This window comes from Crocodylus siamensis, chromosome 3, assembly GCF_052110815.1.
Source record: "Crocodylus siamensis isolate JL-2025a chromosome 3, ASM5211081v1, whole genome shotgun sequence".
In the NCBI taxonomy this organism is placed as follows: domain Eukaryota; kingdom Metazoa; phylum Chordata; order Crocodylia; family Crocodylidae; genus Crocodylus; species Crocodylus siamensis.
Window position 1 is genome coordinate 98,229,539 of NC_143397.1, and position 137,321 is coordinate 98,366,859.

At 43.6% G+C, this 137,321-nt stretch overlaps 1 protein-coding gene across 1 annotated transcript; it reads right to left on the reverse strand.

Moving 5' to 3' along the window:
- Positions 1 to 21,782: 21,782 nt before the first annotated feature.
- MUSK (muscle associated receptor tyrosine kinase) lies at positions 21,783 to 106,234 on the reverse strand. Its single transcript, XM_090038833.1, has 17 exons — positions 106,043 to 106,234; positions 101,546 to 101,672; positions 96,203 to 96,354; positions 92,887 to 93,014; positions 91,959 to 92,100; positions 69,180 to 69,304; positions 61,488 to 61,647; positions 59,104 to 59,110; positions 51,411 to 51,677; positions 44,873 to 45,048; positions 44,208 to 44,231; positions 41,585 to 41,673; positions 40,691 to 40,850; positions 39,426 to 39,612; positions 36,892 to 37,083; positions 30,580 to 30,728; positions 21,783 to 25,578 (listed from the first exon to the last, which is right to left on the reverse strand). The coding sequence occupies exons 1-17, from the start codon at positions 106,119 to 106,121 to the stop codon at positions 24,902 to 24,904; spliced, it is 2,841 nt and encodes a 946-aa protein (XP_089894959.1). The 5' UTR covers positions 106,122 to 106,234; the 3' UTR covers positions 21,783 to 24,901.
- Positions 106,235 to 137,321: the final 31,087 nt, after the last annotated feature.

The following is a 137,321-nucleotide window of genomic DNA, read 5'->3' on the forward strand; positions in this document are numbered from 1 at the left end:
CTAGGGAGCAATTAATTGTATGCACACATTTGCGAGAATGGTGCATGCACCTGCAATGACCACCTCTTGGCCAGCACATAAGGAGCTGCTCTGGGGAAGTCCAGAACTAAAAGCATGGGTAAAAAGACAAAGATTTCTTGATGGGGCAGTAACGGAGGATTTGTGACACAGCCACTGATGCTTTTGCTGTTCAAAGGAAGCTTATCCTTAATGTCTGAAGATGAATGTGTATTGAATCATGATCTCATCTGAGATCTCATTTGTGATGACTGCTTCTTGGCTGAAATGTGGGGAATCAAACAAGAAATGTCCCAAGCTAGAAATATGAGTGAAGAGAGGTAGCTAGAGATGTCAATCTGAAGTCGGGCAGAAGGCAAGGCAAGGCAAGGTAGCACCTTTATAGACTAGCTGGTTCAGAGAGACAGGAAGATTATGTCAAGTACGATCTCTATGGATTCTTAGCCCATTACCTGTACTAGCCTTTATAACCTTCATGTCCCTTGCTGGGTTGAACTGCCTTGCTTATCCCTACTGATCTGTCCACCCACTTTTGCCTTGCTCAGCAGGACTCCCTTCTATTATTTGTATTTAAATTCCTTTCTATTTAGAACCCCTGTTTTCTGCTAGTCAATTCATAGCATCTCTCAAAGTAGGTTGTCAAAGTGTGGGTGTTTATAGACATGCTTCAGGAGTGTGTATGTTGCAGGGAGGGATGTTCTTTAATCAGAACAGCTCTGACAGCCACTCTAATTAAAGAGCCCAGTGCATTTCATGTATCAGCAACCCCATGCTGAAAAATGGCACTTTAACTGAAGCTCATTCAATGAGCTTTAGTTAAAGCTTCCCCACTGCTGTTTTTCATCATAGGGGTGCTGATGCACATGATGCTGGAGTCCAGTGGAGCACGGTAATTGCCACACTTACAATTATAATTGTGATTATAGTGCCTCAGAGGAGCCTCACTGCATATCTCTAGGTGCCCTTTATGCATCTCTGAACTAGTCAGGTGCCACACTGCCCTGCTTTCTGCCACACTAGAAACGTAAGATGATACAGCTCTGTAGGAATAGGTTGAAACCTCTCTCCTCTGTATACTGAACACAGAGGGAGCACCAAAACATATGCATACCATGCAGGCTACACTCAGCATGTACAATTTATAACCTACAGGAAATGGCCAAACTGCACAGACACAATAGCTGCCTATATAAATTAGGCATAAAACTATATGAACTGTTTTGAATTAGGCCTCAATCACATTAATAATAGATCTAATATGTTTGTTTGTGTTGAAGAGCACATGTACTATGGGAGTGCTTTAAAATGGCTATTGAGTTGCATTCTTTAATCCCATCACTGACCAGAGAAATGAGACAGTGTAAAAAGAATTTCCTCCACTTCAATTTTTTGACCTATATATATATCCCTTGCAACCAAGAATGTGCATTCCTGGTCAATACCAGTGTTTGGGCTGACATATCTTCAGCTTCATCATATCTCCAGAGAAACTAATACCCAGGAAGAACTTCACAGTGGTAAGTGTTAACAAATGGAAAGCATTAAGTGGGGGCTAATAGTTTGTTGTCACTGGGGGAAGTGATCAGGATAGCAGTGCACATGGTAATGTTACGTTAGTGACCTGGAGTCACTGAGTGTGCTTGCTGCACCACAACCACAATATGAAATTAACCCAGGAGCACAACAGGGTCCAAATAACTGTATTTACCATCCATAAGATTTAAGACCTAGCTAGGTACATGTATCACTGTTCATTTCTTTCTGGAACATAAGACATAATAAACAACACAAGATGGCTCACATTGTTTAAATGCAAGATGGGTCACGTGGCCTTTAGGGGCTAGTGGATATTATTTAAAGGAATGGATTGTAGTCCTATGCACTACAGAAGTTATTTAACTGAAGGAGAAAATTTAGCTGGAAACCATTTAGCTTAGTTTTGGGTGTCTGTGGAAAGTAGGTATGAAAAGCAAAAAACATGTAGCCTGAGCAAATGCAAAAGATGAATGTGTAGTCCTGCTGAAGTAAGTTACAAACCTCCCATTAACTTCAGTAAAGCTAGGATTTCATCTGGAGTGTGCTACCTTTAACGGTATTGTAATACAAACTGAATAATAGAACTGTCCTGGTATGGAAGGGAACTCTGAAATAGAGACAAACACGGTTTACATTTTCAACTTGTACTAATCTTGGATGGCTTCGATACATTCCTTTGATCCCCTTAATTCTTTCTGTGATGTCAAATGTGCTATCAAATTAGCGAATGTCTCTCTTTAGTAAAGGACATATCTTGTTTATAGATTTTACTCCTGCAGAATCTCTAATTCTTTTTCCTGTGCTTCTTTGGAATTACTTTCTTACGTGTACTGTTATCTTCCAAAGAGTCTATGTCTGAAAAGAACATGCGCTCACAAGGAAATGCAAGATAATCTTTCTATTACACTTTGGTAACCTGTTTGTGGTAGCATTCAAACAAAAAATGGTTGTTTCTTATATCCCAGGAAGATAAAAAATAGTATTTCAATGACTACTAAAATGTCAGTATCTTTTGTTTCCTTGTTAAATATTTTGGTTTGTTAGCTTAATTTTTTTAAAGCATCATAAAAGCAATTGTCAAAATTCATAATTCCAAAAGATTTGTTCCTTCATTTTTAGTATAATTGAAAACAAAAATTGGCCAAATTCCTTAGTCTCTCTTGCTATGCAGATTTTTATTGTGTTTTGCTTGCCCCCTAAAACATGACATTTGGTCATTCTCAATGGGTCTTACTGCTGTAAATGCAAATTCATAATGCTTTTCTGAATGCTATATAAATCTTATCAAATGAAAACGCAATACAATACCATGCCAGTCCATGTGCTAGGCCACATATTAATGGAACATGAGCTGGGTAACACAAATCAGAGAGAAACCTGTCCTAGAGTGCCTAAAGCATGCTTAAAGTTAGTTTTTAAACACTAGGACTAGTGTGCTTAAAACTACAAGACCCTGAAACTTTACTTTCATTCATATGTATATCTATATCTCAAGCTCCCATCAAATCACTGGGAGGGTCAAGGGGCTATCCACAGGGTGTTCCTTGAAGAGGTGCCCTGGATGTCAACTTTTCTGGACAGAACTGTCTTAATATGAGTTTGTGCAGCATTTGGCACAACTGGGTTCTACCCTTTTTCAGGCCCTGAACACAAGAGAATAAGGCAAACAACTGTAATAATAGATTAGGCATCTCCTAGTATTTTATCCAGGTATTTATTTATGTACTTATTCATAAATTTTAAATTTAATTTTTACATGGGGGTGTTGCAAGGATTAAATTGGGTTGAGGCACTGCAGCTGCGGGCCCTGCACCAGGGGACCCTGCGGGGGAGGGGGCTGTGCAGGCAGTGGCCTGGGGAGACCCAGCTGGAGCTGCCCAGGAAGAAGGGGCTCTGCTGCCTTTCCTAGGAGCAAGCACCACAGCTACCTCCCCACCATCTGCCCCAGGCGTTTTTTCGCCTGCATCCCCTTGCTCTAAGTTGCGGCTAGGGCTGGGGAGTCCTGCCCAGCCTAGCATGAGCACCCTACCCATTGCACAGGCAGTGCCTCACTGAGCGCGGCCGTGATGGTGAGAGCGGGACGGGATGCAGAAAGCTGGCTGCCTCCCTCTTGGAGCTGCACCATCTTCCAGTTTTAACTCTGCATGTGACTGCCAGCAGCAGAAGCCACTCACCCAGGTGGACAGACAGGGAGCCTGCAGCCAAGGGTAGGCAGGGAGCTTAACAGCCATGACCTGGCAGCCTACCCTTCACGGCCCAGTACTGGGCTGTGGCCTGGTGGTTGGGAGCCTCTGGTCTAGAGGAATGGTGGCAATTTAGAGGGGCACTCATAGTCAGCAAAATTGTAGCATTCTGTGTCTATCTAAATGGACTAAGCTCTGGATTTTTCAGTTTGTTTTCTTGCATTTTCTCTGCAGGTATTGGTCTCCTGATGTCAGGTGTCCGTATGTTGAGTAAGTTTGGCAGTTTATATTTGGCTGCATGCAACCTGACATGGATTTTGTTCATTACTGAACATCAGTGAGTTAGGAATGGCAAGAATTTAACCACATATGCCCTATAGAAAGCCTGCATCATGTAAATCAAACTTGGTAGAACTTAGTAGCACCTAAAAGTGTTGATGCACCCCCTGACTGCCAGCGCTCCCTGCTTAGGCGATGGGCAGGGGTGGCAGGCAGGGGCACTGGTGGCCCCCCTGCAAGTGCCAACCGGGCAGTGCAGGATACTAGGAAAAGCTCCACCGGCACTTCTGGGAGTGCTGCTGGTACTTGTGGGTGCTGCAGTTCTGGTTGGTGTGATTGGCTAGGAGATACCCCCCACTGCCCCGGTCAACAAGATCGGCTGTGAGGGGACTCCCCCACAGTCAATGTGTGATTGGCTGCAAGGGGGTCTCCCCCTCCCCCAGTCTCTGACTGGTTGCTGGGGGGGCACGTGCCCCCTGACTCAGGAGACACCAGTCACCCATGGGTTTCATGCTACATGGAGCGATTACATGACTTCATGATTGAAAGTTCTTATATGCAACTCATTTGGCCTTGCTGAAGTGACACTAAGTGCATGTCAACACCATCCAAGGACCTTACCAGGGAGCACCTTGGTGAAGCCCAGAATAATAGTTCTTCTTTCAGAACATGTTATAATCACTTTACCACAGGTTTCAGAGAGACCTCAACAAATTGCACCATGAGCTGATCACCTTCGCCATCCACAGTAAAGCTAGCGAGTCAGTCAGCAACACTGAAGTCCTTGACTTCAGGAAAGCTGACTTTGACAAGCTCAGGAGGCTTGTCAGCGAGGCTCTAAGGGACCATGACCCCAGGGGGAGGGGAGTCCAGGAAGAGTGGTTGCTCCTCAAGGGAGCGATCCTCAATACACAAGCTAAGTCTATTCCATCTCGGAGGAAAGGCAGCAAGAGGGCACAGCAGCCCTCCAGGGATCTAGCAGACCTCCCGAGGCTAAAAAGAAAGGCCTACAAAGGATGGAGGATGGGATTCACCTCCAGAGAGGAATATTCTGCACTGGTCCAGTCCTGCAGGGAGCAAACCAGGAAAGCCAAGGCTGCGACAGAACTTCAACTAGCTTCGAGCATCAAGGACAGTAAAAGTCCTTTTTCAGATATGTGGGGAGCCGGAGGAAAAGCAAGGGCAACATTGGACCCCTGCTAAACCAGATGGGACAACTGACAGCCAATGCCCAGGAAAAAGCAAACTTGCTAAATGGGTACTTTGCATCAGTTTTTCACTGGTCCCATGGGATGTCCCTGCCCACTACAGGACAGGGAGGTCCAGGTGAGGGAGATCCCTTATCCTCCATCAATGCTGACCTTGTGAAGGAACACCTTGAGAAGCTGGATACCTTCAAGTCAGCCAGCCATGACAGTTTACACCCCAGGGTACTCAGGGAGCTGGTTAGCATCATAGCTCAGCCCCTGGCACAGATCTTTGAGAACTCCTGGTGCTCTGGTGAAGTGCCAAAAGATTGGAAGAAGGCCAATGTGGTGCCTATCTTCAAGAAAGGGAGGAAAGTGGATCCAGCAAACTACAGGCCCACCAGCCTGACCTCTATCCTGGGGAAGGTCTTGGAAAAAAATTATTGAAGAGGCCATCCTTAACAGAGCGGCCAATGGCAACATCCTGAGGAATAGCCAGTACAGGTTTGTTGCAGGTAGGTCCTCCTTGACCAATCTCATTTCCTTTTACAATCAGGTGACCTATCACCTGGACAAGGGAGAAGAGATTGATGTCATATATCTTGATTTTAAAAAAGCCTTCGCTCTGATATCCCATGATCACCTCTTGGCAAAACTGGCCAACTGCAGCCGCAGCCTCAGCCTCATCACGATCCACTGGCTGAGGAATTGGCTCTGCGGTAGGACTCAGAGGGTGGTGGTTGACAGAAGTCAATAGTCATGGTGTCCTGTGACCAGTGGGGTCCCCCAAGGCTCTGTCCATGGACCCATATTGTTCAACATCTTCATTAATTATGTGGACATTGGCGTCAGAAGCAGGTTGGCCAAGTTTGCTGATGACACCAAACTTTGGGGCAAAGCATCCACGCCAGAAGACAGGCGGGTGATCCAGGCTGACCTGAACATGCTCAGCAAATGGGCAGATGAGAACCTGATGGTGTTTAACGCCGAAAAATACAAGGTTCTCCACCTGGGGAGGAAAAACCCGCAGCAACCTTATAGGCTCGGCAGTGCTACGCTGGCTAGCGCTATGGAAGAAAAAGCCTTGTGGGTCATCATTGACCACAAGATGAACGTGAGCCTGCAATGTGATGCTGTGGCTAGTAAAGTGAGCAAAATGCTGGCTTGCATCCATAGATGCTTCTCAAGCAAATCCTGGGACGTCATTCTCCCCTTGTACTCGGCCTTGGTGAGGCCGCAGCTGGAGTACTGCGTCCAGTTTTGGGCTCCACAACTCAAAAAGGATGATGAGAAGCTTGAGAGAGTGCAGAGGTGAGCCACACGCATGATCAGAGGTCAGGAAAACTGGCCTTATGATAAGAGACTGAGAGGCATGGGACTCTTCAGCCTGGAAAAGTGCAGGCTCAGGGGTGATCTGGTGGCTGCCTATAAGTTTATTGGGGTGCTCAACTGGATGTGGGGGAATGTCTGTTCACCAGAGTGCCCCAGGGGATGACAAGACCAAACTGGTCCTGAAGGAGTTTGTGACATTCAGGCTGGACATAAGGAAGAACTTCTTCACAGTCTGAGCCCCCAAGGTCTGGAATAGACTGATGCCGGAGGTGGTTCAAGCACCTACTTTGAACGCTCATGAGTGATCTGATGGCCACCTATAAGTTTATCAGGGTCTGGGGGAATGTTTGTTCACTGGAGCGCCCCAAGGGATGACGAGGTTGAACGGTCATAAACTACTGCAAGACCATTTCAGGCTGGACTTAAGGAAGGATTTCTTTACTGTCCAAGCCCCCAAGGTCTGGAATGGCTTGCCATCGGAGGTGGTTCAAGCACCCACTTTGAACACCTTCAAGGGTAAATTGGATGCTTATCTGGCTGGGATCCTACGACCTCAGCTGACTTCCTGCCCTTTGGGCGGGGGGCTAGACTGGATGCTCTCCCAACGTCCCTTCCAGCCCTAATGTCTATGAAATCTATGAAATTGGAGGATTGGATCAAAATTAATCTTATGAGGTTCAGTAAGGAGAAAACGTTCTTGCTAAGTGGGTAGTAAATTGCTGGAAGAGGTTAACCAGAGAGGTTGTGGAATTTCCATCCTTGGAGGTTTCTAAGACCTGGCTAAATGAAGCCTATGCTGGGATGATCTAGTTGGGGATGGTCCTGCTTTGAGCAGGGGTTGGACTAGAAGGCCTCCTGAGGTCTTTTCCAACCCTAATTTTCTATGATTCTATGAATGCATTAATAAGGACATCTGTGACAACCTGTCACCACTTTAAGGCGGTTATATTTAATCCACTTCAGGGTATAATACCTGTGGATTAGCCTAGCCATGCCATGTCATGGTTTTTCTGGCTCTTTCTAGCACAGTAGTTCTACAAGGTAGATATGCTCCAAAAATGTTTTACCCATCAGTTTATTTTCATAAAAGGCAATTTATCTATCCATTTGGTTTTAACTTAAAGTGTTCCACAGAGACTCATACTCTTACAAGGAATTGCTTAAGCAAAGTCCTGATTTCAGCATTTTGAAATAGTTTAAATGGCACATTTCTGCATGGCTGGCTTCCCTATCATATATACAATAGCTTAGAGTACAGTATATTAGATTAAGGAGAACTCAGTTTTTCTACTGTCTGCTGGCAAAGTGCCTCTTGGTTCATAGACTACCTTTTGAGCCCTCCAGCCTCTAAAGTTTCTGTCACTTACAGCAGTCTGTTAAGAAAGCTTTTCCTGTTTGCTTTTGAATATAACCCCAGGTTGACAGTCAAAACAGCTGGCAGGAGGAGTGGGATTTAAGTATATTTCTAGATTGACCAAAAATGTGGAAAGGATGCTAATTAAGGCATTTTTTGAATGTGACTTTAAAGACTTGCAGTTACTGTTGAAAGCAACTATCTAATGGATAAAATACTAGGAGATGCCTAATCTATTATTACAGCTGTTTGCCTTATTCTCTTGTGCCCAGGGCCTCAAAAGGGTCAGAACTCAATTGTGCGAAATGCTGCACAAACTCATATTAAGAAAGTCTCTGTCCAGAAAAGTTGACATCCAGGGCACCTCTCCTTCAAGGAACACCCTACGGCTGGCCCCTTGACCCTCCCAGTTGTTTGATGGGAATGAGATATGGATGCAGAGGTCCTGCTGTGTATGCCATTTATTGCAGCATTGGGGCTGGTTTAAAAGTAGATGGAACAAGCAGTTGTTAAAGACAACAGGAAAATATCGGACAGCCATGGCAAGAGTGCTAGTAATAAAAATATGCTGTGGTCTCTGGTTACTTCATATACTAATAGCAGCCTTCTCACCAAACGATTCATCTTGCTTTTAAATGTAATCTCGTTTGTCTTCATTTGTCCCATCTCTCTAATCCTAATCTGACCTGTGCATCCAGATACAGTTCATATCATGTTTCATCCCTATTAGTCTTCTGATCCTCCCAGTTCAATCTAGTCTATACCATCTCTTCTGTAGCATGGAGGAGTGTTGTGATAGGCATTTGATTTAAGCCCATCTGTAATGTTGATGGGGGGAGAGGGGAATAAGGTTAAAGATGTCATATTGGCTGCAACATTTCCTCACATTTTGGAATTTCTTGATTTACCAGTGCAAACACTCTTCCACTCTTTTGACTTACACTGCTGAAATTAGGTTCTCAGGGCCAAAATAGTGTCTTTCTTCTTCATACACTTACCTGGTTTTGATTAAAATAATACATGTCAAGGCTGTTTGTGGTTTATAACAATGTTCTACGTGTCAAAAAAAAAAAAAAAAGCCTGTGGCTTAAAATAATATTTTTACAATAATGAGCCTAAATTTAAGTTTGGGGCAGAACTTATTCATTCTAAGGCTCTGTCTTACAGACTTAGAAGTCAGTGCCTTCGGACAAGGCTTGCATCCAACTCCCTCAAATGAATTTTTTATTCTCTATAAAACCAGTGAAGACTTAAAAGTAATGACTGCAGATATGACCCAACCACACAGTGCTCCAAATCAGATTTTGAAAGCAAGCCCTCCTTTGCAGAGACAAGGTCTGCAGTATCTCCAGCTAGGAACATCAGATTTGAAAATATGTTAAGCATAGCTAAACAGAGCCTTTTATCTTGATGTGACACCTTTTCTGTATTCAGACTGGAAGTGGGATAGTCTTTGTTTGAGGCACAGGACAAACTCGGCGATATGTGGGTTGCATTCTGGGCTTTATTGTGGACACTGTGCAACTCCTGGAGAGATACTTTCATAGATTTTTTTTTTTCCCCCTACATTGGTTGTTTAAAATTAATCTGGGGCTCCTCACTCTATCTGACTGTTAGGGTATTTACTGAGAGAAAAATCTTTTGAAGTATCAGTCTAGGAACCCAACTTTAGGGCCTGAATTTTGGCTAGTTTTGAATATTGCATTCCCTTTCCAATTTGCCCAGTTCCCCAGGTACTTTATTTGAGGTCTTGGCTGCCCTCCCCAAAGGCACTGATGGTTTCTTTAGGTAGGATGCCAAGATTGATTGGCCAGTGCTTTTAGCAGGTAGGCTAAATGCCATGTTTCTGTCCTTTACTGACCAAAATTTCTGTCCTTTACTGACCAAACTTCCTGACCAAAATTGTTTTGCCAACAATTTTGCATCCCGGCTACTTCCAGTATCACACACGTTTGAACTAATTCCTCCCCAGAAAAAGCAATGCAATGCTATTCATGAGAACCCACAAATACTTTGTTTGCCTGAGCCCTCCCAAGCTGGCAAACGCTTCAGTTGGACAACAAAACATGTTGGCCAAAATCACTCTGAACCAGGAACAAAGCATGAAAGGAAAGCTCTAAGTCTTAATGGTTTCCCTGATTAAATCAGTGGCAGCTAAGCAGAGTGGCAGCTCCCATCTCTTACACCGAATGTGCTGACAGAACTGAACTGAAGACATTGGTAAACATTGTTCAGCGAGATCCAACCTCATGACTTCTGCTTTCCTGGTATTCTTCTTTCATCCTCCTCCCAAACATTTTGCTGTGCTGTCTTTTCCCTTGTGACAATACAGTGCACTCCTGGGATCTGAGCTTGCATCATATTTTGGCATCCATGTCTTGCCAGTACAAAGCTCCATCATGTAGCAAACAATAGAATAACGCCACACTCCTGCCAAGATACTAGGCTTTAATAAATCTGTTATCACTTAATCAGCCCACTGCTCTCTGCACCTGCATATTTTGTTCTTGCATGATCTTCACGCCTTCCATCAGCAGCTTCAACCTCTGCTGCTTAGATTAGTATTTTGGAAAGAACACCTCCTTCCCCCCCCCCACCCTTTCCGCCCCATCTCAGTCCTCATCACTTCTCAGCTCCATCTGGGAGATGAAGAATTCCTCTTCCATTTGTTTTCCTTAATGCACAGGTTACCTCTTTTTACTCTCTCATTTGTAACTTTTAAATCTTCAGCTTATGGTATGACATATTGCTCTGCACTATGGAATGATGGGATGGTGCCAATGCACAAATCTGTGGTGAATCTTGCTTGTACTGCTTGCACTGGGTTTTTTTCCCTCTTTACTTCCTCCTTCCTCCAAGTTCTACTGTGCCCAGTCATTCCCCTCCTAATGCCTATAGGGACTGGCTTGTGATATGAATTAGAAAGTAAGCACACATGCTCTCATCCTGGAGATGCCAAATGTCCCTATAACTCCCTGGAATAAATGGGTGGCTTATGTTTTCAGGGCCTTTGGGAATAAGTTGCAATGAGAAAAATAAAAAAAGCTCCAACATCTGTCAGGACAGAGAGAATTGTAGGCAATAAGTGTAAGAACAGAGGAATTGCTTACTTAAAAAATAATGGAGAAAAGTAAAGCAAAGTAAGAATCAGAGATTATGTGAAAGTTTACAAGGGGAGCTTTCTTAACTGACCATTTAAAAAATAGTGTCACCCTCAGCTAGAAGGCTACAACTGGTTAATGGCATATAGCAATGCTAAGATCAGGGATAAAGGGTAATAATAATAACTACAACTGGGTGGGAATTTAAATAAGCAGCATGTAAATAACCAAGGTCACATTTGGCCAGAACCCAAGCCCAAAATCTATAATCTTAGGAAGTGCCATATGGCCTTTAAAAACAAAACAAAACAACAGCAACAACAAAATGGTGATGTTGGATCTACATCTCATCTGACACATGTTGCCATCAGTAGGTCTGTATCCCCTGATGCCATATGGAAGAGTTATTCCACTACAGCTATAGAGGGAAGTTTTTCATGTGTTGAAACATTCCTTGCAACAGGCTGACTTCTAAGAAGTCCCCCATCCAGACATCGCACAGACTGGATTTTGCTTTGCCTGAGGAGAGGCAAGTCTAGCCTAAGATGGCATCACTGAAATGTACTTATTGTGTGTTTACATAACTTTAGCGAGCATACAAGTTCGCTATGGACTGCATCCAACTCCCAGATGAGGTCAATAGGAATCTTTCCATTGACTTGAATAGAGCTAGATCTGACACTGCTTTTCTAGTTATTATTATGGATAGTTTTAAATGATGAGTACCATAGTTCTTTTTCTGTGCTAGTCTAGCTCATTAAAGCAAGCTGAGTGGGGCTGGGGAATCTGGATGTGCAGTTCTAAGAGGCTGCACTTACTTTGTAGGCATTTCATTTCCATTCAGATATTGATGGGCAGCTCCGAAGCGTCTCCAGGCCAAATGTTAACCTTTTGTACTTGAGCTGGGTTAAGTTGAGTAGACAATTACTTCAGTGCTCAGTTAAGTATTTACACCTGTTGGGTGCACAGAAATAATAGTCAGCACTTCATAAAAACCACCAAGATGGGCTTAAACATGAGCTTGTACTTGCCACATCCAAAATAAATGTACAGCCATGTTTATTATAGCTAACCAGTGTGTCATGCACAGTACTATCCCTTTTTCCATTAATAATGTTAGGCAATTAAATGGATGTGGTAGGTCTAGTGAAATTCCCAGTATGCTACGGTGCATGTTTTATGCCTCGCTTGGGACCAACAGAGGTGGGGAAATGGCTTTTAAATAAAGTTGTGCTTGGCCAAACACATTTGGATAGTTTAACACAACCATTAACCCATCAACATGTCTGAATCACCGTAACCTAATACCAGGGATAAATTTATGTGAAAACGCATCTTTTTTTACTCATTTTGGAACCATCTTAATCATGTTCCAATAAATTGGAATGCTCCTGTAGATAGGCATCCTAGAGATAAGACTTACCCTGTATCGCTTCTCATTGTATGTTTTCTCTCTTTTTGTTAAGAAAGCTTCCCATCACTCAAGGAATACCTGTTAAGTCTTTAAAAGCTTTCTAAAAATGAAATTAATGCTGATGAAAGTTGCTGGCTTGTAGCCCATATAACAGGCACACTGTGAGGACCAACAGCTTCCTCTTCCCACCATGCCTTAATCATATATTCAGACAGTCACTGGTAGGTCCAGGATGAAGGTGATTTTTCAGTTGTTGGCCCCTCCATAGGAATGTCCAACAGAGGTGCCATGTGATGTGTGTTTGCTAGGACAGGAATGAGACCACCAGCTCCCCATGAAAGCTAGCTCTAGAACTGTCAGTTGGTAATAACTCTGAATTTCTACTAGCCCAGGCTTTCTCTCAAGCATAATGAAGAATTTCGTCCATGAAAAATGCTCATTATTCTTTGCCACTAACACATTCTATGCAAGTGTTGAGCAAGGTGCCATAGACTTGGACTCCAAGCAATATGGCTTTCACTCGGATCTTGTTTCAGATATGTGCTTTTAAAGAGGATTAAGGGGTATGAGTTTTGTGTGCAACAGGGAGCTACAGAGGCTGACATTACCTGTTGTTATTTCAGCCACTCACTGGATGCCAGCACTTACAAATGTACTATAGCTGAAAAAAGGGGGAAAAAATCCCTTATGTTCATCAGTCAATAAAAGTGTGCGTGTGACTCAAGGGAAGACATTCCAAGAGACCGCTTCAGGGTCTTTGGACCTCTGTCTTGCCAAAAATGAGTATTTGGAGTTAGCCAAATTTGTTTGGATCCCAGTACAAACTTGTAGCTCGGAGATCTCTAATTACAAGTTGGGAAGCTGCCAAGGAAGGTCATCCACAGGCCATACTTGTATAACTTTAGTAATAGCATGCAGCAATTTATAAAGCTATGTTAACTGATCAAAAGTGCCCTGCCTCATCTCAGTTGTAATAAAACAAAAGTGTCCTGCATCACCTCACTAGTAATAAAATTTAACCTTTCTTAAACATTGGTGTCATAAAAATATTGCAGTCAACATTTAGAACAGTCTTTCCAAAGGCTCTTGGTATTGACCTGCTGATTCACTTGCTCCTACATGAATTGAAGAATTTACCAATGACAATGGAATCAGATCAAAGCAAATGTACTTTTTAATGTAATTTTACTGTTTATGCACATGTACCTTTATATGAGGAAGAGATGTCAGGTTAATCATAAATTACCGCTCTGCTTCTCTCTTCCCAGAAAATGTAGAATTTAGTAGGTAGGAATGGATAATAGCTTGATATGCCAAAATGCAGTCACTCCAGGGTACCAGCAGAACATCTGCTGTCCATTGGGTATCACAGGTTTATTGGAAATTGCTTGTCAGGGTTTAGTGTAGATGTTGGAGTGCATGTTCATTCTTGGTCGTGGTTCTACTGAGTGCTTTGGGGATTACCTGCTTTCCTTGCTTGGAAGCGGAGCTGCCTTCCTATCCAAACAGCCATCTGTGGATGAATTATGTTCTGTGGAAACAAGCCTGCTCAGGGGAGCATAGAAAGCTAGTTCTTTAGATAGATGGTTGCAGTATTTGGAACTGGAGAATTTGTATTTATCCACACAATTTTTGAAGCCAGCCTCTTTCTCCCAGGGGTTAACAACTGACATGCAGTGACCAAATGGAAGAAGTGCTTGGTGAGAAATACTGTATTTCGCCTTTGTTCCTACATGGATGTTTTAGAATCATTCATGAAACATAGGCTGGAGGGGAACTCACGAGGTCATCTAGTCCAGCCCCTTGGCAGAATCATCCCAGATTAAACCATCTCAGCCCAGTGTCTATCTAACGTGCTCTCAAACTTCCAGGGATGGAGATTCTATAGTTTCTCTAGGGAGCTTGTTCTAGTACTTGACCATCCTCATAGTTGGAATATGTCTCCTAATCTCCAACCTAAATTTCCCCTGTGAAGCTTCAGTCCATTGTTCCTTGTTCTGTCCCCCACAGCCACAGAGAAAAGCCCATCTCCATTCTTTCCATAATTGCCCTTCGGGTATTTGAAGACTGTTATCAAATCACCCCTCAGTCTTCTCTTCTCCAAACTAAATTATCCTAGCTCTTACAGGCTTTCCTTTATAAATCTTGCCTCCAAGTCCCTAGTTATTTATATTGTTCTATGCTGGACTCTTTCCAAATTATCTACATCCATCTTGAAGTGTGGAGCCCACAACTGGACACAGTACTCCAGGTGAGGCCTCACCGATGCTGAATAATGGAAGAATTACTTCCCTTGATTTGCAAGTCACATTCCTGCTAATACCACCCAGTATGCTGGTGGCTTTTTGTTGTTGGCTCATATTCAGTTTATCATCTGTAGCTACAGATCTTTCTGTACTGCAGCCTAGCCAGCCATTCCCCAGTTTGTATTTGTGATCTTTATAAAGCAACATTTTTTTCACACTTATGCCCTGATCCAGCAAAACACTGCAACACACACTTAACATCAAGCATGTAAGTAGATTTATTAAATCAATAGGACTATTTTGTACTTGAATATACATCCTTTAACTTTTACAGGGTCAGAGGTTAGGAATGTAAATGTTCATCTTAGTTTTTTAGAATTAAAAAAAATGTGCATTTACCTCTGGAGCTGTGAGTCTCAGCCAGGGTATAATGCCACTTATAGATTCATAGACGCTAGGTCTGGAAGAGACCTCGGAAGATCATTGAGTCCAGCCCCCTACCCCAGGGGCAGGAAGTCAGCAGGGGTCCTAGGATCAGGTCATAGGATCCCAGCAAGATAAATATCCAAATGTCTCTTGAAAGCATTCAAGGTGCTTGAACCACCTCCGGTGGCAGTCTATTCCTAACCTTGGGGGCTCGGACAGTAAGGAAGTTCTTCCTTATGTCCAGCCTGAAACAGTCATGGAGGAATTTGTGACCATTCAACTTTGTCATCCCTTGGGGTGCTCTGGTGAACAGGCATTTCCCCAGATCCTGATGAGCACCCCTGATAAACTTAAAGGTGGCCACCAGATCACCCCTGAGCCTGCGTTTTTCCAGGCTGAAGAGTCCCAGGAGTCTCAGTCTCTCATCATAAAGTGTCATGCACCCCTGGGTACAGTTTTAAAAAGTGGAAGAAAAAGATACCATAGCATCTAGAGCAGTGCCCCTTCGTGACTATATTTTTAAAAAGTTTTATACTTTGTAAAATCATAGGAGAAAGAAGGATTCCTTAGTAACCTTTGCTGTTGACTTTCACCAGGAAGATGCGTCACTTAGGTCATCTAGTATAGTCTCTTGCTGATGTAAGACTATTGCCTTCAATATACTATGATGCCAAACTGAAAATCAGCCCAGTTTTGCTTGAAATGAAGCCTAAATTCAGCCCAAAGGATTGCAGACCTTGTAATAAACCTGGGCTGAGTAAGTAATGACACCCAAAAGCAGGCATCTCTGCATTGCTTAAGGTTTTTGTTCTGAACATTTTGTATGGTTCATACCAGGAGAGATTTCCAAATGGGGAGGAGCCATACAAACCTGGTGAGAGCTGTAACTTTATTAAACAATATGCTTGGTAACAGTGCTGACATCCAAATTCCAGCCTTATGACCCATAGTGCTCTATGAACTGAGTTGAAACCTCTGCCTAGGCTGTAGTCTTTTAGAGACTGCTTTTTTGTTTGGCATGTACAGTGTCTAACCTAGTGGGTCTGCAGCTTGGGGAAAATATACATCAATATAAATAATAAAAATTAAGCACCATAGGACTGTAAGTAGATCAGAGCACTGGCTCCTTTAAGAGGAGGATGTAAGTGTGGCATTTTAGCCATGCAGGAAACATCACGTTCCTCAAATGAAGAACTTCTGGTTCCCCACTGTTCTTCCCGCACAGAGATCCTCTGTCGTCCTCCTGATTCTCAGCAAGGTGTTGGAAGCTTCACAGTCTTCACTGTAACTAAAGCCTCCCTGTTCTCTAGTATCAGTGCCTGTGAAGTTAATATGGCTTTAAATAAGAAGATAAATTTAGCCCTGAATGAGCTCACCCTTCCAGTGAGTGAATGACCTTCTTTCATTCATTCAGTGCATCTCCTTTCAGCAGTCCCACTCTTCCTCAAAGTTGTTTGTTTACATAAAAGTTTTCCTGCCTATACAAACTCATGAGCTATAGCATCTCATTTACATAAGAGTCCGGGGGGACAGCAAATAAGCATATAAATATCCTTCCAGGCTTGCACATGCTGGTTCAGTGTATAGAGTGCAGCCATCCTGGACGCTAAATAGAAGCATTGGCCTATAAAGTTCATTAGATTTGCACCAAATCTGTAGAAAGGCAAGCAGTGTTCAAATATTTGCTTAGATTATGATTATTATTATTATTATTATGATGATGATGATGATGATGAAATGACGATGGTGTTAGTGATGTCAGAATTCTTAGAAAATTCTGGCTGTCGGCTGCTGATATAACGTTTGCTTAGTTTAGCCTTAAATATGGGTTGGAAATGTGAAGCAAAGTATCGGAAACATAAATGGATCTTAATATAAAATGCAATCTCTATTCCAGGCAGCAGCCTCAGTACACTGTGTACAGGAAAAGTCCTGCAGACAGTTATTACCAAAGGTGGTGTTTGCTATTTAATAAGTCAGTTTCAGGGAAGCCCTGTGTAGTAAATACTACAGGAATGTATATAAAAACTTTATTTAAAAGTTTTTGGCAGTAAGTTCCAGAGAAAAATTCCCCTTTGCTGTTGGAAATTTTGGAGGAAAGCCAGAAGCTCTGCAGCTGTAAGAAATGTTTGTAAATTAACCATTGGTTTTTATGTTAATGAGAAGAGGATCCTGGAACTGGCCTTTCAGAATCCTTGAAGCCCTCTGATTTCCAACCGTCTGTCACTAGAAAACCAGATTTCCTTGGACTTCACAGACTTGAGCTGTCAAGTGTAATGGAGCAATAAGAAGCCTAAATTTCTCTGGGCTGAAGACCTGATTCCAATTTGTAAATAAAATTGGGGAAAAAAAGTCTTAAATAATAATTGGAAGGAACAGGATGAAGATTTTCAAAGACACAAAGCATAGAGGACCCTCAGAAGCCTCATTGCCTTAACAGGCAAGGTCCTTTGGGTAGACGTAATACCTTTTATTAGACCAGCTAAATAGTTGGAAAAAAGGTTTTTGCAAGCTTTTGGGCACAAGCACCCTTCTTCAGGCATTGGGAGATTTGGGTCCCAAACTGCTCAGCCTCCCAATGCGTAAAGAAGGGTGCTTGTGCCCAAAAGCTTGCAAAGAACAAATTTTCCTACTATTTAGTTTTTTGGGGGGCTAAATGTGGTATCTTTTATTAGACCTTGTCTGCCTATGTCCTTAGACCAACATAGCTACAGCTAACAACCCTGCAACAAGGGGCCTTAACAGGCAGCCCAGGCAGGGCTAAATGCCTAGTTGGCCAACCCTAACTGAGGCTCTGCCTGGTAGTCCCACCCTACCTGATAAACCAGCTGGCCACCCGATTGGCGGCTGGGGATAGCAGCATCCCCATTTAAGTCTACGTGTGGCCAGCTGGCTAGAGGTCAGCCAACACTTCTGCCTGAAAATCTGTTTTGGTGACCATGTATTCTTTGTTTTCTGACCCTTGCTTCTGCTCTTTTGTATTGTAGCTTTTTGGAAATTCCCCTTGGATTTGGTAACTTGGTGTCTGACTTCTGAACCCTGACCCAGACTGTCACTTGGACTCTGCTGCTGGATTTCCCCTTTGGATCTCATAACTTGGGATCTAGCTCCTGCCCTTCCCCAGTGGCTTTACCCCAGGCGAGACTGCATATGATATGCTCCTTACACTCTGGGTGCAAGGCAGGCTTCCTTTTGTCTTTTCTCCTACATAAACACAGAAAAGCAATATCCCCCGCCCCCCACCGGCCCAGTGCAACAAATCCACTTAAACACCGAAATGAGCCTGGTTTTACTGAAGGCAGGAAGCAAACACTTTTATCATCTTCTGGCAACTCATCCCTAGGACCTCAACTCCTATTAATACCATCGAGTTAATGGTAGAAAAATAAGTAGATGTACACCTTGCTGGGGAGTCTTTCCTGCCATGGCAGGGAGTCGGACTAGATGATCTACTCGGGTCCCTTCCGACCCTAGAAACTATGAAGTATACCTAAATTTTCAAAATGCTATTCAGGGCTGAGGATCTAACTACCTTTGTTCATTTGAACATTCCTTACTATTCCTTTAGGTTTATGTAGAGAGGTGTTAGCCTGAAGTCAGACAGAAGGTAGGGCAGGGTAGCACCTTAGGGACAGCATGTAAGACATCTCCTTTTTCAGAGATTTTAGGTGCAAGAATGAGAGTTTCTTTTATAGTGAACTTGAATTTGCCTTTAAAGCAAGAAAGAAGGTAGTCCAGTTCTTTGTTCATGGTACATGTACTACAAGTAGGTACAGGAGTCAAACCAAAGCAGGAAAATATTTCTGTGACTTAGCTTGCATTTTCAAAAGTTAATTCAACTTGGCTGGGCTCACTTTCCTTGAACATTCAGATTTTTATTGACATAAATCTCCACAGATGGTGAGATCCACCCTTCTATAGAAGGTCAATGAACCTTTAAAATTTAATTTCCATCCTAAAACATAGGGATTGTTCATCTTGTGCATCTGTGGCCCTTCACAAAGGGTTGTGATTCTCATAATTGGGACATCTCAGGGTTGCACACATCCATATGGCATTTGCAGAAGCTAATTTTAAGTGCCCCAGAAAGATTGCTGCGCCCAAACAGTTTGTGTTTCATGTCAAGTACTGAGGGAGAGACATACCTCCTGTCTTACCTGATTAATAATATCTAAGAAATAGAGTTTTACTCAAGGACAAAATGATTTTTAAAATTCAGTTGCACAGAATGAGAATGGATGTGTGCAAGCAACAGTTGCCTGCATATGGATGTCTGTGTCCGTCCCCGTCCCCGTCCCCCCCGCCCCCCAAAAAAAAAAAAAAGAAGCAAAGATGTCTTGGATAAACTCTCTATTGCAAATTTATTTGTTCAGCTTCATTTTATACAGAGCAGATTCACTTTAACTTTTATGCCATAGATTTACTCCTGATTATACACTAAAGCAAGTGAGATCAGCATTCGGACCCAAGACGTTTCTAGGAATCTTGGGTAAGAGGAAACCCTCTTCCTTATGTAGAGGAGGCTCCCTTTTCACTGTTTTTTCTAGGATACAGTGGCATTAGTATAAAGGTGAATCAATCCCTGGCTATTTTAGTAGCCTCCCATCTTAGCTTTGTTTCACCTTGCAGTAGTAAGCACTTGATAGTCATCAGTCATTCTTGACTAGCTCGGAGCACTTCAGTTCTGATTTATACCTCACTTTGCTAGCATGGCTGTTGCTAGCGTAAGTCTGGGAGGGCACAATTTGTTTGTCTGGTCCTTTAAACCATTCCACTTGTTCAGAAAAAACTTGGTTTGTTCCTACAAAACTTAGTTGAAATACCCTTTTTGCTGCCAGTAAAATACAGAAAAAGAACCATATTTAATAGACAGTAGTACAATTGGTCCTTGCTAACTAGTTCCAGCTTGAGCACCCTAACATAGGTTAGTAACCTACAGCTCACAGGTCAGATCCAGCTTGTTGGGTCCTAGTGGAGGAATTGGCAGCACAGGTGCCCCAGAGGTGTCCCCGGGGTCCTTTTTGCCTACCATTCACATCAGTGATGTCCCAACAGGTTCCTTTTGCCCACCATTCATCCTGTCACATTCTTGTGCCACACTCCACAGTATTGATATCCCAACCCTATTTTCCTGCCAGATTTGTTCTTCAGCAGGGCTGTTGGTCAGGGGAATCTGCCATGTAGTAGGCACCGGCTACAGGAGATGGGCGCCCTGCAACAGCAAGAGTGCAGGGTCAGCAGCAGAGGGTTGGTAGACCACAAAGACATCTGGGTCACAAGCAGTGGCCGGCCCCCTGACCTTCAGCTGCAGCATACTATAGTAAAACCAACATGAAAACTAAAGTTGTGATAAAACTGATGTTCAGCTGTGAAATGGAGTCTGTTTTGACAACTTACTGAGTTTCCAAATCATAAAATTGAAGGGGAATTTTTTTTAATTGCTTGGGATTGTTCTTGACTTCTCAAGATCCACCTTTTTATTGTGTAAAATACTACACACAAGCATTACAGAGGCAGTGCTATTGTGCAAAACTTGCTGTGAAATGTATATCATGTCTTGGGCTTTCCTTCAGAACCATCATTCACAAAATGCATAGGAGATAAATTCAAGAGATCATAAATCCAAAACAAAACAGGTATATGGTCTATGCAAAAGTGTTTGATTTAGGAGTGACCAATAAGATTTAGACCAGGGTACATGTATGGGGTTCTTCCTTTTGGCCAAGATAACTTTCTGTTGCAGACAGTAAACTATTAGAAATTGAAGCCAAGCATGTAAAATACACTTTATTACATCTCTTTAAAAAGATTTATGAAAATATGAATGAGAGGATTTCTCCACCCCTTGTTGTGCCGAGACGGTCACCTCATACCATATGTGCTTAGTAGTAAAATTTCATATATACTATGAGTGCTCTAGAGAGGACTCCTGACACGGGGATGCTTTTGGCAAACATGATGATGCAAAACTACCCCTACTGATTTAGGCCTTGATCCAGTGCCCAGTTAAATCAATTGAAGACTCCCTTGGACTCAAAAGGGCTTTGGAAGAGCGCCTTAGAAAATTCTATCATGATACTTTGCTCTCTTCTGTGAAAACACTTCAATCCAAGCAGTTTTATCTTCAGTGTGTTTTAAGCAGAGCCCTACCATCTATCCAAAACAAAAATGTTGTAGTAAACTGGAGAACATACACTGACAGAGCACAACTCTCACATGAAGGGAAAACCCTCTGCCAGAAGGCAAATTCTGTACAGCAGGTGGAAAAATATACAACAGGAGGAAGCCCTCAGAGCAAAATTCACCCAAGTGCAGAGACAGGTGCAAGGTCTGTGCCCTGCTTAAAACTTTCAAAAGGAGGCATCATTTAGGTGATGCCTAGGGCCTGTATAGGGTTGAATTTCACCCATGAAGAATGAACGTGAGATGTTTTACTATGAACAGCTTGCTTTTTCCCCATGCGAGAGGGTTAAACCATTCTATGCAGCATTTAAATGAAGGGGCACTAACTACAGTACATTTATGGTTCACTCTTACATTGCAAAGCTGGAATGCTGGACAAGGAAAACCAAGTTCTCCTCTCGTACACCCTTGGGCACATTCCCTTTGACCTTTATGAAGCTGAAACACTGTCACCGAGAGGAGGACTTGGCCAGGAAAGTGCAATGAACAGGGCTGTCATTCCAACTTGGTAGTTTTTTTCTCCTGATGAGAGGTGGGGAAAGGGTACAGCATGTGGCATTATAGGTTTTTTAACTCTAGAGGCTACAAGTAAGATCAGGAAAGCATCAAGAAAATTGTATTAGTATCTCAGAACATCTTGATCAGGTGATGGGGGAAAGAGTAAAACGGATCAGCTGAAGTCAACATGAGCATCTCAGAGAGAAAATGAATGTTAAATCCCTCAAGCTTTAAATGTATTTATGCTGTTTAGAGTAGTTCTACATAGCACAGGCTCTCCAGAAATCTACTCTTGATACCTTTGGAGAAGGGAGATTCTTAGATTACGCTTACTTATAGAAGCATTTGCAATGGAGGTAGGACAGAAGCTGCTGCCTGACATACAAAGTCTGAAACTTTGGAAAGAAAAAGTCTGAACACTAGGAAAGAAAAAGAAAAACAAAAAAGGATGGGCAGGTGGTGGGGAGGGGGAGATAATGCTAAAGGAGACTATTTTCCTAAAAGAAAATATATCAATGTGAGTTCATAAAGGAGAATGTATTTTCTCATAGAATTTGTGGCTGTAAAAATAACGGGTTGATCTAGTAAGGAATAGTGAAAATAACTGATAATAAATCTAACTGCTGTATTTTTACCCTTGATTTTTGTGCAAACCACTGCAGACTAGAATAGACGAGCCTGACCCATGGACCAGAACTGAATTTGTTTGTTACTACAGAATTAACTTGAAACCCCTGCTCTGGAACTTCCCATGAGGAGTGATATTCACCACTATCTGGAAGACGCATGATTTTGTGAATTTAAATTGGGATTAATGTAGTGTAACATATAGATCCCTTTGTCCCCCAACATGTTTAATGAAGGAGGTTAAGATCAGTATTCTCATTTTACAGAGGCAAGAATAAAAGATACCACAAAAAACAGGGAAGTAGCTTGATTTTTGTGCCTGAGGTCACCAAGTAGATTAGTGGCCAAGAGAACCCTAAATCTCCTCAATCTTAATTTAGGGCTTTTTTGTTTAATTGCTCTTGCTGTGGTCAGTGTTAATCTTGCCACTGCCTTCAGATGGGACCATGCTTGGCCAAAGCTGTAAGACTCTCACAAAATGCGTTGTTATCACTCTAGCTTTTGAGCCAAATCTTCCAAAACCCTCTGATTAATACCTGAAAAATATAATCACTGTTGTTCTGAATCAGACAATAAAAGCAATTCAGGAAATGGGGTTAAAACTTAGCTCTGCCCTTTCTCTGCCTGCAAAACTCTCATTGACCTCCAACAGGAGGTTGCAAGAAACTCAAAATGAAGTTATAATTAAAAGGCTAACAAGAATTACACAACCTGGCATCCACTGCCAAAAATTGTAACAGTATAAAGGTATTTCAGGGCTGCTTCTGCACACAAGAAATGTATGTGTGTTGAAGCTAATCACGACTTTGAACCGTGACTTTAAAATATGGAGAGAATGTGCTTTTTTGTGTAAATTCTCAGACAAACTGAATATTTCATAAGGGCTTAACTGGATTACAGGGTGACTAATAAATTCCCACCCAGAGTTCTCTCCAGTGCAATTATTATCTTCTCTAAGCTACCACCCGGATTGCCCTTGTGAGACATAATGACGAAACAAGCTGGACATTTGTCTACAATTCTTCTCTTTACAATGTGATGCCAGTCTGCTGAGACGTTGTTTTGTCTCTTCAATCAATTATATATGTGAGGTGAAATTGAAAGGGCCAAAATACCAAACTCCTTATTGAGGGCTGGAGTGTGCTTATAAGGATCAGCTCTGCATTGGGGGCTACAGAGAACTACCCCCCTACAGAAATCACAAGGAGGGATTCCATCGTGGAGAAGCAATGGTCCCTGCAAAGGAATCCAGCATCCTGGATGAGTACTTCTGCTGCTGTATTCAATCAGGGAAGTCGATGTACTCCCTCCTGTGTGCCTGGCCTACTTCCCCAGCCCATGGATAGGGCCAGGGCCTCTACTCCTATGTGATATCTTTTCACCCAGGATACATAAAAGGGGGAGAAATCCAGGGATTAGAATAAGTCAGGGATGGATGGGCAGAAGTTAATTTCCTCCCTCACTCTGCCTCATGCATCCTTGCAGACCTGTGAAGAAGAAAGTCAATCTGCTCCTCACTTCCTATTAAGCTGTACTGAGCAAAATCCCATTGTTTTAATTGAGTGTTGTGGTTGTTCAGCACCTATGCAAATCAAGATAGTTATTCATAAGCCTAACTTCCTGCCTCTTAGGTTGAAAATGTTTGCCTATGTGCATTATGAGAATTTACTTTCTTCTGTAGAATCATGTATTAGCCACTGATAGGCTAATGGTGTAACCGTGTACGGATATTACCTCTGTGAATGGGCAGGAGGGAAATATGATGGGGAGAAAGAAATGGGATAAAGCACAAGAAATATCTTTTAAAAGGAAATGAATATGACCAAAGACAACTTAAAGGAAACCATTAAAAAAGGAGATTTAAGAAAAAAATCTGAAAGCAGACAGTGAAGGCAAAATGGGCTAAAAGCCAAGTACTGCAAAAAGAAATGAAAAGGAAGGCAAAGAGAGACTAAAAGAAAGGGAAGCTGAGGTCAGCAGAAAGTCTTGCTTTCCTTGGTGCTGTTCCTCAGGAATTATGAATAGTAACTATTAAACAAATTTGCAGTAACAAAACCAAGATGCCCTCTAACCCAAGGGAGTCCGAGCCTTATAACTGCAGATTAGTTTAGAAGATAAATCCTGTTTATGAAGGCGACATTTGATTTTGCCCTTTGATGCACAAACAATCTGTTTCTGTTCTTAAGAAAACGATCCTCTCTTAATGCAAGCAAAACTCCCAAATGTCCCATTTGGCAGAGACATGCTCTTCCCCTTCCCCTTTTCAGCTTAGCGGATTGAAGCTTTGGAGTCCTGTTTGGCAGTCCTCACTCAGGTAAAACTCCCCATGAATTCAACTGCAGCTTGGGAGTGGTGACTGAGTTATCACAATAGGCCTGGACAGTTCTGTTAGCTATTTCTGCTGTTTCCCTGACCTAGCCAGGCCTAACTTTACTGTTTACCCTGAAGGTTGCTTGATCTGAATCACCAGGAACAGAGCAGGGAATAGGGGTGAAATGTTACACTGCTGTACACGGCTCACACATGAAGAGCAGCCACCGCCCTCTCATATATACGCTCCAAAATGCGATGGATGCTGGCAAAACTGGGTCTGTCAGAAGGCAGCTTACTCCAGCAAAGGCGCATGAGGTTGTAGAGCTCCAAAGGGCAGTTGTCAGGACACGAGAGGACGTTGCCATCTCTCACATAGTAGATCACCTCCTCGTGAGCCATACCATAGTATGGCTGCATGCCATAGGAAAAAATCTCCCATAGGACCACACCATAGGCCCACACATCAGACTCAGTTGTATAGCGGTTATAGAATATGGATTCTGGCGGCATCCAGCGTATAGGAATAGCATCATTTTCATTGGCTTTGTAATAGTCTGCTGAATACATATTTCTTGAGAGACCAAAGTCAGCAATTTTTACCACCATGTTCTCTCCCACCAAACAATTCCTGGTGGCTAAATCCCTGTGGACAAACTTGCGCTCTGAGAGGTAAGCCATGCCAGCTGCCACCTGTTTGGCAATGCAGAGTTGGTCAGTGCAGCACAGAGCAAGTGGATTAGACAGCCGGACTCTGGTGTCAAGGTTACCGGGTGTCAGGCTGCAGAGATTGCGAGGTGAGCGGTCACGCAGGTACTCATTGAGATCCCCATAGGCCATGTATTCAAACAGCAGGCACATTGGTTTCCCAACAGCACACACCCCTGGAAATAAGAAAATGTACCAAATAAGTCCTGCGGGTTTTGTTAAGTCCCACTTATCAAGAGACTCCAAAATGTACTGACTCTTATTGACTCCTTTGTACCTTTGAAAATCTTCCCCTAAAGTTGTAAAACTGAACTCCCTGGAGAGAATAAAATCTTAGGTAGTATGGTTGGTTGGTTTGCTCTGATACCACAGAACAACAGATTTGGATGGTGGATATTTATTTAAGCGCCAAATTCTGGTTAAACTGGTACTAATGGGAGTTTTGCCATTGACTTAAATGCTTCCCAGAGTTGATCAGAGGGGTCGTGCTTTCAATGAACAATCTTTAACATTTTGTTCTCAGTTTTGCCTATTCAAAATGTTGTGACCCAATTTTTCAAATGCCAATTTGTGTCAGCACAAATATTGGAGGGTTTTGCATGCAAGCTATGCGAGTTTGTACACATTAGCTACTTCAGATTTGTGCACAAAGATAATTTCTGCACACACACACAAGAGTCAGGAAGGGGAAGGAGGCATAATTATAGGGGGGAAAACCTGTGTGTGTTTGAAAACAGCAAGCAAAACCGAAAGTGTTGTTCGATAGCTCAAATTAGGGTCACTGAGAATTACAGATATTTGAAAATGCCTTCAGGGAATCAAAATGGTGGATGGGGGTGCAGGGAAAAAGCAGGAGTCATCAGAAAAGATAGATCTGCAGCACAAACAAAAATATTAAAAAAGCTAGAACTAATCCTGGAAATGGATCCATACTGGTGGAGCCTTGCATATACACAGAGCTTCAGTGACTTACATGGGGTGTTAGATGGCCACTTGCACAGAACTTGTCAAAGGATTGGAGTCTAAATTCACCAGATAGGTGCATGTGCCTTATATTCCTTAACATTATTAGCATTATTTTTTGGAATTCTTTACCATCTAGGAGCCCCAGTCATAGGTCAGGGCCCCACTCTACTACACAGTGTACAAATTCTAAATAAAGAGAGAGTTTGTACCCCAGACAATCTAACACTGAGACTTCTCCATGTGAGTGTCTGTCTTCTAATTCTAATGCCAATTTTCTCATTCTAGTTTTCCACTAAGACTTCTCTGTAATTTCCCCCTAAAATCTCTTTATAATATTTTTGCCACATTGAGGTTCAAACTATCAATTTCTAACCTTTGAACATGAAGATGAATAGTTATTTAACCTGGGGAAGATTTCCAAAACAGCTGTTGTTCCTAATGGCAGCGATTGGGTGTCCTGAATTCTTTTGAAAGTCAGGATGCAAATTCTTTCTTTCTTTGCAAAATTCAGCAACTGCAAATTCTTCAGTTAACACATTTCCAAACCATATTATTCACTTGGTTTTACCAAATGCATGGCAATATTAAACTAATGTTAAAGGTGAACATGGAGGCAAGAATGTTGCTCTTGTTCTAATGTTTGACAATGACCCACCAAAAACAATGGAATTGTTCAGACTGTACAGCATTTGCATTCAGACTGTACACAATTTGCCTTATTATGATTATCATTGAACAGTCTGTTATCTTGCTTATTGTGAAATATGAAATTCTTGCCTGTGACCTAACACTTGACTCTTTGAGAAAGAACAGACAAAATTTCCCAATGTAATACATCTGGATCTGGCAAGCAGTATATGTGAAAGGTTTATAGGCCAAATCATATTCAACAGCGTGGCCATTTCTCAACACCCCCTCAACACATAATGGTTTAATTCCTGCATCTTTGGCTTTTCCTAATTTATTCAACATGTTAGCAGCAAACAACAAGTTGATTCCAGTTTAGTGCACGTTTCCTGTTTCTCCTTTCTTTTGCTACAGTAACTGCTTGTTTTGTTCTTGTGAAACTGGAGTGCTTACAGAATTCCTGCACTACAGAAAACTTCCTTGATATCCTGTTGAAATAAGCAAAGGGTACAGGCAGATGTAACAACTGTAGGGCTATGAAAGTATACCAATACAAGCTGTTATACGTAACCATGGGTGAATCCAGAGGGGGTGCAGTGGCATGGATGCACCCCTCACACCTTTCAATCAATGCTGTGGGAGTAGTCAGGGCCTCTTTTTTTAAATCCCCAAAGGCAGTAAGGATTCCCTCCTCCCCCCACCCCTCTGTCCCCATCCATGGCATGTCCCATCCCCTCCCACTCCCCCCCTCCCCTGCCCACTGCTGCTGCTGTCCCTGTTGGGATGGTGAAGTGCCACAACTGCTCCTGCTTTGCTCCAGCCATGCTCAGCTGAATACAACAGTAGTGGTAGGCAGGTCCCCTCTCCCTGCTCAGTCCACCCCTTCCCACCCCACCAGGTATTCCCTGCCAGCCCAGGAGGAGATATGGGGGAAGGAAACTTGCCTCCTGCTGCTTCTGCTGTCAACCCCAGCCAATTCACCCCAGGTGAAGCAGGACAGGAGAACCTCCCCTCTGTCCCTTGCCTCCAAACAGCCAGGGACAATGGCAGTGGCAGGTGGGGAAGGAGGGGAAGGGAAGAGAAGGGACTTGTTGCTAAGCATAGAAGGGAAGGGAGTGGAGACCAAGAACAAGGAGGGGAGATCCTTATCTGACTGGGCACTTTAAGAAGTCCTCCACTGCTGCTTCCAATGCAGGATATGCCGGAAAGGTGGGAGTAGGGGGTGCAGCCACCCCTGCAGTGCTGGTGGCTGCTCCCACACCCCTTTTTACAAAATCCTGGATTCACCCACGGATGGGATTATTATGTCTCCATGATTCTGTAGCAAAACAAGTATATTGTAATGGATACCAGCCGCAGCTCCTCCTGCTCTTATAAACGGCTAAAAAAGTGTGTTTGCCCATATCAAAACATTTTATTGCTTGATGATGAAGGTCACAGCTATCTACAGCAGGTTCATGTGATGATGCCTATTAATGGACCAGATAAGCCCCCCTACTGGGCCCCCCTCAGGCCCCAGGGGAGGCACACCCAGGCCAAGAGTCAGCGAGGATCTAGTCAGGGTACTTCTGGAGGGACTGGACGTATTTAAATCAGCTGATCCGGATGATCTCCACCCTCGAGTACTGAGGGAATTAGCTGAGGTCATTGTGGGACCCCTGGCATGGCTTTATGAGCACTCGTGGTGCTCTGGTGTGGTGCCAGAGGACTGGAAGAGGGCCAACATGGTTCTCATCTTCAAAAAAGGGAGGAAGGAGGACCCAGGGAGCTATAGGCCAGTTAGTCTTTCTTCGATCCTGGGTAAGCTTTTTGAGAGAATTATTCTGGCGCATGTCCACGAGGGGCCAGCAGGGGAGATTATGCTTAGGGGCAACCAACACGGGTTCATTAGTGGCAGGTCCTGTCAGACCAACCTGGTGGCCTTCTACGACCAGGTCACCAAATCCTGAGATGCAGGGGTAGCAGTGGATGTAGTCTTTCTGGACTTTCGGAAGGCCTTTGACACTGTCTCTCACCCTGTTCTCAACAAGAAACTGGGGAACTGCGGTGTCAACACCCACACAGTCAATGTGTCACCAACTGGCTGGAGGGTCACACCCAGAGAGTGGAGGTGGATGGGTCATTTTCAACCTGGAGGGATGTGGGCAGTGGGGTCCTGCAGGGCTCGGTCCTCAGGCTTACATTTTTCAACATCTTCATCAGCGACTTGGACGAGGGGGTAAAAAGCACCCTGTTCAAATCTGCTGATGATGCTAAGATGTGGGGGGAAGTGGGCATGCCAGAAGGGAGGAATAGGCTACAATCAGACCTAGACAGGTTACAGGGGTAGGCGGATGAGAACAGGATGGGATTCAACTCCGACAAGTGCAAGGTGATGCACCTGGGGAGGAACAACCAGCACCATACCTACAGGCTGGGGAACTCCCTTCTCCTCAGTGCAGAGGCAGAAAAGGGCCTTGGAGTCATCATTGACTCCAAGATGAACATGGGCCGGCAGTGTGGGGATGCAGTCAGGAAGGCCAACCGTACCTTGTCATGCATCCACAGATGCATCTCGAGCAGGTCCAAGGAGGTGATCCTCCCCCTCTATGCGGCACTGGTCAGGCCGCAGCTGGAGTATTGTGTCCAGTTCTGGGCGCCGCACTTCAAGAGGGATGTGGACAGCATGGAGAGGGTCCAGAGGAGGGCCACTCATATGATCAGGGGACAACAGGGCAGGCCATACGAGGACAGGCTATGGGACCTGAACCTGTTCAGCCTCCAAAAGAGAAGGCTGAGGGGGGTCTAGTGGCCTGTTACAAACTAGTCAGAGGGGACCAGCAGGCATTGGTAGAGTCCCTGTTTCCCCAAGCACTACCAGAAGTGACTAGAAATAACGGTCGCAAGAGGGTACCCTGGCAGAGGGTAAATTCAGATTGGACATCAGGAGGCGCTACTTCACTGTCAGGGCGGCTAGGATCTGGAACCAACTTCCAAGCAAAGTGGTGCTAGCTCCTACCCTGGAGGCTACATGAACACCTTGCCAGGATCATTTGACCCCAGTACTCTTTCCTGCCATGGCAGGGGTTCAGACTTGATGATCTGCTCAGGTCCCTTCTGACCCTACCAACTATGAAACTATGAAATGGTCTCTACGATATGTAGATGATAAAGCTTTATATACTAAAACTTGTTTGTTGGTAGATTTCTTCATGGCATAAAAGTAACAGAGACAGTTTGTGGTCTCAAGATTTGTCCCTATTTTTTGTACCTACAACTCTAGCTAGTTTATTTGTGCCCATAGATGGAACTAGGAACCTACATCTTTCAGAAGCATGCAGAGAAATGCATTTCTGCAGCCAAGTGGTGATGCAAGTTCCTCAGTAGGATTTAGATATTTTGTATTTCCTTAATTGTAAATAAAATTGCATTAAAGTTAAATTTTCAAATATGTGCCAATTAGGGCAAAATGGCAGGGGCTTGAAAAAGCAAATTTCAGTTTCCTAGAGTGACCCTACATGCATTATATTTTCTGAAGTGTAGCAGATAGCAAATGGTTTCCTTAAAAGACCAGAACCCAAAAGCTTCACATTATGCTTTCATACCTAAAAGTTTGACAATATTTGGATTATCAAATTCTGCCATGAGAGCTGCCTCTCTCTGGAAATCAGCCTGCATGTCTGCTGATGCTTCTTCCTTCAGCATTTTCACTGCCACCATAGTGAATGGCTCATAAGGAAGCAATCCAGGAGCCCTAAGGAGAGAGAGAAAGCATATGATCACAAGGGAGAAATAATGCCCAAACTTCATCTTCAGTTACTGCTGAAAACAGGGATGTGAGGTTTTTCAAAGCTCTAATGTGCATTGGAATGGAAATGCAGTGTTGTTGGACAGTTTGAAGAAGGGACAAGGACTGAAGGAACATGAAGAGAAGAATATCTGCATTTCACCTTTAGAGAGAGTTCATCTGAGGATATGGATATGTGAACGAGTTACCCTGTGATAAAGGAGGGCAAGGCTTTACCATATGTTACAGTTACTTTGTGATAACTGCCTATGTGCATGCTTTTGCCCAGCAGTAAATGAAAGCTATCCATAATGTACCCCTCTTTCATTGAGGCCTAAGCTACAGCAAGTTAGATTCCATTGCTACAGGGTAAGATGTACACATGGGTAGTTACTACAGAGCCCGTGATGCGCTGTAAAATACCACCTCCCTTTACTTCACAATAGCTTGTCCATGTGCCCATGCCCTAAATCAAAATAAGTAGGGCTCTGTGTGGATAACTGATTTTTTGGACAGAGGCTTGAACTGAAAAATTGGTACCAAATAAAATATCCCATTCCATGAACCATTTAATATAATTTGTAGGTCTATTTTAACCTTTTTGACAACAACAATAAAAAAGTTCAGTATCAAAAATGTTGAAATCAAATATTTCAACATTTTCAAAGCTTCTTCCCACCTTTTTGGTGGTCCAGAAAAACAAACAAACTAGTATTTTAGTTGCCCCAAGATTGTATCTTACAGTGCACAAGCTATTCAGGCATTTCTGGGTAAGATATATCTGCATTTTGTGCAGCTCTGGGTAAGATATATCTGCATTTTCTACAAGAAGGATGGCACTATGGTGACTCTTAGTATGCCTGTTTGTCCTTATGAAGAAGATTATAGTCCCCCATCCAGTGACTCTTGCACCCTGCACTAGCTCTAGAAGGTGGATGTCTTTGAGGGAACACCAGTGTTTCAGGTCCACCCAAGAACAGATTTTGTACCATGTTGTATACCCACTGGTAAATACAGCATGAGTTGGGAAGTCATCATACCTTGGTTCTCTTCCTACTTCTTCCACTGACCTCTTTAAGACTTAGGGAAAGCCAATATCTTGTCAGAGAAGATAAGCCAAAGCTAAAGCTTCTTGGGGACAGGCTACCACTCACTGTGTTTGTGTATTTAGCATGTCTTCAAAAAAGAGGCTGCTTTCTTATTTGGAGCCTCTAGAGATTATTGTGATATAAACATTTTCTTTTTCAGATTTACAGGGCATTCTGTACTCAAGACTTGTAATTAAAGACACTGGCTCCCAAGCTTGCCAGAGGTTTTGAGATGGTAATTTCCAAAGCTCAGGAACTTTCTACTCTTTAAACAGTTGAGGTATATCATGAATTTTATTAGCCACAATATTTCATACCCAGGGAGACATGGAAGGCAGGTGCTCAGCATGAAAATATTATGTCTAGACGTAGCCTGCTAATGTCTATAGAAGGTGGCACCTCTTTGGGATTCGTGTTACTTCCCTGGATTTACTGATCACCCATTACTTAAACGTCACCTTACTTTACTGTCCAATAGCATTGGACAGGTTCTAATTTCCAAAGCAAACTTTCAGTTTCCTTGTCATCTACTCCAGACATATGGCTTTGCAACAGATGTACTTGGACATGGTAAATGTCAGATCATTGTCAAATGTCAGAGAATGGCATAATGCCCGTCTAAAAGGAAATCTCGCAGGACAGCAATATCACAGCTGAAAAGATTGCCCATTGAGTTCCAGCACCCAGGAGCAATAACACTGATTCAACTTTCATTTGCATGAATGTTGCAAATGAAGGGGCGGGGGGTGCTCCTCTGCTGTGTATGGAAGCTTCTACTCTATCAAGAGGGAGAATACCCTTTTCACGTGCTGTCCAATATCACATATTTTGGTGCTTGAGAGTAAATGATCTGTATCATTCTTTCTATTAATAAGCAAAGTATGAAAAAGATAAGGGGTCTCATCTCTTCTGATTGGTATTGGGGGTTCATTACACCCCATTAGTAGCTTACATGAGTTTATATGGTAGAAAAATAAAAGGTTGGCACAGATTTCACATTTTGTTTATTGCAAGGCCAGCAATAAACCATGTGTCATCTGATCTCTGAGAGTAAGTGGGACATAAGCAGTATCCTTGGTGCTTTGTTCACAGGGGACTTTTACTCTGTGTAAATTGTCTCAATGATCTCAGACCAGCTGTTAATAGACAAGTAGTCATATGGCAGAAAACTGCCAGTTTGGACATAATTGGTGTCTTTATTAGCCCACTTTGTACAGATACAGAGACCAACCTCTTTAATTTCAATGAATGATCTTTCCAGACTGAAATAAAGACACGGGTGTGGGACAGTACTAGAAGGCTACTTATTCTGAAGTTAACAGAGGATTTCAAGCTTCCAGGTCTCAAAACTGAGGGCCTCCTGCCCAGCTGGCCATTACCTCCTGGAACAAGGTTATACCAACAGTTATTTTCACCAGTATGTCTCTTTAATGCTTTATTCAATGCTTGGATTAAATAGTCAGCTGTCAGTGCACAAGGGTATACATGACAAAAAAGATATTAATGTCTCCTTTCCCTCCAGGGAATCTGCACAGCTCTGGAAAGAGCTGTGACTGCTTTGGTTTTAAGCTGTTTACCAGTGCAAAGGTCAGACTAGTCATACAGAGTTGTAGACCCTGAATCCAATGGGTATGGTATCTGAGACTCTTTCATGGGTGCCATAAGCAACATGGTTATGACATGCAGTTCATTTGATTTCTTCCTCCCTCTCCCAAGGGACAATGATGTACTGGTGTTGGTAGAGGATTATGCTGTTCTTCTTTTGTTATATTTTATTTGTGAATGCTGCTCTCTGTTTATATTAGGAAAGGCGGGGTGAAGAAGTACCCCTTGCACTTGGAGTGGAAGCTGATGAGGTTTGCACTGGAGAAGTTCCAGCCATCCTGATTTCTGGATGGGTTTCCACAGTCCCAGAGACAGCTCTCTCTCCTGCACAGACATAATCTTTATGGTAGAAAGAGCTGTCGTGCCAGAGAAATAGGGTTGCCAACCACAGTCTTTATCTAAGAGGTTAGCAAGTTTTGATAGACTGAGCCCAGACCATTTAGCTCCAGCTCTAGAAGAAATCTGCACGTTGGTCCATAACAAATCAGACATATCTTGAGAGCTGCTAGCTGACTGTTAGTGACCACGAGGAAATACTCAGCAGCCTTGAAAGCAGAAGGCCTTGACCTGACCATAGCCATGCACACAGGACAGACTTGAGCATGATGAAGACAAATGTTAAGGTAACTCGTTACATCCTCATTCTCTTGCAGCATGAGTTAGTCCTTAGCAAACATGGCAGCTTTTCAGAAGTAGCCAGTAAATAATAGCCAGTCACTTCCTGTCCTGACATGTTGCTTGACCCAAGAATAAGTAAACATTGAATCAGAATTCTAGGCAAGCCAACTGGCAAAGAGATTATTGGCACCATGCGTAGAAGTATGTTTACAGGGATGAAATATTAGACGAGGAGAAATAGGAGGCTTACTATATTTAGTCTGAGACATCCATTTAACACACATAGGCCAATGCATTGCAGTTTGTTTTTGAAGGCCAAAGGGAGTAATTTAACTTTGGTAGCTTTAGTGATCTGTGAAGGTGTTATCTTCAGTACTGCCAGGCCACAGATTCATTGTTTCTTTTACCTGCCAGGCTGTATAGTAGGGCCAAGTTCTTCCATTTGCCCAGCAAATGAGAAGGTTCTCAAGCATGCTAAATTAACATGCTACTGGGAGTGAGAAGATCATACCAAAAAACCCATTCAGAAATCAGGAGGGCTGGAGCTCTCTCAAAAAGCCAATTTAAACAGTCATTGGCAAAAAAGAGGATCTTTCCATTGTCTAAATCAGTGGTGTTCAATTGTTTGGCCCTGCAGGCCAGATGAATGGCACAGGACTGGTTCATGGGCTGGATCAGACCCCACATATTGCCTCCACTTGGCCCCATATGCTGGCATTAGTCCCCATGCCACCCTGCATGCCCAATCCAGCGTGTGGAGCTAGGACCCACGGGGAACCCAATGGGCCAGATGACATCGTGTTGGAGGTCATATCTGGTTCATGGGCCAGGGATTGAGCACCCCTGGTCTAAACACTTGATAGGATGTTTTTCATACATGTGCTGCCTTTCCCTTTTTTTTTTTAAATATACCTAGAAGGGTTTGATTGAAAGTAATTGAAAAAGGGCACTGATACGCCAACACAAAGTGCTACGTCACACATATCCAGTGTACCAGAGACCAACAGAGCATAAATGGAACTTGAAGAGATTTATAAAAGCTATGTTCCCCCTTTTTTTGGGGGGGGGGGGGATGGGGGGTGATACTGGCCTCCATTCAGAGGACTAGCACAAGGACGGCCTATGCAGTATTAAGTCCATCTTAAAACTCTCAAAATAGAGCTTGAGTGGCACTCAAGTAGGGGATAATCCTTGTTTTGCCTCTCTCTAGGAGTGAATTTTGCCCAGGATGATATCAAATAATGAGCTATATTCAACAGCATGCTCTTTGGGTTTGTTTTAAAATTCACATACACTGGGTTTAGGAGAGCTTTGCATCATCAGCATCTGGAACATAGCTGAACCTCTGCCCTAATATGCTTTGTTGTCACTTCAAATTTAACTCATCCAGTTTAGCCATCAAAGCTCACAGATTCACAGAGGTTTAGGGCTGGAAGGGACCTTGTGAGATCATTGGCTGGAAGGGACCTTGAGAACCCCCCTGCCCTGGGTAGGAAAGGCTGCTGGGATCAAATAACCCCAGCAAACAATCAATAATAAGCTAAGCATCTGTGATTTCCCACTGTATGCCCTTTAAACTGTTATTTTTAACACTCCCCATATAAATAAATGCATGCCTGCACTTCCTCTCCATCTCTTCATTAAAAATATCTCTCACATCCATCACAAGTATTTCCCCATTGAAAAAAATGTAGTCTACCCATCATTCATTTCCTAGTAAGCTTGTCAACAGTAGAACTGTCCATATTTAGTGCAGACTATTTTCATACTATAAACTTAAAAATATCAGCTGTTGCAGCCATTCTGTGGAAGAGGAAGACTTTGGCTTTGCTGAACAAGACACTGTAATTAACAAGTTGCAGCAGAGTATTCTTTTCTGTCCATTGTGCTTAACCTGTAAGAGAATGGAATAACTGACAGGACTTAAGCTTCATATCCCTTCTCATGGAATCACATAGGAAAGTAGGGTTGGAAGGGACCTCAGAAGGTCATTTGGTCATGTAGTAGGGCTGGGCCAGCTGCCAAACTCATGCAGAGGTGTGAGACAGTGGTGTGTCTTCTGATTGCTGCTGGCATGATCGTGCAGTGGTAACAGTGGCCATTTTTTTCCCCTCACGCCCCCTAAATTGGTACCTGGGGCAGCTGCCCCAGTTGCCCTGCCCTAGTTATGCCATGCATCTAATTCAGCCTCTTACTCAAGGCAGGTGATCCCATTCCAGCCGAATGCCTGTCCAACCTGCTCTTGACATTTCTAGGGATGGAGGTTCTACAATTTCTCTAGGCAGCCTGCTCCAGTGCTTGCCCACCCTCAGAGTCTATCTTTCTTCATAAGTCATGCTCTCCAGGCTTCTTGTCATTTTTGCTGCTCTGCCCTGGACTCTTTCAAATTTGCCCAGATCTTTCTTGAAGTGTGGTGCCCAAAACTGAAAATCCTGAAGCATACAATATCATCACAATAGATCACTCTCGGTAACAACAGGAAGAGTTATATAATTGTCCTCAATGCATGATAAACTGAGCTGCCACTTTAAACTGGTCTCGTGGGAATAACTGATCTTCCCTATCTAATAAACAGGAGGAGAACGGGGACATTTACAAGACTATTTTGCTAAATAATAATGAAAAAATGAATAACAATAGAAATAAGCAAGCTGTTGTTATACTTTCATATATGAATATTTCATTTTTATTTGAATTGTGCATTTCTCTATGGCACGTTGAGTATATGAGCCAGTGGTTTCCTGTTTTCAGTACTCTGGCCAGATAGTTACGGCATCTAATTGCGAGCACTAGGGAGTACTCACTAGCAGGGCCTTTACCTTGCTTGAAAGACTCTTCCAAATGCTCCTTCTCCAATATCCCTCACATATTCGATGTTGTTTCTTGGATATTCCAGGCTGAGCAATTTAGGATTCAGTAGAAGTGGCATACGCTGGTACATAGGATTAGGATGAAGTCTGTCCAGTAAGAGCTCAGAGGGAAGAGTTGTAAGTGCTGGTGCCTCTGATTCCCTGAATTGAGGGACAAGGAATCAATGGTTAGGTGAAATCATGTAGATATTGCTCTGCCAGGAGACAACATTTTTTCATCTCATTTGGTGTTTGACCCTGGACAACTGGAGAAGTGTGGTACAAAAAAACCCCACAGGGCCTCTTGGCATATATGGAGTCACTTGCAATCCTTCAAAAGACAGCCTATAGCTTCTTGTCCTGCTCTCCAGTGGTAGAAATGACTTGCCACAAGAATGGGAATTTCAGTACAGATTTCGGCCTCTTGTGTTTGCCCTGCCCTCTGTCCTTCTGCCAGCATGTCCATGTTCAGCATGGCACACTCAGGTGAAACTGTACTTGGGAACTATCTTTGATGCATAGCACCCCTTAACATGGAGCTATGCACCTCTCTATGAACACCCTGCTTTGTTGAGCATTTTGCCATCTGTCCTTAGTTTATTAATTGTGTTCTATTGTCTCATGACACTGAATTGTTACTTCTGATCTATTTCCAATTTGCTTCTTATTTCTGGGTTGAACCTGTCAGTTTGCCAGGCCAGGATCCAATCTAGTACATCCTCACATATGGGGCTGGTCTCCTTCTCCTATGATTAGTCATGTTGAGGTAGTAATGGAATGACCCATGTGAGCAAGAAATATTTGTCTGTTTAAGAGGTTTTAGGACCATGTTGTATTGTGGAGCAGCAGTATGGAGACAGAAGACCTAAACCTCTTTGAGAACCCCACAAGAAGCAATGATACCCAGGAAGCATTATCCTGAATAATAAACAAAGTGCTCTGCACATTGACACTCCTTTACAAAAAAGGTTCTTTCAGTTTTTGACAATAGAACGAATCTAGGCTGGAAAAATCCCTGGTCTGATTCATAAACACTGTTGGCTATTAACCACAGAGACTTTGGGTTGAGGCTGTGGAATTTGCTTTAAGAGGATGAGGATTCATGTCTAGATAATGTCTTGTGTATTCACTGAAAAGTCTGTAGAGTAATGCCTGGCAACAGAAGAAATTTCATTCAAAGACTCTTTTTTTCCTATTTGTTTGGGTCTTTTTCTGTTCCTTTCTTCCCTTTGATCATTCAACCCTTAACAATGTCCAATAATCTACTGAATAGTGTTCTTGCCAAGGAGGAAAGTTTTACAATTTTAGAATGGCAATTATGGCCTAGAAGACCTGGTCCTTACTTTCAAAGCAATGCTTGATCTGCACAACTGATTCTTTAATTCAGCATTTGCTAAACTGTGATGCATGCCCCCCTAAGGAAGGTAGGGTGGACCTGAACATTTCCTAGTGGGAACATGTGAATCACAGCAGTATCTCCCTACTTCAGCTGTTGTCACACCCTCTCCCCACTTCAGCTACCACTGCCTCCCCTTGCCAGTGACAGCAGCTGGTGAGGGGTATCCGTAGTGTGGGGAATCAGCAGCAAGAGAAGCAGAGGCAGGAGCTGAAGTACAAGAGGCATCAGAGTACCCAACTGCCTACAGTGCGACATAAACTTACACAAGGTTTGGGAAATGCTGCTTTAATCTGTCAATAGCCTGTAAAACCAGAACTTTGTTTTTCATTCAGAACTGAACCAATGCATTTGCTGAACTGTTTACATATGTGGCCAGGTTTCTTTGTTAAACAATCTCTTAGGGTTACATCAAGTCCCAACTAGTCTCAGTCACAGCAAAATTCATATGGCTGACTTGGTTGTACTCTAGCTGAAATCACCATTTCCTTGTTTCGCCGTGCTGAGAATTTAAAATCAAATACCTTTCTCCTTAACTAGAAGTATGTAGGAGACCTGTAACACTGGACAAGCATCAATATTCTCCAAAAGACTCTTAAGGGAAGCAGGACACTGCTGTTCCTTGTCCCTGGGTCCCAGGGAAGAATATGAGGATCTTCAGTCTGCTTGATGCAGAATCTTATTGTTATTAATATGATATTCGTTTTCAAGTAGCAGCCAGACATGCCAGTCAGATTAAAAAGTCTATGGCAGGTACTAGCAGACATCTCCCTGCCCCAAAGCATTTACAATTTAATATTTCCCTTTGCATGATCACCTTTTAACATAAAACAGACACTGAACAGAGTGTGCAAGCCTGTTGGTCGAAAGAAAATGCAGGCTTCTTAAGTAGATTTAATCAGTTTACTCTTAAGACTTTTCCACTCAGACTACAAAAAAAAAATATTTGAGGACAACTTACATTTCTTCCTTGTGTCACAACTTAATGAGCACTGAAATTACATCTACAAGTCCTGTTTCAAAACTAAATTTGCTTTAGTAAATTCTACGTGACTTATGACTATTGATAGCTCTTTCCTTGCCTGCACCAAGAAATCTTAGGTCATACCTCTTTTTGTTTTTCCATTGTTTTCTTCTCCGGCAGCAAATAAGAGCAACAATAATGAAGATCACTATCAGTGCAAAGCTGGAGATGATGGAAATAATGACAGTCATGGAGTATGTAGGGGAGAAAGGAGGAGGAGGGAGATTTGGAGTCTCTGCACTTGGGTTTTTAGTTCCTTGTGTAAAGGAGGCTGTAACGAAAACAAAAACAGTGAGTGCACCCCTTTGAAATGCTATTGGACTTTTCTTTAAGAGATGCTTGTAACATTAGGCTGTTGTCAGGGACATTTTGTGATGTCAAAAAGTGTGTTCATGCCTTTCAAAAAAAAAAACCCACCATGAATATCAAGTAATTACTAAGTTAGCTCTCTCAGAGCCATCCCAGAAGTCAGCTAATTTGTAAATGCAATGACCAGGACTTAGAAGGAAACCTAAGTTAGGTTGCCGTGTTTATTCCTTCTCGAGTGAGCCAAAGCAAGGTAGCTTCGGTTCATAAAGACCTGTGCTTCTGATCTCTGCTTAATGAAAGTGAAAGTGGGGGAAAAAGAAGCCTTTGTTAAAGTGTATTTTGAACAGTTTGGTATTCTTGTGATATTTTAAAATCCCAACATATATGAAGAATTGGATTTTTTAGCAAACCAGCTAGTAGCAAAAATAAAATGGCCAGAGGTTGGATATAGTGTTGGATACAAATGTTTCATTTTCAGAGGGTTTTTTAGAGGGTTTTGTGTATAAAATAGAAAATCAAAATTGACGATCAAAAAGATTTTGTTTATAAAAATGAAGAAACAAAGCATTTAGATTTTCAACATTTTTTCAGGGTTGTTTTTTTTTTTTACTGAAATAAACCTGGCAAATTATACATGGATTCATGAAATATTTCAGTCAACCTGAATCTGTGTTTTTCATCAATGATGAAAATTACACCCAAAATGTTTCACCACATACTATTCTAAGTTCCTCTCTCCTTGACCATAGTTTTTGTTGTGCTGTGCAAAAGCAAAACACTTGGCTTCTCTGCCCCCACTTCTCATCTGTAATGTGAAGAAACATCTGTTAGTCAAGGGTTCTGTGGGGCTGGGTTGTTTGGTAAAGCACTTTGAACTTGAAGGGCTATATTCTGTTCCCTCTGAAGTCAATGCAAATAGCTAAAAACATTGAGGTGACTAATTAGGGTAAAACAGACCTGAATGTTTTTTGCGTGTCAGTGCTTAATGGGAATCCTACAAGGAGAACTGCTGTCCAAAGTTGTCAGCCGCAGTCCCTTACCATCTCCACAAGGAGGAACACTGCAGTATTCCCAGTTTACAGAGGGATCCTTTGTGTAACACCAGGGTCGCTCATTCTCACCTCCTGGATTACGGCAATAGTTTTCGGCATTGGAGAGTTCTGGGAAAACCTGAGGGGTCCTTCTGTGCAAATGGGGTGCCTTTTGGTGAGAAGGAAATTAGATTACTCTTTTTCCAAATGTAAGCGAGGCAGCCACTGGTGTGAAATGCTAACGCTGTAAGACACCTACTTAATTGGTGAATGAAGAAACCCCATTTAAGTACCTCACTTCTGCTTCTCAGTCTCTACAGATTTTGCTCAGTGCCTTGGTAATGAGTCTTCAGGTGGGTAATGATTATATCTTTATTAGGCCATATGAAATGATTGAAAGTGCTACTGTAATGGCTCTTCTGTGCACCAGAAGCCTCACAGAATGGTCATCTCAGCATAAGGGAATCCTTCAGCAGCATGCAGCTAGCAGTGTGGCTCTTGTACCCTTTGCTTACTGCTATGGTGTACAAGGCCCAGGAATAAGGGACCTTTTGTTCCCAACTGATCTGCAGCTGCCATACCATCCCACATTGGGGTCACTGGCACTTGGCATAATTACAAAGAGTTTTCAGGCTGTCGTGCTGCAAGGAGATGCTTTGCAGGAAGCTGGCTCAGGCCTGGCTATCACACATGCCATCTTTTCCCACACTTCCTACAGCAGAGTTGAGTGTGCCACAGCTCTCAAAGGGGCTCTGGGCCTGTTACATAGTTAAGCCAGGATTTTTAGAGCATCCTAAGGGAACATGGGTCCAGCTCCCTTTCAGTGGGATGCGAGTGCCTGACTCTGAGAACTGAGCTATACATTCAGCCTTTCTTTTAGATCTGAAGGAATGGATGCTTTACCTGCTCACTCCACCTCTGACAAGGAACACCGGAAGCTGTGACATTGATGGGACCCTGGTAGAACCGCCCATTGCCTTTGTAGCACTTTGCTGTGGACAAAAAGCATTTGAACAAGGAAAGTAAGACCCTGTACTGCAAGCAGTGTAATGATGTTAACTCCTGATTAGAAGCAGGGAAGCCTTGGGAGCATTAAAATGGCCAAGCAACTTAGCCTTCCACTTATGAGACTACCTAGACTTCCATTCACTTGGAACTGCTCCTGAACTCATTACAGCAGGGTTAATGTAGTGTAACTCCAAAGGAGATGGATTTAAACTAGTGTAAATGAGATGCATTCAGGTTCCAGTCACTCTGAAGTCTTCGTCTTATTTATCCCCTTCACTTCCCTCCAGCGCAACCCTGACCTTCATTTAAACAGCCCCAAGAGTATCTCTGTAACATGGTTCTCAACCTTTTTTAGACTCAAGACACCCCTTATTAGACTTAAGGCACCCCTTGGAAAATGCCAGCTCTTAGGTTTACTCATTTTTTGACAATGGAAAAAAACACAGCAATTCTTCTGTTGCAAAGACCTCAGAAAGACAGGTCAGAATGTTTTTGATGCCATTAATTCCTATTTGAAATCTCTCAGTTACTCTTGTGAATCAGGTGTAGGTTTTTGCCCAGTTAACAGTGCTAATATTGCATGATGTCTCATATCACACTTAAAAGGATCCAACAACACCCTGGTTAAGAATCAATGCTCTGTAAATTTCATATCTAGATATATGTAACAAATCCATATTGTTAAACTCTACCACAGGCCCAGGGGCTGGATGAGGCCCATCAGGCCATTCTATGTGGCCCACGGGGCCCCTAAAATTTTTAAAAATTAATATGTATCTGCCCTTCGCTGCCTGTCATGCGGCCCTCGATGGTTTGCCAAAACTCAATAAGCAGCCCTCTACCCAAAATAATTGCCCGCCCCTGCTCCACCACATAAAAAGGAACATTCCTTTTAAAATTTAGGAAAAAAAGATGGGAAGCTATTAGAATTTAATGATTTAATGCAACCTTGTACATAAAAAGTATTATTTACTAGACTTGTTTATCTAATTGTAAAGAATTGGCTGTAAGGAATTTAGGGGATTTTCAAAAGCATCTAGTGGGTTTAGGTACACTGACCCCACACTAAGCTTTTTGGGATACTAACTGTATTTTCTGGCTTTATTATTATTATATTACTGTTAACCCTTTTAGCTACAAAAGGAATAGAATGAGTAGGACATTTGGTGAGAACAAGTCCCAATAACTCCATGGACCTGACAATGGTACCATAATAAAAAAGGAATAAAATCTTAGTTTTGTACCTAATGCCATGAAATAAAATTAAATAAACACAGAGAACAGATCAGCTGAATAAGATGGTGATTCAGAGTACTCTTGACAAAAAGCTAAAAGGTAGCATGTTTACACAGCCCATCTTTTGACATGACACAGCATTTAAAAAATCTATCTGGAGAGAAGTATAGTGGGGGTGACTCACACTCACAGGCATGCTCATATATATACACATTGCTCTCTTTCTTTTTGCATAAAGGAATAACCACAGCTGTATGTATTCCTTAAATGCAAGGATTGTCCAAGTAACAGGGACGGGGCAGCTGCAGTGAATTAAGGCAGTTCTCCCTGCACACCATAAAAGGGATGCACTATGGTAACAAGGAGCAGGGGAGCAGTAGCTGATATTAGAAGCAAACCCTTAAAGGAAAGTTATAGAGAAACAACTACTTTTACTCTACTGATTCTTACACTGAATTTTTCCATTTTTCCATTTTCCATTTACTTTACTGATTTTTCCATTCCTGGTCTGAGCACTTTTCAAGGGTTACAGAACATTAAGTGACAGCAGAGCTTAACTCACTGTCTTTAAAAATGAGCCTTCAGGTGCCTGAATGAGGGATTGCCTATACACATTTTAGTCCACAGAAAAGTAAAGGTCTGCTCAGTTTATGAAATCAGAGGCACCAAAGTAGGCACAGAAGTATCATACTACAAAAATATTGCTTGGCCATAACAAAAACATACACTGCAAATATTTTAAACCTAAAATATCGTGAGCATTGCCGGCCACCAAAGCTTCACAACTGAAATTGTTGTGTTTGGGTTTTTGCCTCCTGATATTGAAATATTTAGGGAGTCACAATTCTCCACATCCCCAAAGGCTAGAAACCGTTTTTTCCCCCCCCTCAATTAAACCAGAAAAATAGAGTGTTAGTGGCAGATTCCAGGTGGGCCTCAAATTAAAACACCAAGGGTCAGATCTTCCTCCACCTATTAAGTGCCTACATATATTCCTGTTCCACCTTGCTTGAGTCCCTGAAAAACTGTTTGCTTTTGTTACCCACCATCAGATCGGCCGAAGACTAAATTACAAAAGCCATCAAGAAGGAGAAAGAGCAACCCACCATTTGCGTTAATGTTGTTTTAGGCACTCGGGCAAGGCGGAAGTGAATCACAGTTAGATGCCTCCGTTCACTTAGGTACCAAAAGGGTGGAATGGCCCCAGATGTTTTGAGGGCTGGCAACACTGCACCTATCAATGCAAGGCATCTAGATGTAAATCCTAAGGGAATCTACTTACTGGTTATATTTTCCTTCTTAAAATCTGAAAAAAAAAAGAAGACAGACAGTACATAAGCAACTGATAGTCTATTTGTTAAAATAAGAGCTTGGTCACTAGCACAGCTACTATCTGTTCTCTCACAGATTATAGAGAAGTTAGGGCAGGGTGAACCTTAGAGTCTACCTTGTTCAGAAATGCATAAGCTTTTGTAGGCAACAACCTACTCTGTCAGGTGCTGTGATGAAGATGCTTCATCAGAAACTTCTGACAAAGTAGGCTGTTGCCTACAAAAACTTACATATTTCTGAATGTGTTAGTCTTTTGCAGTGCTTCCCTGCCCTGTCTTGCCTTCTGTCTCACTTCAGACTAACCAGGGAATCCTTGGGGGAAGAATTGAGGTATATCAGCTTTCTTCTGCAGTTACCACTGTGTAGAAGGGGGATGAATTCTCCCACTTCAAACCACAGCCCTCCAGTCCTAGGGAGAATCCTATATGGAGTTCCTTTTCTGTGCAAAGAGGGAGCCTCATCATTAGCCTATAAATCAGGCTACACATTGGTCTTATTACTTGCCAACTCCCTTGGAAGGTGGGTCAGGCCTCCCCTTCCTCCCCAAACTCTTGCTAAGCCTCAGCCCCATTTCATACAGCTGGAAGGCAAATTGAGAGCACAGTTTTCAGTTACCAAGGTATGGAATTCTAGTGCAGGCCTTGGGGTCTTGGTGTAGGCTGGGAAGCCTGTTGCATTCAGGAAGAGTCAGCAGCATTAGTCCAGGCTTATAAATTCCTTTCTGGGAATTTTCCTCCATTGCAAGCCATTCCTTAAAGCAGTAGAGATCCTTCACCGCAAGGCAGTGCTCTCTACATTATTTTAAGAAGAACAGCAAAATACAGAGTCAGTGGCCTGGTAGCAAATAATTCATTTACAAGGTCACACAAGCATTATGTAATGAGATCTTCAGGCAGTAGAGTTATCTCCATTGTTTTCAGCAGGACTGTGATATTTTACCCCGGGTGAGAATCTGGCCCATAAATTATAATGGAAATATTGTGTGGATTATAATAACTTCTTCTCTTTAAGCTACACTTTAATGAAGCATGATGCTATTCAAAGTCCATCACCCATCATTCTATGTGACGGGTTCCCACCAGTTATTCTTAAATAATTACTGCCATTATCTTATAACAATATGTCACACCTGTGCACCGCCTTAACCTCCCTCTCACTGTCCTCTAAATTCACCTTCTTTCTATAATGCAAAGATAAAACTGATATGTGATAATGGCAGGAGGCAAACTGCCGTCACTACACCTAACTGGCTAAGAACTGTGGACACTATTATGTCTGTCATCTTCCCACCTTTGTCTACTGCCTGCTCTATTAGTATGTCTAGTCTTTTGGAGCAGGATCTGTTTAGGATAGAAGCCTTTGGATAGCATCAAGCACAATGGGATTCTGTTCTGGCTGAGATCTCTAGGTGCTTTCTCAATATAAAAAGTAAATCATAATAATCAAAGGACATAATCAAATGAAAATTGTTATTGTAAGTTCTTCATTGAAAGCATGTATTTAAATGTAAAGCATGACCCTTTTGACCATCGGATCGTTTATAGATTCCATAGACACTAAGGCTGGAAAGGACCTTGGAAGATCATCGAGTCCAGCCCCCCACCCAAAGGGCAGGAAGTCAGCTAGGGTCATAGGATCCCAGCAAGATAAGCATCCAATTTGTTCTTGAAGGTGTTCAATTTAGATGCTTGAACCACCTCCGATGGCAGGCTGTTCCAGACCTTGGGAGCTTGGACAGTAAAGAAATTCTTCCTTACGTCCAGCCCGAAACGGTCATGCAGTAGTTTATGACCGTTCAACCTCATCATCCCCTGGGGCACTCTGGTGAACAAACGTTCCCCCAGGTACTGGTAGTTCACAAATAGGGTGCAGGTAAGACACTGTTTTATAAGAAAACCCAAACTGTCATAACTCAAACTTTGTAGAAGGGTTGGAAACGAGGCATCTTTGTTAATTATCAGCCGTTCACTTTTTTGGACCCTGCATTGAAGTACTTAGAGGTTGAAAGTGGAGGTGATTTATTGGACTCAGCTAAGTCTCCAGTTGGTGCCTGTTTCTTCAGAACCACCATATTATGGGCACTTCTGCACATGCTGTTAATGCTATAAAGGCTTACTGCACAGTAAGCCTTCCCTGGGAGCATATCTACATGTGCTCCCTCTTGGGAGCAAGTCTGCTCCCAACAGAAGCAGCCCAGGTACAGGGCTGTTCCTACCCTGCTCTGCCTCCTGCAGCAGCCAGGGGGAACTCCAGGCTCTCCTGGAGTGCTTAGCCCAGGTTCTGGCAGGGAGCGCAGTCTCAGTGCACTTGGGGTCAGGAAAGCTCTGCTGGCTGCAGCAGCAGCAGCTGCTTTCTCACAGCATGGATAGCTCTGCCCCTTCACAGGGGCCCCACCCCCTGGTTGTAATCTTGGGCTCTGAAGTCCTGCCCCTAACTTCTGACCTTTGCCATCTGGAAGTCCCTCCCCTTGCCCCTGGAAGTATGCCTTTGGGGAAGAGGGTTTGTCATCTTAGGGGGGAAAAACACATTATATACTAAAAATCAAACAACCATAATAATATATTTTAATTTAATTTAAAAATATATTTTTGTCCTGATTTGTGTGCGTTTGTGCTGTATGTATAGAAGTGATTGCATAATAGCTCAAAATGCAGTCTTACTCTTCTATATTGCATAGGGTATGCAGGGGTGTTGGGGAGGTATGGCTGCATGGGCATGGGGTTTGTGGGAGCTGTGGGTGGGTGGGTGGGTGGGTATGGGGTTTTCTGGGGATGTGTGTGTGTGTGGGGTATGCTATTATGAGTATGGATGTGGGTATGGGAGCCATGTCGTGCAGAGTGGCCAGCCTAGCACTGGTACAGTTCTCAACTTACAGGAAGGCAGTGTAAAAGAATAAATGCCTCTCGGCACCACTTATGCCTACCTGTGCTCGGTAGTAATGACTTCCCTTTGTTCTCTTCAGTAGTGTAACTAAGGGGGGGATCCGTGGGAAGCCAACCCCAGGCGTCAATTTAAAAGGGGTACAGGATTGATGGTGGCAGCCATCCCCAGTCCAGCCACCACCGCTGTCAGCCACCATAGAAACTGCTTGATACACATCTGGATCTCTTGGCTTTAAGTGCAGGTTAACTGAAGGATTACAATCTGCTACTAAGTTGTAACTAAGACCTTGTCTACCCTAGGATTCCAGCTATCAGTGTAGCTGCATTACTAGACTGATAGTGTACACCTGTTTTGTATCAGTGGGACTATATAAAGAGGTTGAGTGGTGCAAATTATCTTGCACTAATGAAAGTTATGACTAAGCAAGGGTGGCCAGTGGGCAGGCAGAAAAGTGGGAAAAGCATCAGTCAGGGGGTTAAGGGGTGGAGTGGAAGGAAACAGGCACGAGGGAGGATGGGGCCTGCACCAATGTCCCATGGCCAGTGCCGGAGGGGCCCAGAGTGGGGCAGTAGGAGTGTGAGGCATGGGCTGGCAGGGGTCTGTGGAGCTGGGCTGCACCAGCAGGGAAAGGGGGGAGCTGGCTGGGCTCCATAGAGCCCCTGCTAGCTGGGACTCTGCGCTCCTGCTGCCCTGCTCTGGGCCCCACTGGCGCTGGCCCTAGGACACTGGTGTGGACCCTGTGCTCCCACCCAGCTGCCGCTGGCCCCCACGTGCACGCTCACCCCCACTCCTCCCCACCCCAGCCCCACGGTACAGGTGGGGACGAGCATGCAGCCCCAGCCCCACACAGCCCGGGCTCACCTGTCTGGTCTGAGTAGTAGTGGTGGGGAACAAACTGCTGCTCAGCGCAGGCGAAAAGTGGCTCCCCCACTCCCCATGGCTGGTGCTTCCTGGTGCAACCTCTTCTGCAGGCTGTGCAGGGCTGTCCTCTGTTGCCACTGCATCACCACCTCCCCATGGGGCAGCAGTGGCAACAGAGAGCAGGCACAAGCAGCCCCATACAGGCTCTGAGTGGCTGCAGAGGGGGACACTGGCAGCGGGAGGGTGAGGGGCCACTTTTCACCCATGCTGAGCAGCAGTTTGTTTCCCACTGCTGCTGCTCAGCCTGGGTCCTGTGATGGCTCTGGGCTCCCCTGTCAGGGTTAAGCGGCAGCAGCAGCTGGGCAGAAACTGCTGCTTGGTGCGGAGGAAAGCAGTTCTTCTGCTGTGCATACGTCTGTCTGTACTGTGTGGCTGGGGCGGGGGGGGACTGGGAGTGAGCAGGCCAGTGGCAGCTGGGCAGGAGTGCGGGGCCTGCGCCAGTGTCCCGGGGCCCAGAGCAGGGCAGCAGGAGCACAGGGTCGTAGCCAGCAGAGGCTCTATGGATCCCAGCCAGCTCCCCTCTCTTCCTGGTGGCCCAGCCCAGCTCCACAAACCCCTACCAACAGGAGGAATTTCAGAGCAGCAAAGTGTCCCCTAAATAGGGAACCTGAGGCCACCATGGGCAGAGGCATACTACCAGCCCATCTCACCCACCCCACTGGCGGGGTGGGTCTTTGCCTTTGACCTCCAGGCTGCTGACATCTGACATTCAAGAGAGATCCTCAGAGTGAAGCTCATGTACTGGCCAAACACAGCTTGACTCTGTGAACCCTGGGATTGGTAAATACAGAACTGTTTGCATTATTCTTATCTGCTATCGCCATTTATCAATAAAATTTGTCTGTTATTGAATGGGGAGGTTGTGGTCAGTCTGAGGGTTTGGGTCTGCCCAGAGCAAGGTATCTGGCTTATAAATCCAGTGCCAACAGTGGGAACAGTAGGTGGATCAGTTGCTCACAAAAACTTGTAAGCTAAGGCATTACATTGAAGCCTAATACCTTTTATCAAGTATGTTGCCACCCTTTTAAATATAACTCAGTGGGTACGCCTACACAGGATGCCGACTGCAGTAGCCAAAAAATACTGTGCAGTAGCACGTCACAGCATGGACAGTGATAATATGCTACTGCACAGTATTAGGCTACTGCGCAGTAGCGTCACCTAAAAGACATTTTCTGGCACTACTGTATAGTAAATCCAGTTACTGCACATTTATTTAGTACTTGCTAATATGGAGTAGCATCTCATGTAGACGTGCCATGTGAAAATCAATGTTAATAGTAGCTAGGCACAATGTAAACCTTTACAATGCGTTCTGCCCCTGCAGATTTACAAATAGAAAGTGATATTAGAATTGAGATGGAATTAGAATCGACAAGTAGTGGTGGCCCCTACTCTTCTGCAGGTACAGTTGATGCACTGTCAAGTCTCTGTTTCTCAGCAGAAGAATGCACAGAACCCACTTGCACTGTCTTTGCCTTTAGGGGAAAAAAATCCTGCTAATTTTAATTTAACAGCGTATTTAGCAGCAGCAACCTTGCAAATCAGACACATGCTAAACTGAAGAGAGAGGATGATCTTTTGGCTAAGATACTGCCCAGGAACATGGAAAATATGAATGCACTATCTGGCACTCCTGCCAACATCCTGAGCATCCACAAGCAAGCTAGTTAATCAGATCTGTGCCTGTAAACAAATATGTGCCTTTAATCCTGTCCCTACTTCCCCAGGGTGATGTGAGAATAAATCCTTTAACGTTTCTGAGGTTCTCTGGTACTATGGTTAGGTGACCATGTAAGCAGATATAGAGAATCTCTTTCACATGAGATCATGTCATTGTTACCGAACCCAATACTAAAACGTGTGAGCTTGATGAGATCATACACAAAGGCAGAGGGCTTCAGACTATTATTAGAAACCTTGTAATGAAATGGCAGATACACAAAACCAGCAGGATAGATGCACCAGTAATTTCTTACTGGCCATTCAGAGCAGTAGAAAAAAATCAGCTCCCAGTAAAGGAATCAATGATACCCACCTGCCTGCCCATTTTAGATCCTTTTAAAGTAGTGAATATCCCTTGCTTCTTCATCCACTTACTACCAACAGCAGTAATATTTAAAAAAAATACTTTGTTCTTCTCCTGCCTGAGTATCTTGTCCCAGCAGCTGGCAGTACAATAGGAAGGATAGAATTGATGAATATATGAGATGAGGGGTTGCTTTCTCTCAGAACATAGCAACTCACCATTTTCCACAGTGCTTTTTATCTGGGGGTGTCAAGAGTCAGTCAGAAAGAACTGAAACTCCCTGAAATTTTGGATGCCATTTTTTTTGCAACAAGACAACAATTCGGCAAACTACAAGATAAATACCACAGTAAACATGTATTAAAGCCAGAGTGCTTGTCAATAATGACCAAGTCCCTTGGCACCCAAATCCTAGGAAAGTACATTGTGCTAACTATACTTGGAAATGTACAATAAGCTTTAGATAGGTGCAGACAGTACAATTTAATCTGAGTGAATGGGCCACATTGCACGTTTCTTTCTGTTTCACATCAATTTGTTCAACATATTTATTATTTCTATCATTTATGGTATGTTCAGAATAGAAACAAGTAATAGTTCAAGTCTGCTAGTACCTAAGCAGAAAGAAAAGAGCAAGTGGAGATGAAACCAAAAAAGGATAAACGTTAGCAAAGAAATATATTTTTTTTTGGTAAAAAATATAAGTTTTTGTAAAAGAAATACTAAAAGGAAGCTGGGTCCTTAATTAAAGGTTATCATTACTTAATTGGCTTAGCCAAATTCTGCACTTTGTCCTTGCTTAGTGAAACTGTCTTGAATAAAAACTTGATGAGTTTGCCCCTGAATGATAATATTTAGCATATGTTGTTCAGTGCCATTCCTTTTCATCCCATTAATTACATCAACCCATTAATTAATTACCTCAGCTATGCCCTTCAAAGGGAAAAACAATGGGATATTTTGAAGGGGCTTTGGTTCTTTAAATTGCTCTCTGTAAATTCCCTGTTACGGAGCCAAAACTATGTTGCCCTGATCCTAATTCCCACTGAAGTTGACGCAAACTCTCTCATTGAGTTCAAAGGGGAAAGGAACACATCCTCCCTAAACAGAAGAAGAACAATAGTGAAGTTGGTGCAAAGGAAGGCCCCACATGTGTGTGCATATGTGTTTATGCCTAATATACTGTTTCAAATGTAAGAAGTTCCATTTGCTTACCCTTCTTAACCATCCCTACTTCTTGTCTGGATAAGACCTCTCATCATCACCTCCTTCTGTCAGAACATCCGCATGCAATACACATGGGCACTCAGTGGCTTTTACCTGCACACAGGTTTTGGCGCCGGTCCAACTCCTGAAGGGTTGCACTCCTGGAAGATGTAGTTACACAGCAGAGACTCAGCAGCTGGGTGGCAGAATGAACTCACTGTTTTCAGTTCCGTCCAGGCGGTGTGGACAAGCAATTCTTGGGTCTTCTCTGGGTCAGCATAGGAGGAGTTGAAGAAAACAAGAGCATCCTTCACCAAGATAGCACTACACACCTCACCTCTGTATGTGCTGCAGTAGCCTGCATCACCCTTGTACAGTCTGCTGGTGAAGGGGAACAGTCACATACAGTAAGTGTACAATCATATTCTAACTGAAATGCAGAAGCAAATAGCTAAAGAGAGGCATGCCTTCATCAACGAGATGGTATTTGAAAAGCTAATACATAGTGAACAAGAAGCACAAACACACTCACTGAAACAATCATGTGCCATCCAGACATGTTACAAAGTGTGACAACACATAGCCACTCTGTGTATAACATGAGTTCAGTGTTAGGAAAACCTGTGTTGGGAAGCTCTACCATAAAGGTACCTGACACCTGAACCAATCCCAAGCACAACCTAACTCTCAAGATAGATGCTAAACAAGCAGTTCCCAAACTAGGGGTCATAGCTCTAAATGTGGTTCAACGGCACTTAGCAAGTAGGGTCACAAGCAGCAGAAACATTCAATGAGAGCAGTTAGGATTGGGTTGGAAGTGGGGTTATGATCCTGGAAGGAGGGGCTCTAAGGAAGGAAATTGGAAACTGCTATCCTGATCCAATATTTACTCAGGAGAGGAAAAAGCTTATCTGCATTTTCCAATTGCAGTTCCGGACTTCAGGGGAGGCCAGAAGTGGAAGGAGCTGACCTAACACAGAATAGGTATAATAAGAAAAAAATATCAATGTATGGTTCTTTATTCTTATTATTTCTAATAACTTTATTTAAATGATATTAGATTTCTGTCACAGACACTCAGCCTGGGCACCAACCTAGAAACATGCTCTGCCCTCCAAGTAAGTGCCCCATGAAAGGCAGATCTCATCAATGTGATGGTGCCAGAGGCTGTACTACAGCCATGCCTGCTACAGTAATAAGGCCAGAAAGGCCATGTCTTCCTCCTCATATCAAGTTATTGTAGTCCTGAGACTGAAGTCCTCCACACACCTGTGTTAGGGGATGAGCATACACAGGTCAACTGTGATACTAGCTAGTAACATGACTGACCCACGGGGTAGCTTGGGTGCATGAGCCTCCCTGCATGCCAAAGTCTATTCTCTTTACATTCACACCTCAGCCAGCTATCCCACCAAAAGAGGTCACAAAGCAGTAGGGGTGCAGGAAAATGCAACTGGGAACACCTGCGTTGACTATAACCAGAGCATAATCAAAATGTAAAGCGAGCAGGTCAGGCTGCAGCTGTCTTCACTGCTTGTACAGTCAGTTTAACAGAGGTCATGGAGTTCAATTCACAACATGCTAACTATGTGGAAAGGCCAATGGAGTTATTTGTAGCTTTGCGTTTTATTCCTTCCCCCTCTACAAATAATAATCCCTTGTCAATTTGCTATTTTCATACCTTGAGAAAACTGGGGCTGTATTACATGCAGGAATAAGCAAGGCAACAGAACAAGCCTTTCCCAACACTCATTTCTATGAGTTTCAGATGCTGCTCCCAACAATCTAGTTATACTTTCTGGCTGCCTCCTGTTTCTAATTGCACTGCCATGGGGTCAATAGCAAAGGGCTGGTTTTTTGTTTGTTTATTTGTTTTTGGAAGTGGCTGAAAGAAAAGGAAACAATTAATCCTGGCAATGGCATGATGTAAAACATCCTAAATGACAAAGCTGCCAGATAATGGTACAGATTGTCTGAGGAATTTATATTATTTCCTTTAATGGGGGTTTTAAGATGAGGCTGGCCAGGCCTCTGCCACTCATTGTTTAAGGGCAGAAAAACCTGTCTCCATGGAAAGAATTGGATTAGGTAACCCCTGAAGTCCCTTCCAGTGCTATGCTTCTATAATAATATTGCTACCATGTAGCTCCATGCATTCTCAGTGACATGACCAAGATACCCCTGCCTGGGTTACAGCTACTCCACCCAGCCTGTAAGCCAAATGCACTCAGTGCCTGTAACTTCCTGCTTTTCTGAATAAGATCCAGTGGAGGGCAGGTTTCTAAATAAACACAGTGGCATTGGAGACTATTCTGGAGCCATGCTTATGACAGTAAGAAGGATAGTAGAATCAGCAACTTCTTGGATCACTCCTATATTTTGTTGCTGTTTTTGTGCAGACAGGAGAGGGACACTCTCTGCATACACTTCACCAGAGAGCACAGAGGGGTCAATGCAAGTATGAATGAGATTGCACAGATCTGACCTCCTGGTCTAGAGGCCTAAAGTGAGTCTATATATAGGGTCATCTTGGCTAAGTGCAGACAGTCAAAAAGCCCGAGGCTGAATCGATTCAATCTTCACAGGTTTCTCTAACCACATAGAGAAGGTTCTCTAAGCCACATAAATGTTTGCTTTCAAATCTAGAAGGTGGCCAGATGCCTGCAGTGGCGCAGACCAGAAGCCGGGGTGGCGCTAGTGTACGCCTCCCAGCCTGCCCACCGCTGCCAAGGGCACATGAATGCAGCCCAGCACATGCCTCTCACCCCCTCTGCTGTCCCTGCAAAGGTCCCTCCAGCCTGGGGCCCAGCCAGCACTGTTCATCAGCCCACATGGGGGGATCTCTGCACCTTAATGGGGGTGCCCTGCTCTAAGCAGGGTCCCCTGAGCCCTGCCAGAGGGGGAATTTCCCCCTCCTACACCTCAGCATGGTTTGGCGTTGGCTTAAGTCCACCCCCACAGGTGTGGGAGGAACAGTCCCTCCAGCCCAGGAACTAGCCAGTGCTGGGCATCAATCCACCCTGGGGGATCCCTCAGCCTCGGCAAGGGTTTACCCATGCCAGGCACGGTTCAGCACCAGCTAGACCCCAGGCTGGAGGGACTGTTCTCTCCTCTGCAACTGTGGGGGTGCAGTTAAGCTGTTGCCAGACCATGCAAAGAAGTGGGAGGAGGGAAACCCCCCCTCTGCACCAGTGGCAGGGCTCGGAGGACCCTTCCCAGGGTGGGGGAAATCCCTTGAGACATGGAGATCCAGGCTGGCCTGAGGCTGGAGGAGCTACTCCCCTACTTCCCACCTGCATGTCAGTGACTGGTGCAGGCCCGGGGTGGGGAAACCCTTGCACACCAGGAATCAGGGAGGGGACTGAGAAGGAGAAGTCTGTTCCCTTTCCCACCCTGTGGGGCTCAGAGGTATAAGCTTTGCTGCCTCAGCTCTGTGACAGCCCAGGGGCAGAGCCAGCCCTGCTCTGCTGGACCAGACAGCGCAGGCCAAACCTAATTTGCCCACCCTGCAAGCGGGGGTTTGTAGAAGGAGAAAAGGGGGGGGAGGTGCAAAGCATCCTGGGATGCTGGACTGTGAGTTAACCTGATTTGGGAAGGGATCTGGAGCAGAAGCTTGATAGGCTGGTTAAACCTAAATCAGTGAAGTCTGGTACTACAGCCATCCAGATGTATCTTAAACTGGTTTCAGCAATTTTGAAACCAGTTTGTGTGCACTGAACTTCTGTTCTGTTACAGGTTTAAACCAGTTTCTGATCCCATAAATAGGTTTATGTGTAACGTCTGTCCCTAGCCCTTAAGACTAGATTAAAGAAGCGCAGATCTAGCCATTAAATGTATTCCTTAGAGAAACTAACTGCTCAGCATGAAATAAATTCCAAACAGCAAATCTGAATGCAATGGTCTGTGAGCAGATACAGGCTGGAACTTGCATGTGTAAAATGTTTGTTATATAATGAACAACAGATGCCACAGTCCAAACTCCGCTGAGAGAGAAGTTGTATAAAGATGACAAGGACAGAATAACACATCGTTCTGGTTATATTTTCAGTTTAAATTTTAGGAAAAAAAAGTTTATTCTCTCAATATGAGGCAATAACTACAGATAAAGTCCTGAATTACTATGGTGCTTACAAAACTCCCACAGGAGACTCAAACAATCAATGGAAGGCCCCGAAAGGCCAAATGCACTGCAAATGCTCAACTCAAAACTGCACAGAAAAACCTTCTGACCTGATACTTTTATTTTACACACAAAAATACTTCAAGTATAAAAGTAAATACTGTCCGGGGGGGATGATTATAGGCTGACCTCATGCATAAACTGAATTCAATTTTTATGTTTTTTGGAGGAAAATGATAGATATATAATCAAACCAATGCAGTAGATGATCAGTTATGAATAGTTTATCCAATTTTAGGTTTGGCCATAAAAGAACCTGTTCCAATAAAATGTGATGGGGAAATTTAAAAAGGAAGAACCAGATTTATCCAGATTTCTTAATTCTTGATACTAGACAGGAAAGCTCAGATTAGCAGTACTATTTGTTTTTTATTTCCATTTCAACTGGCATGAATATATCATAGTCACTTTAGTTAAACTTTGTATTAAAGATACATTTATGAATAGGGTAAAATAACTTAATATCCAATTTATAGATTTTTAATAAATTATACATTAAATTAATAGTACTTTGCAGGTCTCTTGGTTGCTCACAACAACATCTTAAAACTCATCCATTACACCATCTACTGACCAACTTTAAGCTATCATATGCAGCTTGTAGCAGGGTTACCAGGGAAGGAGGGGATACAGAAGGGGAATGGGGCTCAGCTATACTCTAGGGCAGTAGTTCTCAAACTTTTTGTTCATAGACCATTTAAAAATTGCTGAGGGTCTCGGCGGACCACTTAATAAACTTTCTGCTGTTCTACAAATCAAAGCACACAACTCATATTTTTATATCTGTAGTCTTACCTTCCTAATGAGATTGATGTGCCTGTTTTTTTGAGCAAAGTTCTGGGAAGTCAGGTGTAATGTCTGTCAGCTTTAGCCTTAGGTCACCTTTCTGTGGACCACCTGAACGGAGCTCCCCAGACCACAATTTGAGAACTTCTGCTCCAGGGGATGGCCCGGCCCGCAAGTGAAAGAATTATGTTGATAAGGGTGTGGCCCACCTGGGAAAATTAAAAGACTCAGCATGAAGGAAGAGAGAGTTTGTGGTGCATTAGTGGCTTTCCTGTAGCCTGGTGAACAGGAAAATGCTCCTGCCTGAGGTTAGGAAGCTGGGGCTACTTGGTTGTGGTTTGTGTCGATTGTAGCTGCTTTCTATTTGGGTAGTTTTTGCCTTCATGAGAACAAAACCAGCTGGGAAGGCTGAAAAACTGGCCTAGAATGTAGCAGGCTGGCTTCATCCCTGATTAAGAAACCAGAGCCCAGCAGGGGTATGTTTACAATATTAAGTTTCCATCTACAAGCAATTTGTGAAGGGTTAATGCTAAAGTGTAACCCCAGTTTCTTTGCGTGCGTATGTTAGTCAATCTATATTTTCTCTGACTACCTGTCTTGTATGCATACCAGCCCAGCCTCTGGCTTCTTTACTTTTCATTCGTTCCAGGAAGAGAACACACCAACTGCTGAAACTTCCTTAGCCTGACAAAGGGTTTTTGAACCCAAAAGCTTGCTTAATAATTGTTTTCCAACTATTTAAGTTGGTCTAATAAAAGATACCAGATTTACGCAAAGAACCTTGTCTGCCTATGTTAGTCAATGCATGAATAACATCTTGCAATTGTCTGCAGCTTGCAAGCCTTGCTGAGACAATCCTGACAAATTAGCTGACAGGCAGGAATTACCATTGTGTCTTTCAGTCAGGGAAAGTGAGACAGCACCAAGACATCAGGCTAAGGACTGAAGTTACACACAAACTGATTTAAGTCATCAGAAACTGGTTTAAACCTGTAACAGAACAGAAGTTCAGTGCCCATAAGGCAGTTTCAAAATGGCTGAAACTGGTTTAAGATAAACCTGGTTGAATGTAGTATCAGACTTAACTGATTTGGGTCAAACTGGTTTATGAACCTTCTGTCCCAGACCTCTTCCTGGTTCAAGTTAAATCACAGTCCCCCAGCTTGCTTTGCAGCCCTGGGCTGTGCTGTCTGCTCCAAAGAGCAAGACTTGCCATGCCCCTCTGCTCCCTAGCTGGAGCAGTGAGGAGTGGCAGATAAGGAGTTGGGGGAGGGAAAGCCTGGGATGTAGTCCAATCTACAGGGTAGGACTGCCCTCTCCAGGCAAACCCTGCCTGGGGCCTGGGGCCAAGGAGGGGAGTTAAACTCCCCTTCCCCCACTCAAATTTACTGCCAGTTGCAACTGTGGACCACAAATCCCAGAGGCACCTGGAAGCATGAAGAGGAACTGACAAGCAATCCTGCAGAATCCTGCTGCTTTGATTCTGGACTGCAAATCCCAGAGACCTTGGGGGCAACAGGAAGAGAAAGTGAACACAGAGCCAGAGAGCCTGTGCTATAGTGTCCTCCTAGCTTCTGACCTGAGCCACTGCAGGCATGTGGCTACATATCCTGAATCAAAGGTAAATGAGTATTCACTTCTAATTCAATTTAATCTGTGCAGTTTAGACTAACCTGCAAAGATTGAATTGATTCAGCCTCAGGCTTTTTGACTGTCTGTACCTAGCCCTTGAGGCTTCCTCAGGATCCCTGATGAACCTGGTGGTAAAACCAGGCACAGAATCCACACTCCCTGACCCTGGTCCACAACTCAGTATAGGTAGATTTGGCTCCAGCTCTCATCAGTAGCATACCAACAGAGGGGCGGGATGGGGCCATGGCCCTCAGGCACTGGCCTGGGGGAGATGAGACACCAGCCAGAAATGCCGAGGCACCTCCTGCCTTTTGGGTGTGAACTACCATCCTGCCCGGTGCTTTGTGCCTTTCTTTGGCTGTTCTGGCTGGAAATTCTGACTGCCGCCCGTTCCCCCACAGCCAGTATACCGTGTCGCTAATTCCCCTGCAGAAGTGTTGTGGGGCGGGAGGCAGAGCCCCGCACCCTGCTCAGATTGTCCCTGGGGGGTGTAAATGCAACCATTGGCCCCTGGGTGCTAGAGACGCACAGTATGCCGCTGCCTCTCTCACTGATCCCATAGTTCTGCTTCTAGTCCTCTTTGAAAGCATGATGTGCACAACTGTGTGTGTATGTGTGTGTGTACGTGTATGTGTGTGTTTTAAAGCAAAGCAAACTTTTCAAAACTCAAAATAAAATGGGCTTAGTATAAAGCTGACAAAGGGGCTATGTTACATCTGGTTTTACCCATCTTTTGGTTCACTCACTAATAATCTTGCTTTGAATAACTAAATCTATTGACATAACTTTGTACTTGTCATTATATTTAATAATTTAGTGAATATAGGGCCATTACTGTTCTCCATGTCTTGCCTTCAAGCCAGAGAAGCCAATAATGTTGCCAGGAGAGAAAAATCTGGCCCTCAGTATTTTGCCAAGTTAACATATTTTAAATACTCTTATGTTACGGCATTTGCTGTATCAGACAAACAAGTTAATCTGCTTAGAGCCCTGTTTCCACTAGCTGTCTGAGTTTCTGTGTAATGAGCACCATGTTATGTATATGAGAACTCCTTACAGAAGCTGTTTTTCCTACATGTTTATGCTTGCTGTCAACAAACTTGCTCCATTATTTTGGGGACTCTATAATAGCCTCACAATTCTTATTCTTTTTTTACAGTTTCCCTCATCTAATAAGCACCTCAAGAAAAAATATAACATTGTTCTTACCTCCATTCTGCACAGGATCCAGTCACCCCAATGAACCAGGTATGGGAAAGAAAAGGAAAGGCTTGTCAGTGACACTGTATGTGTTCCTGTTGAATGCAAAATGTTTGAGGTATCTGCTAGAAAATGTTCTAAATTTTAGCAAAATATTGGTACTCATTTTTGTTTTTGCTCTGCTGTTTTGAGGTCTCAGTGTGCCTGGAGGCGATTTCTGGAAGGAGAAAGGCAACTTAGGAACAGGATGCCTTTGAAATTTTTGTGGAAGTGGATCATAATAGTGGCAGTAGCAGTGGATATGAGAAGTAGGTCTGCAAAATCAATGGTTGAAATAGGAATTTATTCATTATGCGTGATTGTAAGGGATACCAGTATTGCCAGGAGCAGCAGCAGTATTAGTGGACAGCGGGCATGCTTTAGTTAATGCCCATTAAATCTATACCTCAATTATGACGTACTAAGAAAATGCACATTTGTCTTAATGTGCTAACTAGAGACCATGGTTTCTGAGTGATGCTTAATGTGCATTAGCCTCTTTTAATGCGCAATACCTAAATAGCATGTGGTTTTAGTGACACTTTAATGCTAATTAAAACGGTCGAACGTACACGAAAGCACACATGTAGATGCGCCCAGTATCTACTACAGTCATAGTGCGTGTGGAGTTAATGGACAGGAGTAGCAAATAAAGGAATCTTTCCGCCTCCTCTTCCCACTGCATGCCAGCATGTATGGCTGATAGAAGGAAGTCATCTATACCCGACAAATGAACTAACACAGGCCACTTGCACCACAGCAAGTCATGAACCATGGTCAAACTGTGATTCTGGGTCACCATTGGATCCTTGGGCAAACTGGTTACATACTGTCCCTTATTCAGAGCTTACAGTGAACCTGCCATCAATTCATGTGTCAGCTTGTCAGAAGCTCTGGGTCTTCATGTCTTTTCTTACTGCATAGGGAAGGATTTTCACCTTTTCCTATCCCCAAATAGGGAAGGAATCGATCTCAGCATCATCATTCCTGAGCCTCATTAAGCCAGAATGTCCAGTTTGTGAAACCCAGATCCAGTGTGGCTTAGCCAATAGTATTTAAGGAAAAAGCTGTTTCTCCTTTTCAGCCTAAAAAGCTTGCTTCCTCTTAGAAATTGATGTTTTGAGATTTTTGCATGTTCCATATAGGTTTGGGCACGTGGACAAACTACTGTGAGGTAAGATGGGGGAGAGCTTACAGCACATCAGGTGCTTCTTAGTAAGCCTGTTTGCATGATCTCACCCCCACCATGGTTGAGAGGTGAGCTCTTTTGTGCTTATGCCAATGAGAGACATTAATAATGTAATGTAAAGTGCCCAGATGGATGGGACAAGCAGCTCAGTGACCTGAAGCAGGAAGAGAGCTGCAATTTGCAAGCAATGACCATTTGATCTGGAAGTAAAATGAGCCTCCTTTGACCCTCTGTTAACTGTGGTGTTAAAAAACTGACATTTTCAATATTTCACCATTCAAACACAAGAGTAAAAGAGCATGAGGCTCTCAGGCTTGCACAATGCTAGGAGTAATAACTGGAGAAGGAAATAAAGGTATAACATTTTTTGCAAAAATATTAATAACGTTGACAATTTTTCGTGAAAATCTTTTGAAGAAAGGCCAATTTTCAAAGGAAAAGCTTACTCTTGGAACAAGCTTGTTTAACTCTGTTAAAGAAGGTGCTTAAGGGATATACATTGTATTTAGAAGAATTCTTCCACCTGTCTAGGCTACCAAAGGCACTGGGGCAATAAGTGAGAGATGAATAAAGCGGTAAGTCCAGCTCAGGGGTACAGGGAGTTATATCTCAGCATTCTCCTATATGATTCATCTTACAAATCTAGATGCAGCAATGTGGCATAGCCCTTTTGAGTTTTGTAAGATAACACAAAGGAGTTACAGGAGAGGTATAATATCTCTACCCAGGAAGTTTCTGCACTACACTAACTGGAGCCACAGCAGCCCTGGAGATTGAGGCCCACAGGTTTTCCAGTGTAACACAGGGAGATGTTAGTAGCACATTACAGCTATTTTCACTTAGCTGTTAGGTGATATTCATACTGTGTCATCACTGTTACTTCCTCCACATGGATGAGTTACAGAGTGCTTCTGGGGCACGGTGGCCAAAATGACAGCACATATGCAGGAAGTGACAGCTGTGCTAGCCTCTGAAGTGTAATAATATATGAGGAAATAGCCTAGCAGAGGGTTGCACTTGTGGCCAAATTTATTCCACTGTAAATTATTATCAAGTAGAGCTGTTCAAGACCCTCCCCCACTGCTCCCCTTCCTGGTTGTAAGTAAACTGATGCTGGAATTGCAAGATGCTGAGTAAAAGTCTTTTCTGACCTCCCCCAACATACCTGACACGCTGATAGTCGCTGCTGCTTTTGCAGTGCCAAATGCTTTGCTGTGCTTGTTAGTGGCTATGCAAGTGAACAGGCCCGGCCTGGTGACATACACTTGCAGTCTGGAGTCGATTGCTCTGTCTTTTACACTTTCAACTATTGACCCTGCAGAAACCTAAAAGGTTTATTAAAAAAAATAAAACAGTGAAGTGTTGGGGGTTTAAAATAAATTTTAATTTTACAAAGTAAGATGGAGCAAATGGATTAAAGTGGAAGTGACTTAAAAATGGGATAGCCAGAAACAGGAGCTACAGTGTAATGACGCTTTCATATCAACTGGTCTTACAGACAAACGTGAACTTTAATAACCCAGCCTGTCAAGTTCCTAGTGATTTAAGATATCTTTAGCAGGCTTCACTTTCAGCTGGAGGTGCTTGATACTTTCTAAAAAGGAGGCCCCATGTGTTAATGTAGATAGCACTACTGAGCCAGCACAGGCGAAAGGGTTTTCTGTTTCACACATCTTCACTAACTATTGATTAAGCTGCAGTTTCAAAGAGCTGTATTTGTATCTCAGCTGGTGTAACTGAGTTAAAAATATAGTTCAGGTTCATTCTCTGTTGGTGGTAATCCTGAAGTCTGAAAGAATAGATATTCTGACTTTGATATTCTGGGACTGATTGTTGCAGAGAGGGAGGGGAGGTCATTGTGGAATTCATTGAGTCCCAATAAATATGGCATATCCATTTTTACAGAATCACTTTTCAACATAGAACCATGCTATTAAGGTAACATTCAACAGATCAAACATGCTGGCTCCCATATTCTAAAGGGCTCGTGTATTTTCCTAGTTTGTGTTCCAAGAACTATGCAAGGCAGTTAAGATTTGGCAAGACTGTTTGCACATTTCAGAAATCTATGAGCACGTGAGCAAGGAACCATGTAACCTTACCAATCTGTGGTAATTTTACCCTCAGTCTCTTCCTGCTTGTAAACTGCATTGGCATTCATTGAAATAATATTATCTTAATGCAGTATTGCTTCTGCAGCATTGCTACAAAAAGCAGTAAAATGGCCATGATAGCAGACAAATATCAAAAATAAAAGAAGTGCAAGGCACTTGCTTTTAGACCCAAATAATACTACCTGAAAATGGGGATCTGGTCTTAGTTCAGTAAGATTGTTAAGGATGTGGCTAACTTTGAACAAAGCAATTGTCTCATTAAAGTCAACAGAATTCCCATGCTGAAAGTCAAGCACATGCTCTGTCAGGGTCTTTCTCTGCTATTTACGACAGAAATAGATCAGTAGGGTAAAGTGTATTATAGATTTAATTCCACTGCCTTCGCAGTTAATAAAAGCAATGGTACCAATCACTCCTAAATAGTCCAAAACCCTACAACATTTTCAGTTAACTGTGTTTAAAATCCTCCTTCAACTAAAATGTATCAACATCTTACCCAAAGTGAATTCATACATTCTTGAAAAATTCTTGCACATGTGTATTTATATAAGAAACACTTTCCACCAAAATGCAGCTAAGCTATCCTAGGGGTGAAATATAATGATTGTTAAATCACTGCACAGATGACTGATAAAGCAGTTTAGGCCAGGAAGTAAGGAATGCAACTTTAAATTGAAGCATAAAGTGTACAACTTACTGAAGGTAGCAAGTACTATGCAGCGGAATATATATTCATAACTCGTGGCTCTCAAAAGGTTAAGATACTTTGGATGTGTATTCAGAACAAATTTATTCTCACTGAACCTCTTAAATTTGCAAAATGATGATCTGGCAGGTACTGAGCACCCTGAACTCCTATTTTATTTAAGTCTTGAAAACGTCATTTTCCAGTCAGGATAGGAAAGCTATGGGTGAAAACCTGGTCCCACTGAAGTTAGTTGGAGTTTTGTTATTGGCTTCAATGGGGTCAGGATTTCACCTATTGTCTTACACTTGCACTTCTGTTCTTGGTCTGAAAATTAAACAGATCATAGAACCATAGAGAAGCAGGGCTGGAAGGCACCTCCAGAGGTCATCTCTGCCAACCCCTTGCCTGAGGCACGATAATCCCTATGTAAACCATCCCATACAAACCATCATTTAAATTCTATGTAAGACCGTCAACCCTGACACAGCACCAACCTAATACCCTAACCTGTCCCAGGTAAAGCAGGAGAACCATGATAGCAAATGTCCTGAGTCTATGAAATGTTGTCAATATATGCTCAAGAGATCCGAGGTAGAGGGCCACATCTCTGCTACAGAGGAAGGCAAAAAACCCAACAGCCTATATCAATCTGACCATAGGGTACGATTCCTTCCTGACTCCAAATATGGAGATTGGTCTGAACCTGAGTGGGGGGGCAAGACCCTCTAGCCAGGAACCTCCAGCACTGGTCCCAGCAGGAGCATTGGCACAACTGCAAAGCCCCCAGCCTTGACTATAGCCAACACCTAATCTGAGATCTTTAAAGGCTGAGGGTTTGGGCTCAGTAGGTATACTGGGGAAAGGTTCTGTTTGTTATGTTATCAGATCCTGTTCAAGCTTCTTTAAATTATGCATGTGTCTGAGATCTGCATGTCTGCATTAGACCATCATAATGTACCTTCTTTCAGCTAACATTTTGAATAAGAGTCACCGGTGTATACTCTGGACATTTGGTGATACTCCAGTGACACAAAGCAACCATAGACCCATCTGAACTGACTGGTTAAAACAGGTGTCTGACTCATCAATATGGCTGGTGCATCTGGGCCTTAATATTGTCCACCATATTATTTTAAAATAAAGTAAAAATGAACCAAACTTAATTTGACATTCATTGTTACATTGTTTCAAGACATGCAGTGCCCATCTGTTTTTGGGAAGTGTTGACTAAGGATTAATGGCTCTTAGTTTCTGGTCAATAAATATGTGCACAAAGAACGACTCTAAGAAGAGACTGATCACAAGAAGCAGCAAGGAGGAATTCTCCAAGACTGGAATCAGACTGAAAGGAGAGAACTAGGTTCATGTGGAAAAGTTATGATATATTTGAAGTAGCTACTGCCAATGGCAGGAATCCTTTTCAGCATCAGTTATAGCTACAGCTCAATGTCAGGTAGGTTTCTATTAGCAGGAATCAGTTCTGGTTCAAAGGGTGTTATAATGCCCAGAGGTAGTTCTGATCAATTATTTCTTTTAGGAAAGGTCAGGAAGCAGTTTTATAAAAACATTTAGATCCCACAGTCACCCAAGCCTATTGGAATTTAGTTGTGTTACAAAGTACCCAGTTTGGCTGGAACCTGTACCCAGCTCTGAAGCCATCCAACAGCAAGAAGAATAGTGCATATTGCTATCATCAGTTATTATCTGTATGCCTAGAAAACCTTCATGGATCAAGAACTCACTGAGCTAGAAGATGCACAATTATGGGACCAGAAAGCATCCTAGCATCTACATTTTCAAAGTAACTTCGCTTGGAAGAGAGTACACTGCGTTTTGAATTTTCTCTCCTCTTCCACACCCGCACTCCACTTCTATGTTTGTTTATTGTTAAATAATTAATTGAAGAATTTTTCTTCCAGATGCCATTTCTCTGGATGAAACATTGTAATCATTGTCACTGGTACAGAGAAGGAATTTTCTCTGGGGCTAAACCCAGGCCTCCTGATGGAGTTCATCCAGATTTTGTAACATTTGGGCTGACTGGGCTTTAATAAATTGCTTCCTTGGAAGCCTTCTTTTGCATTTCATAGTCCATCATTCTGATCATAATCTGTAAGCGTGGAGCACAAAAGTCAGTTGAGTTTTGCCAGTGTCTTGTGACCTGAAATATTTCCCTCTCTCTCCTCCTGTAGCCTTATTTTCCTTTCTGTTCAATCAGAGCTAAGGAGTCTCATTCAAGCCTGGGATCTTCTGTGGAATTTTACTCAGGCTGATTGCCCTCAGAAAGGAAATCTGAGAATGGTGAGTCATGATTGTTCCTTCTTAGCCTGGATCACACAATGAAAAATGGCTTGGCCTGCCACGTCAAGTTGATAGAACTTGCAGGGACAGGGGAATGTGCTACAGCTGAAAATAATTCAATGGCTAGTTTGAACTCAAGTCCTCTTTGCGTGAAAATGATCTCTTCCTGGCTTGGATAGTTGCAAACAATATGAGCATTACATACTGTCATTTGTATGATGAAAAATAACATGAGGAAGCCTTATGCAGCTCTTAAAAATGGCAAATACCCATATTTTAGATCTTCCAAGTTGGCTGTCAGTTTTTCTTCTGGGAACCTGAGACTCTCTTCATTAAAGTTGATTCCTTTTACTTTTGAAATAAAGTCCAAAGGACTTTTTTCCAGTAGGGTGTTTTGACCATTAAAGTCCCATTCCAGAATGTAGCAAAGGTGACACATCTCCACATCTTTACATTTAACTTAAAAAACCTTGCAGGAAAATAGAGGGCTATCACCTGAGCCCATAATGCCTGGAAATGGCTAATGAGTAGAAACTGAATTGGAACAGTATTTTTATTTGGGTGGAGAGGACAACTGCTGCTTAAATGAACTTTCACCTTTCTGTTCCAGCGCAGTTTAGGAATGACAGTGCTTTCATTCTTTTTAAACTTCAGGACAATTACATGTCAGCATTCAGAAACTCTAGCAACACAGACACTGCAGGGAGAACATCCTCAAATTACTCACTGTTGCTTGTTTGTGAGTCAGTCTTTAAATACATATGCTTGATTCCACCTGTTTCCTGGTTTAACTTTAGCAAAGGCAGGCACTCATTAAACAAAGGTCTCCTTACCATATTTAAAACTATGTGGTCTGGAAGGCAATCCTCGTAGGACTGATTTTTGCCTTGCAGACATAGATACCACAGGCAGATCTGAGCTAGAGTCCCAAAAAAACCAATGTCAATTAAAAGAAAAGATTTAAAATCTGAAGATCCACCCTTGGGTGGTTGGGTGGGAAACCAAGTGTACTGACGACACATGTTCCTCTGATGGACTGGCATAAGTTTTGTACTGACTGGATCTGTACAGAATGGCTAAGTACAGACAGTCAAAAAGCCTGAGTCTGAATTCATTCAACCTTCACAGGTTAGTTTAAGGTGCATAGATTGGACTGATAAGCAAGTGAGCCCACATTCACTTTTGATTCTGGAAATGCAGCCACATGCCTGCAGTGGCCCAGGCCAGAAGCTGTGGAGCACTAGAGTACGCCTCCCTGCTTGGCTGGAGCAGACAGCTTGGGTCAAGGCTAGTCCACCCATCCTGGGGTACTGGAGGATTATGAGTTAACTTGAATCTGGAGGGGATCTGGGACGAAAGTTCAACAAACGGATTTAACCTAAATCAGTTAAGTCTGATAGTACATCCATCCAGGTTTATCTTAAACTGGTTTGGGCCACTTTGAAAGTGGTTTATGTACACTGAACTTCTGTTGTGTTACAGATTTGAACCAGTTTCTGATCACTTATAGTAGTTTGTGTGTAATTTCTCTCCCTGGCCAATAAGTTCTGTACAAGTCATTTGGATCTAGGATCTGGATTCCCAAATGAAAAGAATGCCTAGTATGCTGTTTGACCACTTGTATTCAGGAACTTGTGCACACGCGGTCCTGAGAAAATACCCACATGACAGAGGTCAGTGACCTCCAGTATGCATACCAGGGCATGGCATAGGAGGTCATTTTGCTCAGCATGCCACAGCCTGCTTCGGGTCTACACAGCTTCCACCAGCCATGAATCCCTGGCTGCTCACAGGTGGGGAGGCTGCAATCCCTGCTACAAACAGCCTGGGCTCCATGGTAGGCAGCAGCTGCCCAGAGCACAGGCTGGATGTGGCAGGCACTGGGATTTGGAGCCCTACCCCAATTCCATGACCAGTGGCAGCTGCATGCTCACTTCAGGGTATACACCGAAGAAGGAGCCAAATGGTGGCATGTGTGCAGGCAGGTGGGCAGTATGGAGCTGGAGGAGCTGGGCATCCACAGTGAGTCTGGTGTGTAGCTGCATTGCCTTGGGCACATGGCCCACAGAGCTGGACATGCCACATGCCATCATATTGAGGTTGCTGGGGTTGCAGTGCAGGTAAGCAGGGCAGGGCGGGAGTGGTGCTACAGCTGGAGCAGCCTGGGATCCCCTCCATGGGAGGCAGAGGCAGCCGCGGGCACTGCCTCCTGCAAGCTGCAGCCCCAGCAGAGGGACCAGCCACCCTCAACAGCCCACCTGGGCAGGCTTCGGATGTGCTGTCTCTATGCTTTGAGGCTTGTTCTTGTCACATGTGCATCCCGGGAGGTGCACCCAGGTCAGGGCAGTGGTGCTATGGAACATCAGGCCACAGGGGGCAAGGGTGGGGTGGGCAGAAGCTCCAAGTCAGTTGAGGTTGGTTGGCTGCCCCACGCCTCTTCCCTGCTGTATGCCTTGAGGCACATGTGCAGGTGCCATCACCACAGAACCCGAGCTGCTCGCAACAGGCAGTGGGCAGTCTGCAAACAGCTGCACCAGGGTCCGGAGCCCTGGCCCAGTTCCATTGCCAGCATTGACTGAACATGTGCCTTGGTGCACAGTGGGGAGAAGGGGCTGGGGGCAGTACAGCCCTGGCTCCTTTCCCATCATGCTCCCCAAGGCATGCATGCAGCCACTGCTGGCAGTGAGCTGGGCTGGGGTTCCAGAGCCCGGTGCAGGCTCTGGGAGGCTCACGGCTACCTGCTGTGAGCAGCCCATGCTCTGTGGTAGGTGGCAGGGGCTTGCTCAGAGCCTGGGCTGCTTGCAGCAGGCAGCCACAAGGCGGCAAGCAGTTGCACCTGGGTCCAGAGTCCCTGCCTGGCTCATTGCTGGCGGTGGTTACACACATGCCTTGGGAAGCACAGCGGAAAAGGGGCCAGGACTGCACTGCTATAACAAGGATCGGGCTCCTCGCGGCTCCTCCACCATCTGCCCCTGGCACGCCAACATCTTCAAAGTCCAGGATGAAGGGGTTTTTGGCACTTTGCCCAAAAATGTTGCCAACATAGAACATACTACCAACTTCTTTCCCATTGGCAACCAACTTATTACCTCTGTTACCACTTCCCCAGAAGAGCAGGAATGCTATCAAACCTTGTAGGCAGTTACAGGGTGCTCATCACCAACAGTGTCAGCAACCAGAAAGATGTACGTTCCCCCTGCCAAACAGTATTAAACCTAGCTATAAAAAACAGTTGTGCAATATTGTCTAAAACTTTAATGCAGAAAGAGTATGACTTTCAACGAAACAGAAGCTAGGCCACCTAATGGATATAGCATAGCCCCAAGTCCAGATACTGAGAAAAAAAGAGAAGAGAAAGAAAAAAAAATCCTTCTCCTTCCCTGCATAGTGTTCCCCTGAAGATCTTCTACCTCTTACCGCTGCTACCAAAGATAAAATAAAAAGAATTGTAAGTGTGTGAGGAAAAAGCCACTCAAGTACCAACTCAAGGACTCCAGACATTAAAAGAGGAATCCACACAACACCCAAGTGAAGCAGGTAACATTGTATGAGTATTATCCTCATTTTAGAGAAGGGAAAGGGAGATGCAGGGAGGTTAAAAGATTTCCCTAAGGTTGAACAGTAAGTCATTTAATAAGACAGGAATAGAACCCACGGCTCCTGGCACCCAGCCTTTTGTTTGAGGTGGTAGGCTGCTTCCGCTTGGTACTAGACTTTATTAGACCATACGTAAGTGCATAAAGGAGACACTTACAGCTTTTCCATTTTCGAGCCATGTGACAGTGGGAATTGGAATGCCTGTAGCTGTGCACTGCAGAGTCACCACAGACCCAAAGGTGACATTGTGGGATTCGGGAGCCTTCAGGATTCTGGCATAAACTGTTAAGAAGACAAAGGTACTAGTTAAGTGACTATTTAAAGCTAAGACTCAGACACTGTTCTGACATGCATGTGTTTCCTCTTCAATAAATCTTGAAATAGGTAATAGTCCCAGCTCTACAGTAAATAAAAACATAACACAGATGCTCTAGTGAAGGAGATGAAGATCCTGGGGACAAAGTCTCTAAGAGGCAAGAAGGTACCGTATATGGTGAGCATTAAAGGCCAAATTTTGCTTTCCGACTTTTGTGCACAACTCCAATTGACTTCAGTGGAGAGCACAGAGTGCAGCAAACAGATGGCAGCATTTGATGCAGTGAGATAATGAATGCATAGAACTAAAGTAGGACAATTTGACAATAATTACATGGCAAACTATGATATCCATGCTGAATGACCTCACCTCCTGTCTATGAAGGGTGAAACCTATTGTAAGCAGTCACGCAAGAGACCTGCAGAAATCATTCAAATGCCATTAACAATATAGGACCAAGGGAGGAGTCTCTGTTCTGTTTCTAATTCTACTACATCCTTTTTGAGAAGTAAGGATCAGAACTCAACACAGTATGCAAGATATAGGTGCACCATGGTTTTATATAATGGTATGATGATATTCACCATTTTGTTTTCAGTTCCCTTCTCAATGAACACTTTATTGTCTTTTTCGGTTGCTTCTGCACACTGTACTGTTTTAAAGAACTATCTACATTGACTCAAAGGTCCCTTTTCTGAGGTATAATGGCTAGTCAGAACCCAACGTCGTGTATGTACAATTCAAATTATTTTCCCCCCAGTGTATTACCTTGCACTTGTTGACACTGAAGTTCATCTGCCACTTGTTTGCCCACTCACTTAATGTGCTCAGATCTTTCTTCAGCTTCTCTCCCATCAGCTTAGCACTTGACCACCCAGAATAACATGGCACCATCTGCAAACTTGGAGATTTCACTGTGAATCCCCATTTCCAATGAAAATGTGGAACAAAATAGGGCCCAGCACAGCTCCTTCTGGGAGGCCACTTTTGACCTGCCTCCAGCTTGAAAAATGACTATTGAGTCCTACTGTTTGCTTCCCCTTCTTAACTATCTCTCAAGCCACAAAAGAACCTTCCCTCCAATCCTGTGGCAGTGCAGTTTTTTTAAAAGCTTTTGGTGAGGGACCTTGTTGAATGCTTTTTGAAAGTCCATATATATTATGTCAATTGGGTCCCCCTTGTCCACATGCTTATTGACACCCTCAAAGAACTCCAGCAGGCTAGTGAACCCAAAAAGGGTTTGATATATATTTATTCAGTTTACCCACTTCATTTGCCCACTTTATTTATCCAGTTTATTCTGGGTTTGATGAGTGTGTATTCAGTGTCTCACACAGCGTATCTCCAACTGGGGCCTCTGAGAACTACCCCAGCAGCTGCTTACCTATATACATACATAAAAGATATATGTATATACACACACACAGAATTTTCAAAGGGCTTACCTTCCATTTAGGCAAACAGCCTCATTATCAACATCATAACAAATAATGTATAATGTTAGCTACCTCTCAGTACACAATGGACACACCACCACTAGATGAAGTGCAGAGTATCCAGGAAAGTCACAGACCTATTAGGTTAGGGAAACTAGCTTGCATCTCCTTTTCAGTCCTGATGTAAATGGGAATGCTCCCACTTTGTCAAGTCATGAATGTGTTTTGTCTTCTGTATTGGTGTTGAAATTTGCACATCCTGTCCCCATGCTCTGTCTGATCTATAGTTAAATGCAGGACTACAGTCTCCAAGGGTGTGTCTACACATGCAAATGCTGCAAGGTGGGTTTACTCTAGAGTTAATTCCTCTACAGTAAAAGCACCCTGGGCAAGCGTATACACGTACGGCGAGGTAGAAGCAGAATGTCTGAAACAGGGCAGACTTCCCCATGCAGCCTGGGCTGGCCAGGAATTGTCCTGGTCAGGGGATGGTCCCAGCCAGCTCCAGGCTGGGTGGGGAACTCTGCCTGTGCAGAGTTCCTCAGTTGCAGAGTGGGGGCTGGGAGCTCCCTGCTGCAGGGGCAGGGGGACATTGTCCTTGCTCGGGCTCTGGTGTCAGAGCCCACCCCAGCAGCAGGCAGCTTCTGGGGCAGGGAGCAATCTCCCACCCCAGCTGCCCAACTGACCGGGAGCAAATTTACTCCTGGTCAGCTACCTACACATGCTGTACTGAGTTTACAATTGGCTTAAGGATTATGACCTCCAAGTGGAGACCCCACACTGTAAGTAATAGGATCTGCATTAAAATTTGCCAAACTGGAGGAGCTAAAGAAGCTGTCTCCTAAGTCATAGATTTCATGGACCTTAGGGCTGGAAGGGACATTGCGAGATCATTGGCTCCAGCCCCCTGCCTGAGGGGCAGAAAGTCAGCTGGGGTCAGATGACCCCAGCAAGATAAGCATCCAAATGCTTCTTGAATGTGTCCAGAGTAGCTGCTTTCATCACTTCTTGGGGGGTGGGGGGTCTATTCCAGACTCTGGAGACTCGGACAGTAAAGAAGTTCTTCCTCATGTCCAGTCGAAAACGGTCTTCCAGCCGTTTGTGACCGTTGGACCTTGTCTTCTCTTGTTATTTAATAAAACAGAAAAAACTGAATTCCTTACTCATATTAATGAGAAATTAAATCTGTCCAGCCACAGATCAGGTCAGCACACCAAGCTTTGTTCCCAAACTCCCTAATAAATGCACTTTTACTTTATATGTTTCAGGCATGTTGGTTATAGCCAAGTTGGTCTGAGGACATAAGCAGACAAGGTTCTTTGGGTAAATGTGATATCTTTTATTAGACAAGCTAAATGGTTGGAAAATTTGTTCTTTACAAGCTTTCAGGCACAAATACCATTTAGGCATAGAGGGAGCCTGCTATTGTTGGTGTACTCTCTTAGGTGAAATAGAAGCTTAAGCCAATGTGCAAAATGCAGGTCAGTGAAACTTTTGACCAGTGGTAAAATGTAGCTGGTAAAATGTAGAGTGCTTACCTTAGGTTACCAAATGGCAGGTAGGTTGTAATATGCCATAAATCCAACATCAATATTTAGTCTATGATTTTTTTGTATCCAGTAGATTTATGAAGTAAAGTTTATAGGCTTGTCTACTAAAGATGTTTTGTAAATTCCCTTTGAGGATTAGACTTGAGAGATTGGAGAGAGAGTGATTGTCTTGTGAGAAGTGCCCGCCCCTACCTCCCCCACCCCAGTAATTGGAAACTTTTGTCTTTAATAGATTTTTGACATGCATTCTTTCTGGTACGCAGTTGTTCGGTTTTTGCTGTGCAGTTTCCATCAGGGCCTTTAGTGCACTGGATGAGATATATTACATTTCTGGAGGTGCAGGTATAAGATCCAGGAATAAGAGTGGTAGAGATGTGTTGGCAGGTTTTACATTTCTTCCCTGGAACTTATATGGAAAATCCTTGAACAGTTGTGACCCATACTAGAAGAAGATCCAGTTCTTAAAGAGATCTTTCCAGAACCACCCATCCTAGCCTTTAAACAGGCACTCAACTTCAACAACCTCATCAGTAGAAACAAACTTCTTATGGCCTCAAGCACACCAAATAGATCCAAACCATGCTGGGACAGAAATATAAAACCTGCCAAGACATCTCCACCACTGCCACAATAACTATATCCCACAACAGAACCATCACCATATACACTTACAATCCATGCCACTAAATACAGTCCCCTAGGTTCCCATCAGCCACATTCACTGAATCGGTCTGAAGAATTTAAACTGAGCAGGGTGAGGAGAGTCAGTGAGACTTGGTGTTCAATTTTGAGGGATGTGGGCAGAGGATAGGTCATATATAAACTCTTCATTTATTAACCATTCTCAGTATTATCATTGGATCACTGCATGTGTTTCTTTGTAAATGTAAAGTGAATGCACATTTATTAAGAAGCATAAAAGGTCACCCCCCCACATATATATGACCTTCCCTTCCCCTGCCACTGTGTTTGTATATATTGGGTGTATATATATCTATATACATGCATGTAAATAAAAGCTATAATGAGGAACATACTCATTTCTGTGAAATTGGGCAATGTCCACAAAATCCAGCAAAAAGAATAAAAACTTACTAAAAATAAAATGCTGGCTCTCCAGTGGGATCCAGCAGTCCTCGTAGCCACTGCAGCCCAGCCACAAGGCTGGCCGGGGGGAAGGAGGAAGGGGGCTGCTAGCGCAAAAGGGATAGCCAAGATAGTTGCCCCTCACTGCTGACTGGCCTGCTGTGTGGCCCTGCCCCTCTCCACCAATCAGTGGTGAATTGCGGGGCCACATGACAAACAGCTCTCTCAAGCAATCAGCAGTGAGGGGTTGGGTCATCGAGGCCTGTTAGCCCATTGGAGGTGTGGGGAGCACTGCCGCAATAACCCCATGAAAATGGCAACTGGCCCCACAATCTGCCCATGAAGTCGGCCACCTGCCTCCTCAATTTGGGTAGATCTCTAGCTATAACAACTTTACCTTATGCCATTTCAAATTATTCCGTGTGAAATCCCAATAATTCTCCAAATATCATGTCTGAAAAATACATACATATATTGCATTGACACACTTTGTTCTGACTAGCACACTGAATTGAATACAGAGATTCATGCCACGACCCAGACCAATCATGAGATTGGTTTTGACAAGAGAGCCACAGTCTCCATAGTTAACATGATGGAAATGGATCCCATCTTAGAAAACAATTTGATTTTTTATGAAGCCTGATTTATGATTCTTCTCACAAAGATACACTCTGATCATGTATGGATCATGAAAATCTATATGGAATTTTCTCAGCCTTTGTATATAAAACACAACCCACTGATCACCATTGATATGTATACTTTTTCCACTCCGTTGCATAGTCGATGAGTACTCATTCAATGCAGTGAAATCCATTATTGCAACTTTGTACTTCATGGTTCTAATTCTTAATGTTTATTTATATTGCAATAGTCACAAGCAATAGCAAAACACCATTACCAAAAATGAGGTGAGATGCCACCACTTCTTCCTACTGCCTTTCTCACTCACTTTTGATTATGCTCCCTGGAAATGGGCTGGAAATTAGGTAGGTACATGTGCACAGCAAAGTAAAAAGCCAGTCAGAAAGATGGGTAGAATCATTGTATGGTTATTAAAAAAAAGCATATAGTTATTATCCATTAATAATACTATGAATGGTCAACAACATTGTGCAGTTTCATTTACTGTCAAATTGCTGAGTAAAAGCTAAGTGTTTCCAACTCATTATTGTATCATGAGTCTTCTAATATTTTGTATTGTTCCAAAAGCTCCGTCTCCTGGAGATAAGTGAATATGTGAATCTCTCAGTTTTCTTTTATATAAAGAAAAGGACATTTCTATCATCAAGACTATAGGGAAAAATTTGAAAGTGTGACTCAAGTGCATCATAAAATACCTCCAAAATGAGAAGACAATTTGACATCAACTCAAAACATAATATTTTTATTAAAATCCCACAGTGTCAAAACCAATCTCATGATTGGGATGGGGCTCTTGACTCACGATTTTTTAATTGTAAAGGCATGATTTTTTCATTGTAAATCTTATTAAAAAGAGAGACAAGCACATATCAGTGTCCAGAAGACATCTTTTCAGAATATCAGCCACAGTGTCTAATATCACAGCCTGGTTTTTCTTAGCAGGTACCAGCCTTGCAAAGTGTAACCTTATTCTAATTTGAGCTTCAACTTTTATATAGAGTTGGCCAGACAGAATCAGTGGAGTGACTTGCTGAATGTTAAAAGTACTGATTGGCAAAGGACATTCTTAGCTGTACAATGCAAATATGTATAGCTATAATAACCAGGAGTAAAATGAAAATAGCTTATATCCTGTGTTACTATATAAAACCTGTGTAGTGGGCAAGTACTCATTTCTATATAGAGAGCAAATCCCAGATTCAAGGACATGCAAAGATAAGGTGTTCAAGTTACTTTCCCAAGGAAATGAACACAGCAATTCTTTCATGCCAATGCTATTCCACATGTACGTGTGTTTTTGGAAAGGAAGACCCCTGTGAACACTAGCTTTTCTAAAATATAGAGACACACTAATGACAGCAAATAGAGGATCAGACTGTAACTGGATAATGATTACCTGTGTGAAACTAGGGACAGGTGCATATCTCCTGAGTCTAGGACCAACTCCCTTCGTTTGCCCCACAAGATGCTAACCATTTCAAAACAGGAAAGGGAGAAAGATGAAGTGGAATATTTGCCTCATCTTACCCTTTCCATGGTAGCTGGCAGAGCAAACTACACACAGTTCTCTGTATGACTGCAAAATCTGGGAGGACTGGCACAAAGGTTTCCTAAGGCAGGGTGACTTTTCTTCATGCTACATAATTGCCATGGTCAAGCTATCAGCAGTTTTTTACCTGTTAAAACTTCAGGTGTGCTGTGTCTGTAACTCCCATCTTACCTGCATGAGACTCTGCCAAACCAGGAAATGGGCGTTGGACTAGATGACCTCCTGAGGTCCCTTCCAACCCTAATTTTCTATGTTCTTATGAAACACAAGTGTGGGACTATCCAGAGCTGTTAAAGAAAATATTGGTTAAGCATGAATTATTTAAAAATTAAGAGGTTTGGAAGGATAAATGGAATCAGTCAGCCTCTTATTAGTGTGGGTTAGAAGGAAATTTGTCTTGGGAAGGAGATTATTCTATAATGGAGCAGTTTCTTGCACCTTCCTCTGAAGCATCTGGCACTGGCCACTGCTAGTGGCACAATACTGGCCTAGGTGGATCATATGATCCTGCGCCTGGGTCTAAACTGTCTGCAAGTTGCCATCTTACGTACAGCTGCACATGTGACACTTCTCAAAGGTGAGCCAAGGTCACTGAATTCCTCCTCATAGACCCCCCAGTCAATAGCAGTAACTGTGGAAGGAAATGCAAACCTATTCCCAGCAGTAGTAAAGAGACTCAGGGGGAAGTAGAAATACATGGGGATCCTGGGGAACCTAGTAGGGACTATGGCATAGGAGGGAGTCAGGGGGTCTTTCGAGAAGAGAGTCTAGAAGATAGTTGTTGGTGACGGTGTATGTTGTATTGGGTGAAAGGAGATCCCAGGGAGGAGAGAGGAGATCCTTGGGAAGCTTAGTTGAAGAGGCAGATATTGAAAGGCAGAGGTAGCCTGGGGTCTGTAAAGTTGTTGAGCATATGTACAACTGTCCTTTATTTTGTCTTGCTTGTTGGCGTCCCCTGTGCTCACCCCACATTACACTTCCCTTCCAGCCTACATCTCCCCAATCTCTCCTGCTCCTGGTTGCACCCTGCAGCTCCTGGCTCTTTCCTTTGGGTTCCACATTAGCCCGGTGCTGACACAAAGGTAGAGAGGAGGACAGTCACTGGGCTGGGAGCTGTGAAAGCAGTTGTCTAACCACACATAGCTGAATGCAGCTGGGTTACAGGCAGGCACGACAGGGCTGCCAAATGCGTGTGTCATGCAAGATGCCTCTGATGCCTGGCAGGCTTCATAGCCCATCGCTTAACTATTAAAGAACTTCCAGGTTCCATTGTGACTATTATAGAGCTCAATTTCTGAGGTAGCCACTGTGGAACAACATCATGTCGTACAGTGCCTGTTTTACAGGAAAACTGAGGCATGGTTATGGGGTTAACTAGTGTGGCCTCAGGAAGTATTTGACTGTAGATCTGTAAGATCCTAACAAGCTGGCTTCTGTCTTATGCTTTGTGCCATCTTTTGTCATACTATATCATCACTCATTTCATTTCTTTCCTTGATCAGCAGTTGGTAGCAAGAAGAGGAATTCTGCCATTCAAACAGGATTTTCTTCCTTTTTTTATACTGCTTTTATTGCACAAGCATGCAAGCAGCTAGAAAGATACGAAGCAAGAGGAAATATTGACCAGAGCCTAAGGTTATAATGAAAAGCTATAGCTATGAAGTATGAAAATGTGATCTTTCAAAAAATAATCAGAGGGGCTTTCTTCTGGGTCATGTGTCACATGATTGTAGGGGAGGGGGCATGAAGAACTCAGAGCAACGACTGCCATGAAAAGAACAGATATTTTCAAATTAGCTATTTGAAATTGTATTATCATGTTTGGATTTCTTTTCCCCTGTAAAACCCAGATTTCTGTAATAGGGAACAGCACGAAACTAGTAAAAAAAATGTAAAACTGAATGGGTTTAATGCATTTTAACCATAAAGCAGCATGAAACCAAAGCTCCATGTACTCTAGACAACAACGAAAGTGCCCGCTACTGGGGAAAAAAACAGAGAAGGAACTAGAGCAGTGATTCTTTACCAAGATATTGCAAGATCCTTCTAAGAGTTTCATACAATATTAGCACTGTTCGGTGTGCAAATAGCTACACACAATTCACAAATCAACCCAGAGATTTCAAATAGGAATCCATAGTGTCAAAGGCATCTTACCTAGTGCGGTCTTTCTGGAGCCTTTGCAACAGAAAGAATTGCCCTATTATTTTTCCATGATCAAAAAATGAGTGAAAGCTAAGAGCTGTTTTCTGAGGGATGCTTGGGGTCTAACAAGGGGTTACCTGAGTCTAAAAAGGTTGAGGGCAAAAATCCTTTTTTTCAGTCCCAATTGCATCTCATTTTCAAAATGTGGTTATTTCAGCTAGTTGGTTCAAAGTAAACTTTTCATTTGGTTTCATCTCCATCCCCAGCTCCCGCCCCTAGGTACAGACATTCCTGATCTCTGTGTGTAAATGAGGCTTATGCTACCTGGCTTGCCAGTGTGAAGATGCCAGCTCTGGTGATTTAGTCATGCAATACTGGTTTCTTTTAAAGTTTGGCTTATGGATTATTCTGCTTATGTAAAAATCCCATTTACTAAAAGGGTAAATTTCTGGCCCTTGTGGTTGTACAGTGAAGCTTCAACATAAGACCTTACATCACTATATTTTTTTTTTAATGTAACGATTTTTGACTGCATGAAGCTGTCCATACATCAGTTGTGCTCTAGATCTGTGCTTCCTCAGATCAAGTATGTCAACAGCTCTAATTGCTCACTGCTCTTTCCCAGCCATGTTGGGAATAAAGCAAACAGTTCGTGCTTGTTTGTTCATGCTCTGAATTTTTTGTTTTTTCTGCGGCATGGTCTGTTACTTTGTAATTAGGGTCACAGGCACATCCCTAGTGCATCCAGGGCCTCTACACAGAAACATCACCATGGTGACTGCTACAGGTGTTTACTAAATAGACCAGGGCCTCAGTTACGCCCATGCAACCCTGAAGTCAGTCCTCTGTGCTGCTGAAACTGAGGGTTGGATCTGAACAAATGTGCATTGATGTTAACACGGATTCCTCCACAGCTTCCCCATCTTGGAATAACCCCGTGCTGTAGTTAAACTGACATCAGCCAGTGCTACAAGTAAAACAACAACTTACCCAAGCCCTTATGTACCTTAGTACAAGCTGCCAGTACTCAGTAGTGTAACTAGGGCTGGGCAATTGCAGCATAAGCCCTAGGCACTGACTATAAAGGGCCTTTAATGGCGTGGCGGCAGGGGGATGTGCTTCAGACAATATAGCTTATGCTCCAACCATGCATATTGGAGGCAGGATTCCTCTCCGAGTTCTCCTGCACTTGACACAACCCCCTCGCCAACCCCTACCCCCCCTCTGTCAACAGTGCCAAAATGGTACTTACCAATAAGCATGACAATAAAGTGTCACATTCTGTCCTCTGCCCTGGAAAAAACTAGGTCAACTCCAGCCAACTACAGTTTCTCCAGATTTAGTCCAAAATGTCATATACAAAGAAATGATTTTTCTGGTCAAAGAGAATGTGGCTCACAAAAGCCAGTTATGTACAGTGAAGTACTACCATGGATATATTTTTTTCCTGGCAAGCAGGCTGCATCTGGCACTATTACAACCTTCCCAAAGAAGGATGATCTTCTCTCTTAAAGAAAGCTCACAGAGATGGCTGGTTAGGATTTGTGCCCTGGCTTCCTAAAAGATGCAGTAGCTTAAACATATAAGTTCCAGGAACCAAACAGCACCTGGCTGTCTTGGCTTTTTCATCTATTCAGATGATGATTTGTCACCAAATTAAGTCTTTTCCCAGAATGCATACCATGGTCTGTGTCACAGCCAGACATTTTTTGCTCAATGATGGCATCCGTGTTCCCAAGGGAACAGCATGGCCTATTCATCTATGTCTTGGCTGAAGCAGACCCCATTTCTACCAAAGGCTTTCTGCCTCAGATAGGTGGTAAGAGATAACCTTCTGGTTCAGAGTTGACCTTCATTTCAGGTAGTCTAGATACTATGGTGACTGGCCTTATATAGATTAATAGAATAACTAGATTAATAAATTAGATACACCCTCATGATCCAAACCTCTGACCCTCCCTCTCCACAGTCTTTTTCTCTCTATTGGTCTCTTACCTCTGTCTAGTATTTTTACTGGCAGACCTGTACTCTGCAAGTACTCTGGTACTTGCAGGATGTATAAAGAGGAGGTTGGGGGGGGAGGTGTCATGTGCACATGAAACGAATACACAGCAATAAACTCCAGTGCACATTGCACTGGAGTTTATTGCTCCTGGGAGCCACATTTACAAATGCACCCACTGGCAGGAGTCCTCAGAGCTGCTCTGACCTGGCTCACTGTGCTGGCAGGCAGCCTCCGCACTGAAGCACCTTCATGCCCCAGTCAGCCCATCAGCATCTATACATGTGTTGCAGCACAGTAAAAAACTTTGCCACAAGATAGCACTTGTATTTATATGTACTGTCCTACAGCACAGTTAATTAGTTTACTGTAACCTAGTAGAGCCACGTGTGTAGATGCGGAGACTTTACTGCAGAGCTAATTAGGCAGCTCCACAGTAAACATCTCCTGTAGATGTGTCCAGAGACTTCCAATTTAGTCTCTGTTCGGCCTAGTTGGTCCCCTTACTTTCTCTGATTAAGACGTGGCTAGCAGGCCTTGTCTTCATAGGCCTCATTCTTCCAAGGGATCACAGTCAAGATAATACAGTTTCTAAAGGATCTGCTCTTGACAAGAGGAGTAGTGGTCTGGCATCCTCCCTTTTGATAATTATGTCTGCTGCCCCTGAATATTTCTCTTACCCCTCCAACACCTGTTCTTTACTGGGCTGTGCTAGGCTTGTTCTGGTCAGACCTGCATTCAAAAACTTGTCTAACTGTATCCCAACTCCACAGTTGATCCAATAAAAGATATCACCCTAAGAAATCCTTGCCTCTCGCATACATTTTTACAGAAAATATTGTAGTGATTTTATGACACAAGCTTACAAAATTTCTGAGATTAATTAAAAGTTTTTTCCCAGACCATCAAACAATTTGAGGCTAGCTAACATTTTTATAGCTTGTGTCTTCAACTTGTTTTTCAAGTTGTAAATCTGCTATCCACTTTTTCCCCAAGTTTTCAGAACTCTAGTTGATTTGGAGACAAAAGTGGATAGACTCTTTGCAGACATAGAAATAGCTTCAGGTTCTTTTCAAAACAAAATCTGCACGCCAGCTTTCTGATGGTCCCCCTCTCTAAAGGGATGGTTCACCAAGCGAGTTCTTCCTATTTCAAGGGCAATGCAGTTCTCATAAGTGGCTTGTGGAAGAATGTATTTGTGGGATGTGGCAGAACATTATTTTAGTAGCTAGTAATAAGCAATAAACTGCAGGCGGGAAGGGCTTCTGTCTACAAGGGCCAGAGCTTTACAACCATCATCATCCAAGTCAGAGGCAAACTGCTTCAAGGCTTGTTCTGATGTATTTGCTTTGCAAAGCGGCCCCTCACCTGCCCCACGGCCAGGGCTTTCTGCTGCAGGTGCTCGCAGCCTGTGTGGAGCTGTCTGGAACAGGCACAGGCATCCCCAGGCCGGCTGCAAGTAGCTGCAGCATGGGGCATAGGGCATGGGATGGGCGAGGGGCTGCTTTCCCCCCACCCTGCGCTCAGCACCACCTTGTAACCCGGCCCCACTGCCAAGCTGGTAGTGGTGCTGGGTTACAAGCTGGTGCTGAGTGTGGGGAAAAGTAGCTCCTCGCTTGCCGTGTGGCAGGTGCCCCATGCTGCAGCCACTCACAGCCCACGTGGGACTGCTTGTGCCTGCTCCAGATAGCCCCGCATGGGCTGTAAGTGCCTGCAGAAGGGAATGCCGGCCATGGGATGGGCGAGGGCTGCTTTTCCCCATGTTCTGCACCAGCTTCTTCCCTGCTGCCAAGCAGGGGGTTGAAGCTTTGCACTGCCCTCCGCCTGTACCACGGGGCTGGGGGGCACTGGGTGTGAGTGGATGGGGAGCCAGCGGGAGCATGGGGCCCACACCAGCGCCCCACAGTCAGTGCCAGCAAGGCCCAGAGCAGGGAGGCAGGAGCGCAGGTTCCCAGCTGGCTGGAGCTCTATGGACCCAGGCCAGCTCCCCCCTCTGCTTGCTGGTGCAGCCCAGCCTAGCTCCATGGACCCCTGCCAGCCTGGCCCCACTTTGGGCCCCACCAGTGCTGGCCCTGGGACATTGGTCCCAAGATGGTGACCAGGGGGCGGGGCACCTGTCAAGGGGCAGAGCTACCCATGCAGCTCTCGACAGCCTGCCAAAACCGGACAAGCGGCCCTCCGCCCAACATAACTGCCTGCCCCAATATAGGCCCTAGAACCTGATGTCAGTCAAGTCTCTGGTGGGTTTTTGTTCATTCCCCTTTGATCACTCAGTGCCTGTTTCAGCTGAAACAAGCTTCCGATCCTTTTGTGGCTTGCTAAGTACTAATTTCCATGCATGAGCCCTCTATCTCGTGCCATCATGTAAATGTTTTTAGAGCTGTCACCAAAGCTCATTGTACTCCAGGATGAAGTTGATGTACTTCTGTGGCATGGCCTGGGTTCTGCCCCATTCTGGTGCCTCAGACTGGAGATTCAGCATAGCTTTTGATACAAATGGAGATTCTTACTGAGTCAGTACAGCTATGAATAACGGAAGTAGTGTCCCCCATGCGCTTTCCTTTGACATTTAATTCTATTTCTTTTAAATTAGCAGATGTTTTTAATAATCAACATGTCATACTGACACACAATTGCTGTGTAGCAATTGTAAAGCAGGGAAATTGGAGGGTTTGGAAGCTGAGTGGGACACTGCGCATCTGGCTACTGAGGCAGTAGGGAGGCACTTTGGGATAAGCACAGATTCTTCATTTGTAAAAAGAGGGGCATGTCTTTCAGGAATTTTATAATGAGAGGCAAGGATTTCTTAGCGTGATGTATGTTTGACCAACTCTGTAATTGAGATAAAGTTAGACAGGCTTTTGAATGCAAGGCATCTTTGTCAGGTCTCACCACCATAGGAATTTTATATACAGTTTCATAGATTCTGAGGCCAGAAGGGAACATTGTGCCCAGCTGATCTGACCTCTAGCTATATAGCAGAGGGCTTAGGACTTCCCTGAATTGTAATTTGACCTAGGCAGGTCTTTAGGGAAAAAAGTCTTTACTTGCTAGCAACAGGTAATCCGCTACAACTTTCAATAAATTGCTCCACGGATAAAAATGGCTTTTTTCACTGCTCAGATTATATTGTAAGAATAAATTGTCCCAATAGAAAAATAACATTTTTATTTATCTTCTGTAAACAGAAGATAGATAAAATGGTACTGATAAATGGTCTATTCTAAATGGTACTGAGCTCACATTTACACCATTTTATTACTCTTGGGAGTGAGATGCATTTAGCACTTTTATTTATCCTTTCTAGATAATGTCTAAAAGGTACTTCCTTTTCTCTAGAGGACTTTTTGATCTGTACATAAAGAGGTTCTCCAAATCCGTAAGTGCTCCGATAACCAGTGTGCTATTGAATACAGGTTCATCTGTTCTGAATACTTAATTGTCCATTTAGCTAGTGCACCTGCTATAGCAGCTGTACAAGGTTTACTTCTGTAATATGCTAGGCAGAGGCGTAGCACATGAATTACACACCTGAGGCAAACCTCTCTCACCCTTCCCCACTAGTCAGCATGCAGGGCAGCAGCAAACAGTAGGCATTGGCAGTGTGGACAGCAAGGTGTTCTGGGAACTGTAGCTCCCTAGAGCGACAGTGGCGTTCACTGCTGCTAGGGGTAGGGTGGAACTTTCACACAATTTTTTTTGCCACCAATGCCCATGTTGTAAGGGCAAAAAAATTACTGTTTTTGGCAGTAAAAAATAGGGGTAATTCTCTCTGCACCCCCCCCCCCACCCACACACACAACAAACTACAGAGCTGCTCTACAAAACTATGATTCCCAGAATGCCTTGCACTGCATGGCACACATTGCCCATACCACTGCAGTATGCAGCTAGGAAGTGCAAGTGGAATGTTGGATGAGGAAGTGATGTACCCCGCCTTTTTCTGGTGCCCCTCCCCTTATGTAGCAGTCAGGGCACATGCCCCACTTGCCTACCGTATATACTGTTAGTAATGTAAGGTAAAAATCTTGGAGCTGTTTGGGTGTATCACTGTTTTAAAGATAAGGATGACCAAGAGGCTGTCTATTTTTCTTTTGCTGACTGTGAACACACGAGTGTTTTTATTACAATGAAAAATATGGAACTATGATAGCCTTACTTCCAGAGATGGCTAAAGAAATGCAGACTAGGTGAAAGTACTGTAAAGTGGATACACAACTCGTTAGATCATAGTACTCAATGGGTAGTCATCAATGGCTCAGCATCTAGCTGGGAGTAGGTATCAAACGGAGTTCCTCAAGGGATCTCTCCTGAGTGTGGTCTTGTTTAATATCTCTATTAAACAATGAGTTGAAGGCGGGATCAAGTGCATGCTTAGCAAATCCGCAAACAACGCCAAATTGCAGGTACTCCAGAGGGTAGGGCTAGGATCCAGAATAACCTGGATAGACTGGTTTTCAACAAGAACAAGTGCAAAGTCCTGCATTTGGAAGGGAATAACTGCATGTACAAGTATGGACTGGGGAATGACTGGCTGGTCAGATTTTATGAACAGGATTGTCACTTGCAAATCAAGGTAAGTGATTCTTCCACTCTGTTCAGCATAGTGAGGCCTAACTTGGAGTCTTGTATCCAGTTTTGGGCCTTACACTTCAAGAAGAATATGAACACTTTGGAAAGAGTTCAGTGCAGAATTATAAAAATAATTAGGGACCTGGGAAGCAAAACATATGAGAAGAGGCTGAAAGAACTGGGGTTTAGTCTGGAGAACAGAAGACTGAGTGGGGTTTGCTAACAGTTTTCAAATAACTGGAGAGTGATTTTAAAGATTATAAAGAAGATGGGGATAGGCTTTTTGCTGTGATTGTAGGGGACAGGACTAGAAGCAAAGTCTTCAAGCTTCACCAGGGGAAATTTAGGTTGTAGATTAGGAGGAACTTTCTGACTATGAGGGTGGCCAAGTATTGAAATGGGCTACCTAGAGAAATTGTGAAATCTCCATTCTTGGAAGTTTTCAAGAGCAGGTTAGGTTAGACAGACATTTGGCTGAGATGATTGAGTCAGGGATGATCTTGCCTTGAGCAGGGTGCTGGATGAGATGACCTCATGAGGTCCTTCCAGCCCTACTCTTCTGTGATCCTACGATCTTAAATCTTCATGCCAGCTAAGGTAGCTTAGCCTACAACTTCCTTGCTTACTTAATTACCAATCTGTTTGTCAAACCATATGGTGGATTCCTGTGGCTCTTTTCCCCCATTTCTTTCTATATAGGGATACAGGTTTCCCTCAATTTATGTGGGTTTTTTATATGTGAATTCACTCTTATGCGATGAGCATATTTAGACCTATAATTTCTTATATGCGAGGCAAATTCACTCTTATACGATAAGCATAGATGCTCCCTCCCCCCCCCCAAGCAGGTAAGACTATGGGGAGAGGGGAAAGGGCTGTGGCCCCACTCACCCCAGCCCTGGCTGCAGTGGCCCTGGGAGCAGCCAACACCAGCTGCCTGCACCAGGGCATGGTGCAGCCCAGGAGCAGAGGTGACTGGGGATAGGCATAGCACGGTGCAGCCTAGTGGCTGCAGGCAGCTGGCACCAGCCGCTCCCAGGGCCACTGCAGCTGGGGTTGGGGTGAGTGCCACTCTGTTCCCCCTGCTTTGCTGCCTTGTGCAGCCCTGGGAGTGGCACCCCTCCCCACACCCCTTCCCTAGTCCCAGCCTCACTCCCTCCCTCCCTCTCGTACTGCCATGGGAAGCTATTCCTATTTGTTATATTGTAAAGTGGGTTTGTTTTATGTGAATTTGATTTATGTACTGTTCTCTGGGAATGCATGTACAACATAAATCGAGGGAAATCTGTACTGGACTAGTAAAGAAAAAAAATCCAGTATGTTTTTGTAACACTGTAGCCCTGATACTTTATTCGACATAGTAAGAGACTCAGGAAGGATACCCACAATCACTAGGGCTATTTGGCTCCCTGTGCAAGTTATAAAAGCATTGGCCTATTATATGGTGCATCAGTGTATAATAGGCCTTGGGCAACTACTAGTTCAACTAGGAACTGCTTAAGTGTATCATACTTGGACATATCTGCTCTACTCCATGATGTCTGGAGGGGGAGGCAGTGCTTATACCAGTTTACACCAGGAAGAAATTCCCCATGGCAAGGAAAATCCCTACCCTCCATGGAAAAGCAGCTTTAAGGTTTCTTTCTGGTATCAGGGCAAATCAAATCAACCTCACTGGATACCATGACCTTCCAGATCATTTGGATTGAAACCCAGTGATGGAAACTCCCTCTGACACAGATCAGGCAGGGCAGAGCAGGGAGCATGGTTCTGAGTAGCAGTAGACCTGTGTTCTATTAAGAGCAGAAAACACATCCTCCCTTAATGCAGATGTCACATACTGTTTGAATATTGACTAGAATATATAGATTAGTAGACCTGAAGAATGCCTGAAAGCTTGTCCAACAGCTGTTCCAACTATACAGTTGGTCTATTAAAAGATAGCACAAAAAATGTTGGCTTCTTGTACATTTCCCGGTCTATCATGGCTACAAGAACACTAGAAATAAATATCTATTGTTCTAACCAGACTAGAAATATCTCATGTTTGCATACAAACATAAAAAGGGGAGATGTAGAACAATTTATTTTTGATGTAAAAATATTTTGATGTCCAACTTCTTTTTCTGGTTTGGACAGGTGTGGCCACATTTACCCTTTCCATTCCCTGCCCTCCCCACCACATTGACTTCTTTGGATTTGTCCCAGACAGGATTTTGGTATATGGAATTTATTTGCTCCTGCATTACATAATCAATTTGGCACTGTGAACAGTTTCCTGATACAACCATAGGGTCATTGTCTTGGCAGCATCCACCATAAGCCTGACTACAGACAGTGAGAACCAGATACAAAAATATGTAGATGCATAAATAGTTATTTGTGGAGCCAACAGTTCAATTGAAATAATTTGGGAGCTTAGATGCTTCAGTAGGAGTCAGCTGCCTAAACACTCTTTTGGATTTGGCTGTGTCTATTTTCCTTGTGCAGGAGTGTGATGCATAACAGGAAAATTGTACAAATATTCACTAATCTATTAGCAAGGTACCTCTGTCCCAGTGTTCTGGGCTGTTCAAAACTGGTTTTATTTTGGGACCATCTCTCCTGTCTCCTGTCCCTATGGCCTCATATGCCAAAGTATCTCCTAAAAACTAACCCACAGGTTCAATGACATTCCAATTTCATGGAAGTGTGATTTCATTGCACCTGACAATGCTGGCATAGTAAAAATAGATTGCAGCGTTTCCTCCTTACTAACTCTGCTGACCTAACATAGTTAATTATAACACCTTCCTAACAAATGCTTGCCACTTATGTTCCTTCCCTGCTGTGAAAACCACTTCCTGAGATTCATACCTGCAAATCCATCTGTACCACCAATATATTTTCCTTCAGGAAGGCTTTTGAACTATAAAGGGTGAGGGACTTCAGTGAACTAATTTGCATGTTTGCAGAGAGGAACCTTTTGACCTAGATGGCATAATTTCTTGTAGCAGCATGGATTATGTTGAGAATCCTGGATGGTTATGTGGATGTAAGGTAATTCCATAATCATTAGTCAATCTCCAGATATCATCAAGAACTATACAATTGTGTTATGATGATTAAAACAGATGCATGACTATACACTATTCATGATGGTGCAACATCCTCAGAGTCTATGCAAGAGCCAATAGAATAATGTTTTTCTAATTATTTCTTTGACCAATTTCCCAGTATTTTTCAAATAAATAGTTAATATTTTCCCTATTAGTCACTAAATTCTATAAAATAGGGAATGAATTACAAAGTTTGTGCAATTTTTCAAATAAAATATACACAATTAAATGTCTCCATTATCGAATCAGATCAGTTTGGTGTGCTAAATTGTGGTCTCAGTTCCATCAAGGTAACTCTTCATTTGTTCTGGATTGATATTAAGTGTTAATAACAGCAGACTTTGGCTCTCTTTGCAAATAAAATAAATTTCCAAATCAAGCTAGGTACAGGAAATATGGAACATGTTATGCTCTAGTATACATATATAATTCTAGTACTAACAGCAACATATTTACTATAGCTTCAAATGTATTGAAGGTTGCATTAGCATTTCTATTCAGAGGCTCTGTATTTAGTTGCTTATAACTTTATCTTTGGAGAACTTGGTTTCAAAGATATTTTTTGTGACAGGTTTGGTTGAATACTGTTGTTCAGGTATTTTTGAGAGGAAAAAAGGGAAATATTAGAAAACCTCATTATTACATAAAAAAATTAAATCCTCGAGGCTTTCTTTGTGTATGCCTAACACTAAAAATGTAGAGGGAAGAAAGCTGAGGTTTGGCAGCAAGATAGTCCTTGTGGAGGATAATGCGAAACAACTTTCTGATGAGAATTGGTTTTGTGTTGCCTTTAATGCAGGGATGGAGAAAACAGTTCTTGAAAACAAAGTGCAAATGGCTTGCTGAAGGTATTTTTAGGCCTTTTTATAAAAAAGTGTAGGTGAAATCTGGGCCTGACTGAACTGAATGGCAAAACTCCCCTGATCTTCACTGGGGACAGGATTTCATTCTTCAGGAGACAATAGGTTGCATGGGACATAGGCAGTGTCTGTAGTAAAGTCTAAACTGAATGAGGAAGGGTGCCATGGAAACCTTACCTCATTTTGCCCTTGTCCTGTTCCACAGCTAGTTGACATTTTATTTACTAAAACATTTTTTCTATGAAATTTGGAATATTTGGGGGTGGGGGGGTGTTGCCAAAAATCACTATTTTCTTATTTCGTTCTGGAAAAATAATTAAACCAAGGGGATTTTTTCCCCCATGACTATTGACTTTAGTATAACTGTTACTCACATCATGTCAGGACTTTAAAGCATATCAGAGCTTATGCTACTGAATATTTAAAAGCTCAGGAATTTCAGTTACCTTGAACCCTTCAAACATCCAGCCCATAAGGTTTCCTACAGTTTTGAGATAGGGCTCTGGGTATGAATTCAGTAATGTAAGTGCCTACCTCTAAGACCTTGGTAGTCTCCTTAAATTCAATTGGCACTGGATCAGTCCCTCAAACAGACAGATACCATATGCTATAAATTGTGTCTGGAACAATAATTGCATACTCAAAGCTGCAGACATAAAATTAGAAGCTCAAGTTAGAAAATGAAAAACCTCTTTAAAAAATCAGGACCCACATGACCTAGATTTAGCTTAGTGTTATCGATATTTATATTACTTTGTGGCTATTTCTTTGGGGTTAAATCTTAAGAGTTTTCTGTTCATGGGGTGTGTGTAGATGAGATGGGGGCCCTAAATTGAAGCAGCGGGTTTTAAAAAACACTGCTTCAATTTAGGGCTGATTAAACTCCTGTGTCGTACACACACCCCGCTGACTACCTGCCTCTTCGGCGGGGAGGGCAAGCTGCCAGTGGGTGGAGTGGTCCCTGGTCTGTGGGGGGGGAGGGCTGGTGCTTCCCTCTGCAGCAGTGGTGGCCCCCCTCCCCAGGCGGTACCCACCTGCAAGCACCCAGCTCAGGTGGTCCCAGGGGGCACTGCAGCTGCAGAGGAAAGCACCGGGCCCCCATGCAGCTCAGGGGGTAGGCAAGCAGGCTCCAGTGGGGAGGAATCAGGCTCACCGCTTTTCTTGGGTGGAGCCTGCCTTTTTGGGCTGCTGCCAGGTTGCCTGCAGGGCTTTCTGCAGAGCCATGGAACTGCACAGAGCCCAGTGCTTCACTCTGTGCCCAAACAGGCAGCAAACTAAAACTCCTCAAAAGAGTTTTCGTTTGCCATACCCCAAGTCATTTAAGGCGCATTACACCACCAAATTTCCTACAGTGGCTGGAATTAATGCTCAATACGGCGCCAAGGAGTGTAAACACTGACCATTAAAGAGATGCAAAAGCATTTAGCCCGCTTTAAAGTGTCGTGCATACATGCCTCTTGTTTTATCTACACATGGCCATACTTGATAATTTTATTTTACTGTTAATCAGTAATATTCAGGATGGAAGTTTGAAAGAGTGGTTGTACTAAGGAAAATTATTTCTATTTATGTCATAGAGATGAGGTCCTTTCTTTTGTTTTCTGACACAGGGTTTCAGCAAATACACACAGTAAACCTAGCCGCAAATGGCTTGTCTCTGTCTTGCTTTTTTAGATGATTATTTACCCTGAGTTATTTTAAAATTGTGACATCTAGGGAAAATACTAAAAATAATGCCAAGCAGGGAGTTCCAGCTCAGAAACCAGTCTACTGACTGCTTGAGAAGTGGGTGGGTGTGGCATTAATACTCGTGGGAGTTGCACTCAAATATTGGAAGAGAACAGACCCGTTATACTCTGTGAACTGTAGTTAGAATGATTACCTTTGGATTTTGGAAGCTAAAAAGTAAAACAAACATGTATCCGTCTAGTTTGGGTGGCAGCCTGAAATGAGGTACATTGTATGGGCACCTCCCCAGAAAAACCAAAGCAAGACTGGTGAACAACATTACTCTGTTCGTATTACGCACACAAATGCAATATGAAGGGATAGTTTGTGCATGAGCACTGAGCTTTCATTAATTAATCTCTCTTCCTTTGAAAAGTGTGTGCATGCAGGCCTGCGCAATGTGATTTTGCTAACTAATTCTGAGCTGGTTGAAATAGAGTGCTGTGTAATTTGTGAGATAGGTACAAAATGCAGCATTAATCCAGGCACCCCAGATCTGGTGCAGTTCCAACCCAGATTCTGAGTTTGCAGCTGGCTCCTTCACTTGTGGAGCTGTAAAATTCCAGCTGTCTGGGGATTTCCTACACTCTGGGGAAAACTCGATTGAATGGCACCAAGTTCTTGTAATCCATTAACGCTTCAGAGACTGAGGGACTGTATCTTCATAATGAGTGCAATCCATAACTCATTGTGATATTTAGATCCAGATCTAAAAATCTTGGATGTCCCTCATCACTCAATAAATTGGGACCAAAACCCCAATGTGCACTTTGTATCTTGGAATCCTTTCTACTTATAATAAGAATCTTTTATCTCTCAATAAATCTACTTCAAGATTTTCTGAGATGCACTTGTATAGTGAAATATTAAAGGGACTGAAAAATGATGGTGTATTTGTTAAGAAAATAACAAATGTACAACAGCTTGTGTTGAAATGCAGTGGGCAAAAGCCTGCCCCCAAGGAAGTTGGGTATTTTGGAAATAAGATTGCACCTACATATTCAAAGATGTCTTAAAGCTGAATATAGCCTGGACTGATCAAAACCAGGACAGGCCAGAACTAATGTTGCTGCAGAAAGGAAAGGTCCTTTTTGCAGAAGTCTTGAAACGCAGAATGTGGCTGATCCACTGACTGAAACCTTCCTTTACCACTGACTGTGATAAAATACTGCAACATGTTTTAGCGCCTTCACTCTCTCACACTCTTGCAGTCATTTGCTCGCAGCATGCTGCAAGTGGTGAGGATTTACACCAGAAAGTAAATAAGTCATATAAATAAAACAAGGACAGTCAGTAACTAAAGACCACAAACTAAAAAACAATCTAACGTCTGAGTGAGCAGCAGGAAAATGTGCAGGTTCCTCAAGAAGAACTACTTTGTGCACAGTATTAATTTCAGTTAAAAATCTGATAGACGTGGCGGGAATAATCCTACTGCTGCATTCTTTAGAAAGTTCAGGAACTGTGCTCTGAACTAAAAACACCTCTGACAGCGCACTTTGCAGCCATCTTCCTGCTGAATGTTTTCCAGAGCACAAGACATGGAAATATTCCATCTCATCAAAGGGTTTGAGGGGGCCGTGAACACTGAGGCATGAACTGAGATATCAAAAATGGGCAGACACGAGAAAGGAAGATACATGAACACTCCTCCTGTAATCTTCACTCAAGGAGAATTCTCAATGAAGCCAAAGGTCCCGCAGGATTTGGCCTGATGTGTGTTGATTTGCTTTTTTCTTTTTTCCAGTTCTCCAGCAGTCATGGACACAGAGCCAGTATTCTTAGACTGAGCTTTTATGTTTTTGCTCTTTTGTAGTCATCTGTGTCTCGTTTAACACAGGCTGTTCAAAATAACAACATTTATATCCCATTAATTTAACATATTGTAGAAGCCTGTGTGTGAAGGATATTCAAATGCCAGTAGTCCAGGTATGCAAGTTACTCACCTTCCACTTCCACTGTTACAGGTTTTGAATAGGCTGCGCCAAGGCTGTTCTTCGCTACACATCGATATTGCCCTGTATCTTCTTTTTGAACATTATGAATCCTTAAGCTCCCTGAGTCAAGGACTGCAATTCGAACATTTTCCTGCCAAAAAGGAGGTTAGAGGAAAATGGATATAATTTACATGTCATGGTAATGCAGTCACAAATTTCCAAATATTAGGGTACTTCAGAAACTAACAGCAAAATGTCTGCCTATGTTATATGTCTGCAAGAAGTGGGAAACTACAAAAGTGGGAAACTCAAATGGCAGCATTGTTGCATGCAGTCATAGTTTACAGTTACATGGCTTACATAGTTTCCAGCTACGCTGCATAGTTTACAGCTATGTAGAAAAATGATGTGGCCTAGTAAATGATCACAGAAGAGTTTTATTTTGTAATTGCCAGTAGCTTTTGCGACATCCTCATACAAAAGACATTCCTACAGGAATGAGCAAGTTAGTTCTTGAATAATGTAATGGTGCTGGAAATAATCTTGATTTCTACATAAAAATTATTTGTACATTCCTACATCTTAAGGAATTTAGAACCAGATACTCTTGTCTACATTACCTGGCTTTCACTGTTCAAGCCACTTGCCCAATTTTTTGCAAATACCAAATAACTTTAAAAGTGTAGTGACAATCTCAAACCACATTGGTACATTTATTAAAATATTCACAAATAGGGGTTTTTTTGCCATTTTAGGCCAGATCTACCAGTGAGAAATACAGAAAACATTTAGTTTATCAGAAGCATATTCCTAAACAGCATCTTGTTTTAATTTCTACTAGCTGATTTAGGGAACTCTCTAAGTACTGCTGAAGATGGTGTGTTGTTACATTTTTAAATAATATTGTAGTGATTTCTTAGGTTTATTCTCTACTCACCTTTACAACATTTTCTCCCTTGATCCATGACACAGAAGGTTTTGGATTCCCCATGGTAGTACATGGCAGAACAGCCTTCAATCCTTCTATTATTTTTACATTTACAGGAGGACGTGTTATTTTAGGTTCTAAAATAAAAAGGTCAAAATTGAAGCTGAAGAGCAAACAAGAGACAAACATTAAGCAAACAAAAAACTTCACAGACATTCACGCTACTTTTCTTCATTGAAAATACTCCATTTCTGTACTGTTAGTATCAGTTTCTAAGAGACAGAATGGCCAAGGAAGTCTTGATGGGTCACATAATAATAATAATGTCTTGTTGTGTTACAGATGGCCACTGAAAGAAAAAATATATATACATATGTATGTGTATGTGGGGGTGCGTGTGTGACAGAGACAGACAGAGAAAGAGAGAACCTGTGATACTAAAATTAAATCATCTTAATGACCTGGCATATTAGATTTATGTTCCTAAAAGGTAGACTTGACTTTATACACTTCAAGGTAGGTAAAAATTCTTAATCTAAGCTTTTCAAAAACACTTGAAGTCTTCTTTTCTATGGTCTCTAGGAGGACTTTTATTTAAAATGGTTTCAAAGATAATTTTCTCTCAAAATGAGTTTAATCCAGTGGCACTTGCTGTTACTAGGTGCGCCTCTACACATGTGCTTTACTGTGCAGTAAACTAATTTACTGTGCAGTAAAATATCGTCATCTACGTGCACAGCAATTGGGCTGGTGTAGACTAATTTACAGCACTGTCGGAGAGTCCCACCAGATACAGATACTATCTGACAGTGGAGTAAATTACTGCACTTAAGTGCACATGTAGATGGTGACACTGGGATTAGACAGATGGTGACATTGGCTGATCCCAGGAGATCCCAGGGTCAAAAAAAACCCATACAAAAAAAAGACGGAGCGACACCCATGGAGGCAGCACACGCTGCCCCAGACCGGCCATGCTCCAGCTGCCGACCAGGCTCCAAGTGGTAGGATTGCCGTGTGCCAGATGACGCGTGGCACAGGCAGCCCCCAGGGACAAGTGCATTCCCCAGGGAACCAAACATCCATGCTCATGTGGACACGGCCATTGGTCATGTCCAGACAAGCAGGAGTGTGTGCTTGCTGCAGCAAAAATAGTAGTGGCACTTAGCCCCGTTAACCCCTATGGTTGTCAGTGCCTTCTGGCTACATATGAATACACACTTCGGGTATTTATGGAAACAAAAAGGAGGCTCCAGATTATGATAATAAAGTGGTTTGCTCATATGGATGCATAATGTAAAAATGCATTGGTCCAAGAATTAATTGCATTCAGTTTCTTACAGAATCTAATGCAGTGATTCTCAACCATGAGCTAGGAAGAGACATTCAAAAACCCGGATCCTGAATTGATTCAATCTTTGCAGGTTAGTCTAACCTGGCTAGGCTAAATCAGTTTGTAACCATACAGATATTGCCTCTGGACTAAAAAAATGCCAGCATGTGCCTGCAGTGGCTCAGGCTAGAAGCCGGGGGGCACTAAAGCAGCCCTCCCTTCCCTTCCAAAGGGCTGAGCTGAAGGGGGCATGGCCAGGCCCTGGCAGGACACTACGATTAGGGAGGGGTCCCCCACCCCTTGATAACAGAGCATTTATGAGCTGTTATCAGCATTTAGCATCCCATCAGAAAACAAGGCCTTGCTCATTATTCAAGCTCTATTTAAACTATTTTTTCCAAAGGAAGGAATGCAGGGATATTACCAACTGAGCTGCTGATTAGCTCCAAAAAGGCCTAAGTGGACACTGTCCTATCTGCCTTATACAGCATTTGCTAGCATACCACGTTGGCTACAGGCTGTGCTGTGGGAGAAAGGAAGAAGGGATTTCTGCTTAAGCAGCAAGTGATGCGAGGATGGGGGAGGGGGACACAGGGAAGCCAGACAGACTCTGCTGTGCCTGCAAGTCTCTACCACAGCTGTAGCCAGAAGCAGAGGGGAGGGGGCTGCTCTACTGGGGAGCAGAGAGTCCCACTCAGCCCAGAGAACATGCCAAGATACTGGGGAAATTTGATTTAACTTAAACCAGCAAGGGGTCTGGGACAGACATTGCATAAACCAGTTTGAGCCAAATCAGTTAAGTCTGATACTACATTCAACCAGGTTTATCTCAAACCGGTTTCAGCCATTTTCAAACTGGTTTATGTGCACTGAGTGTCTGTTCTGTTACAAGTTTAAACCAGTTTCTGATCACTTAAACCAGTTTATGTGTAATGTCTGTCCCTGGCCATGGTATCCTGGGGTGCCTTGAGATCCTTCCAAGGGTATTGTGGGAAACCAAACAATATTAGCACAGTTACATGCTAAACATGATAAACAAGGTAAATCTAGAGATTTCAGATGGGAATTCATAATATTAAAAACATTCTGATCTCTTGTGATCTTTCTGAGTTCTTTGCAACAAAATAATTGCTCTATTATTTTTATTTAGTCAAAAATGAGTGAAAACTAAGAGTTATCAACTTCTGAGGGGTGCCTTGAGGCTAAAACAAGTAAGAGTCACTGATCTAATTGGATGTTGTGTGGGCTTGGAAAATGAGAGCTACTCCACCTTCCTGAGCTCTCATTAGAGATCTGGAAATCTCACGTCCCCATCATTAGTGGGTAGAGAAACTATCACCATATTGTTGCCATAATGACGAGATGTATCCAAATGTTAGAGTCATCATTCCCTCCTCCATAGGTGGATTTTAAGAGCAGTAGTCCCCAGCAACCCTACCTGACTGAGCCCCATAATGAAAATGCCTGATACAGGGATGTCATATTTATATTTAACAGCATTCAGGACAGGCTTCTGTGCTTGTTGTTACTGAACACAGGATGAGATGAACATTCTCTGCCTTACAATCTTGAGATATATAGAGCACCATGTGCAAATTTTGTTTGGAGCAGGAGCAGAGATTTTTTTATCACATTATCCTTGTGGTTATTACCAGGGTTTATATTATTTCCCATTGAGGGGTAGCCAGAAGAAATCATCTGGCATTGGATAGTCAGAAGAAAGAACACAGTAAGCACATATGAATAAACAAAGATCTCAACATGTGTTCAAGAAACACTTGACCCTGTTTGCCAGATATAAAAACCAAATGCAAAACCACATGTGCATATCCAGATGTGGAAAGAGTGTGCATTTATCAAGAGGACAGATTCCCTCAATAGTGCAAAGAACTGCTTAGGAAGAGGGTCCTAAGTATATAATAGTGGGAAAAGAGAAGGGCATCTTTGATCAGAGCTTCAGTTTAGAAGCTTTAAAACAGTTCACCCACTTACTCATTTTCACTTGCAAAGCCCCACAGCTTTTAGCAGCTGCTCCAAGTCCGTTGTCAGCAGTACAGCAGTATACTCCGTCGTCGCTGTCCTCCACACTCAGGATGGTCAGAAGTTGCCCATCTTCTTGTATGCTGTATCGTGTATCAAACAGCCTGCAAGGTACAGTGAAATACTGGTGAAACAACAAAACAAAGAGCATACATTTCAACTGGTTATAAGACACCAAACCCTCTCAATGGGATTTCGTTTTGGTTTTTTTTGCCTGAATATAAAGGTGATGTTTAACTTACAAGTTTAATATTTTCTGGCTCTTCCTAAAATGGTAGCATTCCTATAGTTTGGGAGCATGTCTAAACAATTATCCATCTAACCAACTTACCTGAACTATGATAATTATATATCAATCAATATATCAATCATTATCATGTCTAGCTGAGTATCGTGGACTACCATTTGGCAAAGGGCTATTCAGGAACAGACTATAGCAACTACTTGAATCACAAATAATCTTGACCCACCTGGGTCATATTCTGGATGTAGTTAACAGGCATCTGCAGTTCAGTGACAGCTTGCCTATATAAGAAGCAGAGCTGGTTGGAAAATGTTCAGGGAAACGTATCTAGACAACAGATAATTTTTTCAAGAAAATAACTTTTGTTTTCATCAAATATTCAATTTTCAGCAACCATTTTTTTCAGTGCCTGGCATTCAATACCACCCCCTCTCCTGCTTCCATTTCTTATTTTTTAAACAAGAACCTGATAAACTGAAGCAAAAATGTTCACCAGGAAAAAAAAATATTTGCCAGTTTAATCTAATAAGCACTAAACAACTTGACTTTAGCTATAATTCAGGTAATAGTACGATCTGGATCATAAGCCTTTGAAGAATAAAATAAAAGTCCTGAGGTCAGCTCAGAGCTGTGATGATTTTGGCTTCTGTTGAAGGAAAAAAGTAGCCTAGATGAATAAAGACTATGCAGCTCTGTAAAATTCCTGATGTGGTGGTGGGGGAGAGAGAGACAGTCCGTGGTTTTCATTGCAAAATGGGAAGAAATAATAAATTATGCTGTCATTTTCATGGTGCAAAATTTCTCTCGCTTACAGTAAACCTCATAAATCCATCAGTTTATGAGTTTAGTATGTCTTTGGGACTTTTTGAAGCACATTCATGAAATTTGTCTTTTGCTTCTGACAAGAGGGCTTCTGCTCTCTGCTTCTTCCAAGGGGTATCAAACATCAGAAGTTTAAATCCTCCCTTTTTTCTCTTCATTGTTAAACTAAATATTTTGCACCAGTCACCAAGTCAAAATTTTCCAGTAAAGTTTTTATAGGATGAGTTATGAAGTAACAGACATTTAAGCTAACCCTTACGTTTACCAGGCTACATCTAGCTGTACCCCCTAAACCTTTACAATAGCTCAGTGGTTATAGCACTGGCCCAGCCATATAGAGGAGACAGTATAAATTCTCACCTTTGCCTAGTAGGGTTTACCACATCCTGGTATAACCCATAACAGTTACTTAGAGTTGCTTACAGTAAGCCCGTAAGGGTGGTACTAGTTAGGTCACTCTCCTAAGGTGTGGGAGCTGTGCATTCCTCTTTAGTGAAAACTAATTTTACATCGCCTGTGAACAGTTGTAAGCAACTCCCCAGAGTTACATGTGGTGGAATATTCCTATTATCCAGGATTTTAACCTGTCTCTGGTTTGCTTTCCTTCTTTTTTTGTGTCCTTGTGACAAAATATTTAGCAAAATTCACAGATATGTTGGAATCGGACAGACTACACTGTGAGCACTTCTGCTGTGGCCTCAAATTTGCAACTTGTAGGTGGTCAACTGCGCACCTTAGCACCCATGCCACCCCAGCCCCCTGTGGTTTGCTGTAGGATGTGATATCCCAAATGATGATATAAAATTCATACTGCAAAGTCCAGGACAAATATTTGTGGTTTTACAGGAAGCACTGGCTTCCTCATATTAATTATTTGTTGGTCAACTCAGGGTAGAAGGCTCTTGTAAATATGCCACTAATTCTATGGCCCATGCAAACCAGGAACACAAAGAAGAGTTGCATGCACTGTACCACCAACATTGCAGTGCAGGCCTGCTGAATTCAAATGTTTACGTATTGCTTTGATTTGCAGTTAGCTAGCTGCACAGTGCCCCTGAACCTTGGCAAAAAAGAGCTATTTCATAAATCACATAATTATTATTTATTGCTTGTAATAATTAGCCTCTTTGAAGTTTTTAATTTTCGGGGGGAGGGGGAGTTAATATGTTGATTTAAATCTTTTCCATTTCACGAATACTTCACACAGAGTTTGGAAAGGGGTTGAAATGGTTTCAGCTTATGTAATTCCCTGTCTTCATGCAGAAACTTTGTTCCCACTAGCATTGAACAGTGATGTCCATAAAGATTTATGAAAAGCTATTTAACTGCTGCTATTCCCTATGACTCGTGCTCCTGCAGAAACCACAGAGAAAAAACAAAGCACTTCAGATGTTTGCCCCATCCCAAAATAGATTGTTGTGGCTTTTTTTTTTTCAACTGTATCTGCCTACATTGGTAACATTTCATCTGAGATTATATGAAGGGTCTTTGAGAAAAGCCTTCTGGATTGGGAGTGAAGGAAACTGTGCACCATTCACTAGGACCTAAAAAGGGTCTGTGTTTCCATATGCTTTCAAGAAGGTATATGGGGCTTTAAGGACTGCATAGAGGGCAGGTCTTGTCAATTCAATTCTGTCATATATCCCTCAACCTTCCTTACTTTTCAGACTTAGTTTTATTAATAGAGAAGGAGTTTTGAGGTTATTATCCTGGAGACAGTGGCAATAGGGACTTAGCTTTGGCCTTGCAGCCTGCTTGGCACAGAGAATTGGGATTGGGCTTTAGTGCAGTTCAGCTGCTGTCAGTGAAGCCTGATTTCTGACACATTTTGTGTGCATGCACATGTCTGTGGATACCAACTGGTAAGTCATTTCTTTATAGTCTAAAATGGTTTCACTAGCAACAAAATCAGCCTGCTCCAATGCCCCCTGAAGTCCTTTGAGTGTTCCTTATCAGCTCACAAAAAAGGAGCCATCCTTAAGGATGGTTTAATTTAATGAGCAGAGAGCGATAGTTAGCCGTGGTAGTCTGAGTCAGGAAGAAGGCAGGGTAGGTTTACACCTAACTAAATCAGAGCTGTACTGTATAGCATAAGCTTTTGTCAGCCCAAGATGTACCCTGCCTTTTAATTTAATGTGCAAATTCTGCAATAAAGTAGCTCTCATTGCTACTATGCAAAGTTTATTATATAATTTTCCAAAGCAGAGAGACCCAAACAAGAGTCCAGAATGTGAACAAGAAAATGTAAAAGAATTTGCCAGATCCAAGATGCTTAGAAGTCAAGTGACAGTACTTTACCTTTGTAAGAGGCTATCTTAAAAATGTACATATTGCAACAATAGTACAATTCTCTACCTTCCTGAAATGAAATTCCTAAAGCATATGAGTGCATAGTTTGTTTGGGGGGGGTTAGATGATGTGGTGGTGGGTAATGAATGAGATTTGACAATGTATAACACAATAAAAGCCATGTTTCAAATAATATTTTATTTTGAAAAACCCTTTCTGTGAAAGGATTTCAAAATGTTTTTTAAACACAAAGTCTCAAAACACCACTTTTACTTAGAGAAGTGTCAGCTCTCTCTCCTAAATGGGTAAAATGAATCAGCAACAACACTTGTGGGCTTTTCTATCCCGCATCAGAGGTCAGTCTCAAGGGTGATGGGACTGAGCAGATTTTCCCACATAAATCCAGTGACATGCTCCAGAGTCAGAAGTTTACCTATGCAGCTGCTTTACACTCATCTCCACTTCCTGCTCTATGACCACCACCACCACCCCCGCCAAAAAAAAAAAAAAGTTTCAACAGCTGTGGCTGGCATAGGTGGGATGGGTCCTGCTCAGTTATGTCTACCCTGAGACTAACCAGTGACATGGTATAGACAAGCCTGGAGAGTTCTGTTTGTAAGGCTGCACCGAATGGTTAGGTCACAGCATCTGATTAAGTGAATCTGGCTTCTCTCTATATATATCTGGCAACTGGATCTAACATGGACAGACACTTGAGTGGTATGGTTGAGTCAGGGATGATCCTGCTTTGGATTGGATGATCTTGTGAGGTTCCTTTCAGCCCTATTTCACTATGATCCTATGTCCAAAATTGGGACATAAACAATAACAAGGACCAAATTCTGCTCTCATTTAGGACCATGCACACTCATGAAACAACCCCAAAGGGCTAAATACAGTTAGCCAAGTTAATACATGGAAGCTTGTAGCACAGACTAGGTAGAACCCAGTTTCTCTGCCACCTAGTTTCATCCGTATACCACACAACTTGTCCTTTACATTGCTATGAAGCATCAGTGGGCATGTCTATGCAGCCATTAATGCGCCATAGTCATGGCATATTAAATTTAGTACTTTTATAATCAAGTACTAAATTAATGTTCAGTAACTGGAGTTATTGTGCAGTAGTGCTGGCGCATGCCTTTTTAGTGATGCTACTCTTTATCAGAAGAGGAAGTGTGTTAGTTCAACCCGACTCACCCAACATCTGTACAGATCATGCACTTTAGTGGGGGTTTTTAGTGCTTTTAGTTAATAGCTAATTGAATCAGCTTTAAATAAAAACACCAAACAGCCCCACTGAAGTGCCCAATCTATACAGCCGCTGGGGAGCCGCTTTGAACTAACATGCTTCCTCTTCCAGTAAAGTGCTGTTTTGGTTTGTTTTGTTTTTTCACATCTGTCAGTGCCCAAAGTTTTGATTTGACTCTTCATTCATCTGACTTCCCTGAACTGCTGCCTCATGTCTCCAAGCTAGCTAAGGAAGCCCCCAAGATGCACTACACCTTCTCTAATGTACTGTGGTCACCTATTCCAAGTTGAACCCTGCTGATTCAACCAGGGGGGAGACCCAGGGGCATCATACCAGATGTGGTTTTGCCAACGAGCCTGGTCAACAGAGTAGAACTGGGATATGAAGCACCACAGGAATTCAGGTATACACAGACAAATTTTGAACTGACATGAAACAGATTGTTTCAGTTTGGATCAAAACAACTCCAAAGGAAAATTTTTCTTTAGATTTTCCTGATAGAAAATTGAAAAAGTCTAGCAAAATATCTTTATATATATTTTTATATATATATATATATATATAAATGCTGTATTTTCCACTGTGGGGGGGAAAAAACTTTTTGATGGAAAACTGCCAACCAGTCCCAGCACTTAGCTTATGGACAAAGGTGTGCTTATCTTACACTTCCTCAGGTTTGCAATCTTACCTGATGGGAATGTTATTACGTGTCCAGGTAATCTCTGGCTCAGGATAGGATTCTACCACACACATGAATTTGGCAACTTCTTCTACTAATGCATCTACTGTTTCCAGAGGAGTGGTAATAAGGGGAGCTGGAATTTAAAAAAAGAAAGAAAAAGAAAACATGCTCTTTCAGAACTTGGTCTCTTGTGAACAAAAACTGCTAATGATATCAAACTGCCAACGGCATTTACAAGCACAAAGTAAAGCCACATTCCCTGCAGGGTCACCACCTGATCACTCCCTTGAAAATTCATTAACATACATTGTACCCCCACCATTAGCTCAATTTAACTGAGGTCCCCATGAGCATTTGTTTGTTGCAGTGTCCCAGTTCTTATATCATGTTTTTCCTTATACTTTCCATATATAGCATGGCATTACTTCAATCCTTAAGTAATATGTAGAGTCACAATTTGGACCTTACCTCCCTTTCCATTACAATACAGCTACATTGAGAGCACACAGTCAAGGCTCTATCCGCCTGCACATAATGTGCTCTCTTTCATGGACTGGTAATGTGAGTAGTCTGTACATGGAAGCAAGGAAACTCCTTTTTCTCTCTGTCTTTGTAAATTACCTCACTACTGATGAATATCATGTGAAATCCAGTTATCCCTGTTGTTAGTTCAACCTGATGAACTGCAAAGGTTTTTTGTTATTTTTTAAATAAAAAAGTAATGCTATTATTTATATGAGGATCATTTCTAGATGTTCCTCATGTATGGCAATAGCACAGAAACACAACCATTTGTTTCTTTTTTCTTTCATCAAGTAGCACCTGGTGTCATGCAAATAATAAATATCTTTTTTTTTGTCACAGACCTACCACATATGAAATTCTGCTTTATCTTTGGAAAGGTATTTTCCACCCCTTTTGGTACAGGCTGATAAAAGATCAAAAGGCACGGCTCATGTATGTCTGTTAGAGACATATATCCAGTGCTTATTGAACTGGATTTATTTGACAGCTGTGTATGTAGAAACTACCCATATGCCTTCTCTGTGAAATGTGACAGTGCAGAAGGGGCAAGAGAAATGGCACCAGTCTTTACACAATTGACAGAAATTACCCTGCCCAGCTGTACATTACCAAACAGACATGAACTGTTAACTGCAGAGATTCTTGGTATACTTTATGTCTCTTCACAAAAAAAACTTCATGTACTATATCTTCTGTCTCTTACCTAAGCAATCAACTTTAATTTTTTAGAGCTTTAAATATACCATTACAACTTTAAATACACCATTTTCATCTCACTAAATATCATAAAATACTGCAAAGCACTCTGATACAGATTAATCAGATTATTTATATGGTATAACATGAACTTTGGGCTTGATTCTTCTATCGCCTGTGTGTGTATAAAATTATGACTCCGTTGTATGGAGTTGAACTGGAATAATATCTGTGGAACTAAGAAACAAGTATGTTCCTTCATACTAATGACACCTTTCAAGTTCACATATTTGAAAATATTGAGATTTTGTACGTTTGAAAATTCCACTATGGTAAATCTATGCCAGTAAACTTTCTCTCCAATATGACAGCTAGAAGCTAATAGACATAAGAACCTGTATTATTAATGTGAAAAGAGGCTTATATTTATAAAGCTAAAAGATCCCTAAGATCCTAAGGGTTATGTGCTAAAGTTGGCTAAAATATCGGTTCTGCATCTGGTTATTGCCTGGTAGCACTGCTTTAAAAGATCTAGGGCCTTAATTAATTACACCATCAGAAATGTCTCCTTCATTGTTAGTAAATATTGCAACCAGGGTGAAATGTATGCCCCACTTAAGTCCATGAGTGCTTTGCTTCTGGCTTCAGAGAAGGCAAGATTTCACCCCAGAGTCCTATGAAAACATGTTATGAGAATGTATATTATGTAGTGAAATGTTCCTCTGTCCATTTTAGAAATACTGTTATTTTCTGAATCAAATGTTATGGCTAGGGTTTAGGGTTGTTGGTTGTAGACGTGTTGGTCTAAGGACATAGGCATTCAAGGTTCTTTGGGTAAATGTGATATCTTTTATAAGATCAACTAAATAGTTGGAAAAATTGTTGTTTGCAAGCTTTCAGGTACAAGCACCCTTTTTCAGGCACAGGGAAAGTTTGTCATTGCTTGGTGTGCTCTCCTGGCTGGAATGGAAGGCAGTATGCAAAATGCAGGTTTGTGAAAATGCAAATGCGTAGCATTTTCCCCCTTGTCCCCCACAACTACCTGTCTCACACATATTGTCTCACAGGGCCTCTGAAAGTCACTGCTACACATTTGCATTTTCACAGACCTGCATTTTGCATACTGCCTTCCATTCCAACCCAGAGAGAACAGGATCAAGCCCTATCAAAGCTATGTTATATAGGAAGTACCATCCAAATTACTAATACAGTTGTAAAAAGTAAAAGAAAACTTGCTAAACCTTACCATTTTTAAGGGCCCTTTGTTCCTTTCTAAACCTTTAAAACAATAATGTTAACACCTGGGTATATCCCATACGTCCTGTCCTACCTTTTTTTTCTTTTCCTTTATTAAAATGCAGTGTTGGAGAAAAAGAAAAGATAAAGAAAGTATTATTTTTCTAGGATGACAGGAGAGAGAGGTGTCTTTCCAAGAAGTCCTCGATGTACTTGTGAGATCAAGTAAAATGTGGGGCAAGCCACCATTTTGTTGCTGCTCAGAAAGAGATCCCAAAAATGGCGGTGATGGTGCTTATTTTAATGACCAATATCTCAAAGCTCAAATATTGAGGAAAATTGAGAGGAAAAAAACCCTCAAAATGCATTTTATGCCACATTTCTAATTAGACTGAGAAAAAAAAACATGGTGCATTAACATTGGACTCAAAAAAGAGCCCAAGTCTTTTGTATGTAGTGGCATACCGCACAGGAACATATCTGTGACGTTTTTAAGTAAAGCTGTGACTTTAAATATAATCACAAGACTTGCTTCTACATCCCTAAGGCCACCAGAGTGCCATTTTCCTGAATGTCCACTGTAAATTCAGGAGGCATAAAAGGTGCTAAGACCATTCCTAAAAATTCTACTGTTTATTACTTTCTATGAGAAGACCATGAGTCTTGTTCTAACATCAGTCCATCAGCAAGTGGAAGATTATTGGGTTTTTTTATTAAATTTTCTTTTTTTAAAGTGAAGAAGTGAAATGGAAAAATAAAGCTTTACCTCAGTGTTATTGATTTTTTGCAAACGATACTCTTTCTCTAGTTAGGTATTTCCTTGGGGCCTGTTCTTGGCGATGACAGTCCAGTTTTTCTGCAGAATCTAAAGCAGCTACTACCTTGTGGTCTTTATAGCATACTTCACTGTATTCATATGTTTAATATGACAATTCACCTGAACATAGCATCACACTTCCTTAAAAAGAAAAACTGAAGATGTTTCTTTAAAATACACTTCTTTTCATTGCATGATGCTATCAGAGATATCATTTCTATTCCTATTTGTTTTCTCATTTGTAAAGTCATATTTTGGTCTTCCAAAGGCTTTGCAGGCAGACAGTCTCCACTATTTGAGTTGGTGTTGCTGCCTGAACAGAAAAACTTTTTATCTAAATTCAGTATTTTTGTGAAATAAGGAACTTGCAGTTCTTCACATCAATCTGGGTACCAGTTACAAAAAATAATCTAGACAAGAGCAGAGCTACTGGCAAAGTAGATAATGACCAACTTCTTGGGTCAAACTCAGTTACTTGTTCTTCCTAAGGCACTGAAAGCTATTGCCAGTACATTTTCATCCTGTCCTAACAGGATGAAATAAAACCCTTCACTCAACAGGCAGTAAGTGCTCGATGTGGTAAACCTTTAATTTCCACTGGAGGAAAGTTGCATTTTTTAACAGATTTTTATAACTTCAGCCTCATATTGTCTTGAACTTGTGTGACTTCCATATGGAAAGGTAACGGTACCTTTCATATAAACTGTATAAGTAACATGCATATTATATATAGGTTTATTATCATGCAACATGCATATATGCATATGTCTGTGTATTTTAATTATATAGATATTATATATATGCACATATATTAAATATATATGCATTCATATGTGCACACATCCATAGCCACATAAGAGTACTGCAAAATGTTTGACTTTAAAACATAGTAGGTTAGTCAGCAGTTTCCTTTGACATATTAAACATCAATCCTACATAAACTGGACCTAAAGGTCTTTCTTGTCTATCAGAGTGGCACTGAGTATTTTTTTCTTTTCTGTAAGAATAAAACAACTGCCAGCATTAGATATAAACGCAGGATTATTTCATTGATCTCCTCTAAAGAACATAAAGAAATTCCATGACAGGTGAAAATGAAAGCAGCGTATTTATACAGTTTTCAGAAATAAAACAACAGTCCCTATACAACACTTAAAAGACCTGAGCACCCTTATAAAAATGCCATAAGTGACAAAAGCAAAGAAAAGATAAAGGCTGTTTAAACGAACCTTTTGGAAGTTTTTCGGCTAAGCTGAAGGCCGCCAGGGTGAAGATATGTACAAGTGGAATGTTTATTAAGTCTTTCATAGTTAATCCAGGAAAATGCCGGTTCCTTTAGGCAAAATGCACCAGGTTCCCTGCCTGTTTCATTTTAAACCATGGTTTGTTACAAAGTTCCTCAGCTACTGACCGTCCCTGCTGCAGACTCTATAGGATCTAAGTATAATCAGGAATTCTCAGACTTGGCTACTGTGATGGACATGACCAGCTGGTGTACATCCACTTAGGTCAGTATGAAAACGTGGGGCTTGTGAAACAAGAGAAAGCAAATCCCTTTAGAATTCCTTTTAGGCAAACAGCATGCAACAAAATACAATGACTGAATGCCTTTCCTAAACAATAACCCAACTCAGAACAGCTCAGATGGAAAGGGCTTTACTCCAGCTCAAGGTAAATACACTCCTAGCACAAATATCTGTCACTGACACTGGATTTTCTTTCAGTGTTTTTACTTCTCCCTCTTTTTTTTCTCCTTCTCCTTCTCCCTCTCTCCTCCCCACCCTGCTCCCCCCAGCCCCTTTCATCATAACCTTAGGGATTGGCTGGAATATACCACCTGTTCCCCTGCTGATAGCCTATTTTTTCTTTCCAGATATATTTGCTAGAGTAGGAGATGTTGGTATCAGTGAGCTGACAGCCAGTCTTGTTTGCCAAGGAGATTGTCAGTTCTCAAGATGTGTTGCAGCAAACTGAAAAAGAAGAGTCATGTCCTGGAAATAAACCCTTGAGCCCACACAAGCTCTGGGAAAGTGAGAGCAATTGCCACAGAGGAGAGTTTCTCAAGTTGTGCTCTGGCAAACAAAGTGTGGTTTGTTTTTAATCTCAGCAACAGCATAGGAAATTCAGGCAACAGTGGAGATATTCATGCAGTGAAACAGTTATGTTAAATTTGGGCATTGCTATCTCAGGAACTTCTCATTATTTGATAAGTGTCTTTAAAGTGAGCTATATAACATTGCAGCACATAGCCAAGGGGGCTTCAGAGGAACATCTAGCTGGAAGAGGCTTCTGGCTCAAGTCCAGTCCCTTCCTATTTCAGTCAAATGCAACATCCCCTTCACAATTTTGAGCCCAGCATAGACATTTTTCCCCAGTTTTCATTATTTACTAATTTATAGGGATCCCAAGATAACCCCTGAATAAATGAAGCATCCAAGATGGATAGCCACTTCTGAGCCGAGATGCCTAGATAATTATGTGACTTGCAGATGCCAAATAACTGGAATCCTTCCCCCTTCCCTTGCTTTGCATCCCAGCTGTAGACCAGGGGTCAGTTGTAGTGAAACTGCTTATATGGCTAATCAAAAAAGGGAGATAAAGCCTAGCAGCACCTTTAGCTCTGAAACACCTTACAGAACTAAAGGATTTTAAAGGGGCTACATATAGGAGGGTATTGAATGGGAGAAAGGGAAAGATCTCTGAGAATTAAGTACAGAGCACAGTTAGTGGGGGAAAGTGAGCAGAAAAAAATGAATTCACCATGGGAAAAACTGAGAAGGGAAAGACAGACCTAAGTTTCTACAGAGATTACACTAAGAACAATAGATTTCTATGATGGATCTCATCCTTTCTATAGCAGGATTATATTTTTTGGCTAAAAAACACTATGTATGTCACCATTTTTTTCTTTAGTTCTATAAGAACCTTACCATAAAAGTAGACAGAAGAGGATACAGAGGGGCAGTGAGACTTAAAATTTAGGTACAGGCATTCAAAAAGCCCAATGAGGAATTGATCTAAGTTATGTGGTGTTCTGTAAGCAGCGTCATTTAGATTGATAGCGAACAGAACACATATTCGTTCTTTTGTTGAGGGGACAAATCTTAGATTGGGTTCTGCCATTTTTAAACCACCCTGTGTGCACTGAACTTGTTTTCTGTTATGGGTATAGATTGGTTTTGTGGGCCAAACTTCTGTTATGGGTATAAACCAGTTTCCAATCACTTATACTGGTAAAAGTATACGGTCTGCACCTGGCCAAAGAGTAGGAGGCAGAATGCAGATAGAGAGGAAGAAGGTAGTCTAGGATGGATAGTGGGAGAGAGAAAATGTATGATCTCTGGAGATCTCTACTCCATGAGAAATCAATGTTGCATTTGACAATTGCAAGGTATACAAATATGTTATTGCTACTGTAAATAGTTTGTCTGCCTGCTGGTCTTCAAGATGTTCTATATATGTTCACATACACATAGATATGCACACATGTATGTTTGCATATGTATGCATACATACACATATATTAATAAGCATGGCTTTTGAGGATACCTGCGGTTTCTTCATGTTGTTCTCTTTGAGAAGGAACAAAAGACATGATCAGGGGGCTTAGGAACTTGAAAAGAAGAGGAGAGGCCCTAGCAGGAAAAAGAAGACACAGAAGAAGTAGACTGGAAAGGTAAAGATGTCCCTGGAAGATAACTCCTGGAACTTTCAGTCACCAAAGATTATGTCAGAACAGTTCAGCTGCAGTAATACCACATTAGAAAGTATTTCCCACCAGGCACTAGCAGAGGATAAATCCCACTTGAGCATTAGCTTAAGGATTTTATTGGTAGACAGATCTTGTGCTAGCTCAGGAGTGAATTTCACCATTAGACCCTGCCATAAGGGGACAATGAAGGGGCTAAGGTGGCATGCTAGACAGGGTGATGTCATACTCTGTCCAGTTTGATGTTATGTTGAGATCTTTGGAATTTCCTAAATATTGCATGCTGTATTTTTCAGCTTCAGCTGTGTATTAAGAGTAGTTTATTCAATTAACTTATGAAATTTAGGCTCCTACCAGGCATGCAGGTAAAGATGCAATGGGATCAGATGTGGGTCACACATGCATGGCAGGAGGCTTGATTGTAGGATCATGCATCCGCTTCCGTCATGCCGTATTGCTCATGTAAGGCATGGTTATCATCGTATCATAGTAGCTAGGGTTGGAAGGGACTTAAACAGATCATCAAGTCCAATGGGCAGAAATGGATGCTGGGGTCATATGACCCCAGTCAGGTGTCTATCCAGCCTCCTCTTAAAGACCCCCAAGGTAGGACTGAGCACCACTTCCCTTGGAAGTTGGTTCCAGGTCCTAGCCACCCTAACCATAAAGTAATGCCTCCTGGTGTCCAACCTGAACCTGCTCTTTAACTACTTGTGGCTGTTATTCTTAGTTACCCCATGTGATGCCCAGGGTATGGTCCTGGGCATGATAATCCTGGACTCCCCCTGCATCAGCAAGTAGCAAGGGCCCACAGCTGGGAGCCCCCTCAACTGATGAAGCTCCCAGCCATGGGGACATATCATGAGTTCCTGTGGCTGGGAGCCCAGATCAGCTGCAGGTTCCCAGCTGTGAGATCACATAGTGCACCCCGCAGCTGAGAGCCACATCGGCTAATGGGGCTCCCAGCCACAGGGCTGTATCCGGCCACATGTTTAGTTAATGGTGTGATAGGAGCCAGCCACAAAGTTATTACATGCTTATTCCTCTTTTTATTTTGCCATTATTAATTGAATGTGTAGTTGGGGCATAACTTAAGACATGATTAACTGGTTAATCACATCTTAGGTTTAACGTGTGTCAGGGACCTCAGTGGAATTTCCTCTGAAGGGCACAGTATATGTCTGTATTTCAGAGAGACAGAAAAAGATACATGGGGCTGTGTTTCAGTACAACAATATTATTAGTGCTTGCTGGGCACTGCCATCATAATTATGAGTAAAATTCCCCAGATAAATCACTTTACTAAATTGGAGTTAAGCCAGGGAATACATGGCAATTAAATTAATGTTAAAAATGTTACAAGAAGGCTGAAATTACATAATACTGGTCATTATAACAACAACAGCACAATGATGATGCTGATGCTAATAATAATAATACTATGTTGGACAACCAAGACATGCAAGTTAAGGTGAATCATAAAAGAATAAAAGAAACACAAATATATGGCAGTCTGGTTACCTCCTCTAGCATACCACCTTGGCCCCTTCATCATCCTTTTATGGCAGGTTAATGGTGAAATTCACTCCTGGACTAGCTAGCACAAGTTCTATAGGCCAATGAAATACTTAAACTAAAGCGCAAGTAGGATTTATGCTGGCTGTCTGCATGAGCTGAATTTCACATTCTGGGCATCTCTGTATCACCTCCATGTCATGCCTGGGATTATCACCATGGACTATGCCACACCCATTTACTCCCACTGCACCACCTACCCAAACTGATGGGAATGTAGCCACCTTTGAGCAGTGCTGAGCACATACCAGTCAGCATGCCATGGACAGTGTGCCTCAGACCATGGCTTCAGCCCCACTCCAAGCCCATTACGTTGCCTCAACCCTGGCACGCAGGGATCCAGAGTGAACAAGTAGGCCATGCTTTGTAGCAAAGTTCCTGCATGCAGCACACAGGCAGTATATATGGAAGGTGAAATCTGCCATGTGCAGAGATCCAGCACAAAGCCCACACATCACTGAATTCTCCCTGGAGCTTGGTGGATAGATCATGTACTAGCCTAGGAGTGAATTCCAACCTTAGTACCTGCTTATTAAGACTGTTTTCCTGAAAGCCTCAAAGAAGGCCAAAGCCACAGGCTGCAGACATCTGATATTTGCCTAAACCTGTGCATTTTTAGAGTATGTGGACTACTGCTAGTCTCTAATCTCACCTTTTTTATTTTAATGAAAGTTTTTAACAAGCTGGGCTATTTTAAATGAAAGGAAATACAGGGAACCTCTTACATCTGAATAGAAAATAGAGCACATGTAAACCAGAGCACTGGTTTTTCAGCTCTTGCATATTCCCTGTAGATGCAAGTGTCAGATGTTGCTCATTATTAATTTCTACTGCTATTTACAGTAGCTCCTCAAGGATAACCAGCTGGGATTAAGGTACCATACTAAATGCTGTACAAAAGCACAGTAACTCCATACTACCCTTGGGAGGGCCACCATAAGTTGGTTATGTGTAACCCAGTCTTTTCTGCTTCAGACGTACCCAAGTGCCAAATGGGAGGCAATGTCAGGGGTAGATCCAGAGGGGATGCAGAGGTGTAGTCACACCCCCTCTGATTCCTGGGCCTCCCAAATTTTAAAATGACTGTCTGGCAGCAGCATTCCTATTCAGGCAGCAGTTAGGGAATCATTTGTCTTCATGGCTCATTATAATCACTCCTTCCTTCTGAACTCTTTATTCCATAGGTGTTAACAACCCTCTCTCCTTTTCAGTGCCTTTGATGTTCCACTTATCAAGCTATTCTTTCTTCTGCAGTTCTGCTGCTTGGTAACTGTTCCTGGTAATGTAGCTCCTGCAGACTGTTTTAAACCTTAGCTAAAAACATCAACTCAGGTGTGGAAATGTTAACTTAGGTGAGCATTAACTCAGGTGTGGGAATAACCTTTAGTTAAGTATTGGATGCACTGGCAAGATGTTCAAGAAGCCTAGGTTTTGTTCTATAAATCTGAAAAGAGATGTACAGGGTCTTCATAAAGTGCACTTTAAAACTTTAATAACTTAGGTTGTAGGCATGGTAGAAACAATCTGTAAACAGCATTTAAAAGCAAATTTATTACAGTTTTAGGACTACTGGAGTGCACAATGCTAGACTTCATAAGTAATAATGAATTGATTCTTATTCCAGACCCTTCGACAAACGAAAAATGGCTACTGTAGATGAGAAGGTAAACTGTGACCTACGGCTAGCAGAATTGAAGTCCATATCAGTTGTGAAAAGAAATGGTGGTTATGTTGAAGTCTAATATTGTGTACTCTAGTTGTCCTAAAACTTTAATAAATTTGCTTTTAAATGCCATTTACAGATTGTTTTATCATACCTACACCCTAAGTTATTAAAGTTTAAAAGTGTACAATGACTTTATGAAGACTGTATATTTCATTCTAATGACTACAAGAGTAATGAAACAACATATTTTAATTATTTTTGTCTATTTTGTTGTGTTTTTTGCACACAATATATGACATAGCATATGCTTTATAGCCCATAAAGATACACTTGCTTTTGCTTTGACCTTAAACTGGATAATATAGACAGAGCCCTCTAGCATATTAGTAAAGCTTCTAGTTTCTTTTTAATTGAAAAAAAATAAGTATTTTACTTTATGCGATGATGCACCAGGCCATCTGCACCCCCCTTTTTAAAATCCTAGATCCACCTATGGGCAATATAGTCACTTTGAAAAAGCTCTGAGCACATTCCAAAAAGTATACCTGAGGCACAAGCTTTCTGCCGCTCCAGAGCAGTCCAAGTACCTCATTTCTAGGATATGACATATACATAGGTGTGCATAGTGTGCTTTACAGCAGTGTTCCCAGGTCCGCACAGAAGTGGTGGTGCAGACATGCCTCAGGGATGTGGTTCTCAACCTTTTCAGGGCCACGGCACCTCACCTCCACTCTGGAATGTGGTAGCACCAACAGTGGTTCTCAGCCAGGGGTGCCACCACATTCAGTTTATCTCAATGTTTCCCAGCCAGGTTCTGCTACCTCCAAAAGAAATTGCCCCACAGGCCTACTGCACAGGCAGCTCAGGAAGGGGCGTATCATGTGGACACGGTCCCCTGGCAGTAGGGCTCTCCAGTCAGCCTAAAGCAGGCAGGAGCTGCCTCATACTGTGTAACCCTACCTGGTCAGGCACCCGCTACAATCCTCTGAGAAACAGAATGGGATGGTCCCACCTGCATAGTGGGAACATTTACATGTGCACCCCACTACATAGTACCTGCCAGTACTGCACAATCCCAGTGGCACACAGGTTGTTTCTGACCCTACTGTGCAGTAGCAATGAGCTGCCAGGGGACCATGTGCACATCGCTATAGTGACATAGCATCTCGTGTAGACACTCCCAGCATGAAGCAGCTTTACTATCTGCTTTGGGCTGATTAGGGAGCCCTAATGTAGGGAAAGCACACAGGGCAGTTTTACCTGGCTGCTGCCACTGCTGCAGCACCCCCGAGGGGATATCACAGCACCCTGGTTGAGGACCTCTGCCTTAGGGGACAGTCCCTGCCCTGAAGAGGCTTATAATCTGAAACGCTGTGCCTGCAGGGGCTTACAAATATGGCTAACCTTATGCACTGTGAATAGTCCCATGAAAAATAGTTGGGCTGCTTACAGTGTATAAAGTTTAAACAGTCATATGTCCTGGCAGCATTGGTATCTATATAGAATATATAGAAAAAGTGTTGGAAGAGATATATCACAACCACTGGAGCATGTTGAATTATTTGTTGGCAATAATTATATACCCATTTTTAAGTAGAGAGGTTTGGGGGGGGTTAGTCTATATGGTTGTTTTTCAGCTCATGAGTTATTTGCAAACTGCTCTTTGTTGCTGCAAATATATTTAGGATTTGGGGGTACTAACTGAATATTTTTGATGAACAATTTGCAGGTTTTGAGTTGCTCGTGAAATGATCATTGTGATGATTAGATACTTGGTAGCCATTTTTTGTGGAGTGCGATTAGTCTCAAAAACCTTAAATAGCTGTTTAAAAAATATACATCTACTTTGATTATAGTACTAAGTGGGAGTGGTGTTGTAGCTGAGATGATTGTAGTAAATGTTTTCTCCATTTGCTCTGGTGGGTGTTATTCATGACACTTATAATCTTAATTTCTAAACCTAGATGTCCTCACTCTTGGCTTTATAAATTCTTTGTCTATTATCACTTTCTCTATGCATCACCAGCTGAGAACAATGAAGATGTTATTTCTTGAGCATCCCTAGATGCAACGGTTCTCAACTGTGTTAGATTCAAGGCACTCCTTGGAAAATGCCAGCTCTTCGTTTTCAGTCCTTTTATAATTCCAGAGAAATAATACAGCAATTTTTATGTTGCAGAGAACTCAGATAGACCATAAGAAGCCAAGTTCATTGATCTACAACAGGGTTAATACTATGGATTCCTATTTGAAATATCTTGGCTTATTTTATCAATCATGTGCAGGAGTTTTGCACACCCAACTGTGCTAATATTGTGTTGCACCCTGAAAAGGATCTCTTGGCACCCCAGAGTGCTGCATGCAGCACCCTGGTAGGAATCACGGCCATGATTGTATTTTTGAGAGTTGTAGAGTGCTTTCAGTGGCACATATGCAGCTGTGAAGCAAACTCCCTCTAGTGGTCGGATAGAGTCCAAACTTACTGCCGTGGACTATGTCTAAATTGCAGTCGTAGGTATGAATATAGTGCACATAGACATACCTGAAACAATTCTGCTGTATCTCACTTAGGTACCAGTATCGATGAAGATAGAGTGACAGGCTTTGGAAGAGATTAGCCACCTAAGAAGAGAGATTAACAAAGGTGTTCAGAGTCCTTGATGGGTTTCTCCAGTCCATGCCTACAAAGCCTTCACGTAAGAGAAACATTATTTAGAGCCATATACAATCGTGGTCTTCACAAGTATTTCACTTAAAATTCTGCCTTGATGCAGCAAAATGCTGCTACCATTTTGCTGTTATTGGCGCTGAAAACATACCTTTGATTGCAGTTGTGTTGGGACCCAGAGGCCTTCAGGCCTGAGTTTGACCTTTGTGCTTAGCTAAGCTACATGCTTGGTTTGAGTTGTGGTCAAGACATGAACCCAGTGAAAGGAGCAGATGGAAAAATACTGTCCCTGACTTAACATGAACTGGAAAGTTGGCTAATGAAATTAAATAAAAATAGCTTGGGCAAAAGAGGAACAGTCAGAGCAGGACCTACTCCCTCTAAGAATGAAAAAATTACCTCAGAATAGACAATTCTAGTTAAAGGTAACCATATTTGGCAAACAAAAGCAAGATTATTCATATGCATTAGGAGGAAGGCTTAACCTACAATTTTATGTATTAAGAAAACTAAGCTATATGTTATATAAAGAGAAGTGAGAGAGTGCATCCTTTGGAACACTTGTAACTTCCTGTGCCACTCACTAGCACATTTTGCTCTTCCTGGTTTTTCAGGAGCCACCATCTCCTTTATGGTTGACAACTTGTCGTCTGGTCAGATGTTTTGGATAGTCCTTAGGGGTTCTCACCTGCCATGTCTTGTTGGTATAGGTTTACTGTTGGGAAGATGTTTTTAAGTTCTGCCTTGCCTGGTTCTCTCCTTCAATCTGCCCATCTGGTTTACTGTTTCAGGGCTCTGCCTCCCCTATACCCTGCCTTATGCCAGCCACAGATGTTAGTTCCAGGCTGCAACTAAGACAAAGTTCACTTGTCACGGTAAGGGTTTTTTTTTCCTTCTTAGGTTCAAAAGGTGTACTGTCCAGCTTTGGGCTGCACATTAACTGACCTGTAGTTTTACCAGTCCCTGGTTTCCTTGCTCCCAGGTATGCTCCTTCATGAATCCAGGAAAAAAACAGGTACATGCCAAATGTTAATGAATGTATAGGTCTTAGTGTTTAAATGGCTTGCCTCCATCCTTGACTTTTTGTTACCCCTGTAAAATAGTCAGTAAACCTTTGGTTTACGTTACAGTATTCAGCATAGCCAGACTCTCAGCACTGATCTTCAGCCATTGGAGCTATGCTGATGATACCAATTGAGAATCTATTAGGTAACTTCACTGCAGGGCCAATTACACAAGGAGAATGGGCCATGACTGAGCTCTAAAACAATTATCTCCAATAATTAGTAAATGTAAGAAAAGGTTGTGAGACAAAATTGAATGTTTGCATACTATGAAAGTCAAGCTGTCTGCCTCTCTATCCATTTTAATTATGCCTACAAAGCCTTCACGTAAGAGAAACATTATTTAGAGCCATATACAATCGTGGTCTTCACAAGTATTTCACTTAAAATTCTGCCTTGATGCTGTAAATTAGCAGCTGATCTCCAGCTTTTATTATGCTTGGCTAAACCTGCTGTTTTTTGTAGATGTGGTGGTGTACAGTAAAACGTTGTTTAAGAAGAATTGGATTGAATGAATTACATGTATTTCTGATTTCCAATCCTTCTGCCAATGAAATGTGCAAATCAGTTTCCTACATACAGGTTGTTTCAGTAGGAGAATGCACATCCAATCCTCCCCATACACACCCACACCCCAATCACCCACCCCACCCTATGCACATATGCAAGCATCCCCCTACTCCACCATATCCACACCCTACCCCCCACACAACCTCAGAGCCCCCCACCACACCCAACACACACCCCACACCCTCCCACATACATTCCCCTACCCTGCTATGCACAATATACAAGACTAAGAGTTTATTTTGACTTATTATGGAATTGCCTTTATATAACTACTCAAACACCAATACATCGGTACAAAAATTTTTTGGAAATAAAATTAAAATATAGTAGATGTTTGATTTTTAGTATATGATTTGTTTTTAACTATATTTTGTTAAAATCTCTTCTGTATGATTTTATGTGTGTGGCACTGAACTCAATTGGTTTGGTGCTGTTTTCAGGGAGGTCCAGTGCCCCTAAAACTCCCACCAGTTGGTTGAGGGTGATGGGGCAGGTTGATAGAGGAATCACAACCCCTCACTACCTGATAGGTGATGCCTGTGCCTCATGGCCTAAAGGGCAGAACTTCTGGGACACCCAGGGACAGGCCATGTACCATGAATGTGTGCCCTGTGAAGGGGCAGAGTTTCCAGTCAAGGGGTGGACCTTCTGATGTCAGGCACCACAGTGATAGGGGCAGGGAATCCTGGGACCAACTTGGTGGTGAGCAGGGCAAGGTTTGTTTTTGGATGGATGGCCTTATGTCATGGATCATGTGACAGGTCAGAACTTCTGGTTTCAAGATGTCAAACCCCTGCCCCCCCAAAAGGAGTACTTTTGGGGTAAGGGGAGGGACATCAGTGACAAAGGTCAGGGGTTAGGGGTAGAATTTCCAGTTCCAAGATGGTGACTGAGCGAGGCACCTGTCAAGGGGCAGGGCTTAGCAGTTTGACAAGCGGTGTACCCTTGTGGCCCTTGACAGCTCACCAAAACTCATTAAGTGGCCTTCCAGCAAAAATAATTGCCCACCTCTTATCTAGATATTGAACACGAAGGAACTTAGTCTCTTCTTAACATTTATCCTGTAGGAAAGATTTTTACACTGGCCAATTTAAACTGACTGTAACTCAAGTCATAACAAATGTGTTGTTTACAAGGTGGCATTCCTAATGTTAAGGGAATAATGTACCTTGTGAATAGATATATCCAGCTTGTCATGTTCAAATTCTGGGAAGAGTTCTGTGTTCTGTTCTTATACATTTCTTGAAATGTCTATACAGGAAAAATATATTAAGCATTTTAATAAAAGTAGGTCCAAACCAAAACACCAAGTATGTAAACTTCTAAGCTTTAGAAACATTTGTCTTGCCCCTAAACTGAGCAGCCTGGATTGATGTCTTGTGTCCATGTTGTGTTTCAAGACTTATTTACAATTTCTACTAAATTTTTAGAAAATTGTCTCCTTTGTCAGTACCCTGCATGTCACAAGACAAAGAAACCCAAGTCCTGCATTACTCTCAAAACACTTTTTTACAGCATATTCTGCTGGATTTTTCAAGGTACATGGTCTGCTGCAGTGGATAAGGCCAATGGCCAACTTCATCTAATTTCCTGTTTGGCCATGTTCTTTACTTGACACTTTAGTGAAAGATAAAAATCCCTTGTAATGCAGCTTAAGATGCTAGAATACTCATGGCATTGGGGGAAGGTTAATTCTTTCTTGATTGCTGTAGACAACCTGTTTACTTCAAAAGTCGTGACATTTTATTAGTGTTATCTTCACAACTTAAACAGTACCAAACAATTTAAGCCACCCAAAAATTATTCAACCTTTCTTTAAAGCTTGTCCCTTTGCATTATTGTAATTTATTATTCAATGTCACACTGCAGCATTGATTTCTGCTGTTTGACTCTATACAGGGTAAAGAAAGATACTATGGCAGGAGTATCATTATGGGAGCCTTTTCAAGAGTGACTCTGCCCTCCTGTAATGGGCCAACCACCTGCTTACTCGCCTGCCATGCCTTGGTCTTAATTAATTAATTGATTGGTGTAATCAGCGGGAGGCTGCCCATTTTATGTGCCCCAGTGCCAGAGGGTGCTATCTGCGGCTCCTTTCCTCCCCTAAACCGCAGCCCAAGCCTCTCAGATGGAACTGACGTGGTTTGACTGAGGCCCTGTTATGCTTTGGCCCTCTCCTTTCCTTCCAGGGCCCCCCACTACCACCACACTCCGGGGTTCCTCACTGCCCCCTTCTCGCTCTGGGGCTTCTCACTGCCCCTTCTCGCTCCGGGGTTCCTTACTGCCCCCTCTCACTCTGGGGGTTCCTCACTGCCCCCTCTCTCATTCTGGGGCTTCTCGCCACCCCTTCTCACGCTGGGGCTTCCTCACCACCCCCTCTATTGCTCTGGGGCTTCTCGCCGCCCCTTCTTGCTCTGGGCTGGGGTCAGTGCACCCCACCCCAAACCGCTGCGCCCTTTCTGACGCCAGGGCCCCCACAGTACTGTGGAGCTCCTATGAGGCCTCCTCCAACCCCTTATAGCCTCACCTAGTCCTCCTACCAAAACGGTAAACACAAAAACACGAAGCCCCTAGGCTATAACATAAAAATTAGCCGTCCGGTCAAACCCAACGTTCTAGCCCTACTGGGAAAAATACTCCCCCTTATGGCAGCAACCCAGGGATATTCATGCAGTCGCTCTTCTCCTTTCTCACTGCCCTGGCAGAACTCCCCCCTCCTTGGCCACCAGAGGGGAACTGTCCTCCTGGCCCCATGCCTGGGTTTAAGAAGGGCCAAGCCCTGCCCCTTCCTGTCAGCTGGTTCCCTTGGTTGCCCTAGCAACCAGCACCTGTGCTGCCCTCTTCTCACCACTAGTGCTGCCCTCTTCTCACCGCTAGTGGTCTCTCTGAGCCATTTCTGCTTTTAGGCACAGAGCACCCGAGTGCTCTGCGACAGATGCCCATTAATTTGGTTCTTTTTTCTGCAATCAAGTGTCCCCTTGTTCTTTAATTATCTGAAGGAATGAAGGGAAGTAATTGACTCATTTTCCCTACACCATTCACAATGGTAAATAATTGCAACCAATCTTTGCTAATCTTCTAATTTTAAAACTAAATTATCTCAGATTCTATCTCCCATCATGCAATACAGTCTCCCCAGAGCTATATGGTATATGGTGGAGTCACATGACTGATGTTGTCAGGCTAGGGAAGCCAGTCTTTATGCTGGAAAGGAGGTATCCATCACCTGAACTACAGCTGTCACAGAGAACTGTGGCCCCCTAATTGCAATGTTGAATTGACTTGAAATGAGACATCTTAAGTCACCCCAGCAGTTCAAGATGGCTTGAGAATAGGGTCTTATGTATGGCCAGCTGAGGGGCTGCAGGATCAGTGACTAAGTTGCTGAGGCACTTTTTTCTATTATAGGTACAGAAAAAAAGCAGCAGATATTTTAGCCTGTCAGCCTTATGGCTTGCATGTGGACTGGAAAGCTTGCAGTTTACATCTTCTGTCAACACCTCATTCTCTACACAAGTGCTAAGGTCTCAGGCGTTGTATGTATGGAATGAGCCCCAGCCTTGGTAAACACAGCTCTGCTATCAGAAAAATCATATCAAGTCTTTTTAGTCATGACAGAGCTCCCTGGCCTCTAATTTTCAGCTTCCTGGTAATAGTTCAAAAGAACCATCTGTCATCTCTCCTCCATATTTTCCTTTTCTAACCCCCCTCCTGTGCACACATGTGTATGCATGCACGTGCACACACATACAACTCGTCACAGAAAGCCATACCTTGCCTCCCTTCCACAGGTTACTGTAGATTAAGCCATTACTTTGCATGGGCCTCCCTCAGTTAAAAGACCTCACTTTTTTCTCAGCCAAGTGCCACTTCTCCAGTGCTTAGCATTGCCCTGTAAAAACCTGAAAAACATTCAGCCTAGTTATCCTCAACAACAGTGCCATAACAATGTTGTTGTGGTGCTTGTGACTAAGTTACGGGTAATATAGGTCTTGGTTTTGGTTTTTCAAGAGTGACACCCCATGCCCCCACTCCCTCCCACCCCCCGACCCAACACCCTTGGTATTCACCATTCTCTAATTTTAGCCCATTTAACGTTAAATGTAATATAAGGAATGTAAGATACTTAACCAATCTGGTTATTGATTTATTTAACCTGTTATATGTTACATGGCACAACAGTCTAATACGTGAAGCAAAATCAGGAACACATTTAGAAACCATTAGTAGAGCCAACATAAAAGTCATTTCAGTATCCCCAATCCCGTTGACTTTTGGTTAAAAAAAATAATGGGAATAGAGTGCTTCCTTGTGGATTGACAGACAGCACACACATGTTTTATATAAATACATGGGCCTGTATTTATTTATATATTTATTCATTTATGCAATGTCTATACCACTTTTCCCAACAAAGGCTCAAGGAGGCTTGTAGAGCCTATTTTACATCCTTTAGACAAGTAGACGGAATTTGTTACTTGTGTTCCTAATCCATAAAAAACAATTTCTTAAAAAGCATGAAGGTTGAAAACTCAGTTAAACAAATATCATTGGTAGGCACTAGGCAGACAAGGTTCTTTGGGTGAATCTGATATCTTTTATTAGACCAACTAAATAGTTGGAGAACAATATTTAAGCAAGCTTTTGGGTTCAAAAACCCTTCATCAGGCTAAGGAAGTTGCAGCAGTTGGTGTGTGCTCTTCCTGGATGGACTGAAAAGTAAAAAAGCCAGAGGCTGGGCTGGTATGCATACAAGACATGCAGCCAGTGAAAATGTAGACTGAGGAATCAATGGCTGAGAGACAGGCTGGGTCGGGGGGAGAGAAGGGGGATGAATAGTGGAGAAGTACCTGGGAAGTCAGCTGTCAGGCAGGTTATAATGTGTCATAAATCCAATGTCTATATTTAGCCCATGATTTTTAGTATCCAGGAGGTCGATGAAGTGGAGTTCATAGCCTCGTCTCTCGGAAGTGTTTTGTAAGTTTCCTTTGAGGATCAGGACTGAGAGATTGGAGACAGAGTGGTTGTCTTGTGAGAAATGTGCTGCCACAGGTAATTGGGTATTCTTGTCTTTGAGACATTTCTGGTGTGCATTCATTTTGTTGCATAGTTGTTGTTTGGTCTCTCCTATGTAGTTTCCATCAGGGCATTTGGTGCATTGGATGAGATATATTACATTTCTGGAGATGCAGCTGTAAGATCCAAGAATGCTGATAGCTCTGTTTGTTGTAGGGTGGGGGGGGTGGAGATGTGTTGGCAGGTTTTGCATTTCTTATCATGGCATGGTCTGGATCCATTTGGTGTGTTTTGGGTCTGAGAAAGTTTGCTTCTGGTGATGAGGTTGGCGAAGTTCGGTGCTTGTTTGAAAGCTAGAATTGGTGGCTCTGGGAAGATCTCTTTAAGAATAGGCTCTCTTTCTAGTATGGGTTGCAATTGTTTGCAATTGGTGGGCACTGTAATGCAGAATGTTCTTGTGTCTGAAATATTTAAAGACCAGAAATCTGAAATCCATTTGCAGTTTCACCACAGATTTCTTGTGTGACCTAAGTCAAAATTCTCGAATTGAGGTGCCTAGAGTTTGGTACCCAAATCCATGTTTAGCCAGCTTTCAGTGGTGTGGAGTACTTACAGCTTCCATAGATGACGTGGAATTGGGAACGATTGATGCAAAATATATTCTTAAAGAATATAATGAGGTGTTTAATGAACTGGGATGCATTAAATATATAATATATTATATTGCTATAGATCCCAGAATGGTGGATCACATAAAGTCTCATTAGCACAGAGGGTGAAAAAAGTAACCCTGAATTTGACCAGATGGTAATATTAAATGAGTGAATACAGATACCAACTCATAAGAGCCAGGAAATAAAGTTCAGTTGTCCCTTACCAGCACTCCTGTGAGTCATACTTTAATCACTGTCAGCACCTCTGAAAAATCCAGCCACCAATTTTGGTGTCTGTGTGGATTCATGTGTCTAACTTGAGGCAGCAAGTTTAAAAATGTTGTTCCTAACCTTTTTCTTATTATGAATACAGCTGTTTATTTGTACTGTGCGAGAGCTCAGTTGAGAACCAGGGACCTACTGTTAGGCAGTGCATGAATAAATAACAAGGGTTTCAATTCCACATGTGTTTTTGCAAGATCTAACTCAGCAGGGCTCCAGTCTCTGATTGTGACCCTAGGATACTACCACAACACAAATATTAATGAAAGTTTTCCCACTAGTCTATATTCAGAAATGTACAAACACTTTTCTGTGTGTAAAAAATTGAGATATAACTTAATCACTCTGGGACCAAGGGGATGAAAGAGAGGTTGCAATGTATGCATATTAGATAAATAAACCCTGCATTTTAAACAACACCCTCAAAATACCAGTTTTCCGATGTATGTGGTTTCAGGTGGAGTATAACAGAAGTGAAAAAAGAGATGGTGCACATCTAAAATATAGCTGCTCTGTGCTATGAGGCTATTGCAATTCCCAAGATGCATCTTACTAGTTGCAGGTGATGTATGACAAACACATGCTGTCTCACTTCACTTATGTGCATGCAACAGAGCAATAAATACTACAGCCCCTTATGCTCTTTCTTTAGGGCTCTGCCCAGTTAGTGACAGTAAGGCATGCACAACACAGGAATAACTATGTAGTACTTGTAGCTAAGGATGTTTGCCTAATGATGGGCACTAATGCCTGCTCTGTTACCCCCAGGCAACCCCACTGACGTCAATGGACGTCAAGTGTAATTGAGAGCAGAACATAGCCTGTGATCTTTATTTCTTCGGTGCACATTTAAAGCCATAATCCTTTGTGACATCCCAGTCATTCTCAGTATAGAAGGGCTTGACCTGCAAAGTGAGCATCCTGTTCTGAACCTTTCCCAGCCTTTCAGAGGCTCTTGGCTTTAGGATTTTGCCTCAAGCCCCTCTGTTTTTTGACAGCCATCACATCCATTGCCACTAGAATATTGGCATTACCATTTTAAAGTACTGTGATTAATATTGTAGTATCAGTAACATGCCTCTGTAATATGACTTTGTTACAAAGTCATTATTACAATGATGTTGCTGTGGCTCCACGGTATATGCCAGCGCTTTAATGAGGACCGCTGCAACTGTGATGTCACAAAGGATTTTGACTTAAGGTAAGAAATAAGAATATTAAATGAGAGCAGAACCAAAACTCCCTTTCAAATGTACAATAGTTGCTTATTTAAAAGATAATGTTTTCCCCCCATTTAACATGGGGAGGGGAAAGCCCCTTATCTTAGAACTTAGTATGAGGTGGTCGGGGGCAGGCAGCTGCTGTGGCTCCGGCTCCATTCCCAGGTCAGATCTGTCTCCCCCTTAGCTTTGCTCCAGTGCCAGTGGGTTCCATCCTCACTGCAGTCTGGAGCATAAAGTAAGGCCCAACCTGTAGCAGCAGTGCTGGCTCCATGCTGCTGCTATGGGGCTGGGCTGGAGCTGTGCTCAGCATCCCAGGCTGCAGCAGGGATGAAGCCTGGTGGTGCAACAGCAAAGGGGAGGGGAGGAGCAGGCAGGGAGGGTAGAGACTTCAGGGGGGGAGATGGGGGTGGGGGCCTGAGGCTTCAAGGGACAGAAGCAGCATGGAGAGGGAATAAGGGAGATGAGGAAAGGGGGTAGAGGTCTGAGGCTGGGGGAGTAAGTACCAGGTGGGGCAAATGGAGGAGACAGGTGAAAAGGGACAAATTGCATGCCTCCCCTACTGCTGCCTGTGCCCCAGAGCTCCCTCTACTGCCTGACCTGTTCTTGCCTCCTCCACTGTCTGTCCCCACATTGTCCATTATACCCACCTCGTTTCTTTTCCTCCCTCCACCTGCAGTAGGGGGCAGGACAAATTGAAGATGATCCTCCAATAATTAGATTCTATACATGGAAAATTACAATAAATATATACATTTTTCCATGTATAGAATCTAATAATCTGGGTGTTGTCTTAAATTCAAGATTGTCTTAGATTCAGGTAAAGGTCTTTTCCAGTACCCAGCTCTGTGCCAGGGCTGTGAAACTGATGTCAATGTGCATCTGGCACCGCTTTGTGAACGAACACATCAGAACCTAGCACAAAGACCCTCTTCCATATCGGAGGGGAATTCACAGGCAGCCTTGCCAGCAGACACTTTGCCTTCTATGTATTTACACAAGAACTAAATGGTGAGGAGAACCTTCTGCAAGCTCAGTGTCCCAGCTGAACTTAGCTCCCTTTGAAAAAGCAAGGTAAATGCGGCCTCACTGGCAATTAAATCCCAAGGTCTTGTAATGGGAGTATCCCCAGCACTATAAAATCAGTGAAGGGAAAAGCAAAAACTCAGGACAGGAAAGCTTCCAGTGTGCTAGGGTAATTATCTGACCTTTGTTTCAATTAACATGCTTTATTTTAATAACTGTCTGGCTTTGTATCCTAAAATCTCAGTACATGATAATATGCACTTTGCCTTTCCTCTAATAGGTACCCATGCAAAAGAGAGTTCATGGTTCCAAACATGATTTTTCATCATGTTAATTATGTTGGTCCTCTTCACACTAGAAGTGTGAAAGACATGGACAGGAAAACTCCCTCTGACATGATCAGCATCTGTGGCTGCGTCAGACTCTGGGTACCTCTCTGTGTCTGAGTTGCCTCTGTGACACACGTTCCCCAAGTCAAAACCTTAGTCAGCAAAGCCCCTCTGGCCAGATCATGTGTGAATCCCAGAGTGTATCCCTTCATTTTGGGCAGGTATATGTGCCTGGGTCTGGGTACCTGCTTCTTTACAGGAGATTAGTGACTTATTCCAAAGATTTTAACTGGAGAATAGTGGTTATGCTATTTAGTTATACTATGAGCTTCAATAAGGTTTAACCCATGTGTACCATGAAGGAACTGCATGGGCACCAATAACTAGGTTCACTAACTATGTACAACATCCCTGGCCTGCTGGTCTAGAAGGTCCCTGGTAGCTCCTTGAAAGGGAGGCCTAATAGAGAACTCACAAATTATTTAAAGAGATATTATCTACATCACAACATCTGCAATGTTCAGAATTCAGAACTAACATACAAATCAGTCTGTATGATGGGACACGCAGCCCACCTCCCCCTCTGCTGGCAAGCAGGGGGTTAACCAAAGCCTGTCCTACTCTGTTATACCAAATGGTCCCACTCTGCTATAGCTATAAAGCAGAGGTGTAACAAGGCACTCAGGCACCTGGGGCAGTGGCAGGTTCCAGCTTCTGCTGTGCTGCTGGTGCAATCACACAGCTGCAGCAGCACATTTTTGCACTCCCGCCACCCCACACACACAAGTTGGTGCCCAGGGCTACTGCCCTGGTCACACCAGCCTTAGTTACACTACTACTTTATAGAAGAACAGATGTTCAGAGGGGAGATAAAAGGCACTGGCCTAGCCCTGCTGTGAGTTGATGAAGTAGGTGGCAGAGTCTTTCTTTTCTCTCTGTATGGGAGCCCTCGCTGAATCCAAGAGACTGAAGCAGATTGGTGGTTGGATGAGCCTTGGGGTGGAAGAAATGCTTGGGACTAGGAATACTTTGCAGGATCTTGGGCTGAGGGGCCCAGCCAAGTAAAAAGTAGGTCAAGGCCAGGGGGGCCTTAGCCCAGACAAGGGCCTGAGACCTGAAGCAAAACCCACTCTGCCATCGAGGGGCAGCCTCCCCATCCAATTATAACACCAAGGTGTGGCAGGTTGGACAGCAGGGTAGGACCCTGAGAGACCAGAGGGAGCAAGAAAAGCAGGACCCAGGCAACTGCTAAGGGATGGACTTGCTATACCTCCCTAGTTATCTATGGGCTCACTGATGACTACTGGAAGACTGTTGTCTTTGTTGGTGGCAGCGGCAGTCCCTTGAAGTCAAGGATGACGTCCATCAGGCTTGATGGGTCCTTAGGTGACTGAGGAGCCCAATTCTGGATACACACATTCTTCGTCAATGGGAGCATGTAGTTGTGCGAGGGAGTGGGATTTGTAGCCCCGGATTGGTCTCCTTCTCCTTCCTCCACTGCCACCATTCCACCTCAGTATCGAGTAATTGGGCCTCAAAGTGGTGCATGTCTTTGTGGACCAGGTGGCACCACATCGAACAGTCAGCAGCTTGCTCCTCCCAGCCATTGGTGTTGATGCCTCCATGCTTGAGGGCGACCTTGAGTGTGTCTTTGTACTGTTTCCTTTGACCACCCTTTGAGCATTGGCCAACAGAGAGCACGGAAAGGAGAATCTGGCGAGGGAGTTGGTTCTCGGACATCCAGATGCAGTGGCCCGTCCACAGTTGATTTCTCAAGAGCAAGGTTTCGATGCTGGTGGACGCAGCTCCATAGAGGATGCTCATGCTGGTCTGGCGGTCCTCCCATTTGATCCCCAGAATTCAATGCAAGCACCGCTGGTGAAAGCTCTCAAGGGTCTTAATGTGGCATCAGTAGATGGTCCAGGTTTCACTGCAGTAGGGGAGGGTGGTCAGCACAACAGCCTTATGAACCAGGACCTTCATCAACTTCCAAAATTCTCTATTTTCAAAGGCACGTCACAGCTTGAAGAAGGCGGCACTGGCGCAGTTGATCCAGTGCTGGACTTCTTCATCGATGGTAGCCCATTGAGAGAGGTGTCTGCTGAGAATTAGAAAGTGCTCTAAGTACTCCAGAGCCTCCCCATCTTTGTATCAAGGGACTAACACCACTGACTTTTCAGTTCACACATTTAGTAATTTTGAGTTAACTTTCCTGAATGTTATTTTGCGGCCAAACCCTTATAAATTAATATAATTCTACTGAGATAAATTCTGGCCTTACTGTATATTTGTAGTACCTTACCATTTGGGGCCTTTACCATTTAATTCAATCAGAGTGAAGCATGAACTTCCACAGGAAAAATTTGGCATTAGGTTTTACTGCTTTACTGTTTTACTGCACTTTTATATAAATATTTATTTTAATGCAAAGAAACAAAAATGGCAGAATAGCAGTTGCCACACTGAGCATCTCTGATGGGAATCTGTCTCCACATTCCTCCCCAGCATGCTGTACGTCACCCGTGGAAGTGCTATGAACAGGCAAATTCCATCCAATGGCTGCACCTCCTCCAACATCCCTTCCCAGGGGAAGAAAGAGAAGAATATCCAAACGCTGGTAGATTCATTGACTCTCCCTCATCCTGTCCCCTCTACTGCTGAACAGGGAGCCTCAACATATCTCTCTCCATGCCGCTTTCTCTCTCCAAGTTATATCTCTTCCCGTACAGTGGATTTACTACCAGAGGGGGAAATTTGACAGGACAGACTGGAGGGGTTAAATATATATATCAGATCGTTATGTTTCATCAGAGCAAACATTTTTAAGGAGTATTTTGACAACCAACAAGAAAGGTACCAGTATCAGCCTGTTTCATCAATCCACAGTGAGTGAGCAATGCTGGGCTTTATTCCCCAAAATAGTTTAAGATCAAATGGTAGTAGATTGTGCTGGTAAGTGACTCCCCCACTGCAAGCTTTTGCTTGAGGCTTTTTCATAATATTTGGCTTTTCTTTGAATAACTGTGACAGATTCCCAGGGCCTGAGCAAATAAAAATACCTTGGCCAAATTCATCCCAGGTATAGCTCCAACTGACTCCAGTGGGTTTACACCAGAGCTGATTGCTCCCCCCTGGAATTCAACTTTTAATATGCTACAGCTGCTAAGAGCAGTGCGTGCATGCATGCGTGTGTGTGTGCAGCAGTCGGGGATTTCCTAGTAACAGATTGTTAATGTATATGTCCTCTGGCACACAAACCAGTTCTGTCAAAATAAAATCTCATGTATCCCTTACTGGACAACTGCAGTCTGTAGTCAGATGGTTCAATCTCTGAGAGGGATGCTTAGAGACAGAAAACAACTGAGGACTGTAACGGCTAGGTTGGTATTTTGGTTTAGATCAGCAACAGGATCAGTTGTATTTTCTGTGTGAGCACCGAGATATCCTCCCAACAAGCAATGATATAGGTAGGGCCTGGTTCAAATTATGGGCCCAGCTCACTAATATTATAGCCTAATCATGGTGGGGGGCCACCATTTTCATGTCCAGATTGGAGGAGGGGGTTGCTCTAATGGCTGTTGAAGGCTGAGGAAGGCCTTTCCCAGCCAGCAGCAAAAGCCTAGCAGCCCAGAGGAGGAGGAAAGGGGTTGCAAAAGGGACAAGGGGAGGAGAGAGCTTGGGGATGGGGAGGGGAGGGGCTGTTTGCTCCTCCAGGTAGAAAAACTGGGGCACGAGGGGTTGGGGGCACCTGACGGCTGCCTTGGCAGACAGCCCTGGCACAGGATAGGGGGGCACAAGATCGATAAGAACACTGGATTCAACTGAAGACTGTCTTCCATAGATGCCACTCAAGCTTTGAGTTATGAGATATGGTAGCACAGGTTTAATCAACTCCCTGATTGCAAAGGAAATTATTCTAATATTATAAAAGCCTACGTCTGTCTGTCTGTCTGTCTGTCTGCTCATAACGCTTTATTTGCACTCTGGTTGGTTGATGGAAACAAGTGCTGGCCTTGGTTCCTCCACTCACTCCCTGCAAGCGGCGCTAAGAACCAGACAGGGGGTAGAGGAGCCGAGGCCAGATGTGCTGGCCTCTGCTCCCCTACCCCAGTCCCTGCAAGAGGCAGAACAGTGGCAGCATGGGACATTAGGTGGCTGCACTCCATCCCTTCCCCCCCGCCCTGTCCCTCCTGTCATTCATGATGGGCAATTGGCTAGTATTAAATATAAGGGCAGAGCATATTTGAGTGTTCTACATGCTGCCTATCAATTAAATAAAAAAATCCGTGTACTCTGTCCAATTAATGCTAAATTGTGGGGTAAAGTGCACGCTCCGGAGGGTAGGGAATGATTGCAGGCAGACCTGGACAGGTTAGAAAAGTGGGCAGTACACAATAGGATATAGTACAACAAGGACAAATGCAGAGTGCTGCACCCAGGGTGCAAAAATATCCAGCACATCTACCGACTGGGAAGTGACCCTCTCAGCAGCACAGAAGCAGAAAGGGGTCTCAGAGTCACAGTGGACTCCAAGATGAATGTGAGTTGTCAGTGTGACAAAATCATCAGCAAAGCTAACCGCACTTTATCGTGCATCAGCAGATTCATGACAAATAGATCCAAAGAGGTGAATACTTCCCCCCTATGCGGCACTGCTCAGACTGCATTTGGAGTACTGCATCAAGTTTTGAGTGCTGTACTTCAAGAAGGATGTTGATAGACTTGAGAGGGTCCGGAGAAGGGCCACTCATATGGTCAGGGGCTTATAGGACAAGCCCTGTGAGGAGAGACTGAGGGATCTGGACCTCTTCAGCCTTCAAAAGAGAAGGCTGAGATGTGATCTTTTGGCCGCCTACAAATTCATTCGGGGGATGCCGCAAGGGATCAGAGATGCTCTGTTCACCAGGGCGCCTCTTGGGGTAACAAGGAACAATGGTCACAAACTGATAGACAGCAGATTTAAGCTACATATCAGAAACAACTTTATCATGGTAAGGGTGGCCAAAATTTGGAATGGGCTTCCAAGGGAGGTGGGTGCTCTCCCCTACCTTGGGGGTCTTTAAGAGAAGGCTGGATAGGCATCTGGCTGGGTCATCTGACACCAGCACTTTTTCCTGCCCAGGAAGCAGGGGGTCAAACTCAATGATCTGGTGAGGTCCCTTCCGACCCTAGCATCTATGAATCTGGTTTTCCATTTCCGGGCCTTAGTTTTAACAACTGGTTCCATTGCATAATTCAGGGCTTTTGTTTTCCCTCATGTTTGTGATCATTATGAAGGGAGTCAATATCACAAATTTCTGACATTCTATAAAACTCCCCCAAGACCTTCTGCCATCCATTTGGCAAAACTCTTTTAAACTTCCTAAAATATTTCTTTGGTTTCAAAATTACTGTCTTTAACGAGAAAGTAGGTTGCCAGGAAGGTCTCTTTCAATTTCCATGAAGTGTCAATTGTTGCAATTTCAGCAATTATAGAAGTGACTTTTTTCCACAGTGTCTGGGATCATTGAGCAACTGCTAGTAGGGACAACCTGCCTGGTGTTAGCCCCAGTAACCCCAATATGCTTGACTGGGAAGGAAACATTCTTTCCTCTCTGCTAAAACATTCTGTCCTCCTCCTGGAGTTCTCTATTCTGTGTCCACTCATGCCCTAATCCAAAAGACTTTGGTTCCTGGACTCCTGCAGCCAGCAACTTTTGCAGTGGAGAGAAAGAAGTACAGATATCGCAGTGCTTTCCCTTCCTGCTTGGAGACAATAGTGAAAGTTGGAGAAACACAGCACGGGGTGAAAAAATATAAAGGGGCAGAGGGGTTGGTTATAAAGCTCTGTAGGAAGTAACAAAAATAATCTAGATTTCTTTTTTTTTTAACTAATGTCAGATTATTAACATTTAATTTAAATTGATTTTATTTTTTCGAGAAATCTGAAATGTTCACCTGAGCCCATAAATTCTCAGCCAGAGTACCATCCCACCCAGGGATCCCACCAGATAGAATCATAGAATCAATGAGTCGGAGGGGACCTAGACAGATCATCTAGTCCGACCCCCTGCCATGGGCAGGAAGGAGCACTGGGGGTGGCAGGGGTCATAAGACCCCAGCCAGGTGCCTATCCAGTCTCCTCTTGAAGACTTCTAGGGAAGGTGAGAGCACCACCTCTCTGGGAAGCCTATTCCAGGCTCTGGCCACCCTTACGGTGAAGTAGTTCTTCCTAATATCTAACCAAAACCTATGATCCCTCAGCTTGTGGCCATTGTTCCTGGTGACTCCAAGGGGGGCCCTGGTGAACACACTTTCCCCGAGTCCCTGCTGGTGGCCCCTGATAAGGTTGTAGGCAGCCACAAGATCCCCCCTCAGTCTCCTCTTGTGGAGACTGAAGAGATTCAGGTCCCTCAGCCTCTCCTCATAGGGCTGGCCATGGAGGCCCTTCTCCAGGTTCTCCACGTTCCTCTTGAAGTGAGGCACCCAGAACTGGACACAATACTAGAGCTGCGGCCTGACCAGTACTGCATAGAGGGGGAGCAAGACCTCTCTGGACCTGTTAGTGATGCCCCTGTTGTGCATGACAGGGTGCGGTTGGCTCTGCCTCTTGCTTCTTCCCATTGGTGACTTATATTCATCCTGGAGTCAATCCTGACTCCAAGATCCCTCTCTGCCTCTGTGCTGCCGAGAGGGGTAGCCCCTAACCTATAACCATAATGCTGGTTCCCTCTCCCCAGGTGCAGCACCCTGCACTTGTCCTTGTTGAACCGCATCCTGTTCAGATCTGCCCACTTCTCTAACCTATCCAGGTCTGCCTGGATGCGGTCCCTGCCTGCCGGTGTATTCACTTTACCCCACAGCTTGGTGTCATCAGTGAACTTGAACAAGGTGCTCTCCACACCCTCGTCCAGGTCACTAATGAAGATATTGAACAGCACCGGCCCAAGGACCGAGCCCAGGGGGACTCTGCTGCCCACACCGTCCCAGATAAACTTCGACCTATCCACCTCCACCTTCTGGGTGAGCCCCTGGAGCCAGTTTGCCACCCATGTAACCATGCATTCGTCAATGCCGCAGTCCCTCAGCTTGCCCACCAGAATTGGATGGGACACTGTAGCGAAGGCCTTCTGGAAGTCCAAGAAGATGACATCGACTTCCTCCTTCCCATCTAAGCTCTTTGTTACCTGGTCATAGAAGGAGAACAGGTTACTCAGGCAGGATCAGCCTTGCATGAACCCATGCTGGTTACCCCTCAACATCACTTCCCCTGCAGGGCTCTCACAAATGTGGCCCTTGAAAATTTTTTCAAAGACCTTCCCCAGGATAGAAGTGAGGCTGACTGGCCTGTAGTTGCCAGGCTCTTCCTTCCTCCCCTCCTTGAAAATAGGGACCACATTGGCCCTTTTCCAGTCCTCAGGGACTTGGCCCGAGCACTAGGAGTCCTCGAACAGCCATGCCAATGGCTCCACAATGACACCAGCCAATTCCCTCAGCACCCACGGATGAAGGTCATCCAGGCCCGCCGACTTGGACACATCTGAGCCCTTCGGGTAATCCTTAACTAGGTCTGAACTAACAGTGGGGGGACTCACATCCTTCCTGGGCCTCTCTACGCTGTCACCCAAAAGCACCCCTTTGTCAGCAGACAGGAACACGGAGGCAAAGAACTTGTTGAGGAGTTCTGCCTTCTCTCGCGCGTCCATCACCAACCGACCTGCCCTGCCCCGCCCCGTAGGGGTCCAATGTTACCCCAAGACTTCTTCTTGCTATCTATATACTTGAAGCAGGACTTTTTGTTATCCTTAATCCCAGAAGCTAATCTAAGCTCCAGTGTTGCTTTCGCCTTCCTTCCTTTAAAAGGGCCGCCAAACAGGGAAAAAAAGCTCGGTTAGGCTCCGGAGCGGTGAGAGATGCACGGGTAAAGCCTGCTGCGCCCCCGCTCCCCCAAAGCCCCCCAGACACCCCCTCAGCAGCCGCAGAGCCCCCTGCCGACCCCCAGCACAGCCGGAGGTAAGCGGGCTCATGGTGGGAAGGGGTTAACTCCTCGCTCCCTGGGAGGAGGCCGCTGCCTGGAGCTGGGCCGGGTCAAGCCTCCGCCCAGGCCCCTACTTGGCCCAGCCCCCCAGGGAGCCATGCGACTGGAGCCGCGGGAACAGGCTGCGTAAACAGGCGCTCAAATTAGCGTGGAGTTCGTGCAGGGGAGGGCGTGGGACGGCACGAGACCCTGCCTGTGACCCCCCCAGAGTAGTCAGCCCCAGCCGTAGCCAGCCTACCAGAGGCATGACACGGATGGGCATGCGCCGCACCCCGAGGGTCCCCTTGGGCTCTGCAGCCCCGCCATCGGGCACCTCAGAGACGGCCACCCAGACGGAGCCCATGGTTCCAGGCTGCACGCAGATGGAGCCCCTGGCTCTTGGCTGCGGGGGCTGCCTGTCCTTTTTTCAGGCTCTGGGGCCCGGGAGCATGGCCACCTCCCCTTGCGGGGTCTGCTCCCTACTGGGGTCTCTGGCTCACAAGCTGGAGGAGCTCCAGGGCACAGTCCAGAGACTGCGTGCCATCAGGGACTGCGAGCAGGAGATAGACTCCTACTGCCAGGCCCTTCTCCCCCGGGAGCCGCAGGGTAGAGCACCGTCTCCCTCCAGGACTAAGGAGGACTCTGGGACCTCCCGCTCTGCCCAGTCAGGGGCATGGACCAAGGTGGTCAAGGGCCCTAAGGCCCGCCGCACCAAGGCCCCTCCCTCACCGGAGCTTAGCAACAGGTTCGCACCTCTTGCAGCCCCAGCAGAGCCTGCTCAGTTGCCGGCTCCCACAGGCAACCCAGGCTCAACCACAGCTACTGCCCCCGGTCTCCCCAAGACAAAACGAAAGGTGTTTGTTGGGGGAGACTCCATCCTGCGGGGGACTGAGGGGGCAATCTGCCGCCCTGACCCCTTAGCCCGGGAAGTCTGCTGCTTCCCGGGGGCCCGCATCCGAGACATTGTGGAGAGGATCCCGCAGCTCCTCTGGCCCACAAACCATTACCCCATGCTCCTTATTCACGTGGGCACCAATGACACGGCTCAGAGCACCTCCAGCCAGGTCATGTGGCGCTACAGGGATTTGGGAGCGGGGCTTAGGGGTCTGGGAGCTCAGGTGGTGTTTTCGTCGATCCTCCCAGTCTCGGGCTATGGGCTGAGGGAGAGGAGGATCCACGCAGTGAACCAAAGACTGCGGAGCTGGTGTCATCGGGAAGGCTTTGGCTTCCACAACCACAGCCCACTCTTTGGTGAGAGAAGCAGCGAGCTGCTGGGAAGAGATGGCCTCCACCTCTCCCCCCTGGGGAGGAGGCTCTTCTCAGCCAAGCTGGCTGACCTGCTCCACCAGTCTTTAAACTAAGCCCACTGGGGGATGGGGGGACGACTGCCACTGCTGGCCTGCTGAGCAACCCTTGCAAAGCCAGCAGACCAAGGCACTTAAGGGAGCCCACCCCTGCCCCAGCCCTGGCACAATCTGTGGGCAAGGCAAGAGCCCCCAAGGGGACACTTGCCTGCCTGTACACTAATGCCAGGAGCCTGGGCAACAAGCAGGAGGAGCTCATCCTCCTGCTCAGTGCAAAGAATTATGACATCATTGGGATAACGGAGACCTGGTGGGACTCCACCCATGACTGGACCACGGGTATAGAGGGCTATACCCTGCACAGGAGGGATCGTGTTGACAAAAGGGGCAGGGGTGTAGCTCTGTATGTGAAGGAAAGCTACATGTCCCTGCAAGCTGATGTTGGCGACCGGCATGGACAGCTAGAGACCCTCTGGGTAAAAATTCGTGGGAAAAACGGCACAGGGGACACAACGGTGGGAGTCTACTACAGACCTCCCACTCAAAGTCCTGAGCTTGACCAGGAGTTCGCCCGGGAACTGACTGATGCCGCTTGCTCCAGGACCTTGGTTGTCATGGGTGACTTCAATTACCCAGACATCTCGTGGGAGGATCACTCAGCAAAATCCGAGCGGTCACAAAGCTTTCTCTCGTGCGTGGATGACCTCTACCTGACTCAAGAAGTCTATGGTGTGAAAGAGCCCTGTCCCCAGACAGCCCTGGGGCTAACAAGGCCGGTCGGAGCGCGCCCAGAAAATGCCAGCAGCGGCGGGACGCGGGGTGCGATAGTGGCGGCACGGCCGGACCTGGGGCGAGAGTGCACCCCAATCGCCGAGTGGGTTCAGCTCGGGAGGCGAGCCCCACACTCTCCCTCGAGGCAGGAGCTCTAATTACCTTCCCCAGGTGTGCCAGAGGGCCAGCAGGCTCAAAAGCGGCTCCGGCGCGGAGGAACGGGAGACCGGAAGAGCCGGGGAAGGAGCGGATCCCCAGCGGAAGCTCGATGCGGTGGAGGACTGCTGACCTGCATCCTGCGAGAGTGTTCTGGAGCAAGGGTAGGGCCCCGCAGGGGCAAGACACGAGGGGCGAAAGGCCCCGAGGGCCATTGAACGGATTGTGAAGGCTGGGGGTGGAGAAGCTTCCCATCCCAGCCCCAGGCTGTGTGGCCGGTAGCTGGAAGCGGCAGGGGGCGGACCCCAGCCACAGAGTACTGGGCAGGAGGCAGAGCCCAGGCGGCAGCAGAGTGCTCTAGCCTCAGACGGCAAACCCCAACAGGGGAACGAAGGCCCCTGAGGAGGCAAACGGGACTCAAAGGAACCCGGGGCCAGCCCCGGCCGGGAGATGGTGGAGCAGCTCACGGGTCGCTAACTTTACGTTTGCTCTCGAGGAGTTGCCCCCCCAGCAGAGGAGAGGTGGGCAACCCGGACTTGTAAACGGAGGCCCGGGCAAGGGTGTAGGGGAGGTAGGAGCCCTCAAGGACCTAGGACTGGACCGGACGGGAGGTCCCGCTTTCGGACATGCACGCGCCAGCGGAATTCACTGAACCAAAGAACATCAAAGTCGTGGCAGGCGGACCTGGCGGGAGCATACCCAGAGCAGGGCCACATCCGGAGAGTGAGGCAACAACCATCCACGGACACCCGCACCAGCGTCATCACTGTCGGACCCGTGGACATATGGGCCAATGAGAGGCAAAGCGCTGCTCGACCTGGTACTGGCTACGGGGGGCGACCTAATCAGTGACCTAGTCATCGATGGGAAGCTGGGTGACAGCGACCATGAGCTGATCACCTTCACCATCCACCGTAAAGCTGGCAAGTTAGTCAGCAACACAGAAGTCCTTGACTTCAGAAAAGCCGACTTTGACAAGCTCAAGAGGCTTGTCGGTCAGGCCCTCAGGGACCATGACCCCAGGGAGATGGGAGTTCAAGAAGAGTGGTTGCTTTTCAAGGAAGCGATCCTCAATGCACAAACTAAATCTATTCCAACACGGAGGAAAGGCAGCAAGAAGGCACAGCAGCCCCCCTGGCTCTCCAGGGACCTAGCGGACCTCCTGCGGCTAAAAAGGAAAGCCTACAAAGGATGGAGGACGGCATGCACTGGTCCGGTCCTGCAGGGAGCAAACCAGGAAAGCCAAGGCTGCAACTGAACTCCAACTAGCTTCAAGCATCAAGGACAACAAGAAGTCCTTTTTCAGATATGTGGGGAGCTGGAGGAAAAGCAAGGGCAACATTGGACCCCTGCTAAACCAGATGGGGCAACTGACAACTGACGCCCAGGAAAAAGCCAACCTATTAAATAGGTACTTTGCGTCAGTCTTTCATCAGTCCCATGGGACGCCCATGCCTGCTATGGGACAGGGAGCTCCGGGTGATGGGGATCCCCTACCCTCCATAAATGCTGACCTCGTGAAGGAACATCTTGAGAAGCTGGATACCTTCAAGTCAGCCGGCCCTGACAATCTGCACCCCAGGGTACTCAAGGAGCTGGTGAGAGTCATAGCCCAGCCCCTGGCATGGATCTTTGAAAACTCCTGGCGCTCTGGTGTAGTGCCCGAAGACTGGAAGAAGGCCAATGTGGTGCCAATCTTCAAGAAAGGGAGGAGAGTGGATCCAGCTAACTACAGGCCCATTAGCCTGACCTCTATCCTGGGGAAGATCTTAGAAAAGTTTATTAAGGAGGCCATCCTTGATGGACTGGCCCAGGCTAACATTCTAAGGGACAGCCAGCACGGGTTTGTTGCGGGTAGGTCTTGTTTGACCAATCTCATTTCCTTCTATGACCAGGTGACCTATCACCTGGACCAGGGAGAAGAGATTGATGTTATATATCTTGACTTCAAAAAAGCTTTTGATCTGGTATCCCATGATCACCTCTTGGCCAAACTGCCCAGTTGTGGCCTTGGCTCCACCACGATCCGCTGGCTGGGAAATTGGCTCCGTGGTCGGACCCAGAGGTTGTAATTGATGGCAGTCACTCATCGTGGTGCCCTGTGACCAGTGGGGTCCCTCAAGGCTCTGTCCTTGGACCCATATTGTTCAACATCTTCATTAATGATGTGGACATTGGAATCAGGAGTGGACTGGCCAAGTTCACCGATGACACCAAACTTTGGGGCAAAGCATCCACGCCAGAAGATAGGCAGGTGATCCAGGCTGACCTGGACAAGCTCAGCAAATGGGCAGACGAGAACCTCATGGTGTTTAACACCAAAAAATGCAAGGTTCTCCACCTTGGGAGGAAAAACCTGCAGCATCCTTATAGGCTCGGCAGTGCTACGTTGGATAGCACTACAGAAGAAAGAGACTTGGGGGTCATCATTGACCACAAGATGAACATGAGCCTGCAATGCGATGCTGCGGCTAGTAAAGTGACCAAAACGCTGGCTTGCATG

What these genes read in the sequence shown, in the direction of transcription:
- MUSK (XM_090038833.1), bottom strand. Translation starts at nt 106,121, where the DNA reads ATGAAAGACTTAATAAACATTCCACTTGTACATATCTTCACCCTGGCG. An exon ending in GGCTCGAAAATGGAAAAGCT is followed by an intron (nt 61,648 to 69,179) that starts GTAAGTGTCTCC and finishes TAAACCTTTTAG; the next exon opens with GTTTCTGCAGGGTCAATAGT. An exon ending in TGTTCCTCCTTGTGGAGATG is followed by an intron (nt 39,613 to 40,690) that starts GTAAGGGACTGC and finishes TTTTCGTTACAG; the next exon opens with CCTCCTTTACACAAGGAACT.